The sequence below is a fragment of the Amblyomma maculatum genome, chromosome 6 (assembly GCF_055883805.1).
Source record: "Amblyomma maculatum isolate TAMU_Amacu chromosome 6, ASM5588380v1, whole genome shotgun sequence".
Lineage (NCBI taxonomy): Eukaryota > Metazoa > Arthropoda > Arachnida > Ixodida > Ixodidae > Amblyomma > Amblyomma maculatum.
In genome coordinates, this window is record NC_139349.1 from 111,482,287 (window position 1) to 111,599,968 (window position 117,682).

A 117,682-nucleotide genomic window follows, 5' to 3' on the forward strand; every position below is an offset into this window, starting at 1 on the left:
TGTGCATCTCATTCCTGCTGGCTCTTCGCCCCTTCGTGAGACGAGATACTTATCTGCGTGCACCTCCAGTTGCGTGGACCCATCTCGTCTGCTGATTGTGCTGGCCATTTACAGTCGGCGATATCTGCTGTGTTTCGTGTTGTTGAACTTGTTACCTTCATGTACTGTGGAGAGACGTGCGTTTCGAAGAAGACGGTTTTTCCAGGAAGGGTAGTGTAAATTTTTAATCATGCATTTTGGTTATGTATAGCACAGTGACATTTGATTACTTGCATCAAATACCAACCACTAGGTAACTATAACGCAGCTATTTGCTCATGTTTCTACATTGCTTTGATGGTATGCAATGCGTAGAATGAATATGTTGCATCATTTATTTAATTTCATATCAACTGTACACATGCTGACAGAAGCAGTGCCGGCAAACCGGGTTCTTTTGTAGTGATAAAGCAAGCATGCAAGATTACAATGTTAGCGCAGAACACATAACACTGTAAACTGTTAGCTATGTAAAGTGCGTGTGTGTGAGGGATACCTTGTCGCATCTTTTCATTTTCTGTTTCACGTGCAGTTAATAAAAAAGAGAAACAATATCTGCTGTTCTATGCACGTGCTATTTCTTGCTGCGGTCGGGTACGCTTGTTCGCGAGCGCCTGTGCACTCGAGAGCGCTATGCTTGTGGTTTTTCTTTCCATGACACTGTTCCTGCCGCGAGCCGGTCGCGCGCGGCAGAACGATGATGCGGTAGAAAATCCACGGGCAGAGCGTTTTCGCGGGCGCGGTCGCACGCGAGCGCGCGATCCGCGCTGCTTGAAGCAACCTACCGACACCCCCTTCAGCGCACCGTTTTTTTGGACCAGTCCGCTACACGGCCTCCCCCGTGAAGTCCATTTTTTACGCGCCCCCTCCCGCTATAATGGGGAGTTTGGCGCTAGCGTCTGTAATTCGCGGCCGCTGGGAGGTATAGGGAGTTTCACACCCCTGGTTATATCCCAGACAACACACCAACTCCCAGGGACGTCCCGTTCAAATCCCTACCTCCCACATCCTAACAGGGTAATCCGCAGGACGTCCCTGCGAGCTCCCTTCTGGGCTATGTTCAAACCTCCAAAGAAGGATCTCCGTGGGACGTTCCATTTACTTGTCCTTTTATAAGACCATGCTAATACATTCCAGGGCAGTTGTAAGGAATCATGCACCCTGTCACACGAAAGTGAGTGAACAAGAACCACAAAAATTCGCTTGAAATGTCAAAAACAAAAGGCATCATCACTATAACTAGAAATTGGCGCCGTCCCTGCTACGATACTCAACAGTTAACTAAATTTCAGTTGCACTTTTCCAAGAGTCTATGTTGGGTGGCTGTCACTGATTCTACATTGTGGTTTTTCAGAGCATATGAACAGCGAATGTAAGCTCATAACTACATTAGCTGATGCATGGGAATTGGTTTCTTTGTAAAATGTATAAAAGGCGGTGACGAAATATGCTGCATTACATGCAGCCTACCATGATATGAGAGGTAACGTTCAATACGAATCGTGTTTGCAAAAAGGGCATTATATATATATATATGCCGATTGCAACAGTTAGACGTGGTGCCCGACTATCACGGGGTACAATTTCGTGGCGCCCAACTTCCCCGAAGAACACAAACCAGCTCTAATGGCTTTATTTTTATTGTCGACAAAGAAATAAAGTGACTCAATTAAGAGAATGTGGCATGGGACCTTGGTTAACTGTACTGCCAACAAAATATATAACTATCCAAGGGATTGTTTTATATAGCTTTGCACATATGCAGTGTATTGCTTGCACATATCAAGACACCCTTGTTGTGGAGTATATATATATAATATATATATAGAAGTGCTTGAGACGTGTGGTAATCTCAAAATTGTGACTCCTCTGTTATTTGCAAAATGTGAGTATGCGCGTAAGTCCTGTGAGTGTAATTTCTCAAGGACCGCAAAGTTTTCGCTGTGTTTATTGTGCATAGAATGCGACACCCAGTACATAGGCAAATGCAGAAAACGTGTATAGTACAGGTTGGAGCATGCAGTGTTTAACGCCCCCGAATATTGCTTTGCACGTGGGTGTTCATCGAGTAAGTGAAATGTTTTTTAGCCAAATATTATTGTAGATGTTTTGAATCGTTAGTTCAACACAAAATAATACGAAATTTGTGAATGGTCCCCTCCAGCATAGTGGTCTTTCCCGTTAAAATTCAACTCTGCCTCCAATTCTTCCCAAATCATTCCTGCCCTAACTGTAACAATACAAAATAAAGATTGCAACTTGAGTCTGCTCATTACACCAACATGAGCTGAGATTTGTATAATTGCATGCTTCTTACGAGGCCTCTGCAAGACAGGGCCTAGAATAACAAGCAGAGGAAAATCTAGACAATGTCCCAATAAGCTCCTAAAGTACCCCAAACATGTCCCACCTCCGTATTGTTTGGGACGTCCTGAGGAAGTCTTTTTTAATTTGGGATGTTTTCGGGATTTTTGTGGGACTTTCCGGACTTCCGAATCTCCCATAATCGGAATCCCTGGAATGTCCCTGGGACGTATGTGTGTTTGGGATTGCAGTATTTTAGCTCCTTTGCAACTGAAAACATTCGATTGCATGCAGCTCTGCAAGCATTTCTTTTTTCACACAATGAGTTTACAAGAAATAGCATTGACGATGCATTTGTAGCGTGAAAATCACCTTACTTTAATCAGTAGACGGCTCCATACAGTGCCTCCTTTTCACGCGATTTGCACAAAGATCAATGCAATACGAAAATCGTAACAGGTTCTAAGGAACCCATGAAGACAACACACAGACATCCCAGGGATTCCGATTATGGGAGATTGGGATGTCCTAGGGAAGTCTGGAGAAGTCCCACAAAAATCCCCAAGACATCCCAAATGAGAGAAGTGACTTCTGCAGGACGTTCCATACAATACTGCCGTGGGACATGTTTGGGGTATTTTAGGAGCTTATTGGGACATTGTTTATTCTAGGCCTTGTTTTCCAAAAATGCTTTGTTTCCAGTTCTTAAATGATTCCAAGCTCAGGTGTCATAAGATGCAATCTTTAATTTGTATTGGGACTATTAGGGCAGGGCTGGTGTGGGAAGAATATCGAGACAGCCTTGAATTTCAATGGAAAAATGGCTACCGTGCTGGAGTTGACCATTTTAAACATTTCTATTTATAATTATTTTGTGTTAAACTCAGTGCGTTAAAATATGGGCTGATTCAACGCATTGGCTAAAAACATCATTCGAACACTCATGAGCAGAAGCAATATTCGGGGGCATTTAAAACTGCATGCTGCAGCCTGTACATTAAGCTTTATCTGCAATATGCCTAGTACTGGGTGTCGTTTTAGACACAAGGAATGTCGCATACCACTGCGCCACCCCGGCGGGGTAAATTGTTAACATCTGTGCTCTCGCCTGTTCACTGCAGCTTTGTGCAACAACGCTGAAGCACAGCCATGCGAATTGGACACATTTAAAACATATTATGCCAACCTGGTCAACTGCTCAAACTCCTGCACTAGAAATGTGTATTCTTTAACGCCTGCAGCAAAATCTGAATTCGTACTTTACACCTCGAAGCAAACGCTGTCATGGTCTGTGCTGGAAAAGCTAACTGGCGTGCAGCACAATGCTCAAAACTGAGGGTTTAAGTGCTGTCTACACAAACACTGTTGCGGTCAAGCAGTGTGAACCCATACAAAAAATATGAAATGAAACAGCAGCATACAATTCTTGGGTAACATGCTCCTACTCACCTGGCCCGTATATCTACGTAGGTTGATTTCACTTCAAATAGGCCTCGAATCAACCAGTAGCATTGAAGTGTCGGCTTGTTTGGATGGCAATGTTTTGCTCAAATGGTCTACTTAAAAGCGACCAAGACTGTACTTATGGTGAACAACAGTATTAGTTCGTATAGCCACTCCACATGGTCACCTAGTGGTGGCACTCTTATCCACTGCAAAGAAAACAACACGGCAACGCAAACAATGGTTTTATTTACATTTATACAAAAATTTACATTTTGCTAGAAAAGCAAATATTTTGGTATAGGCACCGTAATGACATTGCTTGAGAGTAACAGCAGCAAAATGCAGGTTGCACAATTTAAACCTCCATGAAATAATTGCAACAATGCCCACATAGGGAAAGCGAGACACTGCACATAAAACTCCATTCCCTGCATGGGTTTTCTATATCTCACAAGCCTACAACTAGAAGCACTTAGGGGCATGGACTAAGCATAACACATTAAATAGAAATCACACACAAACCCCAAATGCAAAAATAAGAGGTCACATTATGATTTGTGAAGGTGGTTTGACAAGTCAGGTAAATATCTAAGACCTGGTGCCATAAATATCAAAAGCAGCACTGTGTTGTTCATGTCCTACAAACGTTCGAAGCAAGCATGTCAACACTTGCCACAAAAATGAAAGACTACAAGCTATGTGTAGTGAGAGAACATTTCTATTCAACAAAGTGGATGACTGCACAAATTGCAGCCCCGTTACATTCATGTAAACCATGCACATGCACTGAAGACTGTTTACTTTTGAATGAATGAATTTAAATGCAGAGGACATGCAATCAAGATGAACCTTTGCTTGGTCAGAGGATCACGAAACGAATGAAACACATTGCACAACCTCAATTGCAAGGCTACAAAATATAGTGCCGAGAACTTCAGGTTAAAAAGGTGTGCATGCAATCGGTGCTGTCATTATTCATTCCCAACCAAATGTGCACGCAGGATATTTCTGCAGAGTGTTTGACAAAGATTAATGATAATAATTGGAACTTTGTGCATCTATTCATAACTGCGTAGAAACACAATTCACAACTACGCCCTCCCCTCAGCTGAAGCAGCTGTCAAAGTTGGTGAATGCACTCTATAAAAAGCAGAACTCATTTTACCAGTTACAAAGACAATAACCAATGTGCTTCAAGTCAGACAGGCAAGGAATCCTCCTTGACAGTTGCTTGCAGAAGAATATAGTATATGAAATAGAAATGTAAATAGTAAACCAGCATAAGAAAAAAAGACTAACAGTAAAAAAGAGAGAGAAAATAAAAGACTGGTGCACACACAAAAAAGTTCCTTCGAAAGATAATGTGCAGTCCGAAAAATAAACTGTTGCAAATGTCTAAAAAATTAGATTTTACATGTGTTCGTCTCTGGATCAAGCTTTGTCAGATTTCTTCATTCACAAACAAGAAAATCTGGCTCCATGGGAGAAAATCCTCCTATCATGAAGATGCCTCACTTGTCAACGAAAATTCCCTTGCTTTCAGCTATGCCTACTTCCCTGAAAGATAAAGAAATAAACTCAGTAGATCCAGAGCACAGAATTCAATCGGGACTTTCACGAAAAATAACATTAATTTCTTCCAAAAATAATGTTTAGTTCCTCTTTTATACCAGACTTCTCAAACCACCTTCATATTTTGCAGCAAAAACAATGAGATGTGCAAGGTGATCCTTTACGGCATGTAGGGATTTGTTTGTTTGTTTGGGGACCAGGAAGCCCAAAACAGGGTGCTTAGAAGAGAGAGAGAGAGAGAGAAAGAAAAAAATTACCTCAGGAAATCTTTCCAGGGGCTCACAGACACCCCCCCCTGACTAACACTGCAGCAGCACAGCAGATTGTCACACTTTGTAAGCTGTGTATGGACTACACTGTAGTGAGCCTGCAAAGCTATTCCTTGCATTCTGGTATTCGACCAACAGGCCCCTAGATGCTCAAGATACTGTGTTCGACACAACACGCCCATTCGCACACAAAATGTTAGCATGTCAGACTGCAGAACCATGAAGAAAAATGCAGGCACACACGATTTTTATTTTTCCAATATCTAAGCGAAGGAAGTAAAATAGCCTTATATAGCTGGCATCCACTGTCGTCCATAGCAGCAGTCACAGTAGATGACCCAAGCCCCAAACCTGAACCCTTAGATGGTTTAATGCGAGCAAATACTCGTATGTAGTCACTGTGTTATCTGGCAAACATTTTCATGTGCACGCGTGCGCAAAATAAGCCTCTCCTGTGCTTTATGATGAAAGCATAAAGAGGTAAATTATAAAAATACTTTCAATACTTCTCTGCCAAGACTGTTACAGAACCCTTCTCACTGACCCAAACCACATCTGGTAGCTTGGCCTCCAAACAGCACAGCAGCACAAACTACAGACAACAAGCATGCCAACTCTCAACGTGCCTGTCCTACCCATCAACTACGAAGCACTTCAAACATGAGACCAAAAAGTATGAAATGAAATTCCGAATAACTAATTTATTCATTAAAGTGCTAAGTATGTGATGCCCAATTAAAAGGTTGCTGCCCACTGCTTACAGGGCTAAACAAAAAGACAGACGCTGAAGTCATAACTCTACTGACAAACGCTAACTACGTCATCATGGAGAACAACAGCTTGTGTATGTTACACCATCACTGCACAGAAGCACCATCAGAAAGGTGCAGCTTCTGCTGCTGCTGTTCTTGTTATATAACCCTGTGTGCTCTTGTACTCGTAGCTGCACAGCACAATAATTTACAGCAGCGTAAATGTGATGCTACTTTGCAGCGTCAACAGTGTCAATGACCAACGGCCAGTGGCATCTGGTGGCTGACGGAGCAACCATTGCAAGCATTTGTTTTCATTTCTTTCAAGGTGCTCACTTTTTCCCCACAAGGCATTTGATGTTCTTGAGCATGTGCAAGCACTTCAAAATATATCAGGTTGTAGCTATATCATTCTTGAATCAAAGAACACCTCAGAAAGTCTGTGAACCATACATAAGATGGCACCGCAAAAAGTGTCTTCCCAAGTGCGACTCCTCATAGCAGCAAGCATCATCAAATGACTAGGCAGCACCACATGCACACAGATGAGGTGTTACCCAGCCATTTTCTTACGCCTGTGCCAATGAGGAGCTTCAAAAACCTCCATACCATTCCAGTGTGCACTGTTTACCCATTTGTGACACACAAAAACGGTCATAGTAAAACCAATGTTGCATCAACAAACCAAAAAGCATGATGCCCGCACAAACACACACGCATATGCACCACACACGTACACACGCACACACACACAAACATCTCTTGTGCAGTGCCCTACGTATGTGCCACGGTGCAGTGCATGTCTTCATTTCTTCTTGGCTTTATCTGGCCAAATCCAGACATGTAAACTGGCATCCAGCATCCTTAAATGTGCTCGAGAACCTATCACAACAGGGCTCTATGACACTATAAAAAAAAATTTGTCTTCACCACTTTTTCATTGCAGAACTGTACACTGAATGTGCTAGAATGCAGCAATAAAAACAAAAGCAGAAAAAGCAGAAACGGCTTTTGTGCTCCTTACTCAAAGTTAGTCAGCATAAGTTTAACCCCTTCAGCCATGAAATGATAATTATCCAATAGAAGGAAAGTCTATTTTTTTAAAATGATTTTCCATGAAACACGACTCGAATGCAAACAAATAAAACCTCTCACTCCTAGCCGATTAATTATGCGATTCCTGCAGGGTCTTCAAATGGACATATCATGTCTCTACACTTCTTTCAGGCTGTCAATTAAAACTTCTTCGAAGTCATTTCTGTCAAAAGATGTCATTATGCAGATAAAACAGCTGAATTTAGGCTCTGTAAGGCACTAATGCATGCACAACAAATACATACGTTATGAAGCAGGACTCACCCTCATGTAAAATGCAGAGGCTTGCATACTAAAAAGCAGTTTCCTGCATTCATTTTGCATGCCTCACTCAAGATATTTTGGTATATTGTAAGGGGTTCAAAATGTAAGTTCTGACCACTCACCGCATATTAAATCCCAGCAGAAAATGAAACCAACTTGAAATTATTGAAACCCAGATGAAGACAAGTCCACTTGTCGAAATGTCGGCTTGTGGACCGAGGCTCCCCATCAACCCTTGCTTGGCTTCCTCTGACAAAATAAAGCAAGTTACGCACCCGTATCGTAATAAAAAGTGGCCGAAGGGGTTAAGGCAGAAACTTGCGACATTGGAGATTCAGGGCGAGAAATACGACTAGAGATGTTATCTGAAGCCAACTCAAAGGGGGAGAGGAGAGGTAGTGGTAAAAAGGGAGAGAGCCATAAAGAGGCAGCAAACATTGCAGCAAGTGACATTTTGGGACCGGCTCTCTGCTGACCAGGTTTGTTCCCTCACCGGTATTATTCCCGTTCTTGGTAGTCACATAGCCGTATAACAATTTTAACAGCTATAGTACCAAACAAGCAGGGTGCTACTGATATTAAGAGTACGAGCAGCCACTCTATTTAGAGTCATGTATTGCAAATGACCGACATGCAACAAAGCATATACTCTCATCTTTGTTAGAAGCACCCACAAGTAAAAGCTTCTGAAAAGAATGTTTACAGAATACTTTTAATTATAAAACATGTTTACAATGCACACGCCTTGCCAAACGCCGCAAGTTATGAATTGAATTAAGAGACAATGAGAAGTACAGTGGTTATGTGACAAGTACGCGAGGCAGAATTTTTAAAATCAGGCTTCTATCTCCTCAATGGTGTCAAAGATAAAAAGCCTATTTCTTACTTAGGGCAAATACGCAAAATATTAAGAAAGCTAATTTTTGTCATAAATTGCAAATTTCCATGTGTCTTCATACCATAGCGTGAAATTGATTTTATTTTAGTGCCTACAAATAAAACTTACTATACTATCACCAAAACTAAATTAAACTGAATCGGAGCCCCAAATAACACATATGTGGCATAAAATTGCAACTTGTGCATGTGCACACTAACATAATGTGTGCCAGACAGTAGCTCGACCATCTGACTATAATATGATCAGCAGTCAGCAGAGGTTTTGCACTTGGCAATTATTGCAAGAAAGCTAAAGAAAAAAAAAATATGTCCTAAAACAAATCTACAAAAAAGAATGATGAGGCACAGGGTGCTGTGGTGGTAAAGGAAGCGCACGCTCACGTGCTGTTAACAAACACGAGGGCACAAAATGAAGGTACAAGACAAACGCAAAGATGGAAAACGAAAAGCACGACTTGTGCGGCAAAAGGAAAAAGAAGAAACGTCAAAGAACCAGGCTGGCGAGATAAAAGTCTAGTGGGAGGGGCTAGGAGGCAGTAGCCTCTTCAGACAGGGCAGCCTCCAAGTGCTTGGACGATGTGAGCCGTCGCATAGCCTGCTCGAAGGCAGCCGAGAGGTTAGTCATTCGAGGGATGCTCAAGGGAGCCAGCCTGGGTATGTCAGCACCGGGGTCAAGCAGTTTGCTCAGCATATCCTCCAGCTGCTCCTGCTTTTCATCTGCAGTTGGAAGAAAAAAAAAAAGAGAGACTGCCAATTAGACGCCTCCATGAAGGCAGTGCTGCTGGTATACAGTTTCCGACATGCACACAAACAGAAGAAAAAATAAATTGAAAACTAAAGCATGCCATGCCTTCAAGCCTCTGCAAATGGAACTTATGATGAATTCAATTCAAAAAGTCATAGTGAGACATAAAACTCTTCAGCTATAACTTTTTTTTTTTTTCACGTCAATATGACGAGATTCAGGTTTCATGGAGCATAATTATATTTATGCATTGATTTACTCACTTCACAAAAAAGGCATTACTCATCTATCCAGTTTTTTTGTTTTTTATAGTGTGTTGTGAGCACTTTATAGATCTTTCATTTACACATACCATGATCTTTTTCTTTCATTTGTACAAACCATCGTCATCGTCCCGCGGCACCGCAAACCTTGCCTTGCCGTCACGACCTTACCGTCTCGACCTGGCCTTCTCTCACAGTATGTGTGTGCGTGTGTGTGAGTAAACAAATGCGTAAATATACTGCATGAAACCTGAATTCCAGCATACAGGCATGAAAAAGAAATTTATTAAAGCTGGAGTGTTCAGTGTGTCAGCACAACTTTTCAAATGGGATTCATCATCATACGTTCCATTTGTAGAGGCTTAAAAAAAGAGAAGACATTACTCATCTATCCTGACCCCGCCGTAGTGGTACAGTGGTTAGGGCGCGCGACTGCTGAACTCAAAGATGCAGGATCAAATCCCGGACGCGGCAGCTGCTTTTCGATGGAGGCAAAAAGCAAGGTACCTGTGTGCTGTGCAATGTCAGTGCATCCTAAAGAACCCCAGGTGGTCGAAATTCGCGGCGCCCTTCACTGTGGCATCTCTCATAGCCCGAGTTGCTTTGGGACGTTGAATACTATAAACGCGCAACCATCATCTATCCTGCTCCACTCAAGACAGACTTGTGTGGTCACAGTGGTCACATGTCAACTGGACATGGTAATGGTTCCCGGGGCGAATCATGTGCCTGCAATGAACCTGCTGAAGTCATGCAATGAACTCAACCCGAGGAATTTTCATGTCAGAGTTCGCCTGCAAAATAAGAATGCCATCATGGCAACTGCCGTAAAAAAATTGTGGGAGTTCAAGCATGGCTCGAACCTAGTGATAGAGCAAAAGCTGTGGGTGTTGCAGCAAATTTTTCTGTGGGCACCTGGATTTATGTGCCGCTGCCACAACGTTGGAACGAACCTTCTGTCCTAGCAACTCGCTGTTGTCATTCACCTCTATCAACTACAGAGTTATTTGCCTTCTTTTTCTTCTTTTTTTTCTTTTACTTCTCTTTCTTTTTCTACTTTTTTCTCTTCGTCTTCTTTTTCTTCTTCATTTTTTTTCCTTCTTCCTCTTTTTCTTGTTTTACTTATTTCTCTTCCTGTTCTCCTTCTTTTACTCCTTGTTTTTCTTTACTTCGTCTTCCACGTGCCACGCTGACGGCTTGAAAACCTACAGTAGTGTAGCTTTCGCTACAAAAAAAAAAAAAAAAAAAAACTGCAACAGTAGATTGGTTTGGTTTTAAGCTGTCTCACATCTCAATGTAACTCGGGCTATGAAAGATGCTGTAGTGGCAGGCTCTGGATAATTTCAACCACCTGGGGTTCTCGTGAACTGACATGGCATAGTATATGGCTGCTTTGTGTTTCGCTGCAAATCTCCTCCACTTAACAGCAAAGGCTATTAAAAAAGGCAAAATTGTTGCTGCTTGCCTTCAGGCTGCTTTGGCAGGAAACACTGCAACGGCATTCAAAGTGAACATTGTTTGCTTGAGGAGCTCTTAACCTATTAAACACAAACTGATTACGCAAACAAAAAAAAAAAAGAAAGTCCTACGTCAGTGTCTCACTATAATTTCATTATGTGCTTACATTCTGTTTTAGTGATTCAGACTTGGATCAACACACTACGAAGCCTGATGAAGGCTTCTCAGAGTGCTGCGTTTGCAACATTATCTGGTTCTTGCAAAGTTCCACAGTCCTAAGCGTGAGGAACTACTATACGAGTGCTACCTTTTGACGACAACAGAGTGAAGTTTTGAGGAAAGGTGACCGTCTGGCTGTGTCAACACACTGTCTTGATATACTGAGAGACACTCTGGGACAGCACAGCACTCAAGTGATATTGCCAATAAGTGTGCCCATCTGCCCATCTGTTTCGTTCCCGCCAACAGGTGCGGACTAGTGATAGATAAAGCGATCATATCCCAAAACAGACTCCTGACTCTATATGTTTGCATATGCCGCCACAGTTCTCACCAACCAGCAGGGGTTGCAAAAGCGCAGCAGGACCTTTACCTGTCATTGCCAGTCCCAGCATTGCACACCACCTGCTGCGGATTTCCTCCACAGCGCGAGTGTCCCTGATGCCAGCCAGGGGACTTTGCAGTGGTGCCAGGTGTGGAAGCACTGTGTCTCGCATCATTTCCACAGCAGCCAGGGACTCCCGCAGGCCACCCTCCTCAAACTGCCGCGCACAGTAGTCGTTCAGTGCCTGCAAGCCAACACTTCTCTCATCCAGCACATTCAAGCAATGATCGAAAGAGTCCAACATAACTATATCAAACCAAAGCCTCCATGCATTTCAATTTACATGCAAATGCCGATATATTTCACTCCACATTAATATATGCCACCACGCAATGTATTATTTCCTTTTTGTTTCAGTGAGCACATGGCCAGCCCATTTTAAAAGCAGCCCGTGAGCATCACCACATGCATGGGCCCCAGAAAAATTGGCTAACAATTACGACACAATTAGTACTGGGAAATTTGAGTGCAGTTCTTCAGGTACCTTAGTTCTTCGACATGCTGAGATAGTGAATTTGATAGAGACGTGTTTATATATGTGCGCGGTTAGAGCCTACTCTATACTGTCCCCCATAATCATCCCTCAACTGGCACTCAATCCTTTCCTAGTTCTTGACTGTTATAAAGGAGGTGCTAACACGACACTTGCCAATGCTGCCGCCATATATGGTCAACCTCTCACCTCAATCTGCTTTAGGGCAACAATAGGCCTTCTTCAGTGCAAATATATTCCACCACAGACTACTGGCGCATTCCTTATTGAAACAATGAATTTTGAGGATACAAAAAACACATTACGGGTTGCCTCTGTACACAAGGTCACCCATAGCCAAGTACATGGACACAATAGACGCTTAAAATATATTTATATTCAGCTCCAAAATGTTGTTACATGCTCTTTCTCATGAGTCCCAGGGTTCATATGAGCGATGTCAACGATTGTGCAGAGAGAGTTTGCACGTTCACAAGTTTTAGCAAATGCAGACGGTTGTAGAGTACAGTATTGACAGCAGTGATCTGAAATCGATTATTGTCTACATCATAAGTCACACACAGAGTGAACGGGAGGTACAACTGCTAGCTAGGTGGCATGACCTGGTCTGTCAACAAATGCAGCAGGTGCCCGGCAGCCGTCGTCGACTCATCAAAGTAGCCTATAGACAAACAGACCTTTCCACGAATTGCAGCGCTGCACCAACCCCTGGTGGATCCGTGCAAAGCATGGAAGAACAGAGCGATAGCCTCCTACGTCGGTTGCCAGCAAATGCATTGGCGTGCTGTGCCGCTGCTTTCTGCAGTTATGCGTCTTCTCGTGCGCATTGTTTGCGTTTCTTTGCAAAATGCAGCACACACTGGACTGCTTAGCTGGAGTTGCAGAGTTAAAGCACTGTGCAAACAAGTATATGTACAGCTGGTGCAAAATAATAGAGCCAAAAAATGACCACAAAGCCGAATTCTTTTTTTTTTTTCATTTTATCAAAATAGACTACTTAAACGAGTCTGGGGAGTTGCAGGAAATTCAGTAAAACGGGCTTTCGCACAGAGCAACCTAGTGCGCAACGGCAGTCCTGATGAGAATTTGCAGGTTGAGAACATCAATTAATCGAGTTATCACGCGCATTTGTGTTTGCGCGTCTATACACAAGCCAACGTACGCATGCACGGTGCAACATGTGCAGTGCAACAGCACTGCACAATGCAACTTCCACCCAACGCAGCAATTGTAATGAACGTTAGACATCACATCATCCGCCAATAATTAAGTTTGTAAAAGCTCCGCAGGACAGACATTAAATGCTCTGTATAAACACTACGTCGTGGTGTCTCAACTTCTGATTCGTGACTCTCTCGACTCTCTGTGGAAGCTATGGGCACACATACCTCCAGAGTTGTGGCTTCTGAGCATGCAAAAAGGAAACTGTTCCCAAATAAGCGTGCAAACAGACAAACTGTAGATGGCACTATTATCCTGTGTACAGCTCAGTATACTACAGAGCTGAGTCAACTTACACAGGTTTCTGTTGGTTGTTACCACAGCAAGCTTTTCCCTATGTTTCCTTGTTTGAGTAGCTCACAAAGTAGTATTGAGGATATCTTCTTTTTACTTACACAGTGTTCCCCTTGCTCGGGTCAAAATAGGAATGAGAGAATTAAAATTTTTCTTTAATGCATTTACTTTAAATACAACAGTAACGAAACTATACAGCACAACTGGTAACAGCCTGGTGCTCTATTTATAGACCTGAACAAACTGCTGCCATTCAATTACTGAGATCTGCATCCCCGTGGTTATCACTGGAAGGCTCTTTTTTCCAGTATGTTATATAAATAAGCTCCAAGAAAAAATAAAGTAGCAGTGCCAAGGTAAGGAGCCCGTCAAGCTTCCTACAACACAAACTACTCCGGACAGAAGAAGAACAGCTGTCATTTCCATACCAGCAGAGCCAAGCGACGGCAGTATGTCAGCAGCCGTGGATCGAAGCCCAGATACCGGGCATGCGAGTCTGCGGGTGGAGGCCTTGCGAGCAGTGCCTCATTGAGTGCACAAGCGGTCCCTAGTAGGTGGACGGCCGAAGGCAGCCGCTGCGACCAGAGGTGCTCTAGGCCCATGGTGAAGGCACTGGCCAGGTGCCTGAAACGGCCATACAGCTCATGCCAGCCTCTGTACGTGGCTTCTGCTTCTACGTCGCCAGCAGCCCCCATCGGGGATAGCTCCGAGAGCAAACGCAGCGCCTCCTGGGTAGAGATGAAGGATTAAAACGATTAGCAGAGCTAAGTATATCAACTCAGTGAATGAACTGGCTGGCTATTGCAGCCGAGAGGTCTGGAAGAGCAGGCTTGTTTTGGCATCTCTATGCTAATGTGCATACTCGGCATTGTTCCACTTGTAGTTGTCTTTGGTTCAATTTTGTTCTTGGCAGGTAAGGTTGGTCTGGGGGATGCAAGCAACAAGAACGGTAGCACCGGCAAATGCATATCAAGCATGAAATGCTTTTAGTGCCCGTAGTCAGCGTGCCACTGGGAACTGAAGGTGAACCAAAATGAAAAGCCAAATTTTGTAGGTTACCCCCTTCCCCCCCCCCCCCCCCCCCCCCACACACACACACACACACACACACACTAATGCCTATATGCTGACCCAGCGCTGAAGCAGCACACATCAATATGCATTTTCATTAGGCAAAACTGAAAGGTAGCAAAGCTATCTCGCTTCTCGGTGGCGGCTTCAAATACCCTAGTGCTTCATGCTGTGCTGCTATTACAGGCGCAAAAGTGTCAACAAGTGCCTAAACTCCACACTGGTTTCGTGGAAAAAAAAAAAAAACTGAAAAGGTGTAACTATCTCACCCCTTGGCAGATACCTCAAGTGCACCGTCAACACGAAGGCAAACCTACACGAATTTTCGCATAACTGAACAGGCGCAAAACTATCTCACTTCTCAGTCTGCCTCTCAAATGCACTTTCTACTTTTCTGTTCTCCATGCATGATGTCACACTGACACTGCCGATGTATGCCCTATATTTCTTTCCTCAACTAAAGTGATAAAGCTTTAAAAAAGGATGTCCACTTAATTCTGCATTTCATTAGCCTTCATCAAAATCACAGAGCCCAAGCAGCTTGCTTCAGGGCCTTCATGTGCGGCTCATTACGCATTGGCAGTCTTCCAGGCCTACCGGAGGTGAGACAGACTCTCATCTTCACCTCTCCGGAAGTTACTCTCCCCGTGGAAGAAGCTACAAAAGTTTCCACCACATGACTGAAAGCAGCGCTTTCAGACTCTCTACATTTAACCAAGGCAGCACATTAAAATAAAAACTGCGGGTCGCCATTACTGGCTGCAATAATGGACCCTTTGAGAAACTCTGGAAGGCAGCTTCTCTGCAAAGCTAAGAAGCTTTTATCATGACAGCCACACCTGTTTTGGGAACAGAAACGAGGTGCAGCACAGGAAGTGTCTATAGTTGTCAAGAGAGAGGAAGCATGAAGAGTGGGTCAGGGCTGCTAACAAGTGGCACGGTGTCTTAAGCACTGCATCATGACAGTGCTCAGGAAATGGTGTCAAACACAACACGAGTGGGATGTCCTTATATGCTTAAACCAAATATACAAAACACTTGTAGACTGCTGTTCTTTCTGCCCCCTCTTCTCCGCACCTTGAAGCTCTCAGAGGCCACCCTACGTTCGTACAAATGATTTGTAACAAAACAAGGGATGATGGCACATGCTCACGAATTGTTTAGACTATGGCTGCCCAGGTTTGGAAGACATCACACCACGACATTATGCTTTACTTGACAGTTTTTACGCATACACTGTAGAGCTTCAGCTAGACATGCGTCATTGGGCTGTGGTTGTGTGAATGCAGCAAGTGTTGCAGTTGCTATTATATTCAACATTTCTTTCAAATGTGCCTGCTTAAGATGCTTCACCTCTTTTTTCTTTTCATCGAAGCTAGCTATCAGCCATCATAGAGTGGAACACTGCTGCATCAACAGTGTCGTCTGCCAGGAGCATCTGCTAGCGCCAACACTTCAAAATCAGTTTCCACAGTGGCATCGTGTCGCATACGTGTGTCGTGCTCGTTCCAGCCATACATGTGGCCCTGCATGAGTGCACAGGAAACTACAGCAGTGCTTTTAGTTGAAGACACCATTAGAAGTACCAACTACATGCTGCTGCAGTGACGTCCGAGTAGTCTGAGGTGTCAGGTGGCAAAGCTGCTTCACTTGTGGCAGACTTTGTACAACTTTTTTTTTTCGCTCAATACATCTTTAAGGCTTATGGAATCAACTTTGCCACAATTTCTGTAAAACAATATGACGTGATGCTTTAACTAATGAAGAAGTTCATGTGACCACCCTTGATGGGGAAAGTTCAGGTGAAAGACCATTGTCTTTAGCCCACACAGTGAATAAGTGTATCCACAAGGACGAGGAGGGGGCTGGTTTTCCTACTACAGGGGACACATACGGTGCACGGGATATGGCTTGCCCAACATCTCTACCATTTCTTTTTGCAGCACTGATGACATTAAAAGGTCGTCTTTTATTACAAAAAAAATGATCCAGGCAGCTTTCAGTGCCTTCACTCACTATTTTGAGCCCAACAAAATTTCCAGTCGTCTTGGTGAAATGAATTTCAAACTCGTTCCAGATAGCCCACAGCATCTGTGGTGTCGAATGCCCAACCCTCAGACTGTGCGCTTTCAAACGCAGCATGAAACAAACTATTCTGTTTAGTGACAAGTACGGTACCTATCTTGTATTTTTCTTTTTACTGTTTTGTCATTCTTAAGCTCCGACACTGCTGCACCTACCATCCCATGTTTCGCCTCCCTTCATTTTAAGAGGGGCAATGCCAGGCGGCACTTGAACAAAAGACCATGTTTGTCTGTTCATTTCTAGATACACAAAAACTGTCCCGTGAATTGCTGGTAAACAACAGCCTTTTGCGCTTCCCAACACAGGCAGAATTCAACTCAGCTTTGGTTTCGCTTTATAGGATTTAACATCCCAAAGCAACTCTGGCTAACAATGATATGGTTAAAAGTGCTCATCCTAGTTAAATGCAGGTGCTCGCGACATCGAGTCATTACTATACTATCAAAGGGAGCAGCAACGCGAAAAATTTGTGTGACACTTTGCACCACTAAAGTGCGATAAGGCAAAAGCCTTTGTTTGAAACTTCGCTGATTCCTGATTTTACTGCGCCTGCTTCTGTAGGCTGTCTGAAGCGGCATTCCAGGAAGTGCCAAATGAAAGATGCCGCACGGACGCGTGGGCCTGTATTCAGAGTTTGCGTTGTTATCGAAAGTGCCTTTATCTCACGTGACCCCGAGTCATCTGATTGGTGGAAACCGCAGAACATGATGTTGCCACCTCCTCCGGTTCCGTAGTGGCAATAACCGATGCTGGCGTTTTGACCAATAAGATGACTCGAGGTCACATAAGATAGCAACACTTCAGTAACGCCGCAAACTTGGAATACGGGCCCTGGATCTGTATGACGTGATAGCGTAAGCTACAAGCCAACATATAAAGCCCCGCTTTAACCGAGCCGTATGAACGTGCCTGCGTAGCCTAGGGAGCGCCTGCCGAACGTAATGTCAGGAAGCCCTACGTCCAGTTAGTGCTCGGCCATGTATACTGCCAGCTACCACCTCCCAGGTAACAAAAGCGTATTAAGGCTTACGTCTTAATATGTCCCTCTTTTATGGGGCGTGAGCCCAGGGTGGCCCACTTTGTTTGACCTATGGTGGCCGTCATCTTGGGTGGCATCACATGATGTGGGGTGGCTGCAAAGTGTGACACCTTCTGCGAATAACAGTATGAGCCATTAAAGGCTTTTGCCTTAAAAGGGACGCTGTAGTGGAGGGCTCGGAACTTGAGCCACCGAGGTGTAATGTACACCGACATTGCCCCGTACACAGGTGCTTGGGATTAGCAGTTGAGCGCCCCAACCCCTAAGCCACAGTGGCAGACTAAAATTCGACTGAGATTTGCTGAATATGATAGCCTAATGCTTTCCAGAGTTAGAAAATAAACAAACAGTACCCTGGTAGTATGACTTGCCAAGAATCTACGCTTCCTTCATTGCATTGGGCACGCCTCTGAACTGCCAAGCAATCCCACTGAACAGCACGAAAAAACATGGGGTCAATTGAAAGGACGACACAGAACAAGCGCTGACTCTCAATTTTATTCCAATGGTACACTGTGCTTATACGCATGGCGAAAGAAATCACAGAAAAGGAAAAAAGAAAAGGTTGCTTTGAATGTTTATAAACCTTTCTTTTCTTTTCTGTGATTATGTCGCTCATGCGTATAAGTATAGCAAACCATGGCGAATACAGATAGTTTAGAGTCTAAAGTCGGCGCTCGTCCCGTGTGAACCTTTCTTCTGTCCCCATGTTTTCTCGCGCTGTTCTGTACAATGGATCACTTGCTACCAACTCACCCAAATCACTCTACTTCTACTACCTTGAAGCATACTAAAGAAAAAAAGCTATTTACAAATACAGGTCAAGTGCTCCACATGATTAAATGTTACAATTTCAGCTTTTCCGAACTATTTATGGGTGCAAAGTAGACAATATTTCCTTTCCGAGTGTTCAGAGCATGAAGCACCCAAGCGCGATTCCACCCCAGTGGCAGGCCTTGCGAAAAATGGGGCCCCCTCACTCTACCTGTCGGATGGGTGCCCCGATGGGGTCCTTGTCCAGCTCCGGTTGGGCGAACTGCTCCAGGAGGACTCGTTGCAGATGTGGCTGCGCTTGAACACCGTTGAGCAGCAGGAAAAGGCCAATGTGTTGCAGGCGCGGATCTTCCTCATCAGGGCCGCTCAAGCGGAATGGCCACGACGATGAGGTGGTCCGCTGCTGTGCCAGACGTGCCAGCCGCTGAAGGCGTGCCAGTTCCTGCAGCCCACCGAGGCGCACCAATGTGAGCGGCCACAGGGCTGGGCCTTACAGTTTCTTTTTCGGAAAGGTGCAGCAGCCCTCTCACTCAGGGCATGCAGCACAGGAGAAAAAAACTGATTATATAATGAGGAAGGAAAGACGCTGAAGTCGTCTCTTTCAATGGGCACCTCAACTGTGCAAAGAAGGTGTGATGGAGGTAGCAAAAAAATGGAGATAGAGAAGTGGTGGCTCTCCAACACCTCCTTTTTGACCATCTTAGGTTGATTTTGACCACATGGGGTTCTTTGACATCACAGAGAGCATGGAAGCATCTTTTGCATTTTTCCCCGATTTAAACATCACCGTCATGGCTAGGATATGAACTTGCGGCCGCATGTTGAAGAGCACAATGCCATAATCAGTGGGCCTCCGTGCCGGGTTCACAGTAACAGAGGGGTGAAGGAACAGGCAAAAAGAGAGAGGAAGGACCTGGATAGTGGAAGGTCCTACATTAATTTCGACTCCCAGTTCTGAAGAGTGCACAAACGATGCACAGCAGCACAGGGACGTTTTGCATGTCGTATCCGTAGAAGCACCAGCCCTCGCTGACACAGCATGCAAGCAAGTACAAGTTCTTCCCTCCCAAAAGTTAAGAGCCGTAATTTCAACTGGGCCGTACGAAACTACACGCCTTTTCTTGTCTCCCTCTCACTCTCGCAGCGACGGCGCAACCTCGCGGGCTGCTCACCACAACTTCATTTCACCGAGTCACTCAAACAATAAACAGTTCAAGCTTATGCACACCTCGTCCTGTCTCGGGGATCACACTTTGCCTTACAGTGTCAGTCAATATTTTGCCGCTGTAGCCATTACTGCACTCCCGAGAGAGCCGATCCTCAAAATCAAGCACTCGGAAGTAAAATGGTTGCAGTTGAAGCAACAGAATCAATTTTCAGATACTACTGCAGTGAGAATTACTTTTGGAACACATCCCTGAACAGCGACGGGCTAGATAAAATCTGCCTGTTAATAGACTTTCCCAAGTCAGCAAGAACCAAACAAATGGTCACTGCTTTTGGCCACAGTTCATGCATTAATTATTGTATGAATAGTAATATGCCAGCAAAAATGCAAGTTACAGTAGCCCTTTTTGCTTGTAGCAAAAAAATAAGGCAGCCAATCAAGCATGTTTTGGTAGCAACACATATGCCAATTGCTTGCCCCCTGGCAACAAAATGCTGCAACTGCTTCCACCCTCAATTTTTCTTTAACAATAAAAAAACGCCTCAAGATCCGATATCCTGCTTAATGATACATCAACTTTACCTCCTGAATGCAATGATTACAATGTTGCCTAGAAGCAGTCAATAGCAAGATATGGTTAGATATTCACATGGAATTTTTTGAGCTGCTGATAATGCTTGTTCCAAAGCATGTCCTAAGATAACATCAACTGCTGCTTATTTCTTGCTAGAAGTGTAAATAGGCTATTAACATGCAGTTACTGAGCAGGATAATTAGTATAACTATAGCTGACGATGACTTCTCAAACTGCGGTATGCAGCCAATTTTTTTTCCCCCCAATTCGCATGCTTTCCTTCGAAGGAAAAAAATTATGCTAAAGGCGTATACCTGAATACCCGACACTTAATTCTGCCAACTTTGCAGTTAACCAGTGCAGAAAAAAAAAATGCTTAATGTTCTCCCATATTTTGCCATTTTTTCTATCATTTAAATTTATTTTTGAGCAATTTTGACTTTGCTAATATTCCCAGTGTTATTACTACTTGTAATTTTACAGCTGTCTTGAATTTTACCAGATGTGGTAAGAGCAGCACATGCAGTAAAATGCAGCTCATCAAAAGCCTTTGGCAAAATAGCCTCATGTAGTTTAAGTGTAGTTTACATAGTAGGGCATGCATTGTAAATCTGGGCACTTAACACTAGTAACAGCAAAACATGCCGATGTCATGCTACGGTTATTGTTCCGCATGCATTGGTTCTGCAAGGAAAGCTTAAAGAAGCACAGCATACACAAGTCTGACAGGATTAGAACATCTCTGCAGCTTTATTTTAGAAACAAACAAACATGTCAGCAGCAAGAAGCTGTGGCAAGATACAGATTTCGCAGCTCTTTTGCAGAAACTGAAACAGTGCTTGAGGACTTCTGGTGGCAACTTTACAGATCCTGCAAAGCAAGTTGAGGCCATCCAAAATGAAACTCAGTGGAGGGATCCAGCTGACACACAGCTTCCTAAAATTGCCACACCGTTTGTGCAGGTGGAAGAGGAGTTCGAAAATGCCATAAAAAATGGCAAGACATTTTTTCACTCAATGATAGACAAAAGGCAAATCAAAAGAATAAAGCTAACTGCACGCAATGCATTCATCTGTTCTGTGCCTAACACCATGAGCACTACTGCTAGGATGCTTTTATTGATAGGACTGGCACACGTTGTTTCGGATGGGCCAACAGTGACACAGGATGGAAAATGCAGAGAAAAGGGCAGCACTTTAAATGGAACAACTATTTCTTTTTGCTCCAATTGCAGACAAAAAAAAGTTAAAAATAGGGGACAATAAAACACTGAAGAAGGGGACTTTCAAATAGAAAGAAAATAATCAAAATATAAAGATCTAGAGAGTAAGCACATGAAATCTCGAAATGGTAAAAACTGAAAGGAAAAAAGTTTTGAGAGAGACAAAAAACAGAAGTTCAATATATTGATTGAGAATTTTTACAATGTACTGTTAATATGTCTTCTTTCCAGCTTTATTCGGCGATGTAAACTTTGCTATGCAAGCCAAGCATTAAATTATAAAAAGCAGTCCTGTATGGCACCACCATGCCTGCTGCCGCCTCTGCAGCAGTTTATATATTGTTACTACCACTGAAGAGGGCAGGGAAGGGAGAGGGGGAAAGGGTAGGTCAGAAGTTATATACTTCCTCTGACATTTCCACCTTTATTGATTTACCCAGCCATTTTTTGACTGGGAAATAGGTTGACCTTGTCCTTGCTATGATTACATACCTTCTTCAAGCTTCGAGCCAAATTTTGACATGAAAACATTAAAAGATAGTGAGTGAAGAACTTGGGACCCCTAAAATTTATACTGCTTTTAAGGCTGCGAACTTTTGGCTCCAACACAGCCTTCAAATCCGAGCTGTATGATTGGTAATACAGTACAGCCAACTTGTAAAGAATGGTAGCTTGGTACTAAGAAAGACGATGTGATGGCCGCAGTGTACACTGAGGCTATGGCATCGAGACCTAGAACACTAACGTTCGCAGGCCCAAGACCTGATTAGGAACAGATGCCGCAAACTTGATTGCAGGGATGAGCTGGGCAAGTAATCCTCACACCCCCTTCAATGCAGAAACCATGAAACAAATGCGAGGAAAAGAAGAGAAATGATATTCCACCTCACAACCACGATATCCCAACTTTTGCACACATCATGGTCACCAGCGCAAGGCTTGCTTGTTCGGGGAATGACACTACGGCTTGGTAAGAGAATGCCACATATGTGGGCTGTCAATGCTACCTGTCCTCCCTTTCAAACACAAGGCTCACCGAAAATCTTTATGGCGGGCCGTAAAAGGGCAGATCCTATGGCCCCTGAACCCAACTGTAAGCCAGAAAGAGATTCTATGTCATCCTACTACAGAGGACTGTGTCAGTCGAGCCAGTCTACAATCTGCATAGCAAATATCTATCGCCAGTTACGTTGCAGGCAGATTAAACATTACAAGCCAAAAAAGCTACATTCCCAAATCAGTGCACTGGGCCAATGTAGGCAGTTGCAAGAAATGGACACTTTCTTTTGCCATCTGCCTTAAAGTCAGCTGCGTCCCACTGAGGCACTTTATCTTCCATCACATTGTGCACTGTGGTGGTGAGCTCACCCCCTTTATTCCCCTGCCTCTTGCGGCTAAAATATGGCTCTTGCTAAGACTAAGCCTACACTGGAAGGCTGCCATCGATCACTACTATGCAAACACTCTGTCATGACAAAAAAGTAAACCACATGCAGCATAGTTAAGAGTGACCTCTAAAAGTACATGACAGGCTTAAATGAATGCCTGAGGGTGGCAATCTGTATGCTGATCATGACTACTTTTTAGCAGAGGCAGAAACAGGCAGTTTTGTGAAAATGTTGATGCAAACATGCCTTTGTGACAAATGTTCGAAACTATCAAATAAATCAGCAAAAAAAAAAAAAACTACACAAGGCTGACAGCGACTCCAGTGTACAGCATCAAAAAGGACATCACGCAATTGTGCCTCATTGAACTGATGTCTGGTCTATCTAATGTGAACACTGCGACATTCAATGGCACATGACGGCCATATTCATTACGAGCTAGTACAAATGGCAACCAGCTAGCCCAATTCGCAGCACTAGTGCATAATAAGCCTGTAATTTTCCAACAAACAGACCTCTGTGTAAATGCAGTTTTAAGAAACTAGTCCAGCCCACTTATAACGGCCGCAGCTATAATAAATGCTCGCTTATTACAAACGAGCGCTGAGCTACGGTCAATACATGTACAGTCGAACCGGATATATCGAACTCGAAGGGGATCGCGAAATAGTTCGATATATAGAAATCGGCTTGTGACGGCACTTACAATGCGAAAAAACAATACCGTATTTGTCGCGTAATCAACTCACTCGCATAATGAACCCTCCACTTTTGCACCCGAGAATTTGAAAAAAAAAAAGAAAAAAGCGTTAAGGCCAGCTCGCTCACAGGCAAGCGACTGAGCGATCTCAGCGACGAGCGGCAGCGACAGAGCGAAAATTTTCAAACTTGTTGGAACTGCGTCCCTCTTGCCGCTCGAGCCACCGCGGCAGCTCAAAACAAGGTTTCTGTGTCGCCGCGGCGGCAGAAATCGCCAGCATTTTCGCTTGCATGTCGATGGCACGCGTCAGTCCGTTTCAGTCGTCTCATCCACAGCTCATTGGCAGCGTGCCAAGATGCTGCGCAGTGATAACGTCAGGGCGCGTTTATCTTTTGATAGCTCCTGCCGTGGCAGGGAGCGAACTTGGCAGAGTGCCCGTGATGGCTTGATTGCACAAGCCTGGTTCGATTTATCACGCCGCGCTTGGGGCGGGCGTCATGATCGCAGCAGCTGACGGCGTGCTTCCGTTGATTCATACATGCAAAGATAAACGGCTCCCGCCAAAAAAAAAAAAAAGCCTGCCGCTTCTTAACGTCCGCAGCCGCCATATCTTATGCTACGTCGTGCATACAGCACAACGATAAGAAAGAATGACTCTCGCAAAAAAAAAAAAAAAAAAAAAAAAAAAAAAAAAAAAAAAAAAAAAAAAAAAAAAAAAAGAAAAAAAAAACGCACGCAGGCGCCATAGCCACGTCAGCCGCCGCGCGCAGAGGGTTCGCAATACACGCTGGAGAAAGCGTCCCACGTCTGTCTGAAAATGGGCTGAGCTGGCTTGGCGCATGAGTAGCGCGTGCTGAAGGAGAGAGCTCGGCAAACGAATGGGCACACCCACGCACATGGCTTGCAAACCTTGCAAACGTCATGTGTTGGCGCGCAGGAAACGATAACTGCAGATGCGCACGCCTTTGGGGAATGGGCGCGGCGCTGTCCAGAACTGTCCCCTCTCATTCTTTCCGCGCGTGGCTTTAAAACGTCACGCGGAAAACGGCCAAGGGTGATGCGATCGTCTTTAGGGAAGGCACACTTTCCAGTGCGTGGTGCGGAGTTCGATATATGACGCAGCTTTCCTATACTTTTACATGGGATTTTCAAGGGAATATTCCGTGAGTTTGATATAACCAAAATTCGATATATCCGGGTTCGATATAACCGGGTTCCACTGTATATAAGATGCAAAACAAGCTGTATAAATTCCATTTCTGCTCATTATTTCTCATTCCCTCAAAACAAAATTTTGACTGTTCGGTAGTTTACAAGACGGATATCTTCACATATAGAGTAGATAAAGGAATAATTTTTATTATTACAGCATGCTCCTAAGTGATTAAACTATAAAATGTTGAGAACAGATTTTTCATTTTGTGCTTGCTAGCTTTTTCTTTTTGTGCACTCTAATTAAAACGGTTTATTAACCACTTTTCCCCACGCATCGAACTTCAATAAGTTGTAAAATGGCAAATATCACCTACATAAAAAAGTATTCCCACACTGTGTTCCATATACTGTATACTATCTAGCCATATATTAATAATAGTTTCCAAATGAGTAATTTTATCTTTATCGTTTCTATAAATGAAGGAGTGAAAATGAGAAATACTTAGAAAACTAACTGAGATATCAGAAAAGCACTTGCATTTTAAAATCAGCATAAAAAAAATGGATCAAGAGTGCGTTTTCATGGCACAGAGCCCAAAAATAAATAAAAATGTTTCAAGAGCCCTGTACCCCCTTGCTGGTTCCCTGTTGGTGCCTTGGTTGGGTTCATATGATCAAGCTGGAGAGCTTGGAAAACGGTTTGAGGAAACCTGCTTTAAGGAAATGCATGCCCCTAAAAAAATAAATGCCACTTCTGTCAAACTGCATTTTTTTTTTTTTGCGTAAATCGGGCAAGTCCACTTAATACGAAATTCAGATACAGTTGAATCCCGCTATAACGAAATTCACGGTGCACGAAAAAAAATTCGTTCTCGCGGAACTTCGTTATCGCAAAAATTTGACGTGAAACGCAGAAAGAATTGCCCAAGCAGCAGCAAAGGCGTTTAATGCCAAAAATCTGTAAGCTTGGTTTGCTTACGCTTCACGGCGAGCAACGCCGTCACGCGATTTTCGCACTCGGTCAGCAAACCCATTGCAACATCGTCGTCTCGGACAGCAACGAAATTCCTGATGACATCAAAAGCGTCCATCACCACCTGTACGGCGGTTGCCGCAGCCGGCGCTTCCTGTACGTCGTCGTCTTCTTCATCGGAAGAGTCCTTATCATTCCGGGCAGCTTTTATGATCTGCTCATCACTCACATCTTCGTGAACAACAACACAAGCGTCAGTGCCGATGTATTCGTCGAGCTCGAGATTAGGCGGCACGGTTCCTATTTCTCCCAGCGTTTTCCAGGCGGCCGCGATCCCCGGAGCCGGTGACGCCTCTTCGTCGTCGTCTGTAACGCCTGGTGTTAGGCCAGCAGAGTGTACGGGTCGACCTTCGGCAAATCCGGCGTGCCTGAAACAGTTCACAATTACTGAGCGCCCCAGTGTGCTCCAGGCAGCAGACATAATCTGCAGTGCCACGTACAAGTCCACCTTCGTGTCTTGGCCGGTTTCAGTGTTAAAAAGCAGCCGCTGAATTAACCTCCCGCGGTAAGCGCGCTTCAGGCTAAGAATCACGCCCTGATCGAGAGGCTGTAAGACAGACGTGCAATTGGGAGGGAAAAACCTCAGCTCCGTGTTAGTGAGCTTGACTTCGTCAGAGTGATGCGCTGAACAATTGTCCAAAAGCAAGCAAACTTTACGGCCCTGCCGCTTCATGTCGCGGTCGAATGCCATCATCCACTCGGTGAAAATAGCGCGGGTCATCCATGACTTGTTGTTCGCCTTGTACTGCACAGGTAGGCTACGAGTTCCCTTAAAACAGCGCGGCTTGGCACTTTTGCCTATGACTAACGGCGGACGCTTGTCCGAGCCATCCATGTTTGTGCAAAGCAGCACTGTGATGCGTTTTTTGCTGTGTTTGCCGCCGTGACAGCGCTGCCCCTTGAAGTCGAGCGTCCTAGCCGGCAACATCTCGTAGAATAGCCCGGTCTCGTCGGCGTTGTAAATGTCTGCAGGCGCGAAGTTGCTTAAAATTCCGGCCATGTTACTCGCCTTCCAAACAGCTGCTCCGTCCACGTCTGCTGACATTGACTCGCCGCACAACACTTTTCCAACGATGTTATGGCGGGCCTTGAAACGGTTTAGCCAGCCAATGCTGGCTTTAAAATCATCAATGCCAAGTAGGCATGCATAGTTCAAGGCTTTCTGCTGGACGATGCTTCCGGACAGGGGGACGTTGCTGGCTCGTGCTTCCACAAACCACGCATGCACTGCTTTGTCCAACTCTTCATGGAGGGGCCGCGTCACCTTTTTGTGCTTCGAGGATGTGCCTGAAGCAAGTGCCATTCTCACGCTGTCCTTACTGCCTAGAATCGTTGACAGCGAACTTGCAGGAATTCCGAAGTCTTCAGCAATTGCCGCTTTCTTCCTTCCGCTTTCTGCTTGGGCGATTATTTGAGCTTTTTGCTCAAGGGAAAGAGTTTTGCGTTTTTTCACTTGCGTTGCCATCGTGTCCTGCGGATGAAAACTCGTCGTTGTCGAAGAGAAAGGCAGCGAGTGAACAACGCGACCACGACACAAAGCCAAAATGGCGGAACTGCAATCACGTGATTTCATGCTTAATGTGGCTTTGGATTTGACTTGGACTTCTCGCCAATAAAACTAGTTTCGGTTTCGATTTTGAACGCGAAAATTTTGTTGAAGCGGAAACGCTCTGCAAAAATGGTTCGTTGTGCAGAGAAATTTAGGCCATTAATTCTTATAGGATACTCGCGGGGAATAAAAAATTATTCGTTGTCGCGGAAATTTCGTTGTGGCGGTATTCGTTGTGGCGGGATTCAACTGTACAATGAATAAAGCCCTTGTGACCGTCAAGTTTATTCTGAGTGGCCTTGACCGCACTGAAATTTTGTTTAACATTCGAGATTGAGGTTCCTCTGCTGAGCACCCAATCTTTCAAGCAAAACGGGAGCTAATCGATCTTCATAAGCAGCTTCCACTCATCCGCCTGATTCTCTGCAAGTAAGTATGTAATCCGGTTAGGTTTTGCCCACACTCGAAGAAATTCCTAAGCTAAGCAGAAAAGGCTATGAATGCAAGGCTTTAGGGTCTCCACTTCTGGCTCTAGAGTGCATCAGTATACAGCACTGAGGAAAGCACTGAGGAATGACAACCGAAACACTCATGCATACACATCACCCACGAAAGTTCCCAAGGGGGACCGAACAAGCGAGTGAACTGGGCTGACCTGGTCAAGTGCCTTGGACAGTGCCCCCCGGGGCCCCTCAGAGCCCAGAACAGAACCGAGCTGGCCTAGTCGGCCGTGGGTCCAGTTCTGGGCGAGCTGGGCGTGCTCCTGCTGGAGTTGAGCCCACGAGGGGCTGGGAGTGACCACACCAATGCCCACTTCATGCTCCACGTACACAGGCTGCTCCTGCACACGACGGGGGTCACCACGAGAACACACTGTTGGGCGGGCGAGTGTCTCGTACATCACCAAGAAAGGAATTGCGCAAAACAAAACAGCAAGGACACTAATTACCAGCAGTACCAAGAGGCAAGGTTAGCTGAGCATTAGGGCTTCCTTCACAGCAATCACGAAAACATTGCAGTCACAGCACAAAAATGTTGCTAGTTTGTCTAACACTTCTTGTGCTTGCTAGATGGCTGGAAAGTCTGAGCAGGATGCAGCAAAAAACATCTGCCGGGGTTTAACTCCTTTAAACCAATTAGGATGCCAAAAGCACTGTTTAGCATGGTTTTTGGTTCTGCTTAGTGGCTTCGCATCGACCGACTGGCATACAGGGTTTGGCAAAGTGCTTACTTTGTTTGGCTCTTGGGGAAAGGAAGGGTGCAGTATCCATCTCACTTCTTGATGGACACCCACGCTTACAATTAACGGAAACGAAAGTGTATGACGCCACCCTGAATACTACTCATGAATGACCGAGTCGCAATTTTGATTTGAAATCGCATCATAATTTTGTTGCCGCTTTCTGTTCCCACTTCCTACCCACGACACTCGAGAGGCAAGCAAGTCTTTGGCCTTAAAATATTCTGTGACTGGCCGTGAAAAAACGTGAAAAACTGTGTCAACATCGATTGGCATAACAATGTTGCCTCTTGACCGGATGTTGATCAAAAAAATTGAATATGTTTCCACAAACCATTCCCTAACCAGTTAGGTGACCAGCAGGTGCCTCAGGCAAGCAAACGAGCTTCCCAAAAAAGCTTGTGGGAGGAATGAGTTTGATGGCTCATAGCTAGGGGTTGAAGTTTTCGGTTTTTATCTTCTGAGAATTCGGCTGACTTTTCGGGTGACTTTTCGTGCCTGGTTTGCTCAAATGCTCATGCAAAATTTGGCTGCGAATGCTGTGAACAAACCCCTCTGTGCATGTCAGATGGACCCCAGATGCATTCCTGGGGAGTGATGTAAAAGTGCTTATGGTTTCCTTAAGGATGGCTTTTTTGGTGGCCTTTAAAAAATGCAAGACACTGTTCGTTTCTCTGATCAGCACCCGTACACAAGAACTACCAAACAGTGCATTCGGAAACTATGCAGGGTTCGTACAGGTGGCAAAGAAAAAATTCAAGGATATTCAAGGAATTTCAAGCCCCCATAGGAGGATTTTCAAGGCCCCCTTCGAGGGCTTAATTTTTTTTTCCATGTCAAAGATCTTCAAACAGTGCTCTCAAAACGTCTGAAATATTTATTCCACAAAGAAAAAAAACATCACTACGCAGATTTGCTTCTATTGCACAGAAAAAAATTAAATATAGCTTCATAAAATATCACAGTGAAAGTTTGGTCATATCCCGCAGAAAAGTAAAAAGTTAGTTTTATAAAATTGTTGGTTATTTCCTATACCCTCAAAAAATATTGTCCACTGCTTCAACTACACAAAACAAAAAATTCCTTAGGAAGCAGCTCCTCAGGGCTACTTCAGGGGAGCTCCAGCAGCTTTTGTTGAATTTGGAGCTTGATGGCGTGTAGCTCCTCACTCTTGTCTTTGGCCGTCTTTCTGAGGTTATTGGACTTTACAATGTGTGTCACATTGTTTTCTGCCTCTGCTTTATCAGCATAGGCATTTGCAGATGCCATGAGATCATCTATTGTCAATTCCAGCTTCTTTTTCTTTCTTTTCATTGCATCAAGCTCTTCCTCAATGCAGTGCTTTTTTCTCTGCTTTGAAGCTTCAAGGTCCTGCTTTTTCTGGGCTTCCAAGTATGCTCCATACTTTTGCCATGCAGCTGACACAGCGATCCTCAGTTCCTTGGTGATTGGAATGTTTAGAACACCACCTGCTTTCTCAACCGCATCGCACACGATCCGTTGTGAAACATATGAAAGGTCCTTCAGATTCTCAACGCACACCTGTCGGTTTACACTGAATCCACGCTCGACAGTTGCCTGGCCATGACTGAGGACAAGCAGAAGTTTCACAATGCTCCACAACTTCGAGTAGGTTGAACTGAACTTCAAGAGTATCAGGGTAAAATTCATCCAGTCTGTCAGCGCACTTGTCAAATTGTCTAAGCTGATGTTTCTGCTCGTGCAGGAGCTCCGTGTACTCGGCCAGCACCGTGTCTCGAAGGTGATCAGCCATTCTACCTGCAGTGATGAGGGTGTCCAACACTTTTCTGAAACCTGCAAGGCATTCCTCTGGCTTCGAGTACATCTGTCGTGGGTCTAGTGAAGAAAGGCCCCTAACAAATGCAAACTTCAAGGGGCTTCTGTCTAGAACTTTCTTTGTGGCACTGATCAAAAAACTGTTTACATTCCATCCGGAATTGAAACACGTCCTTTGAGCTCACTTTAGAATTCTTGAGAACTTGCTCTGCTTGTAGCCTATATCCACCTTTTCAAGTGGAACATGGTTCTCGGCATTATCAATGTCGATCTTCAGCAGACCCGCTATCCCTTTGGCAGACAGGATCGAACATTTCAAAAACTTCGTCAGCAGCTTTCTGAGAACAGTTTCTAAATTCCTTGCAAGGAAAAAAACCATTGGTTTGTCTGTCTGGTACTCTACCAGAAAAGGGTTCAGTGCCATCGCCACAAATAAGGCAAAATTCAACTTTGCTGGCAGCAAAGCATCACAGCAGAACTCCCACAAGTTATTGAAAGATGCACATTTTGGCAAGTTGACTTCTTTTTTTCTAGCAGCCTCAATGTACTTTTTCATGTCACACCACAACAGCAACGCTCTCTCAATTACAGGAACATTCTCCACCCACCTGTGGGCGACAAACTTAAGAGGAAAGGTATCTTGGCCTGTAACTGCCGAAAAGTCCTGTCTCCGTGCTGGAGCACCTTCAAAAATTGCACTCAGACTAGACAACAAGCAGTCAAGTCCCCATTTAGTCGCTGAAACTCCAGCCCTATAAGCATTGTGCACTGTGTGTAGCCCACAAGTGCCTAAGTCCACACACAGAACTTGGTGGCTTTGTTGCAAGTGCTCTTGAACACCTTTGAAGAACTTCAGATTGACATTGGGCCCATCCATCGATATCTGAAGAATCTTGGCAAGAGGCAAAGGCTCGAGGGCGCTTAGCAACTTTTCCTGAATGTCATCGGCTGTGGAATGCCCCATAAAAACAGAGGTGTAATACCTGGTCGTCACTTGGTGAGCAGAGTCCCAACACCTCACGTGCACATCCATTTGCTTACTTTGCAGAAAGTCATTTGCCGACTCGTCAAACAGTACGACATAGAATTCACACTGTTCTATTTCTCGCTGCAATGCTGAAAGAAAGAAAGGCCTGAGACCGTGACACGTCATTTAGGCGCATTTCTTCTCACCACAAGAAAACGCCTTTGCCACTTCACTGTCCGGAAACATGCGCTGAAATAGCTCCCCTGCTTGGGATGACGACCGGTACGAAAAGTGGGATGTCACAACTTTCAGAGTCCAAAGAATTTCAGCGTCAGTGACAAGCTCATGCGCTTTGCAAGCATCGTTTAGGCTTGGCGACTGCGAGGAACACGCGCTAGTAGACTGCTCTACCGCGACCGGCGTCAGGTACCTTTTCAACGCGCTCTCTTGCGCTACCTTCATTGCGCCAATATGCTTGCCGCTTTTCATGTGACTTTTTAAAGCGGATTCACCCATGGCAGTCACATCCACAGTTTTACCGCAAAGCTTGCACTTAGCCCGATGCGGACTCGTATCAGGCGCAATCCACTGCTTGTATTCGTCATGGTGGAGCCACGTAGCCTGAAACTTGCTCTTTCCGGGCATTGTGTCACATATGAAAATATCACGTGCGCTGACAGGCAGAAGCCACGCTCATTCCAAAAATGCAAGCACTAGGGCAACGCCAGCGTAGACACGGCCGCACGGCTCGGTAAACCTATCTAAAAACGTTGGGCTCGGTCAGTGATGGCGATGCGATAGCGATGGGACGACGCAGCCGCGCGCCCACTGCAGTGTTGCCAGCCGCCTAACGAGAATGCGCTAAATAGGCTAAAAATCGATATGTTTCCTTCCCCGCAGTTCATTCAGAACTGAGTCAAGAATAAAAGTTTAGCAACAAAAACGTTTTCATGACAAAAAACACCAGTTCAAATTTAGTATTCAAGGAATTCAAGAATCTGCAAGGACCAGTCATAAATTCAAGGTTTTTAAGGGCCTTGAAAACAGACTTCCGTAATTCAATGGTATTCAAGGTTTTCAAGCACCTGTGCGCACCCTGCTATGGCTTTCATGCTGAATATGCTTAACCATTAGCCAAACCCGACCTTGAAACGCTAGTTTATTTTTCAGAAAAATGTCCTGGGCCATTACGTTATTTGGCATAGAAAAACGTGAGTGCTTCACCTTGGCTATGACGGCGGGTGGTGCATTTCACAGCGGCCATCGCACACTGTGCGCGCCCCAACCATACCTCTCGACGGATCCTCCTCTTCCTCTTTCCCTTGGCACCTGCCTCACTCCACCCCATAGTTTTACCTGATGTTTTGCTCCTTGCTAGCTTTGTCAATAAAGTCTACGCCATTCAACCCAGGAACATGACGGAGAGGTCCAAAGATAAATGACTTGGGTATGTCAAGCTGAAGACAAAGGCCACTACTGTTTTATAGGGGGCTAATACTGGAAAATGTAATGAGAGGTATTTAGGTTTCCCAATTCAAAAAAAGCTTTGCAGGTCTGATATTACTTCTAAGTTAGGTGCCAGCTTTTGTCCTCTTAGCCAAAGGCAAGCCCGGCCTTGACAATAGCCCTGATGACTCTTTGCCCCATGACTACTTTTTCAAAGTAACAAACGCTGACAGTTCCCAACATGGCAGTGGTACAGTCGTGCCCCGTTAATATGACCCCCGTTAATATGGACTACACGAATTATGGACACTTTTTCTGGGGACGAAACCTTTTCAATGAATTTATGCCTCGTTAATATGGAAACTTGCTGTCCGGACAATGGACAGGGGAAGAATGCACGCGCCCCACTTGGGCCCATGTATTTTTGTCTCGTTAATATGGACAGTGCTTGAAAAAAAGCAGAGGAGTCCGAACGCAAGTTAAAGAAGGGCGCGCCGCCCGCGAACCTACGTGACAGCCGATATGGCGGGATGCCTGAACGTGTCCTGTGGGGTTGGAAAGAACCAAAGCGGGCGTGTCGCCATTCTAAGGGAAGGGGAAGGGGCGGGTGGAGAAGAACGTACACAGCAAACCGAGGGTCAGCGTAAGAAAGAGGGGGAACCAGAAGATTTCTGGGTGCAGCGGAAGTGCCGCCGCAGTCGGCAAAACAGCAACATGTGGTTGCAATAAATTCTGCTGAACATGAACAGAGAGGCCAGTAAAAGCGTAAGAAAGAAATGACGGGAAGAAAGACAAATGCCTACAGTGGCGGTGGGAACTGAAGTTTCCTTTCCCAAAGCGCAATGTGCGTTCCATGAAGCCGTTAACGCTTTTCGGTGAGAGTTAAGACACACTCACAAAGTAGAGCGACAAAAGAAAGGCGACGTACGAACACGCAACCAGGACCGGGCGTCCCGTCCTGGACGCGCTTCCCTCTCATGCTCCTGGTTTTCGTCCCTGTTGCGCTGCCGAACTGTCAAACTTTGCACACTAGGCGGTCCGTATGTCGGCTTCGCTTTGAGTCAACGATGCGGCCTTGACAAGGTCTGAGCTCTTCGTAGTCAGCTAGCCGTCGTTCTAAACTGTACTTCAGCTTGCAGTGTTTGTTTTATGGGAACACGTAAAAACTGCGCCAAGAAGATGGGATGTTCGATAGCCCTCTGCATAGCAGCTTTCCAACTTGCCTCCCTTGCTTCCTTACAGAAACAGTACAAGGCAAAAAAAAGAAAGAATCAGAAGAACGGAAAGGCAGAAAGGTTAACTAGGCAAAAAAGTGCACAGCATCAGGAGCCTGTAACCTTCAACCTGAGTCTGGCTTTTGGCATGGCGGGAGTTAAACGAAAAAGAACAGAGCTGAACGTAGGCGCGAAGAAATCTGTGAATACAAGCGGCAAAAGCCATCTCAGCCAATCCAAGCTGCGAGGGACTAGTATCGACAGCTCAGCTATTTCCTCGCCTCAGGAGAATCTCAAGCAGCTACTTAGCAGCTACTTTGCTCAGTGAAGAGGCCATTTTGGAAGTGGCGGTAGTAGAGTAGAGAATCAGACGCTGATTCATCGGCCAGTGACGAGTTCGTGCTCGAAAGTTCGACCAACACAAAGCCCAACATCACGGGTGTCATGGTAAGCGAGTCGCTTCAGACTGCCCTACAATTTTTTGAAGACAACAATGACAAGGATAATGCACTCAAAATTGCCGGTGTTCTGTGAAATTTTGAGTCCAGTGCCCACCGTTATGTACAAAAGCAGTCGTTAATTACAATTCTATTTTCTCAATAAAATCCTTTTTGTTTTTATTCATGACTCGTTATTATGAATGACTCACTTTATACAGTTTTGGTCGGAAACCAAAGTGTCCATATTAACGAGGCACGACTGTAGTGGCATGCGACACTTATAGTGAAGCTGCAAGTGGGTTATGGGAGGGACCACAGTGGAGATATCCAAATAAATTCCAGCTGCCTCATATTCTTCACTATCCAGCTGACACTGAGAAGTGACTACTGTGCACAAGGTTTCACCCCACGACCTTGCGCTCAGCAGCCAAATACTACAGCCTCCGTAAGGTGGTACAGACAATCTACAGTGAACAGACTCACAAAAGCGAGGGAGGGAGAAAGGGCTTTGCTCACCTGCAGCTGTGGCTGAACGGGTGTCACCACAATGTCATTGCCACCTGCGGCAGCGTCTACAGCCGCCCTCTCTTGGTGCTTGAGGTCCCACTGCTCAAGCTCTTTGCGAAAGGCAGCGTTGTCAGCCTCCACATACCGAGCTAGGTCGGGTGGTAGTTGCAGCTCCGAATCTTTGACACCTGCACAATAAAAAAGTCAATTTTATTTTTTTATTTTCTGCGCGCTTCTGCATGCAATTATTGCCACAAAGGTTCTCCCCAAGACGTTGAAATTATCCAGTGTAAACCGGGGGAATCAAATACGCACAGAGGCATTCAGCTTCCCTGGTGACACGACTGTCCTCTCCATTCTCTCCTACATTTGCTTTTGGGAACATCCACTCGCAGCAGCGTTTCGCAGCATGTGTGCGGAGAACAGAAAGCTATGCTCAGGGGAGTGGTACCATCACAATGACAGGAACCGCGGCCCCAACACAAACCCCATGCATTCACTGTGAGCGTGATAAAATCAGCCTACTGTTGAGGCCGGCCGAGAATCTCTGTTACAGCCCAGCAGAAGCAGGAGGTGCCCAACCAGGCCATGTATGAGCTAGCTGCCTCTGTACTGTCGGGTGGTCACATGAAACGGAACACACTTGGCTTGGCATACAAACAGTCGAACTCAATAATAACAAAAGCTCTATCACAGATATAAGTACAGCTGGCACCCTCAAGAACTGATGTACTTCATCAGCCTCTCTCAAGAACAAGCTGATTTGTTCTGCAGTAGCTTCTGTGTGCCTTCTGCTTGCCATTTTCACTGATTTTATCTTGAATGTGCTGAGAACCTGCAACACCATACAGCCACTCCTGCCTTGGCTACCAAAAGGTGGCCAGCAGTATTGAATAAATGACAATAAAAACCCTTCAGACAACAATTAGCATGTTAAAAAATTTACGAAGTAAGAATCTAATGGTGTATTCGGCTGAGGTGCACTGCCCCCGCACTGGTGTGAAGGAACTGACTTCAAACACGGCACGAGTAGATCGTCCCTGTGTGCTGCAGCCGAATGTGTGACGCACACGAAGACTGCTGTCCTTGTTTCTGCAGTCTATTCTGCAAAGCCGCCGAGACGAGACTCCTGACTGTCTCGGAGGCCATCCTACGTCCCTAAAAATGGTGTGTATACCCAGTGCTAACTAGTGATGCCGGCGCATGCTGCGAAATGTTGCGAATGTGGTGGTGTTGGTTTGTCAGGCACTACAACAGTGCTATTCTTACCGGTTTCTATCTGTACGTTTCACAATACGCACATTGTAAACCTTCAGCTACGCACGGGTCGTCGACCGGTGGCTGTGTAATGGCAGTGTACATTGCATTTGATAAGATGTTCATCATTTCCTTACTATATACCCACCTGAAATTCTTCCTCTTTTTTTCTTCGTCGAAGCTCGCTATCGGCCTCTGTAGAGCAAATACGGATACTATGAAAGCATCGTCTGCTAGCGCGCGCTGCCCGATGGGATTGCACTCCGCTCCCACTGTCAGTCCCCACAGTGGCACGGTGCCGCACACGTGTCGTGCTTGCTCCAGCTGAACGTACGGCACTGAACGAGTGGCAACCAGCCGACCTGATTCTTGGGTTCTTGCCTATGCACACTTTCACGGCTCTTTGAGGCTTGAGTCGGGGCACTGATGGAGGTGCTGGGTAGCATACTGGCTACATCGCTGCTGTAGCAGTTTCTCCATAAGCACAGCGTCAGCCAAAAACGTCGCGATGGTGGTGGGCGGGTTCCGCACGAGGCCGGAAAAAAGCTGGTCTTTGACGCCGCGCATCAAGTGCCGCACCTTCTTGTCTTCACTCATAGATAGGTCGGTTCAATGGCAAAGACACGTGACGTATTCAATGTACATTGCGACCCCCTCGTTTGGATGCTGGACTCGAGAGGTCAGGTCTCACAAAAACAGCGCACCACCCTCAGACAAATGGCCTATCGGAACGGCTCAACAAAACCTTGGCAGACATGACCTCAATGTACGTCGACATTGAGTGTAAAATGTGGGACGAGATCCTGCCGTATGTCACCTTCGCTTACAATATGGTGATGCAAGAAACCACGCAGTTTACACCGTTCCGTCTCGTCTATGGCAGCGACGCCCGCACAATGTTGAACATGATGCTCCTGTGCGGGGATGAAGCGGTTGCACCCGATGCCGCCCATTTAGCGGAACAAACAGAGCAAGCACATTAGCTGGCCCACTGAACCTCAAGGAGCAGCATGCCACCGACGCTCGACATTATAGCCTTCGGCACAGGGAAGTCCACTTTGAATCAGGGGACCAAGTATGGGTGTGGACCCCCGTACACCACAATGGCTTGTGCGAAAAACTGCTACATCGGTATTTTGGACCGTATAAAGCCGCGAGTCGTGACAATATATGAGCCAATGAGGGTACCAATGTACTAAAGTACAGTAAAACCTCAATAATTCGAACTCCCATAATTCGAAATCCCGGATAATTCAAAGAATTTCTGCGGTTCCGTAATTTCTAATGGAAATTTAACTGTACAATTCGAAGAGGAGGCCTGCACCAGCCCTGCTATATTAAAGGATTTCAGTGCTTTGCTGGAATACTCTACCCTAATTTCGCCACATTGGGAATTATTACTACATGGGTAATACCTTATTACCTCATAATTCCCATTGAGAACTCACGAAGCTCACGTGTTTGGAGGATGCAGGAAAACACAATGTTGTGCATTCAAGCCACCTAGCGCAGCATGACCATATTAGCTCTTTCACCAAAGTTGCGTGTACTTGGGATTGGCGTGTCCTACCAGGCCCAGCTTACCCGGGACAAATATATGCTGGCCCGAGGCTGAGAGCTTCAGAGTGGCCCAAGCCCGTGCACACCTCTAGCTCCCACTAAAAAATTTTGAAATCAGATCAAGGTCAAACAGAGCACACATGTGCCATATGTGTGACTATACATCATACAGCACGTATACACCTTTGCATTTCGTGTTTCTATGGAGGCGAAACACAAAGGAATCCGTGTGCAGTAAAACCTCGTTTATCCGGATCTCATTAACTCAAAAATTCGGTTAACTCTGACTCGCTGCGCGGTCCCGGCAAGACTGTGTATAGTTCAATGGCGGCAGACGCTCATAATCTCGGAGGCATTTACCCACACATCGGACAGTTAACTCTGAGAACTCAGAGGATGAGGGACTTTCCTGCGTTACCGTGCAATACAGCATGGATGTGCATCCACAGTGGCGGGCAACGGGAAACCTACGCGAGGTGAGTCGGTCTGCGCACCGCTCAGAAGGAAAAAAAAAAAAAAAAGAAAAAAAAACTGAAGGGCATGAAATGTGGTGATGATGATAGCGGATCATGTGAGCAGTAACTAGGTGGCGCCGGTGACTGCGCACTTCATCATTATCATGGCGGCGAGACTTCGTATTTTGCTGTTAAATGACTGCCACTGCTGTCCCGTGGCTGCGATGGCTGCACTGATTGCACGCCTGATTTCTTTGTCCCGATTGTTTGTGATGCGATGATGACCGCGCGCGAATCATGAAAATGAGCGCCTGTTGCTCTGTTCGACTGTGTTTGGGGCCTATTGCCGTTGCGCTCCACAACGATGGCGACCGCCACTCCAGTGAAGCGATGAAGATGCTGTCGTCGCTGGCATGCTGACCGATGACGACATGTTATCGGAAGTTCTCGAAGAAAACGGAAATTGTTCTGGCGATAAAAGTCATGAGCAGCCGCTGCTGCGATGTTGCACTGTGCAAGAGGCCGCCGAGGTTCTCGCTTACTGGGGGAATTTTGAGTCTGATCACGCGGGAATGAGCGTGCACACCCCAACTTGATGGGACTGAAAAAAATGTTATCATGCAAATTCTGACGAAGAAACAAACAAAAATAACGCAGTTTTTCATGAAATAAAGGTATGTGTATGCCCAGTACATTTTTTTTTGGTTGCTTTCATGGTAAATTCGATAATCCAGAATTAGGTTAACTCTGAAATCTTTGCCGGTCCCTTGCGATCCAGATTAACGATGTTTTACAGTATTGTGGCCCGAAAGGCACTAACAAAAGTCCCCTCCGCCAAGCATTGGGGTTGATGTCGTTACCATATTTGCCGAAGAAGCGGATTAATCAATTTCCTCTCTCCTGTGGCTGCGACACTATGCGACCATCGTGTCGTTGCGCATGGGTGCGCTATATACCTTCTAGAACCACTTTGTGGCAGACTGATATGTTTAGTTGCATAATTTACAATAAGCACAACATGACATCATGGCTGCTCACAAATATTTTGTGCGCTCAGTAAACGCTGCCAACTTTTTTATCTGACAGCACAGAAAGACCGAAGGAATAGGACACTGTCGAGGGTTGCTGACAATATATAACTGAGTGGTACTCGCACAACGATGCGGTGAAGGGCACAAAAGGTAACACGGAGACTAGGTGTTGCAGTGCAAGGAACTTGCAATACCGAGGCATGATTAAATGTGAAAGAAATAAAAATTTAAAAAAAATTTGTTGTAGTGCGCATAGTCAACCTTAAGATAATTAGATCTTAAAGGCAAGATGAAGCGAAAACCCTGAGTGTAAATAATATTTAATAAGATACCAGTTGATGTGCCAAAAAATGAAGTAATGCCAATGAGTTCACTCCAAAGAGAAGCTTCATATCTGTGCATACCACAACATCAGGCTATTTTGAAATGAAAGCTACCTCGGGCCAAGGTCAGCGTGTGCCAGCAAGTGACGTTTAAGGAGCCAGAGGACAAAATGTGACTACAGTCGAACCTCGTTATAACGAACACGGATACAGCGAATTATCGGATATAACGAAGTAAAAGCAAAGTTTGGTTGGCTGTGCTTTATTTCTATGGGAGTTCTATCTGTATAACGAAATGAAAAACTGAAAATTTGACACTAAGTCGGTTATAATGAAGCATATTTCGTATTCACACGACTCAAAATCCGCACAGAAGCAAAAAAAAAAAATTTTCAAAACACTAAATTTCGGTTTTATCAATCGCCTCCACCTAAAATGTGTTTGAATCACCCGCGCTTTCGCACGCCACGCCATCTAGGGACCGCGAGTGAATCTAGCATCAATGGCTGCCTGGCATGTGACCGGCACGTGATCGAACCACCGCCCGCGTGCCCCTGCCCCTACTTTTTGCCGACCCGAACGTGTGCTCACTTTCCTCGAGGTCGTGCCGTCTTCCTGCAGCATGGCGGCGCCGAAACGCAAAGCAGTTTCTCTTGAAACAAAGATAAACCTCAAAACTACGCTGGACACGCTGTACGGTGCATGGAACGAAGTGGCACAGTCGACAATAAGAAACTGCTTTGTTGATGCTGGCCTAGCCCCATCCACCAGCGAGACTGAGCCCAACGACGCCCACGATTCTGAAGGTGAAGCGGACAATTTCGCCGAGACGACATGGCGTCAACTGGCGGTTCCGAATGTTACGCTCGAGGACTTTATTGCTGCCGATGACAACTTGGCTGTGGCGCCCGAATTGACCGACCAAGAAATTGTCGATCAGCTGCTTTCTACAGATGATGCTACGAGCAGCGATGAGAGTGAAGAAGGCGAAGAGCGAGCTCTCAGCAGCACCGAGGCCGGCGATATGGCGAGGAAATTGAGAAGGTATCTTGAGAACCTACCTGTGGCCAAATCAGCTGACATTGGGAAAGCGCTGCACAGTGTCGATTTCGTTGAGAAATTTATTCTATCGAATAGTGTGAAGTGCCGCCAAATGAAGATTACGTCGTTTTTTAAATAAATCAGTTCTGCGTGGCCTAAATCCCGATTTGTGTGCTCATTTTTGCTTGGCTGTGCAAAATGAAAGGTAAGGTTCCGCGTGCTTATACCACGCTTTAAAGAAAAAAAAAAAATGCTTTTTTTTCAGCTCTGTGCTTTCCATTTTAGGGTAGCCTTTACTTGGGTTTATGAAAAGAATTTTTTTTGTAGGAATTTGTGTGTACTTTTACAACGAATATCGGATATAACAAACGAATTTCCGCACAAAATGAGACTTCGTTATAACGAGGTTTGGACTAAGCAAAGACCATACTGACACTTAGAGGGGCGACAGGGCCGTTCAATGTATTGCCGTATTATACAGTTGAACCTGAATATATCGAACCTAGATAATTAGAATTTTGGTTATATCGAATTCACGGAATATCCCCTTGAAAATCCCATGTAAAAGTATAGGAAACCTGCGTCGTATATTGAACTCAATTTCACCGGTCGTTCAATATATCGAACTCCGCACCACGCATTATTGCGCCTTCCTCAAAGATGATCGCATCACCCTTGGCCGTTTGCCGCGTGTCGTTTTCAGGCCACGCGCGGAAGTAATGAGTGGGCACAGTTCGGCGACGGCTGCTCTAGGGCAGCACCGTGCCTTTCCCCCAAAGGCTCGCGCTGCGTGCCAGCACGTGATGTTTGTAAGCCATGTGCGTGAAGGAACGAGAGGGAACCAATTCAGCCTTGGGAGAGGGGAAGAACGCGATAGAGCGAAGCACAAGGGTGGACGCGACAGCCGACGCTGTGGATGCGACGACCGAAACAAATAGTCGCGCGAAAAAAAATTCATTTTATAAGATATCTACAGCCCCAAATGAGCTCAGATTTCGAGGAATTATAATTTAAGGTATGTGGAGCGAAACGCAATAATTAGTTTATGCTCAAATGTTAGCTTTCATGACCCCTTCAAAGAAAAAAAAAACATCTCTAAAAAAGAAATCAAACTACTATCCCTCTGATCCCCAGACGAGCGCACAAAACACTAGTCCCCGCCGGGCTTGTGAGAAACAAATTACAATTCTCCTTGTCTAGCGTGAGGATGATAGTAGCAATGACAATGAGGCTTCAGTTAGTGAAAAACAGTCCTATAAAGTGGCTTTCACCATTTCTACTTTTAAATAGATTTAAGCGCAGTCCTGTAACTTTTTTCTTCTTGAGGCCCTTGTGGATCCTCTATGGGAGCGTACGCAACCTTCATGGCATTGCCGTCCACAATATATTTTTTTCACAGCATTTGAGCTGTCACATCCATTTCCGGCATTTCGACCCAACAAGTGTTGCTGAAAATGACACTTGCGAAAATCGCATAAACGGCTTCAGTCGGATTGTGAATGCACATTGCTGAAACGACTCCTAGCATGTCAGCAGGCAGCCTATGCCCGAGAAAGCAAACAGGGTGATAAAGTGTGACGGGCTCACCCTCAAAGAGCTCTCGGTTGTTCCAGTCCACATAGAGCAGGCAATACGCAGAGGTGCAATGGTGTCCGCCGACAGAGTCCCTGAGCATCTCAGCCCACGTGACCTCGGTGACTGTGACATCGTTGAACTTGAGCCAGGCTGAGCGACGTGGGCAGAACACGAAGGCCCAGTAGTGACCCGACGCAGCCTGACCCTCGTGCACCAGGACCGCATGAAGCCGGTACTTCACCTGAGCATCACCACATCAAGGCATTCAAAACAAAAAGTACAGGCATCACAAGAAGCTCGTAACAAAAACAACAACACATTTCATGGCCACTTCTTTTTCAGTTTGTCGCCAAATTTTAAAACAGGGATCCTTTCTGCACTAATTGTAATTGCAAACCTAATTTCAACAGCTAAAAATAATGCAGTCACCTCTCAACAATCCACTCAGAGAACGTAAATCAGATTTCATGAATTCAGACTAAGAACCCACTAAATGGCAGACAACGCTACTTTATTAACCGACTACATAGTACAAGACGAAAGACAGTGTTGAAAACACTTAGCGAAAGTGCAACCACTGACTATTTTACAGCACTTTAAGCTCGCCATTCAAATTAAGTATAGTCTTTGTCAAAAGTATAGAGCCCAAGGGGTCAGCTTGCAAGCCGAGTAGCAGCATTCCTTTATCATTCATTGAAGTCTTTCTCACTGAACAGGGTACGAAGAAAAACCTTCTCCCCTTAAGAAAATTTGGAACAGTAGGAATGCATAACGAGCCACACGGCTCCGAAACAAACCCCCTAGGGCCTGATCCTTATCACCTAATCTGTAGCACTTTTAATATTCTAAACTATAGGTATAGATTTTCTGCACCTGACACATATATTGTTGTCACAAATCTTGCATTCATCCTACAATTGTGATAAGGAAGTCGACAGATACAAAGCTTAACTAACACAACTTCTGTAAGAACACTCACGATGCTTGCAATGAACAGGGCCATCTACAAACTTGACTGCCAAAAGCAAAGGTGTTTAAGCAAAAACATTCGGTCGGTATAGGTAACGCAGTTCTGGATACGACAATTTTGCATCGAAAGAACGAAAAGAATTAGCGTGAGACCCAGTTTTCATAGTTAGCAGGGCTGCCTCAAAACAAAATTGCAGTTCACCTGGCGTAACGAAGGTTCCTGGTAGATCTCCCGGATTGTTGAGTCAATACGACTCATGCTATCCTGCAACTCTGCAAGAGAAATATGCAATGATATTCAGTCATGTAACCATAACAGGTATCATGACTTCAACAAGACCAGCACTTTAAGTGTAACATACCCACATAAACCAATGCGACAGCTCAAGTGTCTGATCGATGCTTTTTTTTTTTTTTTCTGGTTTCATGGTTTGCAGCAGCAAGGTGCTTGAACAACAAGCCCTTTCATTTTTTGCCACTTATACTAGCTCGGAGTGGTTCTGAGAAAAGACGTCGAAGCACTTTCAGCAGCTACTGACTTGCACCTTTGTGCCTGCCAGCTGCCCAGGAGCGGGTATGTACCCCCGACACTTTGTGAGGAGCGAGCAGCAGTAGCAGGAGAGAGACTATAATGCACCGAGATGCCCTCAAACATTTCACAGTGCAAAAGGTGCAAGAGGGGCTTTATATAATGCTACATCCTTGGGGCAATAAAGGCTTAAAACAGTGACTGGCTAGTTGGTTTTCAATAGTGGAGATTGCTGAGCAGTAGTAACAAGCACGAGACGAGACAACGCAAACACAGCTACTCTACACAAGTGTCAGGGTGATAGAAGCGGCTCTTGTGATTTCAAAATGTGCATATAAATGTGTCAGTAACACCCCCTGTGTGCCTTATCGAAAAAGAAAGGTCATTTCTGAATGCTAATGATAAGATGAAAGTTTGGAGAAACGGGAGACAAAGGCGAGATAATCACGCCATGGATGCCTGAAGTGTTGGTTCTTCGGTTTGTTGTTTTGAACCAAGTGCCTATATAATCTGGTTCAAGGCAATAAAATAGCTGTTAGTAAAACAGCGCTTGCGTTTGCATTCTCCTCATGTTGTCCTTGTTACTACTGCGCTACAATCTTCAGTATACAGTAAAGGTGGCCAGAATAATGCACTTAAAATCAGGATTTTAGCAACTTTATACTTCAATGCCAATCTGCCATTCACAAAAGCTAACTACGGAGCTTTGTTTTTTGTTTTTTCAGAATAATTGTTTATTTTAGTTTGTAATTCATTATTACGCTGAACATGCTTCATGGGCAGTATTTCGCAAAAGTACATCAAATATTCAAGTAGCTAGTGTATCGAAGACAACCTCAATTCAAGTTGGAGACCAGGTTTTAGCCATATAGAGAGCAACAAGCTTAATTGATTGTATGAATAAGCATGTCCAGTCATGTTATGAGAATATTAAGGAATTGTCACGAGTAAGAATCTGAAAGCCAGCATAAAAGTGGCAAGAGCAGGCCTACCATAGTCCCAATTGTCACTGAATTTAATTGAGCGTCAGTGTAAGGTTCATTTAGTGCAACAGTGCAGTCTATGACTTCCACCTAAGTGCATGTTGTTGGTCTCTTAACAGTATGAACACGGGTTCTAGAACTTATAGAAGATACATGAGTAACTAGTAGTAGGGAAAAATGTTGCACGTATGTCAAGGTGACCTGACTGCACGAATAAACTGAGCAAAAAGCTGCCATATATTTCTTGAAGTTTTGTATTCTTTATGAACATTAAAAACCCATCTGAAAAACTTCTTGCAATCCAGCATAGCACTCTGAAATGACTGTCAAGGTGACCTGACTGCACGAATAAACTGAGCAAAAAGCTGCCATATATTTCTTGAAGTTTTGTATTCTTTATGAACATTAAAAACCCATCTGAAAAACTTCTTGCAATCCAGCATAGCACTCTGAAATGACTACATTTCCCCGCAGGGGGCTGCAGAAAGTTAGATGGGTGGTAAGTTTGCAGGGGTCAAGTCGATGCAGCTAGCACGAAGGACCAGGTTAGTCGGAGGAACATGGGAGAGGCCTTCGCCCTGCAGTAGGTCAGGGTGTCTACCTACTGCAGACTCCAGAATCCCTACTGCAGAATCCCAGACTCTTCCAGGTTTTCCCTGATTATTTCAGTTCAAATTCCCTGAACAGTGAAAGGCACAAAAATGTAGCTGCTGATGATAATGAACACAGATGAATAATTAACGACAAAAAGCTATTTATTAATCATATTCTGCAATTTACAATAGTGAAAAGGCTATCATTAGTGTTAATGGCCGTTACAAACGTCAAAAGTTTAGTGAAAATTAAAAGCGCAATGCTACTCGCCCCTCAGAGCACGCGAGCCGTCCACCCCACAAAATGCCAAGCCAATCCACTTCAATATGGCTGCACACGCGTGCTTGGCAGCACAGCCCGCCGACTGCTTTAGCACTGGATGCTGCCGGCGCAGTTATTCCAGCTTTTTGTCGCATACTACTCTCATGCAGCGCTTCTGCATACTTTATGGAGTACCCACCTCATGTTCTTATTGGTTCTTCTATTGTGGCAGCTCAGGCATGAGTTGGTGTCAAAGTAATATATCCCGCCTCGCCTTGAGGCGGCCGCGCATGCTGGCGAGACAGCACGCACACAAAAAAAATAATAAAATCTGCATAACACACTTGAAGTGCACCAGCTTAATATGAAAATGCACTGCAGAATATATCATGCCATTTTCCTTGACTTGGCAAAAGTTTTGATGGTTTCCCTGACATTTCACTGATTTCTCCCGGTGCATAAAATTTCCCTGCTAATTTTCGGTTTTCCCAATTGCTAGACACCCTATAGGTATACAGTCGAAACAGGATATATCAAACTCGAAGGGGATCGCGAAATAGTTCGATATATCGATAATTCGATATACAGAAATCGGCTTGTGACGGTACTTACGATGCGAAAAAACGATACCGTATTTGTCGCGTAATCAACCCACTCGCATAATGAACCCACCCTCCACTTTTGCACCCGAGAATTTGAAAAAAAAAAATGCGTAAAGGCCAGCTCGCAAGCGATTGAGCAATCTCAGCGACGAAGGGCAGCGACAGAGCGAAAAATTTCAAACTTCTCGCCGCTCGAGCCATTGCGGCAGCTCAAAACAAGGTTTGTGTCGCCGCGGCAGAAATCGCGAGCGTTTCCGCTTGCATGTCGATGGCGCGCGTCACTCTGCTTGGGTTGTCTCATCCACAGCTCATTTCTTGGCAGCGTGCCAAGAAATGAGCGCGTTTATCTCTTGATAGCTCCTGCGGTGGCGGGGAGCGAACTTGGCAGAGTGCCCGTGATGGCTTGATTGCACAGGCCACCCCGCGCTTAGGGCGGGCGTCATGATCGCAGCAGCTGACCGCGTGCTTTCGTCGATTCATACATGCAAGATAAACGACTCCCGCAAAAAAAAAAAAAAAGAAAATTGCCGCCGCTTAAAGTCCGAACAGCACGATAAGAAAGGATGACTCTATAAAAAAAAAGCACCAGAGAGCTGCCGTTTCTTAATGTCCGCAGACGCCATAGCCACGTCAGCCGCCTCCGTGCGCAGAGGCGCAGAAGGCTCGCAACACACGCTGGAGAAAGCGTCCGACGTCTGTCTGAAAACGGGCTTAGCTGGCTTGGCACATGTGTAGCGCGTGCTGAAGGAGAGAGATAGCTCCGCAAAAGAATGGGCACACCCACGCACATGGCTTGCAAACATCATATGTTGGCGCGTTGGCGCGCGGGAAACGATAACTGCAGATGCGGGCGCCTTTGGGGAATGGGCGCAACGCTGCCCAGACCAGCAGTCGCCGAACTGTCCCTTCTCATTCCTTCCGCGCATGGCTTGAAAACGTCATGCGGCAAACGGCCAAGTGTGATGCGATCGTCTTTGGGGAAGGCACACTTTCCAGTGTGTGGTGCGGAGTTCGATATATCGAACGGCCGGTGAAATTAAGTTCGATATATGACGCGGCTTTCCTATACTTTTACATGGCATTTTCAAGGGGATATTCCGTGACTTCGATATAACCAAAATTCGATATATCCGGGTTCGATATAACCGGGTTCGATATAACCGGGTTCGACTGTAGTCTGGCTTATGATGATGATGATATTTCCATGCAACAAACATGCTGCCACATTTAACTTAAAACCTTTCTTACATCATCATCCTCATCATCATCAGCCTGACTATACCCACTGCAGGGCGAAGACCTCTCCCATATTCTTCCAATTAACCTGGTTCTGTGCTAGCTGCATCCACTTGACCCCTGCGAACTTCTTTAACCTCATCCGCCCACCCAACTTTCTGCCGCCCCATTTCGCTTTCCTTCCTTTGGAATCCAGTTTGTTACCCTAAGTGACCATCGGTTATCCTTTCTTCACACTACAGGTCCTGCCCATGCCCATTTCTTCTTCTTGATTTCCACTAGAATGTCTATGACTTGAGCTATTTCTCTGACCCACTTTGCAAATTTTTTATTTCTTAATGTTACCCCTACCATTTTTCGTTCCATAGCCCTCTGCGTTGTCCTCAACTTAAGTAGAACCCTCTTTGTTAGCCTCCATGTTTCAGCCCCATAGGTAAGTACAGGTAAAATGCAAATGTTGTATACTTTCCTCTTGAGCGATACCAGTAAGCTGCTAGTCATAATCTGGGAGTGCTTGCCAAATGCGCTCCATTCCAATCCTATTCTTGTTATTTCCCTTTCATGGTCCGCATCCTTTCTTACAAAAAGATATCAATTCATTTAAATGCATCATTGTAATGAGGTGCTTATGACAAGAATGTAGCAAAGACTAGGCTAATTTTCCTACAAGTTTCCTCAAGCTGCCGCTACCCCGGAGAATGGCAAGAGTTGCAGTCCTTAGTAGGTTCCGAAAAGCAGCTGTAGTTGGAAATGTGGATTCCAAAGCTACAATTAGTGGGACAACCAAATGTGGTAAATTCGTATTTATGAAAACATTTCATTTTTAACAAAATATGCAGTCCCAACCGAGGAATTATGTTCTAGGATTTGTTTTGTTATTTCTCTCCTGAAATGCATTTCATAAATTTCATATCCATATTTAATAATATATTTAATAAGTAATCCAAATATATCAAATAGCAGATACAGGGGCTGCCAAACACCTTTTCTTTCCTTTTGGACATAAAACATAAAATAACCATTTACTACTACTACTACTACTTCATACTACTACTACTACTACAACTACTTCATACTACTACTACTACTACAACTACTTCATACTACTACTACTACTACTACTACTACTACTACTACTTCATACTACTACTACTACTACTACTTCATACTACTACTACTACTACTACTACTACTACTACTACTTCATACTACTACTACTACTTCATACTACTACTACTACTTCATACTACTACTACTACTACTTCATACTACTACTACTACTACTACTTCATACTACTACTACTACTACTACTTCATACTACTACTACTACTACTACTACTACTACTACTACTACTACCACCACCACCACTCTTCTGAAATCTGACAAAAAGTACAAATGGAAGAATGCCGACAGACGAATCCCTTTTGTTACAAATTACAGAGCAGCTATGCTCTGAAATTGTGTCTATGTCGTCACGAACGTACGATGAGCCAGTAAAAACTGCAGAAACCACCACATAAACAGTGCCCATGCGCAGTGAGTGCATGCTATGGTAACAATATTTTGCACAGTGGACAGAGAGGGCTAACGCAGTGGCTCAAAGGTGGCTCACCCTTCACGTCATGCTCGACCTCGCCGCGCCATCGACGCAAGCAGTTCTGCAGCATCCTGAGCTCTGGCTCTGCCACGTGTCGTGGGTAAGGCCCTTCGATGGTGCTGCGGGGGCTCTCACCCCTCGAGTGACCTTCATCGGGCGGGGAGCTTCCGGGGGAGCCCACACATAAGCTGCAGAGGCACGGAAACTTTTACATTAGTTTCTTTTTCGTTCTCACAATGTTCACTTCCAAGCTTTCGCCACCTGTATATAAGTTCCCCCTACCGATCCAAACATTTACCACACTCACTCGCATAAAAAATGCACCTTTTTTTTATTTACCTCAACTTCCTCCAGAAATTGGAGGCTATGTGCATTTATTACAGCAGGTAGAATACTGTACATGCTTGCATAATGAATGCACCATTTTTGTTTTGTCAAAAAGATACTGACTTCAGTTTGGGTGCAGGGTTCCTAACGCAGGGGAAAAAGTTGAGAGATTTTCTTGCGAGTCAAAAATTCACATACATCCCACGTCTGTCACCTTCTGTCAGTCCCTACATCCATTAACGAAAGCGCGCGCAGGCTGACGCAATCATAATGCCGGTCTTTAGCATCATTCGCTTCAACAGGTATTTGCTGCCATCGTGTGTTACGATTGCGTGGCAGTGGAAGGTTTGCTCGCCCTAATCCCAGCATAATAAAGCTAACATAATGAATACCAGGCTTGCAAAACCAGGCATGCAGCAACTCAGGCAGTGCACTGAGCAAGCCACCTGTCACTTACTTGTCCATGTTCATAAGTGTGCCATCGAGAGAAACACCATTTGCTGTATATCTAAGAGTTGGAATTTTTAGAATTTATTATAAGGTTAGTCCCTTGAGAGCCATTAAAATATGGCAGATTCTTTTTTTTTTCTGGTGCTCATTTTAGAACACAGTTTCGAGGTTTTTTCCAGCGACTATTATTTCCTACGAATGAATTACATTTTTTTTTGCCAATATACAATGGAGTCAAAAGTGACTTAGAGCTCTCTTGCCATCTTACCACTTGTTTATTTCAAATCAGTTGTCAGCCTCAGCATTTGATTCATCAGTAATTAATGCTGATAAGGCTGGAACCTTTTTAGTCTTAAAAACAGATTTCGAAAATTGAATTCGGCACTTTCTTGTTGTTGCTTAAGCCAAACAATCCAAACAACAGATACATGTGTGTCGAATGTTGCAGAAGGACTGCAATTTGATACATGCCAATAGTTACTGTATTACTTTTGCATAAAATTTTCAAGGAGATTTAAATAATTCGATATAGGGGGAAACACTGCACTGCAGTGAAAAAATTTTTCCCTTCCACATTGGAAGTTGAACTGCTGCTAGTTATAAGGTTTATTTGAACTATTCGTCTGCAGTGTTAGTTCACCCCTCCACTTAACAGAGAATGAAAAAAGGAAAAAAAATCCACTAATTTCTGGTCTGCTTCACACAAGAATATGAATATAAAGTAGGACCAATTTCTGCTGTGAACTTTGCCAAAAAGCCAATGACAGCGAAGCACTACGCTTTCCTAGTACAGCTAAATCTCGTTACAAGAGACACTCGGTTATGAGACATTTGAAAATGGTTTGGTTGGTTTCCCTATGTCTGCCATGTTAACAACATTGCATACAAGAGAAATGGTTACAAGAGACGCTCGGTTACTAAGGACAACTTTTTCAGGTCCCTGGAGTAAATTCTTCACTATTTAGAAGAGACACAACCCAGGTGTGCTCATGCAATGCATCTGGAACGTACCAACTCGTACATGATGCGCTTCAGATTCCCCTTAGCTAAATTCTGTTCCATATCAGTGTCCTTTTTATTGTGTATGTCAGGAACTGAGGAGTGCTTCCCCATGATTGGAAAGTCAAAACGGCATCATGTTACTGTTACCTACGAAGCAAATTAAAATGCATGAATGACATCCAGCATTTTTAACTCCTCACTGTTAAAATTTGATAGATGAAAGCTTAGAATCCTGATGTCTTTCTCTTCTGAATCATCTGAGGGTGACGAGCATGTAACAGTGCCTCAAAGGTATTAGAGCAACAGGAAGGCTTGCAAAGTGAAGTGCTTTACCTCCAGAATTTGGGAAGGAATACACTCTGCACTCACAAAAATACATACTAGTAGGAATAACTTCTTTAAGCTTTCCTGAACAATTTCTTGTTAATGCATGTGAATGCATTTATATGCAGATGTGCAGTAAACTGATCAACACAGTGATTTCAGAATTTTTGGTTAGAAGAGACCTTGCTTACAACAGACATGTTTTTCGGGTCCCTTGAGTGTCTCTTGTAACGAGGTTTTACTGTACACGGCACTTCCCCCAGTTCATGTTATGTCACCAAACTAAGCTCTGCCCATTTTTATCAAGCTGTCCCAGCCTATTCACAAGCTAGCTGTATCATCGCAGAAGCCCCTGCCACCATCTTAGTCAGTAATGTGGCAGCTTCTTCAGCACTTCATACTTAGAATCTCTGCGCAAACATCTGGCGCATTAAGCAACAGAATGACCACTTAAGCTGAAGTCAGTTTCTGGTACACAAAGCTGTGATGCTTACTGCCCTTCAATTATCCTCTAAAATGGCTCAACGTTTTTTTTTTTTTTTTAAGGAGAGCAGATCCTCACAGACGTAACCGAAAGGTGCACCTCACACCGATAAGCTCCCACACGCGCATCACATTCACAGCAGATTATTACTTGGACGACGGTGAAGCCATTTGCTCTTCCTCGTTCTTCTGCTGGGCCGCCTTGCTCTCGACAAACTCGAGAGTGTACTGGAGCACATCTTGAAGGGGCACCCTCTTGGGTCCAGAGCCATACTGGACATATCTGCACAAAGCAGATGGATGCACTCTAACAGTGGCCAGCCCAGATAAAGCCCTATTTAGCAGACACAAATCAATAATACACTAAAAAAAAGAATATAGGAAAAGCACTTAAGTCCCGTTACGTGCACTAAGGAGAAAGCATTTTGGCTGCCGTGCTGCGATCCTTGGAATGTCCCCTATTCCTCAAGAGAGAGAACGGAAGAGAGTCTCTCTCTCTTTGAGAGACTCCACTTTTTCTAGAAAGAGGGAGAGGGTAGAAAGAGAAAAAGTCTCTGTCTCTCTCTCCCTCATCACTGAGTATCATTACCTATCACTAACTATAACTATGGGTCACTAATACCAGAACCCCTCCATTATGCCGTGGAATCCCGCGGACACATCTTGCGCACACATTCTGTGGACGCCACTCACGAGCTGTTAAAGGCTTTCATCTTAAAATCTGCTACACTAAGTGTGTGCCAATGAGGGCTACTGGTGCATGTTCAATGCAAAACACACCTAACAGAGTCAGAACAGGAGGCATATGGCAATGGAAAGACAAATTTGGTAAACCACAATAAAATTTTTTTACTTTTCCAGTCCAATAAAAAACAACAGGGTGGAATTTCCAAACTGAACTTAATGCGGAACAGGCTGGTTTAACATGGTTTTGAGTAGGTTCAAAATGGTTTTTTAAGAAGTTCCAACTGATCTCTCCTTTGCCTGGATATATTGACCTGATGGGATAACACGAGTCATTGACGCTACACCCTGTACCTGCCAGTAGATATAGGCAAATTCGGATCAAATCAGGTTTGGTTTGTGGGGTTTAACGTCCCAAAGCGACTCAGGCTATGAAAGACGCCGTAGTGGAGGGCTCCGGAAATTTCGACCACCTGAGGTTCTTTAATGTGCACTGACATCGCACAGCACACGGGCGCCTTGCTTTTCGCCTCCATCGAAAAGCGACCGCTGAGGCCGGGATTCGATCCCACATCCTTGGGAACAGTAGTCGAGTGCCGTCACGACTGCACCACCCCCGCGGGCAAATCAGGTTTATTCAAAATCATATTGCTACCCTTATGCTCAAATATGGGCCCATATTCTGCAAATAGAAAGAGGAGCCGTAGTGGAGGATACGGCTCCTCTTTCTCTCATGCCATTTTCACTCTGGTTCAGGTGTACACAGAATCCTGTGACAGATACTGCACCTTTCCCTTCCTTTGAACCAATTATTATTATTATTATTATTTTCAAAACTACATCATTTACCGGCTAAATCCGCAAAGCCAGATACGAAAAAACATTCACAGGCTGCCAGGGCGCACAGAGCCATTGAACATGCTGACACAAATCAAAGACAGGCATTCTACTGTAAGTTCCTTCCAAAACAGCCAGTTTAATTGCTGCTTGTCGACTAAAACAGAAAAAAAAAAAAAAAAAAATCCAATACTATCTGCGAGGCTAACTGCAAACTACTATAATGCCTATGCGGGGGGCCAGACTGACAATACATTAAGAAGAGAACATGATGGGAATTATGAGGACATGAACGAATGCCCTTTGCAAACCACTGCACCAAAAGTTTTGCCCCAAAGAAACGATGATAGGCACAGTGGAACGCCATAGTGTGATAACGTTCCAACACTGGATGCAGAAGCAAAAACATTACAGCCACATCATACTTGTCAAGCTGCCTTTTCAGCCTCTCCCGTTCTGCTTTGAGACGGCGGACCTCCTCTCGCTTGCTGCGGGTGATGTTTTTGTTGTACTCCATATACCTGCATGGGAGAAGTAGCGGCCAGAACTAAGCGTCTAGCGATACGGCATGTTCCTTGATCCAAAAACAAACTATCAGGCTCGCTTTATTATACCTCATACTTCAATCTGCGCCTGTCTGCACATTTCTCACTCTTTCTGGCTTGCCAGAATTTTGCTAGTTAGCATTGGTAGTGTGAATATCCACAGCGCTTTCCTTTGCTATCCTTAGTTCAATGTTCACGCACACTTCTGCAACAATGTCAACACTGAAGCCCTGTTGGATAGTCACAAGGGCTTAGAAATGGGGAGAATTTCAAGAGGTCAAACCTGTCCATGTAAAGGTTCTCCGGGAAGTCTAGCCGATGGTGAATTTTTTCAGGCTTGTTGAGGTTCTGATTGAAGCGAAACCGGGATAGTTCAAATACCAGGACTGGAGGAAGCTTCGTAAACCACGTCTGCAAGACAATAGAGGGAAAAAAAAAAGGCACCCGCCAATAAAAATAGGGCACCTGACACAAAGTTTCTCGGGAAAGCTTAAATTATTGAAAAACATACATGCATACACAATATATATATATATATATATATATATATATATATATATATATATATATATATATATATATATATATATATATATATATATATATATATGACACAAAGAAAATGTAGCATTAATGGCATTAAAAACTTTCTAATTTAAAGTTTCTGGATACTTTTTCACACTCAGCAATGTACTTTTGTATACTCAGTTAATTACACATTACCTAACAAAAAAAAAAGCATAACATGCTCCCAAACTATGAGGCAAGCTTCGCTAGCATTTTAATACTTTACGCATGAAACCCTGACCATAAATAAATTTAATTATTAAGTAATATATTTTTAATTAAATATTAAGAAATCTTCAGGAAACTTATTTTTGTTTGCCCATTCCAGATATGCCGTTACTCGAGTACAATTTTGTGCAAATTTCAGTTGTAATCTTTTAAAAAATTCTCCTGCAAAAAACTTTTTTTGAAATCCATATAATTGGTCTCTCGTGACATCAAGAAACAAAATCAAAAGTACTTTTACAGCATACATATTAAGACAATCATAGGTGATCTGGTATGGCAAGAGTGATTGTGAAGCTAGGAATAGAAGAATACAAGGCCTAGCCTTCAAAAGCTCCGAGAGAAGGTAGCTGTACAACTAAAAGTCTGATATTAGTGAAAGCTCGTTAATACAAACTAGTACATACTAGCTAGGAGTAGCTAATAACAATATAATAGCTGCCATCATAGCTGCTTCCATTTCTGTGTGACAGCTACACTGACGCACACCGAGGAGTACTAAAAGTTAAGCATTCACTGCCAAAAAGTTTGCTGTCGTGAAGCCCGGACTAGCTTATTAATCACCTAATTGAGTCCATTCTGACCAAACGTCCAATGTGATCAAATACGCATTAGCCGAAGTTCAACTAAAGGCAGTAACAGGAAGACTAACCAAGCATCACAGATCTGTATGCTATGTCTGAATATCTGTTTAAACAGGATCCACACTAGTGAGATTATACTGCATCTAGTCAGCACACAGGATTCCCTGATTATCAGATTCTTTTTTCTACGACCCTCTTTTCCTCCTCAGGAAATATTTGGTGTGACAGACACAACACAGATCGAAACATTCACTTCAAGGCATTTCGAAGCCACGCAAGAAAAAGGCTTGAAAGAATTCCATAAAGCCGGTTTGGTGCGGTTTATGGGGTAACATCCAAGAGTGACATGGGCTGTACTGCATGGCTTAATATTAATTTCAACCACTCGAGGTTCTTCGATGTCCACCACCATCACACAGGATGACTTGCGGTTTGCCTGTACCAAAACTCAGCCGCAGCAGCACTGAGCCACCGTGGCTAGGGATTTCATCAAACTGTTTTCCCTCAACTAATTTAGCAAGTTAGGATGGCCGAATCATATGGAAGCACAAACACTACAGCTCCGACATGAAATCGACAACAGATATGATGCGGCCAAGTTTTTGAAGCCACCATTTCATTGTCACAGGCGCTCCTAACAGCCAGATGAAATACAGCAAAGCCTCGTTGATATGTTTTAAAAAAAAATGCGGACAAGAATGTATCGTTTAAGAAAACGCATGATCAGAACTGGCCGACATTTAAAAATTTAACTGCTGAATGAGGTACAAAGGCATTTAGAACTGAGACTTTTACTGTACAAATGTGTAGGTCAGAGTTTACACATTCAGTAGGACAACTCTTTTTTAGTACTTGCAGAATTCAGTCCGTGTTTGAGTTATCCTAAGCACGGAATAGATTTAGTAACAAATCTGGTTCGCAGAAGGTAATGACGAGGCGAGATCGCTTCTGTGGTTCTTTCCGAATGCTTTGCCCTCTTACACCAATGACGTGGAAAAATTGTCGTGATGGCTTACAGTCGCAGCACTTTTGCTCATGCTGTGTCCCCCAGACCCAGCCTGCTCGTATGTGAGTAGTTATCAAATGGTTCACTCCTATGCTCCTAAGGTATCACAAAGAAGCCACCATGTTGCTCCTAATGAAGTCATGCTTTCGCGGTAATGTGCGCCTTGTATGTTTGACTTGTTGGTTTTCTTTTGACGCTTCGCCCCTTTGCCCCTAGGCACTGCAGGAAAGCAACTGTGGCAGGTGAGCACCGCTGATCAGTTTTTTATGTCACGAGCACTCATTAGCACACATTCGGTTGATCGCAAAACGTATTATACGACCACAATTTGTTAAAGGGACAGAACACTGGAATTTAGGTCTCAAATTTTTCTTGCCGCAATAAAAAGATTGATGTCTAAAATGTTAGATTCCATAGCGGATTTGGTAGAAATGCCGTAGAAAAATTTTATCGAGAATTTTTCGATTAGTGCATGCGCCCGTTTTTCTGTAGTTTGATGCTGGAAACCATGAGCAGCGACCGCGATGATGACTGGTGATCGACAAAAAAGACGTACCGAAAACAAATATAAATTTCGCGCAAATATAAAATGTGCGCCTCGTCGACGAAAGTTTTACTGGGTACTATCATCGCTTCATTCACGGAATTCCGAACACTGTGGTGCCATCTAGTGGCAAAACCTGAAAGCATGCATCTCATGATGCGAAAGGAGGGGTGGTTTTTATTAAGGATGCAGAGTAGAGAGCACAAAATATAAATCATAACAAGCACTCCTAGAAGAAAAAAGAACATTGTGCACTTACGAAAATCAGCAATATTTTGCTGACATGTAGTCACGTGGGGTACTTCACTGAAAGTAACAGGGTTTCTCTGCTAGATAGCGCCTCAGTTGTTTTTATGCGATTTTCAATAAAAAATTAAAATTGTAAAGCCTCTTTTCTTTGATATTGTAGTGCTCGATATAAGGCAAGGTCTTTTCATCTCCACCATAATTTCATGGCATATTTTGGCCAGTGTTCTGTCCCTTTAACATTTTAAACATAGCAAATGTTTTCCGGAAACGTATTAACAGAGAGAAAAATAGTGCATCTCTATGGGTGATATTTTACTGCCCACAATTTTGAGCATGTGAAATGGCAAATCGTATGAGCCAGGAACATATCAACGAGGTTCTACTGTATAAGGCAACCTTTGTACCGAGCCACTTTTCTGCCAGCCTCCACCGGATTGCAGCGACTATGCCAGTTGCTAGCAATGGTGTCCAGTGTGAAATAACCCGGCTAAAAACAAATCTAGAGCTCACCTCCTGGTATGACCGCTGAGTGCCCGATGTTGAGCTCTCCGGTTCCAGGTTAGTGGTAGCAGCCTCCAGGCTCTCGTGGATATCACAGAATCCATTCACCTGGAGTGGGTACTGCCCAAATGCTTCCTCATATGAAAAATGCCTACCTGTGTCATGTACAAAACAGACCTCACATATAGAGGCATTTCTTAAACTCTGGCAATGAGCAAAAAAATTCTTTACCAGCGCTTCTCTGGCCCCATGCTCATAAGAATTGACAGTCCTAATACGAGGTGCCAGTAAAGCACTCACACCTTTAATGAAGCTTTGGTAAGCAATTCGGACAGCCCCATGCAATTCAGTCATTATGCACTACTGCGGCAACTACAATGCGAACATGAAAATCTGGCTTACCATCATTGTCTCCCTCACACTGGAAGCTACCATAGAAAAGTTCCAACATTGGGTTTGTTTGCTCCATCCGAGGTATACTGCAAAGAAATCAATAACTAATGTAGGATAGCAAGAAATCAGAATGAAATGTTTCTTCATAAAAAATCAGTGCCTAAGAGCATTTCATTAATTTCTTTATCAGCATCCTGCTCCCCTTATGGCACTGATACCCAAGTATAGGCAATGCAAATGGTTCTGAACTTTCATATAAGTTCTGACCTGCAGTTATGAATAGTCAAACTTCATTTAGAATAAAACCTTATAGCAAATACAGCCGATCCCGGATGTATCGAACTCAAAGGGGTTTGCAAAATAGTTCGATCTAATAATTAAAAATATAAAACGTGCCAACCAATGATCTTCTGTGTAAGGCGGAAGCGAGAATAAGGTACACCCACGCTGGCAGCGCGCTTTTTACAGCGATATGCTGCCAGACGACATACTGGCAACACACCGCTTGCTGCGGATACAGGCAACCCACGAGGCGTTTATGAGCACAGAGCGCCACCTCATGCCAGGCATCGAAAAGGGGGGTGCATTGGGCACACCCTCACGTGCCACTATATGGCAGTGGGCAAATCAGAGCATCGGAGCTCGTGCTGGTCATGTCTTGCCTCACGTGGCACGAGGGCCATTTGAGTTTGCGCTCACATAAAGTTGCAGCGGAAAGTGTTTTGAAAAAATAGGGTACACCCAATTTCTGCGTCATCTTCTGCAATGAAGCAGGCTACGCGAGAGCTGCCGCAAGCCTTCGGTCAGCTGGGTTGCGTTCCCAGCACAATAACCAGTGCTCCGAGCGTTGGTTAGATTCCCCCCATGACGTCAGTGTTGCGTTCAAAGCAAGCCCGCCAGACCGAAGGGTCACTTTCAAGCAGACTCGCAAACTAGGCATTCAACTCGTCACACGGTTATACAGCATTCCCAAAGCCGTGCCGCCGACCCAGCTCCATGCGCAAAAAATGATAGTAGGAACACTAATAGAAGTGACCTTTGCAGGGGCATGGCGTGCAGCTTGATATATCGAATGTTCACGGAACGCAAGTTCGATAAGCCCGATCAACACTGGTATGCCCTTGCATGGGATTTTCAGGGGGGCCCCTCCGAGAGTTGAATATAAAGGAAATAATTCAATATATCCAGGATCAACTGTAGTGCCAAATGACTGCAAAAATGACAAGTGAATAAATGCAAAATATCAAAAACTACTAAATGTTATGAAACCAGGACATACTGTATTTATCCTTACATAACACAACCGCAAATATAATGCAAGGGTGAGTTTGAGAACTAAAAAAGAAAAAGAGAAAGAAAAAAAAAAAAGAAAAATCCAGGGGACGCACAAGCTTAGCCTCAGAGTATGCCAAAACAGCATTAATAGGTTCCGCGAGTTGGCTGGTGTTCTTTGCATATCGTTTTGCAAAAAACACACACAAACAGTTTTCCTTCTTTTTAAGGCACACAAGGCCTTCCTTTGAACAAGCCAAACGAACATGCCTCAGTGGACTAGGAGTAGTGTGTGTGACTTGCCACCCAAAGCTTCTTTTTATTGCAGTTATTTATTTTGCACTCTTATGTCACAATGACCGAGTCATGTTGCAAATTTATAATCAATTTATCTGACATTGTAATCGATTTCATGCGACATCACTGCCCTCTCGACCAATTCAAATTTTCTCAACGTCTGGACCAAAGTTCCAAAGTTACATCACTCAACATGAAAGTGATATACTAAATGTGTCTACACAGATCATACACCTGTCAGCCAATACTACCGGCTGAAGCAAAAATCCGACTGATGATGGTGCAACCTTTTGTTTCACGCCTAGGCTTAACAAGACAGAAAAAAAATTGCAGGGCATGAAGCAGACTACATGCACACCTTATAAGACCTTACCAGAGCAAGATAGTGAATCCGTCACGCAACTAACTTTGCGTAGTCATCTGCGGAACAAGCCCATTACAAAAAGATTAAGGCCTAAAACAGCAAGTACAGTCCAGTTCCTTTGTAACAAACAGTATGGGGACAGAATAGTACAGTGATCTCTTATTAGTTCATCATCATCATCACCATCAGCCTGACTATACCCACTGCAGGGCGAAGGCCTCTCCAATATTTCTCCACTTAACCCGGTTCTGTGCTAGCTGCATCCACTTGACCCCTGCGAACTTCTTAATCTCAACCGCCCACCAAACTTTCTGCCGCCCCCTGCTACAACTCTCAATTCAAACAGAAAAACTGGATTAAGTTATTCTCAGTGGCCCAACATGTAAGGGTGAGTTCATCACTCACGAGCCCGGGCTTCCACACCGTGCCAGCTGGAAGGCATCCTCAAGCCATTCGAGCAGCTTGTGCGTGAATTCCGACACATCTTGTTGTTGCTGAGGCTGGTGTTGTGGCTGTGGCTGCTGCAACTGCTGCTGATGGCTGGGGCCCTGCATATTCCAACGAGCTTAAATTCAGATAATTTGGAACGCTGGTCCCCGAGGAATACGTCGCATAACAATACGCACAGGAGCGAACAAGCTAAACAGGTCCACCAGAACCCACCTGAGATCCACCAGCACCACCTCCCGTAGTGCCTGCCGTGCCGACAAAAGCATCACGCAGGAGCTCCAGGGCACGGCCGGGGTCAACATACTTTCGCCGCGAGCAGCCCAGCAGTGCAAACAGGGGCCTCAGCTCCAGCATGAGCCCCAAACTGCGGTGCTCCTGCAACGGCCGGCCATCCTCCCGGACGGGCGGCACGAGCGGCTCAAAAGCCAGTACGAGGCGGCGGAACATTGGCAAATGGAACAGGGACTGGATTACAGCAGAAAACCTGGAACAGACGGTTTTATGAAGTGAACCAGGCAACCTCAAACAGGGAGGCGAATTGGGCAAATGAGAAAATTTAACGAGTGCTCAAATTCACAGCACTGTGCCTAATTTCGTGGTCACAGCCAGCAGCAGACCGCCGCGATAATGGCTAAGCTCCAAAAACTAACATGCTGGAGCACACATGAACCAATCCAGACGTTCCAACTAAGCAATAACCAACAATACTGAAGCATGAATTAAGTTCTTGAGTCCAGCAATAGTGCCCAGTCGATACGCCAAGCCACTGTGCATTTGCATGGCCTTAAAAGATGCAAATTAAAGCACAAAGTAGTAGCCATGCATGAGGCTAATGGCGACGACTAAGGCAAAGAAGGCTGTCACTTTCGCTCAAGCATCCACACTGATGTTTGCAGCATTGTAGTGAAGTATTCAAAAAAACAATTTTCTCCGAGAATTTCAGCATTCCAAGCTTTGGGTATATGTCGCCTTAACAATTTCCACCACCAATTTTTAAGAGAACTGTTTTATAAAATGAGGTACACTCGCCCTTTTGATAGGCTAACACTGTTTGCTTCCCTTTTTTCGTTCTTTTGCACTTTTTTTTGTTATATCAGGCTGTCTGTGTGACAATGGCCTATGTATGTCATAAACTTGTACTCGTTGAGTATTTTGAATATTCACACTCCTACGGCCTCACATTATAATTGAGCAACAAACCACAATATGCAAAATCTAGTGAATACTCTAAACAATAAAGCTGCCAAATCCACAGATAATGAGCCACCCCGCCACCCCGTGAAGTTGACAAAAATTAAGGCTGCGCACCAACAAGTGTTGCCAACGTTCTTGATGCCCACAGGCCAATCCCCCTGACGCCTGCGTTCATATGGGTTGGCTGGATCGAGCCAGGCATCAGCACCCCGTTTCCGCTTGCCCCCAAGGCTCTGCTCCAGGGCCCGGCTGATGTCCTGCTCCTCAGCAGATACACCAGCAACCTACAAAAATGCAAAAAAGAAACAGCTTCAAGCACACAAATGTCATGACCAAACAACCCATGCAAAGCACAGTGAGGCCCTGGTATATATCAATCGTCAAAGAAGTGCCAAACATGGCAACGTCATGTAACAAAACTAGATCCATGAAACAGGCACACGGTTAGCCTGACAATCGCCTCCTCTAGAAAGATGCCTGCAGTGCTGCTTACCCATTGTAGCCATTATGCCTTTAGTTGCAGGTGGCCGTAAAGGTAGTAGAGGTGGTGTGGTGTCGTGGTGGAAGCAGCCAGTAATGGCATCGGTGGTGGCTTCCCGGAAAGCGCAGCAACACGCCTGCTCAATTGCATTTCTGCAAATTAGCTGAGTTCTGGCAACTTGCAATGAAATTCTAGCTTGTTGCACTTATCAAAATTTTGCACTATTGGTCAGCGACATTCACAAGTGCCTAACTAGAAGCCTGGAGCAGGGGTATTTCCAGCCCCTTACAGTGGAATTTCCTTTTTTACATTCACAGCATTTCATGAATTTTCGCCATTTCACATATTAACTATCCAATGTCAGTCTCTGGTGCTATTTGGCCTCGGATGCCCTAGTGCCAATAAAAATTATTAATCATCTGATCTTGGATCGGAGGAGGCCGTAAACTCTGTCAGTGTTTCACACTGGATGTGTTGCTGGCAGTTGCTGATGCTAATGATTGTGAACCACTTCTGAATCAATTGCACAAATTAAATCGTGGGCCCTGTTCATCACACACGTGGCACATTTGATCTTTGAGGAAGCTAGATGTGGCTGAAACTAAAAACAGCTGAACCCCTGATCTGATGTTTTTCTTTAGAAGGGTGCTTTGATGAAATTTGTTTTTTCTTAGCCAAAGTCCTTCGCCACAAGCTGTGACCTGAAATTTTTGTAACACGACTGTGGTAAAAAGAAAAAAAAGAAGTCCTTAAAAGGGATCGACGGGATGTGATACCTGTATATTCGTTTTGCCTTCAAATAAATATTCATTGGTATCACATTCACCTTGCGATTTTCAGACACCAGCCGGATGATGTCGAACCCTACATCGACTGCCTTCTTCAAGCACATAGCGTACAACTAAGACCAACTGTTCTCCTATGCAGCCTTTGTAAAAAAAAATCCTACCGGTATCTTAAACATTGCGTGGAGACCGCACAGTAAGGAGCATCTGCACTTCAGGGACCATATCAGCGTCACCAATAAATGCATCTATTTGCTTGTTATAGATAGTCTCTCAAACCCTTACTTCATCTACCACAAGACTGCACACTTTAGACTGAGGTGTGTCAAAATTTTGTTCTTTCCAGGTGGCAACAGAGCAGTTCTTAGACCTAACTTCTTTAGGGACTGTTACAATATACATATTTTATTTAATGCTTCGATATGGCAGCCTCTGGAGCCACTCAAAATTGATCTGCTCGTAGGCCTTTGTAGACAGGTGTCAAATAACGACACAGTGCCTGACTGTTGAAGAAGATTGTGCTGGCGCAGTCTGCGTTGCAAATGAGCGCTCAACCTGGGCTTTGATTTTTCGTTTGTCACAGCAGTGACAATATTTGCAGCCCATTCACAGTTTCCTACAAGCTCTTCTTGTGCTGTGGAGATTGACTCATTCACAGGGAGAATTTAATGCCAGTTGGCCCAGCAGCCTTTAATGAAGAAGATGTGATCAACATCATGATGTTGACGATGATGTGATGATGATGATGATAATAATGTTGCCTACTCAGTGGGCTGTTCCATCATAGTTGCAGCCTCATTCTTTGCAGTAACATATCTGCCCATCGACATGCAATGAGCACTTGGCAACGGCTCGCACTTGCGTTTTCCGTTTCCTCCATTCAGTTTCATCAAAGTAGCTTATTTCTTCGCGTGCGGCACTCGGGCAATGAACACACCAGGCACTGCTCCCGACTTCGGTTGAGGTCATTTGTAGTCTCCTCGAAAGCAACAGCATAATCAGAGTTGGTAGTCTAGTCTTTTCATGCTATTGCATGTCGTTTCCGCACAGAGTTGTCGGACAATCACTCATGCAATGACACTCTGGTTCCTTTCTCCATTTGCTTGAGGTGCGAGGGGGGACACAGGAATAGTGCATCATGCTTTACAGAAATTAATTTGTGTCACCGTATCAGGGTGTCTAGCAAACCCCTATTTTCAGGATCCCCGACTTTTGCAGGATTTCTCTGGTTATTTCAGTTCAAATTCCCTGACGAGAGAAGACGCTCATAAATGCAGCTGCTGATGATAATGAGCATAGAAAACAATTCACAACGAAAAGGTAATTTATTAATCACATTCTGCAATTTATGAAAAGGCTGTCATTAGTGCTAATGGCTGTTAAGAACATCAAAAGTTTAATGAAAACTGAAGGCACCAGCCACAGAGCACGTGACCGCCCACCCCGCGAACAGCCGAGCCAATCCAATCCAAGATAGCTGTGCACGCGTTTGGCAGCACAGCTCACCTATCGCTTTCGCACTGGCCGCTGCCGGCACGGTTATTCCTGTCTTTAGTAGCGTTCTACCCTCACACACCGCTTCCACATATCAGTACCCACTTCACGTGCATACTGGTTCTTCTATTGTGGCAGCTCAGCCATGCGTTGGCGTCAAAGTAATATATCATGCCTTGCCTTGCGGCGCGGCGGCCGTGCTCTGGAGACACAGCACACAACACCGCCCACCCCGCGAACAGCCGAGCCAATCCAATCCAAGATGGCTGTGCACGCGTTTGGCAGCACAGCTCACCTATCGCTTTCGCACTGGCCCCTGCCGGCGCGGTTATTCCTGTCTTTAGCGTACTACCCTCACACACCGCTTCCACATATCAGTACCCACTTCACGTGCATACTGGTTCTTCTATTGTGGCAGCTCAGCCATGCGTTGGCGTCAAAGTAATATATCATGCCTTGCCTTGCGGCGCGGCGGCCGTGCTCTGGAGACACAGCACAAAACATACATGCTGTGCATCAGCTTATATCATCCCATTTTCCCTGACTTGGCAAAAATTTTTTATGGTTTCCTTGACATTTCACAGATTTTTCCCAGCATACAATTTCCCTGACAATTTCCGGTTTTCCCAGTTGCTAAACATCCCGAGTATGCAAACAAAACAAGCAAAACTGATTACTGCCAAAGGAACAATCCTGTCGCAAACATCGAGTGGCAGCAGCAGCAGCGAGCAGACGTGTGTAAACAGTTCTTCTGCAAAATTATTTGCCAACATAGTTCTCATAAGAGATTTAAACTTCATTTTAAAGGGATTTAAGAGCGCACGAGAGCCCAAACTCACTTCATTCAAGACTGTCTTAATCTGGGCATGTTTATGTTTTCATCTGCTGAAACACTTCAAAACACGTCGATGTTGTCTGCTACAACATGAACCACTGCCGTGCCTGCCTCGCGGCGGTGCACTCAAGTGCGAATACGTGTTGCAGGCGGCCGTCGTAAAGATCGCTAGCTACCACCTCGTGTGGAAAGGAGGAAAATGGAAAATGTAAGGACAGTGAGGATACAATAGTTATATTTCTAGAGGAGGCGATGGACTGACCGTCATCTCTCATATAATGTGCCTAGCTCCGTCTTTCTCGCGAGGTATGTCAACAATGTCTGAGAAGCCAGTTTTTCCCACCACTAGTGCCAATAATATTGTTACCTGTTACCATTATACCTGTTAGCTGTTACACAATATTACCTGTTATTTTGTTTTAAGCAAATGTTAAATTGAAGTCAGGGTTACAGCAGTTAGCTGAGAGGTGGATTCACCCTCATCACATTTATCCCATGTTCAAATATGTGAGATTCAGCATGTTGAAATATGCACTGGCATTTTACACGTTGCAATATGCACTGGCATTTTACACATGTACAGGAAATTTCTGGCACCAACAGATTCTCAGCTACACTACAGCAATGGCCAGTCTGCGAGCTTAGTGCTAAGATAGTGAAAGCTACCAAAGATGTGGCTTCCCACAGAATCTACACAAACAACATGGCAGAATCAATGAAAGACTATTGGTTTTAATGTATACCTTAAGTGGACAGCTCGTTTACTGAACATTAGAGTCATAATAGAATTAACCTCCTCACAATATTAGAGCCCGACCTGAGCTATGGCGCACTGTACCAGTCACACGGTGGAGACTGCCTGATTACAATTATTTATTAAGATGCTGAAGGACTGCAGGTCTCAGAGGAAAACAAACAGTCTTAAAAGAAAAAGCATGGCATCCTTCATGTACATGTAAAAGAAGGCTGTACTTGACCGCACATACTAAATAAATAAGCTGCATATAGGTCAGTCACATAACACTAGCAAGTTCCTTATCCCCCAAGATGTCACTGTTCTTATCATGAAACTCTGGATCACAAAAAGCTGGCAACAGAAGGCAATGTCTGAATGTTACGACACTTCCTTTTGAAACCGTTTCAAACTTGCGTAGCACGGCATATATTCAAGAGTTGTGTGTTTCAAAATGTTATACTTTCCATACTACCAGAGAGGTGACCTTAAATACTTCAGGTTTCAAATAAACTAAGTGGTATCCAAATCTTTTGCAAGCTAAACATGCACTAGTACACCTTGAACGATTTACTACACCAAACTCTGTCCTGAATGTCCTATCGCTATTTACAGTGAGAGCAGAGAGCCTGGTGATATCACTCATAGGCACATGATAGAGGACAAAGGTCATCTACATCTATGAAGCATGATACAATATGGGTTTCAGTGCAGACATCTCATGCTGCATGTCAGTGTACAAGTGAAAGCAAAGCAACAGCGACAGCAATGTTGTTCCAGAAAGGGGGTTCAGAACGTGGTAATCAAATGTGTGTGCATTACATATAGATAGCGCTATTGAGCATGCATGCTGTGTTCAAGAAAGAATGAGCCTGTGTGGTCTATGATGATGACAATGGTAATGAGTTTTTTATGGTGCAGAGACATATTTGACCAAAAAGGCGCCCTGGGCACAAGGTTTTTTATTATTATTATTCAAGTCATGCACTAAGCCAAGTCACGCACTTGTACCCCTTGTATCACTAGTGTGTACATGGCATCACTAGGAATCTAAAGTCATACCTCACCCCATGACAGGCGGATGCTACTAGGCCATCACTACGGTTAGTCTGGTTTAGGAATTAGACATATTAGTTCATTTTATTTTAATGTTAATTCAGTGTTTCTGCTGTTATTCTTTGTCATCTTCGGCATATTCGGGCTCCTCACCCACTAGGAACGAAATTTTCTAAAAGCAGCCTGCAGAGCAATACAAGTGTGCGACCCCTGCTTTAGCCTTTTTTTATACTTTTTTGTAACTGCAGCAGCGGAGGAAAGATTAGTGCATACGCATGCTTAGCAGCCAGACATTCTGCAGCAAGGCAAGCACTGCCCATCCAAATTTCAGGACCAGGGAGAAAGGGTGAGGGGACAGAAAGGGTCAGGAAGTGAGGCCTGGGGCAAAAGAAAGTGCCCTACATGCTACAAGATGACCCCACCTGCTGTTCCTGCAGGGAGAGGGCTATTGCTTTCTGCAGGTCATCACCCTCGCCCGTGAGGTCAATGACCTTGGCAGGGCGCTTCTGTGGGGAAGTGGCTGCGCCCATCTGGCTGCTGGGCACCGTAGCACCATCACCCACCGCTGCCGCAGGCCTCACCCCAACCTAGAGACACAGCCGGGAACAAAGACAGCTAGCACAAATCCAGCAAGAAAGCTCATTGCCTGATGGCGCCTGCACATTCCTGACACCAACAACGGTGGCAGTGGTCCTCATGACCACTGCAGCTACATTTCTAGAACGTTGTCTAGCCTCTACCTGACCGCCATCAAAGCACACTGTTTCATGTGCGGTCTGCACATCCACTAAGTGTTTGGGACATGCATCCGCATTAACTTTGAACTGGAAGTCATGACTTGCTTGCAAACCAAAACGAAAGAAACAGTTCAACTAAACGTTAGAACCTTCTCAGGAATGATGGCAACTCTCCCCCATCCACAGCAAATGTATCACCACACTAAGCCCACACATCCTGCACGATTACTGCAATGAATTCCAGCTATGAGAGCAACATAGTACAGCACCAGCTCATGCTGGTAAGCTGATTGTACTTATTTTTCTTTCAGCAACGCACTCTGCTCTGCAGGAGGTCAACACACAGCAATTGCACAAAGCAAGCAAACATGAACACAGCAGATGCATGCAAGCATACAGCCACCCCGTGTCTGCACGTCAAATGTCTGCTGCTCCCTTTGCCTACACAGTGACGTGACCTACCGTTTGCATACACTCTTGCCTCAGGTTTGTTTCTGCCAGCGGCATGAAATGCCCTTTCACAGGTGCTAAATGAACATCAGTCAATTATTATTTTTTGCATTTAGTACGGCAGCCACTCTTGCAGCTACACTATGCCAGTGGAAGCATGGCTATGAAGCAAGGTCAACTTAAGCACATAAGAAAAGAATTGAATTGAAAGTTGAAAAAATACATGCTGATTACATATGAGCTCCAAGACGCCAGGCTTCATAACATATCATAAAGAAGGTAAGTTGCTCTAGGCACACCTCACTGAGAGAGCAGCTAGCAAAACCTTCTGGGACATCACAAAGACTTTCCCCTTACCTCTTTGCTTACTGCACCTATCCAAAATGTGCATTCTGACCCACAGCACAAAATGCCACATTCTGAGCAATCTGGGTTGCTACTGCACAAGTAAGGCAATTCAGTATGTCACACAGAAGACTGTGCTTCAATTCTGGAAATAAGTTTATTCATCGGCCTTATAAGGGAGTATTTTCAAGCTCTGTGCAAAGCCTGTCAACACTGAGCAATCATGGCAAGCATGTCAGCCAAAGTGGCATCCTTGTCTTGCACTGACTATGTTCAGCAAGGATAGTGTTCTTGCAATTCTATCGCATCGGCACTTCACTTTGCAGGTCCAAATTGCAGCTATGTGCGAAGGAATGCTGTATACATATCCTACTCATTATTTTAGCTCTGAGAAAACTGAGCAAGATCTGAGGGGGAACCTCAGTCGCAAGCCAATGTTCAAACAAGAAAACCCTGCTTTGTGTGGACCCTAACAAAAGCAAGTCTTCTTGTCAAAACATTGGCTTCCGGACTGAGGTTTCCCCTATACCCTTGTTTGACTTTCTTTGACAGTGTAGCCACCTTCTTCACTCGCGCCATACTCCTCTCGGTTTGTTCAGACAGAGATGACAGCTCCGCCCAGCCTTGCCTATCAACAGCTGTCTGTTGCAACTGATTTTTGCTGCTGCTTTCCGGTCCTCTCTACTTTGCTCTGACATGCTCTCAACAATTTTGTGCCACCAGCAGTGTGCTGAAAAATGCTCATTTGGCCCAGAATTTCTGGGTCTGGTAACCAAAAGCAATGCACATGCACCTTCCATTGTGGCTGCTCAACAAAAAGTATAGCATGAAGAATTCTTAGCTCTGAATACTTGCTTATTAGAAAGTAGCTAACAAGAAGTACATTATAGATTTTTATTCATCTCATGAAACATGCTTCACAGACTAAAATTTTGCCAATCAATGATTTTGTGACTAATAAAATATATCCAGTTTTACATTTATGTCACCAAAATTAAAATTTTAGATATAATATAAATACTAGCTATATAGAAAGAGCACTAAATACTTGCGTGAAAAAAGTTTTTTGCATACACTACTTTGAAATTGTGTTTTCCTGCAGTAAGGAAATCATAAGGTGACAAAGCCTAATTTTCAGTTTGACAAAAAAAAATCATACAGAAGCCACGGAATTTTTAAAGTTCAAGAAAAAAAAAAGTTCAAGAACGGCTAACAGGCAGGCAATGCAAAACTTTAAATAGCAATTTCTAACATCTTTCAAAATAGGCGCAACTATAAAATAAAATGAAGTAAAATTTTTTCCAAAAAAAAAAAAAAAGAATATTACATTTTAAAACTTGCTCACAGAGCATTTCTTGAGATTTAAGAAAATATATAAACGTACCCTAGCAGGGACTTGAAGCAATTTTTTTTTCATGCTTTTTTTTGTGTTCAATGTCGAGCAGAAAGACAGTGGTTTTCAGAGGCTTCATTTGCATTTTTCTCAAAACAGCCCTTTTGGAGCTTATACCTTTTTTGCCAGGAACTATAAAGATAACCAAACAAAATTTCACAGATTTAAATCAAAGTCTTTTATATGAGCACAAGACTAGAATCAACAGCTCACATCAGTTTATATTTTTGACAAAAAAAAAAAAAGAGAGAAAAATCATGAGTGGCAAATAACGTAACATGTCTTTTCTCTGCTCAAAGCAAATAATTGTAGTCATGGCTGTGCAACATAATCACTTCTGTTTTCATGAAAAATGACAGGAGCCTGCATTCAGTATATATTTAAATAAAGACAGATAAATAAACAATATTAAAAATTACTACACAAAATTTAAACCTAGTTTGAAGCTCAGATGCAAGCTACAGCTATTTAGAAGATTGCTAGCAAATTTCATAGCCACAGCTTCTACCGTGACAACTCTGCTGCCAACTTTGAAGAGCCATTTTCAAAGCCACATCTAAAAACTGAGGTATTACACATGAACTAAGAACTACGATGCGTTGGGCATCACTATTAAGGCAAAATGTCCAATAATAATTTGAGGCTTTACAGCATGCCTACTGCAAACCTAAAAAACAGCAGAAAGAAAAAGTCCTCTCTTCCCCCATTGAAATGCTCTAAAATGGGCAGAAAGAAAAAGTCCTCTCTTTCCTCATAGAAATGCACTAAAATGAGAAGAAAGCATATGACACACACACTAGCACAGGACACACAGCAAGCAGAACACGGGACAAAGCTGACAAAATCACCACAAAGCCAGCATAAAGGCCAGTGTTAATTTTCATGCATTGAATTAACAATGCGGGCAATGAGGCATGATGCACAGGGAGGCTGAGAATTAATTTCAAACCCCTGGGGCTTTTTATAATTAGCACGATAATTTTATTACATGGCCGTTATTATATTTCATGAACAAAATTCATGCACCATAGCCAGGATTCACTGTCACACGTTATTTAGCTGTTAGATGAAAAAGATTTTAGTCTAACAGAAAAGGAAGCGTTTTGCAGTGCTACAGAAGAAAACGTTTCTCAGCTGATTTCTCATCTTAAAATTTGCTCATTATATCACCTCCGGAGCAATTTTTTAAATGCTATTAGCAGCTTTATGCGCGGAAAATTTTGCGCAATCTTGAAGACTGTGACAGTATTGCTGAACTTCATTTCATTCATGAAAGTCTTTCAGAGGACGCACTTGAACCATGGATATGAAAGTGGTAAAAAATGGTGCACGTCTGTTCAGGAAAAAAAAAAAAGGATCTGAACTATACTGGCAATATGAAATGAAACAAATGTGGTCCCTGCTTGAACAAGAATATCATGGCATCTAACAAGTGGGATGCTCTGGCACTGTCGCATTAAGAGACTGCAAAGACAATGGTAAATTGTGAAACCAAGTTGATACGCTCCCAGCTCATATACGCCTTTGTAAAAACCATAAGCTGTCCGTTTTCAAAATCAGGCAATTTGATCATACATCTTATTATCTTATTAATAAGTTTTTTTTCCCCATATATTTTACAGTATTTGAGTTTTTTTACAGTATTTGGCAGAACCCAAGCATTCTTTGCTAACAAAGAGGAAGGATGAGTTGTGCAACATTTATTACATCTGCAATCAAATACTGCGTGCATGCATTTTCATTTTGTACTGCATTTAATCAGTTTACAAAAGCTGCACCTACAAATTCTGGAATTAAAGTTTATGCAGGAATTTCAACCACATGAACTTTTTATTCTGTACAGAATATATGACCCCTTTTGTCCTAATCACTCTTCAAATTAAGGACAAAGGAATTCATATAAAAACCGATTGCTTCATGCAGTCTTTTTTCCACATTAAAATGCTATCATACATCAATGACTCAGTAAAGACTGTGCTATCCTTTGCATTCTTATGTTTACCACGAGACTACTTTTCCCTTCTTTTCCTCTCATCATTTTATTTATTTGCTCTTTTGTACATTCTTATACTTCATTAAAAACTGTGATGTCCCTTAAAGGGAACGAACACTGACCAAAATGTGTTGTGAGATTGCAGCAAAAATGGAAAGGTCTTGCCGCACAGTGCATAGATTGAGCATTCCAATATTCAAGAATAAGTATTTGCAATATAAATTCGGTGTTGAAGATTGCATAAAACTGCAAAGCCGTCTTGCAGCAAAACCCTGCCAGTAGTTGATGCAGACCATTCCTTTTCCTTTCAGGAGTGCTGATATTTTATTATAATTTGCACTCTCTCCAGCGTGACCTTCAATATTAAGCAACACTACCTTCGCATTGTTAATTATATGTTTTTGGCTTCTGTCACTATATGGCACTAGAGTCTCAAATTTCTTAGGTGGAATGATAAATATGACATACTGTACCGGGTCAACATGATAACCATGGGGACGAGGCAATCATCAACGTGCCTGACATCTTAGGGCGTAGAAACCGAAATAAACGTCATTCTGTGCTAAGAATGACTAATTGGTCTCTGATGGGTGAGATTTATAGTTATCAGTGCATCACTTTTGCCGACCCACCATCGTTGTCGCACTCACTTATTACGGTATCCAGTAATGGACTACATAAAAATGGACCATGCACTGATCGAAAAATTCTGAGTAAAAATTTTCTTCTAGTTCTTAACAAAATCATTGTGGAATCAACCATTCAAGTCTCCTGTTGCGTCAAAAAAAGTGAATGCTTAATGACCTGGGCTCGGTCCTTTTACTAACACATACTTACTGTGAAGCTCCGATTTCTTTCAGCAATCACTGCTTCTGACGGCCACCTGACCCAATAATCATTACATCAGCCTAACTATGCCACTGCTGAACAAAGGCCTCTCCCACATTTCTCCAAGTAAACCTGTTAGTATCAATATCAAGTATTAAAACAAAAAAAGTTACGCCCTGAATTTTGAGAATGAAACTGCAAATATATGTGGGTTGAGCTTTGACTGTTGAAATTGTCACCACAGCAGAGATCAAAGTATGAGATTAAAGTTACATTACTTGAGCCACTCATAATGAAATGAAGTTTTCCTTATGAACCTATAATCTCCAACAACAGTAAGCTAGCCTCATGCATAATACAGCTTGATATTCGCATACCCAGCTTGGGCAGCCACACCTGATGGCGCATACACATACAGCTATCTTCACATCCAGTTCACAAGCTCCACACATCCTGCTCAGTTATTGACATACAGTGTCTCCTGAAGTATAGGGCATTAAATATAGTCCCCCTCCACAGTTGCACCCTCTCAAGGAAAATTAATTCAATCTTTCTTTTTTGCCCATGTTGTGTTCTCTAACAAAAAAAAAAAAAGTGCAAGTACAGAACAAGCTTATTAAAGCTATATCATTGATCAAGGAATGAATCGGAAGCACTAGCACACACCCCTCTTTGCTTTTACACAGAGAAATAATAAGGCCCACTGAACAAAAACATTATGCATCTACCAAGGCCACACTGAACAGTCACACCTGAAATTGCAGTGCACAGAATCACCGCCTTTTTTCGCTCTTTGAAAGTTATTAGCAGGTGAGGGAACATGAAATTGGAATTACAAAAATTTAAAAAAAGTTGACAAATTTACGTTCCTGGACTTCTTAAGCATGTGTGCCAAGTTAATAAAGGAGGAGATGAAGGACAAAGAGGAAAGAATGTAGTCCATTTTTATACGGAAGTCTGCAAAGAGAGCTGACAGAATAACTTTTAGTGTCTATTTTTCCCATACAAGTGCACAGTAGCATGCATGATTAGAGCCATGGTAAAGAACCAAGTGTACCTTTATTTCAGGAAAAGGTATGCTTGTCCTATAAAACTTCAATCTTAACTTCAAGAACACCTTAACATAATCCTCAGCCTTCTCTAAATCCAACAAGGCAAATGCATCAGCAGCAGAACCCTCCATCCCTACCTGGGACATGGACGGTGCACCGGGTAGATCCTCTTCCACAAGCATGCTAACAGCATGGGCAATGTCATAACTGCCGGAGACTGTGCGGCTGGCCTCCAGGGCCTGACGCAATATCGCGACATCCTCCACACTTGTGATCTCCTTCAGCTGGTTCAGCACCACACGGGCAGCATCATCCTGTTGCTGCTGTTGCTGCTGCTGCTGCAATTGGGGGAAAAAACAAGAACTTGTAATGCTCATTCCCAGAAGAAATCGAGTTGAGGAAGGTCCAGTTATAGCCATGCCACATGGGCATAAGATATGGTGCTCAGAGCTCGATAAGCAGCATTCACACAGGCCATGGATCTCACCCAAGACAATGGCAAGTGCACATCACATGGTAAAAGCTTTATGCCTTGGAGAGGCTGAGTGGAGGCCTAGAATATGGCAGGAGAGAGGGGACCATTTGTTTATGGGAGACACTGAAGTTCTGCCTTTAAAGGTATGACGTGATATCATAACCTACCAGCCCACATATAATGCCCTGCTTTAACCAAGCCATATGAAGGTGCCTGCGTGGCCTAGGGATAATGTGAATGCAAGGGTCCCGGCAGGCTGGTTCTGATACTGCCCTCCCATATGAAAGGAGAGGACAGAGTTGATGGCACCTGTCAAATGTAACATCACGCAACCCTACGTTCACTCAGTGCCCGGTCACATCAGCTGCCAGCTACCGCGTGCCAGCGCCACGCTCGTGATTGTTCGCTCACAGCGCTAATGCCGGATTTTTTGATGAACGGGCCATTCGCATTATAGCGTTAAAAAAACAGAAACCACTCAAACACTTCCCACGGTGTGACCATAAGGACTAGTGGTTTGCAGCACATAAGCTACTCTACTATGACAGTGCAGCCAATCAGTTATAACTTATTGCCTCATTTGCAGGCATACGCAGCAAGCAGCCATACCAAGGAAAAAGCAAAGGCAGTATGAGTCTTTTAAAGTATTATTCAAATTAAGACTAGTCATTCTTCATGGACAGAAGCAACCATTTTTTTATTACAGTTATGGCAAACAAAAATTCAGCTAATTACAAGAGCAGAAAAGAGTGCTTTGAAAGGATCTGACCTGGTCGGCACACATTAAATATTAGTTGTGCTCACTAAGTCTGCCTCCCTGGCTGTAACTTTATTAAACAATAGAATTGAAATGCTTATGTATTCTAATAAGAGATTGAAACATACTTTTTTGTGACGTACAGCAGCAACACACTACAATCACTGATGATTGTCTCCATGCAACCATAGAAGAATGCAGACAGCTGTTGACAACAGGGATGGGGCACTGCAGCGGTAACGTTTCAATCAGAACCAAAGTGCACAAACCTTAAGATGCTCCAGGTTCCGAATGAAACAGCTACAAGTCCAATGACATAAGGCCCAGATGCGAGGTCTATGGCTCTATTAGCGCCAACAGCCGCTCTCATTCATGTAATTGGCATGCTAAGACCACCCCATTAGTGGTAGAAATACTTTGCTACTAGTGGGGAACTACATAACAAATTAATGTGCCCCTGTTGGGCGGTACATACCAAGTTCTCACCACACAGGTGACAAGAAAAGGCATGCCCGCTACATACATACGAAGCGCTTTAACGATCCATCATCTTATTTTGAGGAAGACGTAACACCATGGTACTTTGTGGTTGCCTGTATGCTGCACCCTATTTCTCCGTCCCTGAGAAGGACATTTCTGGTCACCTTGTTTGTTTAGTTTTCACCAAAAGCTTTACTATTTTGAGAACTGGTACACTGTCTATGTAGGAAGTGCAAGAATAGGGTAATTTAATTCTGCAACATATATCTTTCAATCTCCTCTGTGCTACTTGTGACACTTTTTAAGCACAGCGAACATCATGCTCTGCTATTGCAGCTCTCCCTGACTCAAGCAACAAGCTAAAGAGTGCCCTTGGCATAGCTGAGATGGGACACAAGGCTTTCGGTCCTGGTATTCTTTCCATTCCCTCTACAGAGAGTGATAAAAAAAATGGTTATGGAGGCTTGTCACCTAAAAAACGAGAGAAGCTGTCTTGGGAAAGGGAATGGCTCAGAGCAGTGCGATGAAATAGCTTAAACACAATAGTTATAACTCTGCTATCATTGAGTAGGAATGAGTCCCTTAGATGATGTCATACACCTGCATTTGACCAGAAAATAGCCAGGGGCGTTTTGCAAACCAATTCAAATCACACTGAGCGATAGAGCTAAAAGGCCAATTGCATCAATGAGAAATACAGTAAAATGGCAGATTGCATTGCTGCAGTGTACAATATACAAGATTATTTGCTTTATTTTCCCTTTAACTGCACACAGTTGCCATTTTATGTACCTGACCACAAAAAAAAAAAAAAAAAAAAAAAAAAAACCTTCCCTATGTTCCTATTAAAGTGAAGCACCTTTCATATAAGGGAATGATAAAGATAAATACGCAGCAGTAAATCATGGTCGCTTGTACTGTCTCAGATGTGTAAGGCAATCACACCTGCTGCGGAAGGCAACTGTCAGTGACAAGTGGGTTCAGGTTGAAACAAGTGGGGGCAGGCTGTATCTTCAAGAAAAAAAAAAAATCTTACCTCCTTAACCACAACTAGTGATAATTAAAAGAATGGAAATAAAACACAAGGGAAGAATTGCAGCACTGTGCGCACCCCAACTTTATTAAGGCTGGAAAGGGAATAGCACTGTGCCCCACCCACTACAAAGCTACATCTTGCTACACACTTTACCGAATAAAAACTTGCAGTCACTACAGCAACAAGCTATACCATTCCCATAAGATAACATGAACGAAAACAAGAGAGAAAAAAAAAAAAGAAGCCTATCCCTTTTTCTCTTAGTTCACCAACTGCCTTCATCAACCAATTAATTACATGAGGGTTCTCTCCGCGCACTACACCTGCACTGTGGGATCAACTAAGCCAATATTTTTGAGCACAAGCAGAGAAGTAAACATGGCGACCTTTAAGAAGCTTACTGTGCCTAAAGACTTTTGCAAGGTCTGCAAGCTCGATGATTGCCAACCCAGTGATACAGGAGTATCTGCGGTTCAGACGCAATTTGCTAACGGCGCTGCAAAGCTGATTAGCAATACTTTATGGTCCGCTCTAGTTTTTCCCAGCAGTACCCACGTCTCAACATCGAACCGAAATGAACTAAAGAAAAACGGTACTAAGGTGGATGCGGTCAAAAGTGAGTTGTATTGAATTAAATGGTTCATTTCAATATTGCGTTGATGCCTTAATTTTCCTCGAGCTTGGTATAGTTTACACAGCCGCGTCTTTACATTAGGCTCACCTTGATGCAAGTGAGCGACGGGCATGAGTAACGATTATACTATAATGCGCAACTCTTGAATGGAAATCGTAGAGTGCGCTGTTACCTGCCCAATATAAAAGCGTATTCTAATTACTAGAATTCTGCAGTGCCCGAAGACACCCGGGTATACGCGCTTCATCACTGAACGAATAGATTATGGAGCCATTTCGCAGAGATACCACGTGAAACGAACTAGTAGCTAATCGCAGATGGCACCAAGTATAAAGCTTGACAGCCCCTTCAAAAAGCTCGTCACTGCCTCAAGGCATTCTAAATGGACGCCTGTTCGCCGAGTACTCAAAGCCGCATCACTTTCGACTTCCGCTCGCCGGTGAACAACTCCCGCAAGCAGTACAGACATCGGTGACATTTGAGCTTCTCGACTTACACCCTGGAGAATAAATAGAAAACGGAGAGCAGAAAAAACAAGGCGCAAGCAAAGAGAAAACGTGGCACGCTGCCGCACCTCCAGGTCACCGGAGCAAAAATATAACTAAAGCGTCATCACCGAAACCACGGCATGAAGGAAAGAGCCGCATCCCACAAACGCACGACCTTCGGCCTAGGCCTAACGGTAGTAATTTTTCTCACCTTCTTAGCGTGGCTATCCAAAGGAGAGTGCTCGACGGTCATGGTCACTATCGTCACTTGACGTTCAAAAAAACTATGTACAAAGTTGGGTGATCAGCTGCCGAACACGAGGATCCCAATGCAAGTCGAGACTCCTTCCGCCGCTGCGACTGGCATGGTTCCACCAGCGACGCATTCGCGTCCAGCGCCGCTGACACGGCGTCTGCTAGCTGCGGAAGCTACAGCAGCGCTCACAAACTGCTCTCCGTTCTGCGGTGCCGCATTCCTATGGCGTGTACGGTCCAATGACGATTTTAGCGGGCCCTTGACTCAAATTATGCGCGAGCACATGCCCTGATAAGTGCGCAAGGAGGATTTGGTCTTCAGTTTCTCACATTGAAGGTAGCGGAGGCTGAGGAAGGTTGTCAGCAGGCGAATGGAAACAGCCAAGCATCGCAAGCAAACCGCTTGGAACCCCGTCGTCTGCTGAGCTTGCTTTTCTTTATTGAAAATTTTGGAATGATAAAGTTGCTTCCAAATGTGTCCTATTAATGTAATTCTAATAAATAGAATTAAATGTGTTTGTTTTTCTGATCGGCTGGGTTATATTATTCTACGATTAAAAGTTTCTTGAGCCAAATGGTGGGCGTGTTGTAGCAGACGAACCAGCTATAGCACCACAAAAAAAGATTCTGGAGAATAGTTCGCGTTGGTCTATTGATTTCATCACTCATACAAATGCAAATTTCATATAACTGTACATCAATGCATACTGAATATCCAAAAGCTACGTTAAATAAGTGCAGACCATTATTAGGCTTGCGTAACTTGCCAACTTCCAAAACTGGTTTGGTGGGAGTGGCAGCTGTGTGCAGATGTATTGCATCACGTGCGGCGGTGTCCTTAATCGGGCGGTGGCTGGTATGCAATGACCTTGTATTATTTGCAGTTAATACTTCCTTCAGCGAACTAAAGCTCAATGTAGATGTTTTTTTTTTTTTCTGTCAGTAAAATATAACAAAGCAGGTAACTTTTATTTGGTTCTCTTTTTTGCATGAGTCGCGTGGCAGGGTATACTTCACCGACGCACTTTGGAACATATGATCGCTTTTCTACGGAACTGAAGAGCGCAAACAGAAGTCAATCCACAGAGAAGAAGAAGAGAATACAAGGACTGTGGATTGTCTTCTGTTTGCGCTCTTCAGTTCCGTAGGAAATCATGAACCAACTATAGGCCCAACCGAAGTTTTATCTGTTCGCTTATTTCCTGGTTTTACTTGACGGAAATAGCTACAATTAGATCTTCACACATTTCGACAGCGATTAATACCCAGCAGTATGCGTCCAGTAGCATATTTCTAAGTCCTTGAAAAAGACTGCAGGCGTAGTAACAGAGTATATAAAAGGAAAAAAGAAAAGGAAATTAGGTACTGAAGGCAACAACAACAACGACAACTCATGGCTGCAGTCACACTGAAAGGAGAAAAAAAAAAAAAAAAAGATCACCCACCTCGAAGTGCTACAGGTATCGGATTGCGAGTGTACAATGAGCGCTATATATATGTGCTTCTAAAATTAAAATCACGGCGCAAATACAGTGATCTGTGAGAACAGAAGTTCGTCTTTTCTGCATTAAGCGAAATGTGATTCTACCCTGAGCCTCCCAAGTAATCGTGGAGAGCAGCATGCGGCGATATTACAGCTGATGCACCAACATTAAGCAAGGAATACATTAAGTAAGTAATGCGTGATTTTACGCCCGTTAAGGCGAAATGCTTTCTTGAATCTCAATTCTTGCAAGAATCGCTATTAAGAAATGAGCAGAGAATAATTTAGGTAAAATTTTCATAGAATAGCAAAGATTACTGAATGAAATTTTACATCATCTTCAGCATGAATAAAGTATACATATACATCTCCATAACTGCCAACTTTACTTTGTGTATGTGTTGTATCGCGAGGTGCCGATGAAAACGGGCACACTTTAATTTTACATATTGTTTCCTTAAGGATCCGTAAGCATTACATTGTACAAAGTGCAGCCGTATTTTCGATACCGTACAGTATATCAGCCGAGAAAAAAGTATCGCGGATGAATGAAGCTTTAATTACCCTTACGCACTGCGTACGCTCAGAAAATTCACAGAAAATAGACTAAATAAGGAACGACGCTGTTTACGAAGTTACTGAGGATATATTGCGTATGTACGTACAAAAGACGCCGACAAATAATAAATATTTCTTTTTCGCTTTCCTCTTTTTACAGCCGTCGTAGTTAGTTTATGGGACGCTGATTCGACGAATAATTTATTTTATTCACATCAATATTGAAGTACATTATGACTCATTCATCAGCCCCAGTTATTTTTTACAAGCGTTAACGGGGAGTTGTAAAAGAACTTTTTTTTTCCTACTTTCACACGTTGTAATATTACACTGTAAGAACCAATATACATCCTCAGGTCCTCTCTCGGGATTCTTGTAGATTTTCAGCGATTCATCCACTGTCAAAAACGGACCCATTGGTCGGCAGTTCTTAAGTATATAGTATACTCTGTTCGAGCGCAGGACCCGCTTAGAAGTCAAGATTTTGTTATGCATCGCAATATTAGACAAATTTCCACCAATATATGCTCATACTAGTATCTTATAATACTCCATAGCTGCCTCGCAGTTTTGTCAAAAACGCACACCATTGATTTTAATACAAGCGCAGAACAAATTTGTAAAAAGATTTAGCTACGCATTTGAAGGTCGCACCATTACCCTCAAAATGCCCTACAATGTTCCACAGTTTACTTACAATTAAAAGTGATGCCCATGAAAGCAGAACATAAGTGAACACTGGTACTCTATTCTACGTCCTGCAGACGTTTACGACGCATCCGCCGGATGAGACGACTACGGGAGTTTCAACGCCCATTGGAACTTACGAGCGACTCGCGAACTCTGAATTAGGCTGTGAAACACGACGCTGACACGAATTATTTCGCTTAATTTTTTTCCCCACGAATTTGTTCTGCCACAAGTAGTTGCATACCATGATATGAGAGAGGTAAGAAAGTAGCCGACGGACTCGTCATACCATACGCTCTCCACCATCGCACACACCCACCGTGATCGTATACCGTGATTAAAGTGTCAATCACGTCTGGCATTAAGCGCTGCGCTTTCAATCCCTGAAACATTAGGGAGATTTAGCTTGCCGGAGACGGGACCCCTCCTGCGCAGCCGCAGTGACTGTGATTGGCTTGCACACAGCCCTGTCAATGCGCGTGCGCAGGAGGGGTCCAGCAAACCGGTATACGTCTACACCAGTACGTCTCCAAAAAGCTAAATGATTGCACTAAGTGAAAAGGGCCCATGAAATCATGTTTTACGTAGGTCGCCACGTAAAACGCTTTTATTTCAGCTACTCGTTTTACGCACTCGACCAGTACAGCTACCTCTCAATTATTTCGCCACCGAACGATGTCAATGGTCGGCTTTGCTGAGTTTAAAGCACCCGAGCACATGTTGATGCAAATGGTTGAGATTTATTTATATTAACGCATCAGCACTACACCTACGGGAAATATTCGTGCTTTAGTGCAGGATATTTGCGCCCGCATGACTCTCGGCTAGGTAGCGTACCGAGCATTAGAGCAAAGTATAAATCTGTTGTCCCAAGGATGCTGGCCCGAATCACGGCCGCGGTGCGGCCTCTTCTCCATAGAGGCGAAACGCAAGGCGCCCGTTCGCTGTGCGATGTCAGTGCGCAGTAAAGAATCCCAGCTAGTCGAAATTTCCGAAGCTCTCCACTACAGCTTCTCTCATATATAGCCTGAGTCGCTTTGGGACGTTTCAACCTCTAAACCAAAACAAGCCAAGTCAAACCAATTTGTTGTGCTATTGACGTAGTGTTAATGAGAATATTACATCAATAACCTTCTTAATAATAACATGGTAATGACGTATTATTAATAACATGGTAATAACATATCATTTTAGTGCTCAGGCTAACAACAAAACACTCATAAAACGTTCTAAGTAATGCTATAGCGTTCAAGCCTTAACTACACAACGTCATTATATGCCAAGCGTGGTGTCTGATAACTGTTCGGCTGCCAATGATGTTATTCAACTAGTAAAGCTTTGCAGTTACACACTTGTGGTGGCAGTGCCACAATAAGTGCGCGCAAAACTGAAATTTAATTAAAAAACTTTATAACATTACGAATTTGCTACAATTACTTATAGGAATTCCTTCTGGTGTCTCGGGTATACCATATATCGGGCCATAAGGTGCCCTTGGTACGATATACTGAGTATTTCAGCAAAGGTAAACCAGAATTTTTATAAAATAGGCTCACCGAGATACCGAGATCGGCGTTGCAATTGTTGCAATGTCTGTGTTGGCTTACACCAGAAAAACGGCGAATCATTCTAACTATGATCGGGCGCTATTCAAGTTTGCAGTAACCGGCGCGCACAATTGCTTGCTGACAGAAAGTAGCCACTGTTACGGTTTTTGTTATTACCTAAATAAAAAGCTAAGCACCAGACCAAATAATAAGCTGAAGGATATCAACTCCGGACTATCCAAAATTCATTTTTGTTTACTGTTCAGCGGAGTATTGTATTACACATATGCCGCGAACCGTTGCTCATAGTTAGCAACTGATGTTTCTTTTGTAGCGTTAGCTACACTGGCCGAGGTTGAGCTGCTTCGCGTGGCTCCTGGAGAGCCATGCTGCGCAAGCGCGAAAAGCAGTGACGTTACATGGCCCGCAGCTGGCGCGCTTGAGCCGCGCGCTCAGCAACCGCCGCGCGCGCGCCTCGCCGGTCTGCGCATCCCAGAGCAGTGACGTCGTAAGACTAAAGGTCTATTCACACTTGCGACTAGATGAGGACGCGCGACTACCAGTCGCGCGACCAGAAGAGAGGAGCTCGCCACTACCGATGTTCACACTTGCGACAGTCGCCTTCTCGTTCTGTTCTCGTTCCGAACGAGTTGGGAGTAGGAGAGCTGCTGGGCGATGACAGTGAACGTCGGTAGCTGCCGCTTGCCAGACACTTCAGCTTTTTTAGGCGAGCCGGTACGCATGCCGCGCTCTCGTGTTTCCAGGAGAACGCCGACGACGAATAGACGATGTCCATCACCGTGATATAAATATAAAATGTTGCACTTGCGTGAAAAACCCATTTCTCAGAAGTTCATGGTATTTACCGGATAGTCCGAATATCTTTCCAATCTCCTCCCAGGCCATATCCTATCTCCCTGCCTTTGAATTCCGGGTGCCGTTTGTTGAAAAAGTAGGGGTATTCTTTAATTGCACTGAGAATGTGCTCGTTCGAGTACTCCGGGACCTCGCTGATTGGTGAAATGGTTTGCGACTAGTAGTCGCGCGACTGGAAATTCGAGCAGTGCCCGATCGGTCCGCGGCAGTCGCTTTTCGACCGATGCGACCATTTGCCACTGTCGCTTTTCGACCGCTGCTAGCCGCAAGTGTGAACGGGCCTTAACGCTGCGCATAGCCGAGCTAAGCCACTGCCATTTTTTTTAAGTTCTATCCTGAGATGACTAACTAAATTTTATAACAGGTTACTTTTGAACTATTACGCTTAGGTGCTCGTATGTAATTAGAGTTTGTAGCCGGCCGTTGGTAACAACCATGCCATTTTTAATAGAGAGATACTGACGTAGACGCAGGCGCCGTGGCCGCAATTGCACTCATCCCTGTCAATGCGAGTGAGCAGGAGTGAGTGAGTGAGTGAACTTTATTAACTGCTCGAGGATCTTTTTCTTCGCCTCTTCAACCGAAGCTGATGAGCGGTTGGCACCCCCAGTCCAGGGCACCACTGGCTTTCGCCAGTTTGCGAGCTCTTGTCACCAGGTAGAGCTGAGCCTCCGGGTCAGAGCTGGCCAGCAAAGCCTCCCACTGTCTTTCATTTGGGTTTTCAATTTTTTGTAGTCGATGTGACCTGCATTCCCATGTTATGTGGTACAGGGTAGGGGTCTTCCCGCACCACGGACACTCGTCTCTGAATGTCGTGGGATGCAGCATGTAGGATCCGGCAAACCGTTATACGTCTACGTCAGTACGTCTCCGGCAAGCTAAATCTCTAAAATGTGACTTCCCTAAGCGCTGCGGCTCAGCGAGTTTCGTCCTCCCGCGCCCTTTCGAAAAACGCGCCACTTAGTCGTGATGCGAAGCATCATACGGAGCAGCGAACAGCAGCGAGCATTGCAGCGTGGGCGGGGCATAATAGGTCACATTGCATACGGGCTTTGGAGTGACGCGCAAGTATTGACGTCGTTTCGCAGCGTGCGCTATTCGAAAAGTGCGACTGAGATGAAATTTTTAAGCCAACCCAGACAACCCGCCAACTGCTATGGGTAATCCGCAGAACGTCCCCGCGAGCTCCCTTCTGGGATAAGTTCGAATCTCCAAAGGAAGATCTCCGTAGGATGGTCCATTTACTTCCCATTTATAGGACCACGCAAATGCATTCCAGGACAGTTGTCTGGGATAATGCACCATGTCGCACGAAAGCGAGTGAACGAGAGCCGCACAATTTCGCTAGTAATGTCAAAAACAAAAGGCATACTGCTCGTAATTGCAGCTAGAAATAATTGGCGCCGTCCCTGCTTCAGTTGCACTTCCCCAATATAGTTCATGTTGGGGGTTGCAAACGATAGTCCGTTGTGGTTTTTCAGAGCATATAAACAGTAAATGTAAGCTCATAATTATATTAGCTTAAGCGTGGAAATTGGCTACTCTAAATATATAAAAGGCCATGCGATATGCTGCATTACTTGCAGCGCCTACCCCGATATATGAGGGGTAATATCCAATATGAATCACATGTTTGTGAAAAGAGAGCATAAGTAGCAACAGTTAAGCGTGCACCCAACTTTTCCGAAGAACATAAACCAGCGCTTACTAATCCCTTTATTTTATTGAAGACAATGAAATGGAAGAGGCTCAATTAACAGAACATTGCATATGACCCTGAATAATTGTACTGCAAATAAAATGACTATTCACGAGAATATTTTATATAACTTTGCTCATCTGCATTCCAATATTTGCGTACATCTGGACGCCCTTGTGGAGGAGTATGTAAAGTACTTGAGAGAAGTTCTGAAGACGGTGCCGATTTTATACATAGTATGCGACATTCCTTGTGTATATAATCTATCCGTACTGGGAATGCAGATAAACTTGAATTGCATAGTGCAGCATGGAGCGTTCAATGCCCCCGCAAATTTCTTCAGCCCACGGGCATTCATCGAGTTCAGAATTTTTTTGAGCCAAATATATACAGGTGTTGAATCAGCCCATATTTCGAAGCATGGAGTTCGATACCAAAAATAATTAAAAAGAAATAATGTTGTGTATGGTTCACCCCAGCACGGTGGCTGCTTTTTCGTTGAAATTCGACTTTTCCTCAATATTTTGCCCGCACCATGCCTTGTCTTGTCCCAACACAAATTAAAGATAATGCGTTCGCTCAGAATGCCAACATGAGCTCAGAACTATTTTGTGAGAATAACTTGAAACAAAGCATTTTTGGAAGACGTCGCAACTGCATGCTTCTTACAAGGCCCCTGCAAAAGACAGGACCTAGGATTAGAATATGCCTAGGGAAGCCTGGTAAACAATGTCCCAATACGCTCCCAAAACACCCCAAGCATGTCCCACAGTAGTATTCTTTGGGACGTCCTGAGGAAGTCACTTCTTGTTTCACTTGAGATGCTTTGGGAATTCTTGTGGGATTTCTCCGGACTTCCCTAGGACATCCCAATCTCTCATAATCTGAATCCCTGGGACACCACTGGGATGCCTATGTGTTGTGCATAGTCATGTTTAGCTGTCGAGCATTGAATGCCGACTAAATCCTACAGTTTGCCGACAGCTGGCTGAAAGAATTTACCGAACTATTAACCAATGTAACTGACCGCCAAAGAATGCCAACTCTGGATCTGCAATGGTCGGCCGAAAATACCGGCTGCCGAGCTCTGCCCAGTTGTTTACCGATGGTCGGCCATCTGCTAATTTCAGTTGGGTGTTGCTTTAGAAAGTCACTATAATTGCTTAACCTTGACAAAGGGCCTGCATCTTTTGCATGTAGGACAGGTGTGTGTTTTGCCCAACTGCTGACAAAAAATAAGCAGCATCGTTATTTCCCAGCTAGCACTCAAATATTACAGTAATGTTACATTTTCGTTCCAGTCGAACGTTATTTTGATGTTATTACGTCATTTTTTTGTAACGTTTCGGCAATGTTACACATAAGCGCTATGAAAATGTTTCTTTTAACATTTGAGCAAAGTAAATAGCTGTAGGCAACATAAATGTAACAATCTTGAAAATGATAAAGCTCCCCTGCACGAGCATGGAAGCCCACCATACGTGATGGTATACAAAATGAATGGTCTTAAAAGATCAACAATGAGGGCGGCACTTTAGTTTCGCAATCCAGCGCAACTATTACGCTCACCTCTCAACAGGTAGCATATAGTCTAAATTTTATATCCATCACTAAAGGGTGTTCCATGAGTTATAGTAACGAATTAATAATAAGCAAAGCTTTATAACAAAACAATGGGTCTGTGCAACCATTCTATGGCAGGCATCATCTCAAAGATTTAGTTTCAAAAAAGTGTTATTGAAAAAAAAGTTTACTGGAAGGGAAAGGGCAAAAGAGCTGGGACTGAGTGCTTGAAATATGCATGCCATGTTGCTTTATAGTTACTATTCAAACATTAGCGTGTAGAAGATTACATTCAAGCAACGTTTGTTTGTAAAGTTTTTATACAACATACAACATGTTACAATATTATAATAACATTCTAATGTTAACATTAGTAGACTGTTTTGAATACTATACTAGCGTTTCTTTTTGTGTAATGCCAACTTTGGGCAAATCTACATGCAACTTGCGTAATATTATATTCATGTTCTGTGCTACCTGGGTTTGATCATTTGTCAGTCCAATGTCAGGATAATGCCATATTATCAGACCCCTCTAGACCAGCCCAGTGACTTTAAGCCCTATTCCTGTCTTCGCAGCGCGCAAGTTTCATATCTCACCAGGGCCCATATTCCGAGTTTGCGTCGCTTCCAGAAGTGTCGTTTTCATTTTTTTCCCTTCCTCAGGTTAGCGTAAACGCCGAAACCGGAAGTGGTGGCAGCCGAACTGACATCCGGTTCTGGTGCTTTGACAAATCAGATGAGTCGACGTGAGGATGAAGATAACGTGAACTACGACCCCAGGGCGGGTTACTGTGGCGGCTTTTGACAGCCTTGCAATATGGAGTGGCAGCGACTAGGCAGAGGCTCTTGAATCAAGCGGGCACCCAGTCCTGTTTCATTATTTCACATCAACGTTGTTCATTAATTCGTGCAGCGTATAGGGAGCTTGCATGGAGCGATGCATGCTCAGTAATCCGCCATTCTGTAGTCGTTGGCAGCAGACGACGCAGCACGGCACTGCCACTGAGCCTCGTCTACATGATCGCGCGTATTACGCGCAGACGATCCTGGCGCGATCGAACAGGCCGACTGCGGGTTTTAACGATTTCAAAAAGTACGAGAAGGCAAAGGATACCAGATCATTTTACGACGCCTGGAGAAACCAGTTTGACTGGGCTGTTAAGGGGGAAGTCGCCAACACTTTCCTGTGACGAGAGCAGCTCATCTCCCCAATATGGCAGCACCCTTCACCCCTTCGTAAAATCGTGTTACTAGATGTCGATGTCGACGGATGGCCTCAGGTCCAGACGCATATTGCAGTTAGTCGTCCGCGCGTAGCTTCAACAGGTCCATGATGCACTGCTTTGCATATCTTCATAGCGTGACAAATTTTTCGGGCACTGCGTCGATGGATACGTTCCTCGGGAATCTGCCGACATCTTGCATGCACGTAAGGGCAGGTGGACCTTGAAGATGACAAGGCACTCGGCAGCGTCCGGTATTGGTGGAAATATTGTGGAAGAATGCTAGGTCGAGACGGCAAGGTCGAGATGGCAAGGCAAGGGATGCCGCGTCTGGCGTTTATTCCGATGGACAACCGAGGCGCGCGCCACCCGTGGCGCCGCGGTAGGATGAAGATGATGATGGTATGTACACGTGAAAGAAGAAGATCCTTGGAAGGCTCACACAATTTCCCCGGGGGTCGGAAGCGGCTAGCCTGGCCGCTCCTAAGCAACTGCTGTATCGCGACGCACAAATGGCTTCAAACGAGACACATGAACTATCCCAGTGCCACGGTAACGTCGATCGGCTTGGGGATGAATAGGTGTCACTTTGTAGTTCACTGGGGAAGTTTGGGCGATGACCGTGTATGGACCAAGGTAGCGGTGATTAAATTTATCACCAAGGCCAGGGGTGCGGAGAGGTGCGTAAAGTAGTAGTTCGTCACCAGGACGGAAGGAGACCTCACGATGAGTTGAATCGTAGCGATTCTTGCGATCTTCCTGTCAGGCCTCTGTGTTGAGGCGAGAAAGGTGACGTCATCTGGCCACACGGGATACGAACTGGACAGGTACTGATGTGGAGGAACAGTCGGACGTAGAGAAGAATGAACTGTCGAGCGTTGTGGTGGCAGGGAGCCCACAAACGAGGAAAAATGGAGAGTAACCGGTTGTCCGCTGTACTGCTGTAATATAGGCGAATGTGATGAATGGTAAAATAGTGTCCCAGTTTCGATGATCCGGTGTGATGTACATTGAGACCATATCCGATAAAGTGAGATGAAATCGTTCCGTCAGACGGTTAGTCTGAGGATGGTAGCTTGAAGTGGTCTTGTGAAGTGTGGATGATGCGTGGAGAACTTCGGCAACGACTGTCGATAAGAAGGTCGTTCCGCGGTCACTTAGGAGCACCCGTGGGGCGTCATGCCGCAATACATTATATCGCAAAAAGAAATTTGCAACTTTTGAGCCGAGCCAGTGGGCACAAGTGCTGTCTCCGCGTAGCGCGTCTGGTGATCCACAGCCGTGATGATACAGTGATTTCCCCGATCAGAGAGAGGCAGGGGACCATATAAGTCGATGCCGACTATCGAATGGTGTGGCTGGACAGGGAAGGAATTGTAGGAGGCCGGCAGGTGGAGAAGTCGGCCGTTTGTGACGTTGGCACAGGGGGCAGGAAACACGTATTTAGCTACACTGGAGGACAGGCCAGGCCAGAAGAACCTTCTCTTCACGCGGTCGTATGTTTTGTGAAAACCTAGGTGACCTGCCGTAGCGTCATCGCGTAGAGCCGCTAGGATACTTGGGCGAAGCACATGCAGGAGGACTGGGATCCAGCGGGTTCCCTCAGGGCAATACACGTAGCGGAGTAGTATACGCGATCTTCGAGCTTGAAGTGGCGTAACTGTTGGCGGAGCCTAGCGTTGGGTGGGTTCAAAGCGTCATTAAGGCGGTCGATGATGGGACGGCAGTAGGCGTCGGCTAGTTGCTGCGGCCGGAGAGCGTTTTTGTTGTCAGAGGCGTCAAACGAAACTGCTGTGATATGCGTCGGAGAAAGAGAGAATCGGCTCTGGTCAGAGGAGGAAATACATTGCGTAGAAAAACTGCAGGTTGATGGCGAAAGTGGGCAGCGAGAAAGCGCATCAGCATCTTGGTGGTGGCGACCCGATTTATAAGCGACGTCGAACTGGTACTCTTGTAGGCGTGGAATCCAACGACCAAGTCGACCTGTCAAATTTTTCAGCGAAGACAACCAGCAAAGAGCATGGTGATCGGTCACAACTGTGAAGTGGCGACCATATAGATAAGGACGAAATTTCTGAACCGCCCAGACGACGGCAAGGCATTCCTGCTCGGTAATGGTATAATTCTGCTCAGCTGGAGTCATAAGTCCGGCTGGCCAAGGCAATCACTTTCTCACGAGAACTTGCGTCGCGCTGTAGAAGTACAGCGCCGAGACCGCGATCACGGGCATCAGTGTGCAGGGTGATTGGAGCGGTGTCACTAAAGTGGCCAAGAATAGATCTGATGTCAGGGCATGCTTGATGTTCCTGAATGCAGTTTCGCACTGTGCATTCCATACGAAAGCGCTACACGCTTTAAGTAGCTCATGAAGATCGAACAGCAATAGTTGCAAAATGTCTAATAAAGCGGCGGAAATAGGATGCCAGGCCGAGAAAACTGCGCAAATCTGCAGTCCGTTGAGGACGAGCGAAATTCAGGACCGCCATGATTTATTCAGGGTCTGGACGAATGCCATCATGACTAACTAGATGTCCCAATATTTTAATTTCATTCTGTGCAAAGTGGCACTTCTTGATGTTGAGTTGAAGGCCTGCTGAAGCGAGGCATGTGAGAACTTCATTCAGGCGCGTAAGATGGTCGTTAAAATTTGACGAAAAGATAACAATGTCGTCCAAATAACATAAACAAGTTCTCCATTTTAGTCCGCGAAGCACTGTATCTGTCATTCTTTCAAATGTCGCCGGTGCGTTACAAAGGCCGAAGGGCATAACATTAAATTCGTAAAGTCCATCGGGAGTTGCGAAAGCAGTTTTTTCTTTGTCATCTTCGTGCATAGGTATTTGCCAATAACCAGAACGGAGGTCCAAGGTCGAGAAATATTCAGCGCCTTGGAGAGAGTCAAGGGCGTCCTCAATTCGCGGCAGCGGGTATACATCTTTGCGGGTAATTTTGTTGAGTGCACGGTAGTCAACACAAAAGCGTACCGACCCGTACTTTGTCTTAACTAATACTAATGGAGAGGACCATGGGCTCGTTGAGGGACGAATAATATTGCGAAGGAGCATGTCATTTACATTTTCTTCAATAAATTTTCGTTCAGAGAGAGAAACCTGATAAGGCCGTCGGCGAACGATAGAGTTACTTTCAGTAAAGATGCGGTGGTGTGCAACACTAGTCCGTCCCAGTAGTGGCGAAGTAGCATCAAAAATGGCTTGGTGATGTCGAAGCAATGTCATCAGTTCTTGGCGTTGGTTAGGCGTGAGGTTCGGATTAATAGTCTTTGAGAGAACAGGAAGAGAGACGTCTGTCGAAACTCGCTGCTGGGGCAGATGGGCGGTTAGCACCATCAGGGACAAAGGTTGAACATCCAATATGCAAGGCAGAGAAGTTCCTTTTGGGAGCACGAGGGATTCGCGTGAAGTGTTAGTGGCCGCTATACTGTCGCTGAGCCGTTGCGAAACCGGACAAGACTTGACGGGAAGGCGATGCCGCGTGCAAGATGACGATGAGATGGTGCGATGAGTACGTCTCCGTCAGTTATGTGGTCAGAAACAACGGTAAGTAGTTTTTCGCACTGAGGAGGCAAAACAGTTATCAGCTGCGGCAATGAAGGTATAATGTCGTTCAGAAAAGTCAGATGCAAAATTACTGTCTGTCAAATGGATGATACGGTCGCCACAGGAATTAAAGCTGAGGCTGTTGACAAAAAATCCCATCCAAAAATCATCAGATGCGCACAAGGTGAGAGCACAGCAAACTGCACATGGTGGCGGACGCCGTCGATAACAACTCGCACAGTGCACTTTGCTGAAGGGCGCAGAGGAACGTCATTGGCTCCCCGCAGTTCAGGTCCATCATATGGTGTCGTCATTTTTCGTAAGCGGTAGCACAAATCAGCGTGAATAACAGAAATTGCAGCCCCTGTATCAATCAAAGCTTCGACCAATAACCCTTCAGCGAAAACAGAGATCATATTGTACGGGCGATCAGGAGGACGTTTAGTAAGTTCTCAGAGTGCAGTTTGACCTCCGGCAACTGCATCACTTAGCTTTCCGAATGGCGGACAGGGAGAGTTGTTGCGGGACGGAGAGGAAAAACTGAGCGACGATATGGGGATGGGGAGCGGCGTCGAGATGCATGGGCTCCACTAGGCTCAGACGAGGACACTGGAGGCGGAGAGGACCGACGCGGCGGGATGGGAATAGACCGGCGTTGATAATATGAAGTTGAAGGCACATCAGTTTTGAAGGCGTCGTAACCACGGCGCTCGTTCTGAAGGCGGCGGCGACAAATGCGGGATATATGTCCTCTAATGCCACAGTAGTAACAGATTGGTCGGGAGGGGCGCCAAGGTGAGTAGTAGGGTGATGCAGGTTAAGCCGTTGCCATTGCATTGATGTGATTGTAGAGCGGTGCCAGTCGGGGCGGCGGAATAAAAGGAGGGAGGGATGCTGCGACGTGCGCGTAAGTCGGTGGTGGGCAGGGTGCAGGAGGGTCGGATGCCATAGGTTGCGTGATTGTTGCAAGCTCTTCTTTAATAATGCTGCGGAGACCGGTGTCATCAGAAGTTACGGAAGAATGGTCGCACCCGTGTCGACAGACAGGCTTGAGGGCTTGGAGCTCCTCGCGGATGATGGCTCGAATCAGTGCCCGTAGATCAAAGTCAGCAGAGGTCAGGCTAGTAGCGATGCCGGGCTGCAGTCGGGAAGACTGCAGCTGGTCGAGGCGTTGGCAGGTTGTAATAATGGTATCAACAGTTGAAGGATTCTTGGCAATTAGGGTGTTATAAGCCACAGAATTAATTCCTTTCAAGATGTGGTGTGCGCGTTCAGGTTCCGGCATGGTGAGACTAATACGCCGACAAAGTGCAAGTATGGCCTCTATGTAAAACGCATATGACTAATCGGGACCTTGGAGGCGGGAAGCGAGCTTGGTCTTCGAGATCTCAGACCGAACTGCCTGGTCTGCGAAGTATTGGCGGAACTGCTGCTTGAATGTGGTCCAGTTAGTGGTGTGGGGTTCGCGGAACCCAGCACCTCCACCACTTGTGGAAGAAGGCCAGGCCGAGACGGCAAGGTCGAGATGGTAAGGCAAGGGATGCCGTGTCTGGAGTTTATTCCGATGGACAACCTAGGCGCGCGCCACCCGTGGCGCCGCGGTAGGATGAAGATGATGATGGTACGTACACGTGAAAGAAGAAGATCCTTGGAAGGCTCACAATATAGACTTTGAATCACATTGGTATTAGTCACTTGCGGGCGCTTTACATTGCGCTTCCGTTAAAATGTCACCGCGGTCTCAAATCCAGCCAGTGGACTCGTCCTCAGGAGCTCAGCCCTATACTACCGAGCTTCGAGTCGAGTACAGCGTGCGGTGATTGTCTTGTGTATACATACGCCTTACTCATAAATTCTTGAGGTCACAAAAACTTTCATATGTTCCTTCAGTGAATACTGCACGCTCAGGCGGGTAGAGAATGATAAAATATGAAGACTTACTTTTCCCCTGAAAGGCCGCACTCGAGCCATTTTGTTCACTGCATGGTAGGCCAAGCCTTGCGCGCCAAAGCAGTTTCTTCTCTGCCTTCGAGGATGACACGAGTGCACGAGCTTCGTAGCATGAACTACCAGTGCAGCGCGTGCAATGTCACCTTATGTGTTTCAGCCAATCATAAGCCTTGGTAGAAGCATTGTTTTTATTTTGATCCTTCTTTCATGTTTCGGACATACTAATATTTTTTTTCAGAGGTGTAACTTGTAGCGCTACGGAATCTAGGAGGCTTCCTCAGCCAATCATGAGAGTGCGCGTCACGTGTGTTCCTCTCCACGGCGTCGTCTGCCCGTGCCGTATGCATATATGGTTGCAAAGAAATACAGACAGACTCTGTGAACGCAACAGACCATATTCGGAAGCTTTAAAATAGAATTTTGCTTCATATTGGTGTGTTTTACCTTCATACATTGAACTAATCCTATGCAAACGAGGCCGCGGCGAACACTTTGGTCTAGTGCCGCCATCGTGTTTTTCGGATTAAAACTTTTTTTTTGAAGCGAAAGCTTCACTACGCCAGGTTTTCAAGCCGTCAGCATGGAAGCAAATTTGACCTTGAAATAAATAAAAAAAAACTCTGAACGGCGCAGTAAGGGAAGGGAGGAAGGTGGTAATGAAAGCGGAAAGAGAGGCCTGCATGACAACCTGTTGTAGGCTGTCATAGCACCCGCTAACGCTTCGGTGGTGGACAACGGCTTTGCGACGCGCGTCTTTCTCTTTCCCTCTTCTTATTTTTCTTTCTTTCTTTTCTATTTTCTCGTCTGTCCGCACGAGGTAGCGCAGGTGATGATGATGATGATGATGACCTGAGGCAAAATGGCACATACCCACGGCGGGGGATTGGCCAGGGTGCATTGTAGATTGTAAATATTTATGTTCAAGGACTGGAGTAATCGCAGGTGGCTCAGCTACAGAGCCAGTAGCATGCACGTACATTTTTCATTTCATCCTTCTTTGTACAGTCGCAACAATTGACATAGCACAGCACACGGACGCTTCTCCGTTTCGCCAGCATCAAAAGGCAGCCGCCAGTGGTCGGGATCGAACACTGGTGCTTCGGCAGAGTACTTAGTAATAATAATAATTCATTCACAGGAGAAGAAAGGCGCAGTATCTGTCACGCTCGGAGAGAAAGGGGTACCGTATAGTGGAAGACTCCGGAGTAATTTCGACCACGTGGAATCTTTGACGTTCACTAACATTGATCCCTAGATGGTCAAAACTACTCCGGAGCCCTCCACTACGACACTCCTTTCTCTTTTTACGCTTTCACTCCAGCCTTCCTCCATTCCTTTACAGCGCAGTTCAGATGTCAACAGAGCGTGACAGATACTGCGCATTTCCTTTCAGGTGAATCAATTTAATAATAATAATAATAATAATAATAATAATAATAATAATAATAATAATAATAATAATAATAATAATAATAATAATAATAATAATAATAATAATAATAATAATAATAATAATAATAACAATAATAATAATAATAATAATAATAATAATAATAATAATAATAATAATAATAATAATAATAATAATAATTCGGTCGGGATCGAATTCGGGTACTACGGCATAGTAGTCGGGCGTCTTACAAGTGTCCAGTCCCTCAGCTGCTTTTGAAAGGCCGGGTCAAGAGCTGGACACCGCAGCCTCCCATCGCTTGTGGTCGGAGAGTTGTCAAATGGCTGGAGGGTGGAATTTCGAGCATTTGATAATAACATTGCCGCGAAACCTTTCAAACTGTATTTGTTGTTTTTTAACAGCCGCCGGCATGCGGCCTTATCACTGTGATTCTGGCAAGTGTATCAATCCTTTATTCTTTGTTTGTTAATGCTCGATGTCGCGAGGCGCACCTTTATCAGTTCCTTTGTCGCGCAAGATACGCTGAGATCTGCCTCGAAGATTCCGACCAGTCGCGTATGTTTCTACAATGTTCCAGGTTTGAGCTAGCAACAGTTTGCGACGTTATCTAGAGGTTCGGAGCAGCCTTTAAATTGAGCGTTGATGTGTGCGACGTGCATTCTTAGTTAGCCACGATCCACGAGCACATTTGTTGCTATCGCCTCCGCCAAGTTGCTTAGTTCTTTTGCGTGAGCAAGTCAGCCCAATAAAGGGTTTCTTCAATACAATTACCGACTATGTGTGCTATCGACCTTGTCACCACAACGTGACAATATGTTCAAAATCAGCTTTAGATGCCTCACACACGGTGCACTGTGGCGAGAACAGGTAGGGGAGGGTGTATACAACACGACTAGGACAAAGGCCTACCAGGCTTTGAAGTCATGCTCAAGCATGCCACGATGGTAGTTGGCTATGCGGCAAATGAGGCGGATTGTTTGATGAGCCATTACCGTCAGCTTAGTGATGGTGACAGTATTCTTACCGTCATTGCACCCGCTACCGTTTCGGTGGTGGACGATGGCTGTTGCGGCGCGCGTTTTTCTCTTCGTTTTCTTTTTCTCTCTTCTCTATTTTCTCTTCTGTCTGAACGAGGCAGCGAAGGTGGCTCAGCTACATAGCCAGTAGCAGGCCCGTGCATTTTGTTTTCTTTCTTCCTTCAGTCGCAACAACAACAATAACAATCTCGCTCACAGGTCCAACACCTCTTAACAGGAGGCGTTGACAGATCTCGCCCACAACTATCGCGCACAACTCTCGCGCTCGGGATTTCGTTTCATGAGCCTAAAAGGCTTTCGCCTTAACCTAACTAAATGATCTTAGCTGGTATTGTGCATGTATAGTTTGTATGCTTGGCTTGGGGCAGCAGCATTGAAGAGAAGTTTATTGCAAATTCAAAAACTGAGGACACATGCTGATATACACGCTGTCCAACACTATATCAAACAATGATATGCAAGCTGCAGGTCCGTCCCGCACAATTACCATTGCATTAATGTCAAGCTAGAAAGCGCACAACATGCACATGTTAAGACTTCAACATCTCTCCCCCCCCCCCCCAAAGAAAAGGGGGGGGGAAAGGGGAGCGGGGACGTTCAAAACCAACACCACACGATACTTGATAACACTCAATACAGCAGTGCCGGCAGAGCCAGGCAATCCGGGCGAACAACAAAGAAATGTGTATGCCAGCGCTGCAGGAACCGCGCCTCCCCATCTGGCTCCCCTTTCTCTCTTTCCACTTTCACTCCCACCCTCCTCCCTTCCTTTACGGCGCGGTTCAGGTGTCCACAGAGCAAGTGTGACAGATACTGCGCCTTTCCCTTCCTGTGAACCAACCAACCAACCATCTGTTTCCAGACGCTCGAACAGGTACTTCCAGAGCAGGAGACGGAGATTTCGCAGCGCTGGATACATTGCGCGTGCCGGTTGCCTGCATGCTTCCGCCAAGAAGCAGCGAAGGCACAAAATAAACATGAAAATACACAACCAGGCGCAGAAACACTACGCGCGGGCTACGAACGCCTGGCCCGTAGTGTACAAAAAACATACGTCTCACGAGGCGCCACATGACTCGCGCCACTGAGCAGTCAAATACTACAGGGTAGATTGTTTCCGTCACACCGCAGTTGGGACAGCTGCAGTTAAGCACGATGCCCTGACGCGTGGGCAGAACTCCCCGGCGCCGCCGCCACTCATAGTCTCTTACGAAGGCCTCCATCTATTATTTGAGGTGCGCTGCTTATCGTCCGGGCTGAGTCGCAAGCTGGCGACCATCTCACTAACTACCGTCGATGGAACCGCATCTATGTCCACCTCGAGTAGGTCGGCGTTTAGGATCTGCCTCAAACCCGTTGCGACGCGATAGGACGGGTGTGGCCTTTCGGCCTGCGGGCCACTATGTCGATCCGCGGTAAAAGCTCGACTAGCTGTGCTCATCCAGTAGAGTAAAAGCGATCGCCCCGGGTACCAATCACTATCTAGCAGGGTCGTAACTAACTTAGCCATGAGGACTCTGGCCACCGTGTTGATGCAAGGCAGCCTGAGCCCTCCTCTGCTAGTCGGTTGGTGCAGGAGGTGGCGCGCAACGAGAGCCGTCCCACCATCCCACACGAGCGCGCCTACAAAGACGCGAGACGGCCAGCCGTGCGACGCGGCAAGACGGCCACTCGCGCCACATAAAATGTGAATGCGCACCCTCGAGACTTTACTAACGCGACCCTGGAGTTGAGCGACAGCTCAAAGCGCGCGGCGTCAGCGAGAATTCGGGTCGTGCGTGAAACTGCTTCGTCCCACGTGCGAGCCAATGCCCGCTTGGTTTAAATAGTACTCTAAGTACGCGGACCGTGTCCACAAAGGGGATCTCGGCTGGCAATGAACCCTGAAATGATCCAAATTGGAGCGCATTACTTTTCCTTGTGTTGAGCCGAGCTCCGGACACGGCCGCGTACTTGGTAAACACTCTCAAGAAAATGCGGAAGCCATCAGCATCTCGCAAGAAAAGGGAAATGTCATCCGCGTACGCAGAGATGGCCACTGTCGTTTAGAAAAAGTTTTATTAGACATTAGACATTCACATGAGCGGCGACAAATGACCAAAACAGGAATTGCACATAACAACAACGGAAAGTGCACATAAAATAGATCCTAATGAACAAATACATCACAAATCAGTATTTACATACAAAATAAAATTTAGTAGTTTGTGATGATGATATATACAATTTTGAATGACAATAGGTATAGACAGCGTAGAATAATTTGCCAAATGAAATAGATATAAAAAATACAGCAATCGCATGTATTGCACATGTGGGTTGCGATGTGAACAGCTGTGAGTGGACATATATATTTGCATTTTACTGCAGGTACCAAGGTGTGTTAAAAACCACTCAATACACGTCAATTCGACATGTTTGGATGCACATGTGTATTGCGATGTATACAGGAGTGAGTTGACATAAATATTTACATTATATTACAGGTACCAAGGTGTGTTAAAGACCACCCAGACACGCCCATCCGACACAGAAACAAAAGGGCAAGACCATTGGCGAAGGAACTCTCGCTCCCCAAGGTAGAAAAGTTCCTCAGCCAAGAAGCTTACGATCTCCTTTCGTTGACGCGCCAGGACAGGAAAAAGCTCACGTCGGCGCGAAAGCACCAGCTACAATCAGCAATCGTGCAAAGCGACCGCGAGGACATCTACCATTTATCTGAAATCGATTAATACCTAGACATCTGAAACCGGCGTGAACAGCCCTCCAAAAGCACGAGCAACGACGCATTGCTAGGCCATGTGACGATTTTATTCTCGAAGTGGGCGGTTGGGGCCCTGCGCTGTCCGCACAATGTCCCATCGTTGCAGCCGATCTTGTGTAGGCAAAACCCCACGCTCCAAAACCCACATAAAGTCACGTAAATGCCCTGGCAGAAACGACGCTGTGAGTGGTAACCAACAAGTGGAATCCGCCCTTCACCTACGTTCCGCAGGCACCAGCGGGAGTAGTAACGTTCCCACTGACTACACTACTCTGTTCGCCGAGATGTCTAAGTCAGGGCTCACATGGCGGGCGTGGCGACGAAATGCCACCATACACGAATAAAAAAGAATATGGCTGCATTCATGCTGTCGCATTTTTTTCGGTATGCCCTCCATACTGTTATGAAAAAAGTGAACACGTTTTTTGTCCAATTTTCCTGGTGATGTGCAGATTGTCAGAGTCAACTTTGTTTCGTTTTATTATTGACAAAAACCTTTCAATTTCAAAAACTTTTCAAACCTAAAACATGCACAAGCAGGCATACGGAAAGCCTGAGGTCCCCTGTTGACTGGTATGTCAGGGAGAAGTTCCCTCACACTTATGCCTAAAAAGTAGGAGGCAAGCACCCGTACTGGACACTCATCACCCTGCAGCAAACGAAGAAGGTAGCGTAGAGCCAGCAGCCGACAGCAGACTGACAAAGAAGGGAAGGCAAACCCACCCTTCGAACGGCCGAGTGCCGCACGACATACTAGTTCCGTGCGACCTGCCCAAAAAAATGAACTTACAAGAAACTGAAGGGAACGCAAAATTCTGAGAGGTGGATGCGTTACATGTGCGAGGTACCATATTCGCCCGCAGAAAACAGCGTGGACAAGGTAGCGTTTCTCCAACATGGGTAGTTCAAAGGCACTGGCTGTAGTCACCTTGCTGCGCACCTCGTTTAAGACGGTAGTCCACACCGAATCTGCTATCCCACGCGCCTCATAATCAATGCCAAGTGCGCGGATGGTGTCGCTGTGCGTAATTGGTAGGGCACCACCATTAAGGCGCGCTTCTGGCTTGCCAATTAAAAGATATTCACTTTTTTCAAAATCGAGAGCAGCCCCAGACACCTTGCCGTATCTGTCAAAAAGATGAAGGCAGCGCAGCAGGCTCGCTTCATCACGTAGATGCAACGTAATATCATCCGCGTAAGCAGTCACACGCAGCGTCTGACAGCCTAAGAGAGGGAGGCCACGGATATTTTGGTCTGCAATTATTGCCCTCAGATAAGGCTCTAAGCTGAGAGCAAACAAAAGAGGAGAGAGGGGACAACCTTGCCGGACACCGCGGGTCACAGGGAAAGGGGCGCTTTCCCACCTATCTATCGCCAGTGTGCTTTGAATGCCATCATACATGCTATTCATTAAACACATGTAATTTTGCGGAAACTGAAAAGCATCCAGAACGCCGAATATGTAACCATGTTCTAGCCGGTCAAAAGCTTTTTCGTGGTCTAAAAAAACAAGGATGCCACTAGCTAAGCGTACATCTTTGTGTGTAATCAATAATGTCTCGAGTGGCATACGACAACCTATGTATTTCCCTGCCAGGAACAGAGCACACCTGATGAATACCATTAAGGGAGGCCATCACACCCCTCAAGCGCCGAACCCCGATGACTGCGAGAGCCTTGTAGTCAATGTTTAGAAGGGTGATCGGCCTTCACTCTTCTGGATGAGATGGCCCATGCTCACGTTTTGGGATCAAAATTATTCACCCTCTTCGAAAACTGGCTGGAAAATGTTTCCACAGAGAGCCCATTTGTGTTTAGAAAAAGTTTTATTAGACATTCACATGAGCGGCGACAAATAACCAAAACAGGAATTGCATATGATTAACAACAACGGAAAGTGCACATTAAATACATCCTAATGAACAAATACATCACAGGTCAGTATTTACATACAGAATAAAATTTGACAGTTCATGATTATGATATCTACAATTTTGAATTAGAACCCGTAACAGATATTAAGCTCTTAAGAACAGATACTACACTTTGATCTTAGCAACACACAGATATTTGCCAAGTATGGCTTGCTTAGTGGCCTGATTAGAGCAATGTGATTTGTGTGACGACCTAAACAATAAAGATTCTGTCTGCTCCCCTTTATCCCCATCCATGGCCATGAGCCTTCCCATTCAATAAAGGACATTCAATCAATCAATTTTGAATGGTAATGTACATGAAGGTATAGACAGTGTAGAAAATTTGCCACATAAAATAAATATGAACATATACAGCAATCGCATGCACAGCATGTATTGAACATTGTGGTTGCAATGTGAACAGCTGTTAGTGGACATATATATTTGCATTTTATTGCAGAGGGTGTTTCCTGAAGAATTGACTAAATGAGTGTTAACGGTAACTAGCTGTAGCTCAGAGCGTGCAGCTCAGTGATGTCCGGTAACTGCTTGCCTAGCACTGGGTTATTAGCAAAACATACCGTCTTATCTTCTGTACGTGTATTTGTGCTCGTGTAAGAGTACGTGGCATTAGTTTGCTTGCATATGCGGTCTTCGACAGTAAACAGACTTTATCAGCGTTTCCAGGAAGCAAGCATTTATTGGCCCGCTTCCGTGGTTTGTGTCGTTCCATAAAGTACTACAATGGCGACCAAGTGTGCAAGTTCAAAATGACAAAAAAAAAAAATTCCTAGATCACTACGGAATCTGCACTGGAGACCTGCGTAAGCATAAGCGTTGCTGTGTTGTTCGCGAGATGTGCCAGCGAGATTCCGCAAGTGATAGATACTGGGCTTTTCCTTTCCTGTAAAACTATTTAATTGTCTCTAATTGATTACTTAATTAACCAGCACAAACTTATTTTGACACGTGCACTTTTTTCCTTGATGCTCTATCCGATAGTACCACTATTTTGGAGCGCAAAGCTTCACTACGAGGGTCGGAGCCAAGCTTCGCGTGGGCCGTATGCTGCAAAAGCCATATTCTGCGCATGCGCGAAACCAAGTGACGTCACGCGCAGTGCCAGCTATTTGCTTAACGAGCGTTGCTTAGCAACGGCTAAGAGGTGTGAGACTCCTCCTCATTAGAAAAAAAAGTCGGGAATCGAACCTCCATCCCTTGGATCCCCAGCCGAGCGCTTTACGCTGTGCCACGCCCAGAGTCATAAAACGCTCTTCATAATTCCACTTGTCTACCGTGAGGATGATAGCGGGATTCCGCGAGTGACAAATACTGCGTTTGGCGCGCAATTTGAAAGTACCAAAGTCTAAAATAGTAGTCACTTATTTAGGGTGACGTCAAAGATGTGACGTCACCCATCTGCCATCAGCTATGAGAACCAAGCAGGAACGAGTGCGCTCCAACGCCGCCGGGCGGCGCTTTTTGCCTTCCGCGAGTAGGGAGCCTACTTAGACGCACTCGACATGGAAGCCAAGGAGAGTTTAGCTGCTGGCGAACGGCGCAGAAAACTGGAGAAAACTTCTGATCCCGAGGTAGTTACTGCTTTTCGCTACGTGCATCCAGGCATAGTAGAGCTAGGCCGTCATTAATTTTTTTCGACATACCAACTAGTTTCCCTTCCGCAAGTGACACATACTGGGCCTTTACTTCCCTGTAAACGATGGAGGCGAAACGAAGAGGCATCCGTGTGCTGTGTGATGTCAGTGCACGCTAAAGATGCCCAGGCGGTCGAAATTACTACGGAGCCCTCCACTACGGCCCCCTTTCTCTCTTTCCACTTTCGCTCCCCTCTTCCTACTTTCCTTTACGGCGCGGTTAAAGTGTACAGAACAAGTGTGACAGACGTCTTTTCCATTATCCAATTATTAATGTTATTCGTTCTAATAATTACCTAAACAAACCCAAAGACCAAAGAATCCCACTTTTGCCTCTCTCTCTCTCTTTATATATATATATATATATATATATATATATATATATATATATATATATATATATATATATATATAAAGAGAGAGAGTATATATATATATATATATATATATATATATATCTGATGATACCACTTAAATGGCAGAAAGTGAAGTGGAACTCAAGATTGGTTGATTTATAGGAAGGAAAAGGTGTGGTAACTGCCTCACTTGATTTCTATGGACACCTCAACCGCACCGTAAGGGAAGGGAGGAAGGTGGGAGTGAAAGTGGAAAAAGAGAAAGAGGAGCCGTAGTGGAGGGCTACGACGTAATTTCGACCACCTGGGGATCTTTAACATGCACTAACATCGCACAGCACACGGACGCCTCTGTTTCGTCTCCATCGAAACGCAGCCGCCGAGGTCGGGTTTGAACCCGGGTAATCCGGCACAGTAGTTGGGCGTCTTACCACTGTACCACCCCGGCGGGGCAAAAAAAAAAAACTGATTTATTTATAGGAAGGGAAAGGTGTGCTAACTGCCTCACTTGATTTCTGTGGACACCTCAACCGCACCGTAAGGGAAGGGAGGAAGGTGGGAGTGAAAGTGGAAAAAGAGAAAGAGGAGCCGTAGTGGAGTGCTGCGGAGTAATTTCGACAACCTGGGGATCTTTAACGTGCGCTGACATCGCACAGCACACGGACGCCTCTTCGTTTCGCCTCCATCGAAACGCAGCCGCCGAGGTCGGGTTCGAACCCGGGTACTCCGGAACAGTAGTCGGGCGTCTTACCACTGCACCGGACAAGACTTCTGATGAGCATACAAGAAAAGAGTGAGAAGTTTGGGCATAAACTCAACATTAAAATGACAAAGATCATGGCGTCTTGTGCTGTAAAGTCCTGGAGAATAGACAAGAAATGGAAGCTGTGACAGATTTACTCTTCTTGCACTCCAAGATTACCCCGGAAGGAGACTGCAGCCGTGAAATTAGGAGACGCCTGCTTCTGGGAAAGAGAGGCATGGGTAGCCTTGACCGCCTAGTAAAGAGCAGAGACAGACTACCAACCAAGATCCGCATAACTCATGCTATGGTGATGTATGGATGCGAGAGTTGGACTGTGACGAAGGCTGACCGCAGAAGAATTGACGCGTTTGAATTGTGGTGCTGGCGGAGACTCTTGAGAGTTCCTTGGACTGCCAGAAGATCAAGTCAGTCGATATTGTCGACCATAAACCCTGACTGTTCATTGGAGGGTCAAATTCTAAAGTTAAAGCTCAGGTACTTTGGTTATCTGATGAGAAAGATCTCTGAGGAGTCGCTGGAGAAAGATTTGATGTTGGGAAAGGTTGAGGGTCACCGGAGAAGGGGTAGGCAGTGAACGCGATGGTTAGATGGCATCCTCGAGGCACTGCAGATGAAGTTATGTGATGTTAGGAAGACAGTGAGAGACCGGAAAGCGTGGCGATCATGATATGGTATGGTCCATAGGGTCACGAAGAGTCGGACACGACTGAACGACTGAACTGAACTGATATATATATATGCATGTGTGTGTGTGGAGGGGGGGGGGGGGCGGTGTTTAACGTCCCAAAGCGACTCAGGTTATGAGAGACGCCGTTCTTTAACGTGCACTGTGTGTGCGCGTGTGCGTGTGCGTGCGTGTGTGTGCGTGCGTACGTGCGTGCGTGCGTGTGTGTGTGTGTGTGTGTGTGTGTGTGTGTGTGTGTGTGCGTGCGTGTGTGTGTGTGTGTGTGTGTGTGTGTGTGTGTGTGCGTGCGTGTGTGCGTGCGTGCGTGCGTGCGTGTGTGTGTGTGTGTGTGTGTGTGTGGTTCAAAAATGTTACACAATTTGGTCGGTACACTCAAGTCACCCCGCCGAAGTCACCCCGCCGTGGTGGTTGCAGTGGTTATGGCGCTCGACTGCTGCTCCCAAAGATGCGGGACCGAACCCCGCCGGGCCGCCGGTTTTCGATGGAGGCGAAAAGCAAGGCACCCGTGCGCTGTGCGATGTCTGCACGTTGAACTCCAGGTGGTAGAAATTTCCGGAGTCCTCCACTACGGCGTCTCTCATAGCCTGAGTCGCTTTGGGACGTTAAACCCGACAAACTAAACTAATCTAAATGCTCAAGTCACGCATCCGTAAGAAACAATTTTCAGGAAGGTTACACAGCATAAAAACATTCTCTTTACCTATGCCACGGCAAAGAGACTTACCGCGCTAGCTGATCAAGATAGTGAATGATACAAAAAAAAATATTTATTTTTTTTTTTGAAATTCTGATATATTTATGCAGCGTTATCGCAAGAGGTTGAGATTATGTATAAATTGCGGGCTATATATAGCATAAAAGTATGACTACTACATATATTACAGCGAGCGCAACACCCTCCCGTGGCGTCACATGCCCTTATAAACCGGTTTGCTTTCTTGTCGAAATTGCGACCACCCTATCCATCAAGCCTCAAAACTTGACCCACAAATCAACCCCTCAAAAAGCTTGTTAGTCTGTGCTGCATCTAAAGTCAAAGAGGTAGACTATTTCAGCGGAATGGAACGCCGTAGTTATTTTGGTCCTAGTTACAATAAACCGAAACCGAATTTTTATCTGTATAGTTCAGACCTCTAAATAGTCATATTACAGGGCGTTGTCTACCCTCTCTCGCCCTCATTCTTGTAAAAGGCGTCTTTCGCGGCATGGTATGGCATACGGTGTATGAGGTTATACCCGATATATCGTACCAAAAGGGGCATTCAGCAGTAGCGGCACTTACATGTACCCTCCTTGCCAAAAGTAGCCAGGCTGCCCGATTTACTCGCTTAGCCCTGTAGTTAAGCGTTTTACAGGACATGCCAAATTAATTATCACCTGTGCGGGAAAAAGCCCTTCACTCTTATCTCTAAAGACCATCTTTTGCTTTTTGAAATAAATCAAGGGCTCCAAACACGGTTGAGAAGAAAACCCTGCAGCCTGGTTACTTTTGGAAAAGACGGTACGAACGTTGACTTGAATATCAGCCCACGTCGCATCTATTCATTAGAACGGCACAAAGACACTATCAGAGTGAAGAAGACAGATAGATCTATTAAAGACCTATTATTATTAAGACTGATAGGCGTGAAAAATTCTCGTGTCGTTCAGCAGTGAGCTCATTCCCTACTCGCCGTTCTGTCAAAAAAATCCTGCATGTATATACATACGCGTATATATATATATATATATATATATATATATATATATATATATATATATATATATATATATATATATATATATATATATATATATATATATATATATATATATATATATATATGCTGACTTTGGCGTACAGCATCAGAGACTGGGCAGTGCTAGGTATACTCATGTCTCCTGGTAACAGCTCTGGGCGAATATTTGCGGAAAAAAAAGTCAAACTCGCTTCCGGCGGTGAGCTGCCACGTAGGTAGAATGATAAGAGGCCTTTAGCGAGGATTCAGATTCTGTGCAAGCAAAATTAGCTCACAACATCAGGAAAACAGGCGGACGAAATGGGGCGAGCTCCATGTAAGTTGGCAAAGATTTGCTCCATGAGATCCAGACGACCTCTCCAATGCGTTATCAAGCATGAGCTTCGGTTTACCGAGTGCAAGTCTGAAGTAATTTACCAGATACCGCTCAATTACGGGCGTGTCTAAATCAGACTGGCTGGCTGTTGTTTAAACGAGAGAAAGGGCGAGCACTAACAGTCAATAAAAAACAATGAAAGGAGGAACCTCTGAGGTCCCTGCAGAGAATGCAAAGGCGACAAACCCATGCAGGAAGGGGCAAAGTTTATTTGCTAAGGCAGAGAGAGAGTTGAAAGGTAAATATTTGAGCTGATCATACATAGAAAGCTGGGCCCACGTGTATTAGCACAACGTCAGTAAAACTTAGCGACCAGGAGCAGGGTTTTTAGGCGGTCATGTGTAGATACTGATAGTGTTATTTTATCGTATTTTTATTTCTATATATATATATATATATATATATATTTTCTCCGAGACTTATTAAAAGAAGTCTTCAAAGAAAAAAAACTGCTCACGCATTTGCAAATTACTTGGACGCGCAGAACAAACTAGCCTTGCAATGTCTTCTGGTGAAATCGTAAGCTGAACTCCTTTTGGAGGCTGCTCTCAAAGCACCGGCGCGACAGCAAGGTCTGGGAAAGGCTGCTTGGCGACTCTGGTAGTGGCTCTGAAAGAGGGCAAAGAACCGACTAGAATTTTTTCTCTATATTTTGCTCTCTTTTTTTCTTCTTGCGGTGCTTTCCTCTCCAGACCAGACAATCGCCAGACAACGAAAAAAAAAAGAAAAAGTAGAAAACGCGAAATAAAGACTCTGTGGCGGAAACGGAGCCCGGAAAGAGGTAATCGACCCTTGAGATGCTCTGGATTTTTTGTTTCTTTGCTGCATTCGTATTTTCGGCGTGAACGCTGAGAAGGCTGCTGCTTCAACGAGGACCACCCTGTTCCACGTTCTGTTGCTTTCGTCACTCCTCCGTTGTGCCTCTGCGCTCTACAAAGGCCTCTCAACATTCGGCTACTATACATGTTCAACTGATTCATTATATTAATATAAACAGTGCGAACACGAAGACAAAGGACAAGATAAAAGAAAGCCACAGTACAAGCGCTGACTCACAACTATGCCTAAGCCCTTTACTCCAATGCCCAGAAAAAACAAGCATGAAGAAAACGAAACAGTCACGTGAAACAACCCCTGGGATCACCTGCTGCACAAAAAATCACTTAAAAAAGACACCTCTTTGCTTGAAAGAGCAAGAGAAGTCTTGCTGACACACTTATTGTCCGTTGACATAAAATATGATTCCACTATCTCTCTCGTCATCTTCTCTTTGTGGCGATACAAAATCCTAACCTTGCCAAACTTAGGAGTGCACTTCTTCTTCTCCTTCTTCATTATCGAAGAAGCAAAGAGGTGTCTTTTTTAAGTGATTTTTTGTGCAGCAGGTGATCCCAGGGGTTGTTTCACGTGACTGTTTCGTTTTCTTCATGTTTGTTTTTTTCTGGGCCTTGGAGTGAAGGGCTTAGCCATAGTTGTGAGTCAGCGCTTGTACTGTGGCATTCTTTTATCTTGTCCTTTGTCTTCGTGTTCGCGCTGTTTATATTAATAATGAATAAGTACCAACTCGCCCAACAAAGTATCTTGGTATGCTCAACTGAAACTGCTAATATGGTGACCATGCTTGCTGAAGTTTTTGAACGACAGAATCATATGACTGATGACTTTGACTATAATAACTCATTTCAAGCTTCCGTCAACTCACGTTTTGATGCGCTTGAAACCCGCGTAGCTGCACTTGAAGCGTCACCACCTAGCTTAACAGTTAGGACCAGTGATTCGGATGTCTTGCGTTCCGAAATTAAAACACTAACGAAGTGTGGCTCGGTTGGTTGCAAAGAATGATGATCTTGATAACCGATTCCGCCCTAACAATATTATAATACGGCCTGAAGGAAAACCTACATGAAAATGAAAATACTTTGGCAAAGTATGTTGCGCATATCTTTTCCAATAAATTGAGCATTACGCGCCCTCACATAGAGCATTGCAAGCCAAAGACTCGGTCGAAAGCGGAAAGAGCATTCACACCCACTTATTCTCAAGCTGCTGGAGTTCCGGGAAAAGTCTTTGGTCATGAAAAATGTCTCGAAACTTAAAGGGTCTGATTATTACATGAGTGAAGATTTTTCAGCCACCGTTCGTGCTATTAGGAAAATAATCTGGGATGCTTCAGCACATTTTCGAAGTCTGGGTTCTGAGGTCAAGCTATGTTATTATGATCATGCTTTTACCGACAACGTTCTCTACATTTGGGGCAGTGTGTCTAATGCTCTTATCAGAGACCCGAATTTTTTCGGGTATTTGTACTTGCCAGTCGCCTTCTCGCGATTCGTCGCCTGCAGATAAATCTTCCGAGTCACCGCGTTTCCCTTCCCCTCGTTGATTACCCCGTTATTCTGATTGTTATTTTTCAATTTTGAACCTAGATGTCAGAAGCGTAACTAACAAGTTCGCAGACTTTTTATTTTTATTTACTGCACATTCACCTCATGTATAGTTGGTACCACAGAAACGTGGCCGCATGATGACATATTGGACTCAGAGTTCACACCTCCTGGCTACGTTGCGTTCGCAATGACCGACGTCACACTAAAGGTGGGGGAGTTGTGTTGCTTTTTCTGACTGACCTCAAGTTTTCAGTGTTGTCACCCCCGATGGCATAGAATCAGCATCGTGTAAACTTTATCTGGCCAAAACACATGCCGTGATTGGTGTTCTGTGGATTAATTTGAATCTCTTAATCGGTATATTAACGAACAGCAACTCAATACGGGTAACCTTATCTGCATGGGTGGCTTTAACGCCCCCGGCATATTTTGGCCTACTTTAACGCTTTTGAAAGAAACTTCCATAAGTAAGAAACTACTTTCCTTTTCCTTTTTATTTGACCTTGCCCAGATTATCAATAAACCCACAATATGCGACGCTATCCCCGATTTGGTTTTCGTTAGCTCTAACATAGCTGGAAAGGGCTACGAATGCGACGTCTTTCAGGGAATCTCCGATCATAGGGCCGTTCTTGTCTCAGACTTTTCGATCGCTAAAGAGAATTCTTTTTTTTTTGCACGTTTCCTGACTTCAATAAAGCTGATGACATTTCAATAACGGACACCCTGGCTGATGTATTTGAAGAATTTATAGCACTAAGTTCTAAATGCGATGTTAACGCACTGGTGAGCTATTTCGAATCCTTGGTAAAAATTGTACACAATGTTTTATCCCTCTCAAAACAAAGAAGAAAAATATAAAAAAGATTCCCTGGGTGTTACATGCCGTGTACAAACTTATGCGTACGAAGCGTTCAAACAATCAGCAGCCGTGACACGTTTTATCAAAGCCAAACACGAGCTTTGATTGAAAATTAACTCCGCTAAGGATTTTATCTTCCGAGTGCAGCTACAGGATCTACAAAAGGCTAACCCGCATAAGCTTTTTTATCTTGATATCATTATTAGTGAAGAAGGTGTTTTAAACCTAGTGTTAGAACTTGACACTAAGAAGTCTGCTGGGCCTGATGGTATCCCGAACTCATTTTAGTACGCTACTCATTATGGACCTCTTTCGCACGTCTCTTGCTTCTTGTATAGTTCCCTCATCCTGGAAAATGGCCCAAGTTCTCCCTTTGTTCAAGACCGATGACAAGCAAAATATATTCACAGACCAATCTCTTTAAACCCTCTTGCGTGTGAGATTTTAGAGCACATTATCTACAAACACATTATGGAATAGCTTGAATCCCATTATTTACTAACAAATGACGGAGTTTCAGCACTTTTGCACAGCTTAGTGAATTCACTCATGACATTTGCTATAACCTCGATGCAGGCAATAAAATAGACGCAATATTCATTGATTTTTCGAAGGCATTCGATACGATTATTCACTCAAAACTCATGTATAAACTTGACGCCATCCTGAACAATCCCCACCTTCTCAACTGAATTTCTAGTTTTCTTTCTAATCGTTCTTAATTTGTTTCTTTTAACAGAGCTAATTCCATGGTAACAGAAGTGCCTTTAGGAGTTCCACAGGGTTCTGTGTTAGATTCATTGCTTTTCTTGATTTTTATAAATGACTTGCTTCGTAAAATCACCTCTAACGTGTGTTTGTATGCTGACGATTGCGTGTTATATAACAAAATTTCCTGCTTTCAAGACCACTTACAGCTTCCTAAATCGTTCTCTGAATTCAGCTCTTGGTGCGCTACACGGCAAATGACGATTAACGTTCGTAAAATAGTTGCTATGACTTCTATTAATAGAACGGCACCTTCCATATTTACTTGCACAATTACCAGTAGCCCCATCCAAAGCGTCCTTGAGTACAAATAAATTGGTCTCGTCTTCACACGCAGTATGTCATGGTCCAAAAACATAGACTGAATAACCTCAAAACACATAAAAAGTTAGCATACCTGCATCGCACCCTAACGCTAGCTCCTAGGGATACGAAACTATTCATATATAAATCTCTAATCCGTCCGTTACTTGAATGTGCTTTTCTTGTATGGAACCCGCATAAACAACGTGAAATTAGTCAAATCGAGGCAGTCCAGAAGCAGACCATTCGTTTCTTATGTCACAGGTTCGACAGGGATTTTTCGCCTTCAACAGCACTTTCATCACTGGCATTGCAACCGCTCTCAACTCGCCGATGGACAGATTTCTTAAAGTTTTTTTCATTCCATTAGTAACTCCTCTTGCCGGACCACTTCAAATGATTCCATCTAAAACGAGAAATAACCACAGCCTAAATATAAAGCCTCATTTTGTCTGCACAGACACTTTTAAATACAGGTTTTTTTTTTTTTTCTGTGTGTGTAATCGAATGCTGGAGTTCCTTGCCTGGTCGTACTCGTTCTCTTAGCGGCTATTGAATAGTTTTGCCGTCTTTAACTGAGCTTATTTCATTCTTTTTGCTCATATTCTCTCTGCTTATAGGTCGGCGATGGAGGCGTGTGACCACTGACACCTCAAAAGGGGGAAGAGATGCATATAGGGCTGGTGTTTTGTCGTTACGCTGTTCATCCCAGGCCAGCAGGCGACGCCCTTGGACAGTGTTTTCTAGACGTATTCGATGACGCGTCTGTGACTCGGAAACGATGGTAGCGAGTGGTGGAAGAGCGGCCAAACGCTCGAGTTCAGCTATAGGATTGTGCTTAGGTAGACCGGTAATAGTGCGTATTGTTGCGCGATGAAGGCGTTCGACCTTAGCGAAGTCAGCCTTCGACAGTTGGAGGACGGGTGTGCCATAAAAGATTTTTCAGACCGCCGCTGATTGGGCCACCGCACGGCAGGCATGTTGCCGCGCACCGTCGTGTCGGTTGGACAGGCGACGAATAGTGTGTAGCAGTGCTGGCCAAAGGCGTTGTAGCTGATGAACCCATTTCTGGGGACTGTTACAGCTTGAGATGGGCAGGACAAGAATGAGGATTTGCCCGTTTGAGGAGGTGGTGGTGTTGCCTCCGATGTGAAGAGGGATCTGCATACTGGGGTTAGTTTTACGTTTCCCGTCGATACTAATCAATTCTCTTTTATGTGGAGCGAGTTTGAGGCCAATTTTGGTTAGTGTATCTTCAAGACAAAGAAAGGCCGCCTGAAGTTCAGTCTGCATAGAATATTTGACTACGTAACTACGTAATCCGCTGCCTCAGTCCAGACAGTAATATTATCGGCATATATAGCGAATCTTGCGCTTGTGCCGAGTTCCAGATTCTCGGCGACGCGTGTCATGGCCAAGTTGAACAATATGGGTCCGAGAATAGAGTCTTTGTCATTCCCCGGGAGCTCCTCGCTGCCCATCACCGACAAGAGCGAATCCCTGATACGACTGACATATACACCGACGCTTCGCTTACAAGCGAATTTGAATATAGAGGCTGAGTATGCGATGACAACCCTTCCCTTTCAGGTGCTTATGCCTGCCACCTACCTCAAGGTATACCCCTCTTCATGCTGAACTCCTCGCGATTTGGAGAGCCTCGTGCCTTGCACCGGAGCTGCTTCAATGCGTATTCTAACTGATTCCTATGAAACTAACAAGGAAATCGCTACTCCAGGTTCACAAGATGCAACTGCTACGGCCATGCAGCGCCCCTTAAACGCCAACTCGCGACCAGAACTGTCGTTATTCACTGGACCCCAGGTCACTCGGACGAATCAGGGGGCAATGCGGCGGTACACGCCGCGGCTGCCTTGGCAAGTGGGATATCCACATTTACTTCCCCATCCCCCTTGCTTCATCCTTATTCGACCTTGGGCGGGCAACTCACCCCTTCTCTTGCCCTTATATGCACTATACTCGGACCAGTCTTCGTAGCCTCAGTCAGCATCGCATGCAGGTGGCCACACCAGACCCACCTTTTACGAGAAGAACCCACCTCACCCGAAGTCAAGAAGTCTATTTGAATAGGCTCATCGCCCATGCGGCTTACACGCCACGTATTATGGCCCGCTGGCGGCAGTATACAGAGGAAATTATTATGTGCTCCCACTGTACGACTCTAACGCGCGGCGGCATATCTCATCTACTCTGGGATTGCCCAGCTTTTTCTACTGGACGCTCCGAGATAAAACCCTACCGCCTGAACTACCGTTCCCTTCTAGAAACTGATGCTAACACACATGATATTTGCCAAGTATGGCTCCCTTAGTGGCCTGGTTAGAGCAATATGATTTGAGTGACAACCTAAACAATGAAGATTCTGTCTACTCCCCTTTACCCCCATCCATAGCCATGAGCCTTCCCATTCAATAAAGGACATTCAATCAATCAATCAATCAATCAATCAATCTCTGCTATTTGCCTTTGTTCTGTTCCTTTTTTTTACTCACCCCTGCAATAGTCCGATGGGGCTGCAGTATGTACAAGTAAATAAATAAATAAATCTGCTGAGCTTGAAACGACATGTCTCGCTTCGCGTGGACACCTCTCAAGACCCACTCTTTCCTGAAAGACACTTTTTCTTATCTTGACGATTTTGTGTACTGCGTCTTTCACTTCGAACCAAATAACTTGGAATAAGTAAACCCACATTGTGCTGTCTTCTGCGGTGGAGGAGATCCGTAAGAAATTCGTCTTTAACGGTTCGATATGTGCGACTACTCTGGCTTAGGACCCATACAATATATGACAACGAAGGTGTTACTGAATTCAAATTTAATTTGAATTTATTTCGACTGTACTCATTTTATCCTGATCCATAATAATTCAACGAAATGAACCTGCGCACAAATTCCACTGTACAAGAAATTAGAGGAGTTCAACGGGGATGAATTGAATGTCGAGCGAAAGCTCAGACTCTGAACGGCCGAGCGTTGCATGCATCGAACACACAGCGTTCCGTTAAACGCATCAAAGTTCACCGGCGTTCTCTACAACCAGTACTGCCCAGTTGGGGCTGGGACATGTGGGTCACCGCCGCTCGCGGTGGGGGCCAGCCTGCCAAATAATTTTTATCTGTTGTAGGCCGTCATTGCACCCGCCAGTTTCGGTGGGGGAGGACGGCTGTTGTTGTGGCGCGCGTCTTTCTCTCCCTCTTCCTTTTCTTTCTTCTCTATTTTCTCTTCTGTCTGCACGAGGCAGTGGAGGTGGCTCAGTTAAAGAGCCAGTAGCAGGCCCGTGCATTTTCTTTTCCTTCTTCCTACAGCCACAACAACAACAACAACATGGCTCACTTTCATGCCCTGCTCATGCGACGCTGGCAGACGTTTCCCCGCTCCACTCGGTCAGCTCTCCGCGGCAGCGCGCACCTGCGTAGTGCGGAAACTACTATTCTCATCTCTACGGCGAGCCCCCCTGGAAAAGAAGGCCTGCGCCTTCTTGTCTACGTAATGGTGCACGCACCTGACGAGTCACTGGGTGACCGTGACACAACTTAGAGTGTATGGGGGTTATTCTCGCAAGAATGCGCCCCGGAGGGGGGGGGGGGGGGGGGGGGGGGCTAGGCGCTACAGTCTCCTTCTAGCCCCGATGTGCAGCCCTAACAGGCAGAGCTGTGACCCCCAAGCCGCGTTGCGAGAAGTCGCTACTGCGGCGGGCTCGAGCCAGAGGGGACAGACACAGAGTTACGTAAGTACTCGAACAGTTTATTATGCTCGTGTAACGGCAAGGAAAATGCACTCAAATACAACCGCCGTGTAGCGAGCGAACGCCTTGTACGGAGGTGAAATCAAACCATCCAAGGGGGAAGCACGCACAAGGAGTGAGAGGTAGTCTTCTCACCTGCGCGGCTTCGTGCTCACGGCCCGCGGCGGTATGTCTGATTGATTTATAGGAAGGGAAAGGCGCGGTAACTGTCTCACTTGTTTTCTGTGAACACCTCAACCGCACCATAAGGGAAGGGAGGAAGGTGGGAGTGAAAGTGGAAAGAGAGAAAGAGGAGCCGTAGTGGAAGGCTACGGAGCAATTTCGACCTCCTGGGGATATTTAACGTGCGCTGACATCGCACAGCACACGGACGCCTCTTTGTTTCAATCCGCGGCGGTAAGTGCGCGCAGAACCGGGAGTAGAGGGTGAAGGCGGCGGCCTCCCCGACGGAAAATGCTGTACCGTGCGCTGCACGCTCAACCGCCGAAAGACCCGAGCGAGTTTAGCTACAGTCGCACGACTCCCCTGATGAGGCTGGGACAGGTAGGTCACCGCCGCTTGCGGCGGGGCTTGCCTGTTACCGAATTTTTATCTGTTAAAGGCCGTCATTGCACCCACCACCGCTTCGGTGGTGGACGACGGCTGTTGTTGCGGCGCGCGTCTTTCTCTCCCTCTTCCTTTTCTTTCTTCTTTATTTTCTCTTCTGTCCGCATGAGGCAGCGGAGGTGGCTCAGCAACAGAGCCAGTAGCAGGTCCGTGCATTTTCTTTTCCTTCCTACAGCCACAACAACCTCGACACGGAACGAGAGAGGAGGTCTCCCGGTTACGCCGGCAGGAAAGAGGGAAGCCCGCGGCAGCGTCGCCGCATGTCCTGGGAGGCGGCGGGGGGTGGCCAGCGTGCCCTCTCCTCCGCCAAACTCTCTACCAGCTCGCGTAATCACGCGTGTTAATTACAATTACGCGGGGCCGTTTTATAATGGAGGCAGGGGATTGTGAATCCCCACAAGTGAGCGGTTGGAGCGAAGGTTGGCGCTACGGCGCGGGGGCATTTCCAAGCCTGAATAGACATGCAGCTCTGCATGCGAGAAGTGGGGCTTCGCTGAGCATGTTCTTGTTGTTGTGGCTGTAGGAAGAAGGAAAAGAAAATGCGTGGACCTGCTACTGGCTCTGTAGCTGAGCCACCTCCGCTGCCTCGTGCGAACAGGAGAGAGAGAGTAGAGAAGAAAGAAAAGGAAGAGCGAGAGCGCGCAGCAACAGCCGTCGTCCACCACCTAAGCGGTGGCGGGTGCAACAGATTAAAATTCGGTGGCTGGCTAGTCCCAGCTCCGTCCAACCTACCGTCCCAGCCCCGTAGGGCCAGGCTACATTTCGAAAGAGGCGAAACTGAGAGATGGTCCGTGTGCAGTGCGTTGCCAGACGATCGAAAATACTCCGCAGCCCTCCACTAGGGCATACTTTTCTCTCCCGTCTTCCTTTGTTGTCTTAGGGAGCGTGACCCCGCCGGGGTGGTGCAGTGGTAGGACGCCCGACTACTGTGCCGGAGTACCTGTTTTTTTTTTGTTGATTTATAGGAAGGGAAGGGCGCGGTAACTGTCTCGCTTGTTTTTCTGTGAACACCTCAACTGCGCCGTAAGGGAAGGGAGGCAGATGGCAGTGAAAGTGGAGAGAGAAAGGGGAGCCGCAGTGGAGGACTACGGAGTAATTTCGACCACATGGGGATCTTAAACGTGCGCTGACATCGCACAGCACACGGACGCCTCTTTCGTTTCACCTCCACCGAAACGCAGCCGCCGAGGTCCGGTTCGAACCCGGGTACTCCGGCACAGTAGTCGGGCGAGCCGACCTCGGCGGCTGCGTTTCGATGGAGGCGAAACGAAGAGGCGTCCGTATGCTGTGCGATGTCAGCGCACGTTAAGATCCCCAGGTGGTCGAAATTACCCCGAAGCCCTCCATTGCGGCTCTTCTTTCTCTCTTTCCACTTGGCGCGGTTAAGGCGTCCACAGAAAACAAATGAGACAGTTACCGCGCCTTTCCCTTCCTATGAATCGATCAGTTTTAGGGCGCGGTTCATGAGTCCACCGAGAAGGTGACAGATACTGTGCCTTTCCTTCCTGTAAACCATTCCGTTAGAGGCGATTTCCGGGCGCAGAGCTGATGGTCTAGCCAGATGTCTAACTGCGGCTAGTGACTTGGGGCAGAGGAAGTTACGACTCGGCACGGCCTGGACGTACAACTAGCAGACCGAAGACCGCCCGCAAAGATGCTATAATTTTTTCTTTTCGCCTTCATACTAATTAGTTTTTCACCGCCATCACCACCGAATCAGGCTTGGAAATGACCTTTAACGAAATTGGTTTGGTTTGTGGGGTTTAACGTCCCACTTTAATGAACTTGTTTATAAGAAAAGGGACACTATCAGTAACACCTTTTTTTGCGGACATCTGTACCGCGCCGTAAAGGTGAGGTTATTTGCAAGCATTATTTTACTTTCAGCTGTGCATGCGAGAAGTGGAGCTTTGCTCCAAAAATTGCAGACTGAAATGTGATTGATGCAGCCGTTATAGACACTAATTCCTCAGTAAATCTACATGCGCCTTTGATTTTCTTATTGTTCAGTCCACTCACAATTAGCTTACATTTCTCATCAAGAATTCGTCTTCACGGTGTTATGATATGGGCAGTTCGCGCGGATCTAGCAGCGGTTGGCGACTGGAGCCGAACGGGTGCCTGCGAGCGCCTGACGCCCCTTTAGTAACCGCGGTGCTGCTCTGCATCGCATCAGCGCACTGGGGAGCGTCAGTGTCGGACAAGTTCTGGACACGTTTTGCCACACTTAATGGCACCTCGACCCGTCGCCGGTGCCGTAGAGGCGCGCCCTCCTCTCCCTCGCGCCACGGCAGATCCGCGGCAGGAGATCAGCGCGCTCACTATTGGACCTTTTGGGCCGCCGCCATCTGCCAGTTCAAATGCTATCGGTTTCATAGCCTATAAAGAAGATGCGCTGCTGGTTGTCGAGAGAGACCGTCATGAGCGTCCGTCGAGTGCTGTGCTGCTCGCCCAGAAGGGAGTGGCGGAATCTCCCAGGACGTCGCCGTGCGAAGACAGTAGCACGTAGCCAGCAGCTTCCAGCCTCCGTGCCAATGTTGTTTTGTTTCGTACATGACAGTAAATAATGTATAAATCCACCTTTGTTCACCTTATCTTGTGGACTCGAAGCCTTGGTACCTGGACATGGACCCGCATTGCGACAACGGTTTGCCGAACATAATGTCAGCTAAAAACAGCAGTGCTTTGTTCACGTGAGCAAGATTTCAACCTGGTGTTTAAAAAAAGTTTTATTGGACATTAGACGTTCACATTAGACATTCACATGAGCGGCGACAAATGACCAAAAAAGGAAATACACATGATTAACAACAAATGAAAGTGCACATAAGATACATCCTAAGGAACAAATACATCACAAATCAGTATTTACGTTCAGAATAAAATGTGGCAGTTCGTGATGATGACATATACAACAATGAATGGCAATATACATGAAGGTATAAACGGTGTAGATAATTTGCCAAATAAAATGGATATAAACGTATACAGCAATCCACCTGATGCCAGAAAATCCACCGAAGGTCAATGTAAACAGAGACGTGGCGCACTCGTTTGTGTCTGATGGCACTAAATTCAGCAACTGAGCGTGCACCAACTAAAACAGCCAAAACTTTATTCTGTCATGGTCAGAACTTCGTTTTTATCCTCCTGTACCACGTAGTATAACACAGTTCGATATGATTTAACTAAATGTTATCTATGTCGCCTCTTAGCTGTTCATGTATAGGAGAAATACGATTCATGAATGCCCATACTTTGCGCTCATTAAAAACGTGGCTTAAAAGCGATCATCTAGAGGCAAAGTTGTACACGTACGGCGACGTAAAATACCAGCCACGGTGGCGCAGTAGTTTAGGTGCCCGAGTACTATTCCGGAGTGCGCGGGTTGGAATCCGACCGTCGGCGCATTTCGATGAAGGCGAAA

General features: G+C 45.0%; 1 protein-coding gene and 2 pseudogenes across 4 annotated transcripts; all 3 read right to left on the reverse strand.

Annotated features, from left to right (window-relative positions):
• Window positions 1–4,016: 4,016 nt before the first annotated feature.
• Window positions 4,017–78,097, reverse strand: LOC146186585 (ubiquitin carboxyl-terminal hydrolase 25-like). 4 transcript variants are annotated; one of them, XM_084607305.1, is made up of 20 exons: window positions 77,665–78,097; window positions 73,721–73,918; window positions 67,208–67,372; window positions 61,516–61,685; window positions 60,421–60,691; window positions 60,163–60,305; window positions 57,834–57,910; window positions 57,441–57,586; window positions 54,039–54,166; window positions 53,636–53,731; window positions 51,841–51,972; window positions 49,119–49,291; window positions 43,502–43,572; window positions 42,343–42,571; window positions 35,098–35,276; window positions 28,133–28,318; window positions 18,900–19,130; window positions 14,148–14,447; window positions 11,700–11,895; window positions 4,017–9,358 (listed from the first exon to the last, which is right to left on the reverse strand). In XM_084607305.1, exons 1-20 carry the CDS (start codon window positions 77,704–77,706, stop codon window positions 9,168–9,170), a joined length of 3,324 nt encoding a protein of 1,107 aa, XP_084463431.1. In that variant the 5' UTR covers window positions 77,707–78,097; the 3' UTR covers window positions 4,017–9,167. The 4 variants fall into 4 exon arrangements, with proteins under 4 accessions (XP_084463431.1, XP_084463430.1, XP_084463433.1 ...); XM_084607304.1 differs by having other exon boundaries at window positions 73,721–73,921; window positions 77,665–78,096; XM_084607307.1 differs by lacking the exon at window positions 67,208–67,372.
• Window positions 29,128–32,538, reverse strand: LOC146186586 (uncharacterized; annotated as a pseudogene).
• Window positions 78,098–100,033: 21,936 nt separating the features above from the next.
• On the reverse strand, window positions 100,034–100,138 carry LOC146186587 (U2 spliceosomal RNA; annotated as a pseudogene).
• Window positions 100,139–117,682: the final 17,544 nt, after the last annotated feature.

Bases quoted from the DNA above. Each gene is read 5' to 3' on its own strand.
- LOC146186585 (XM_084607304.1), bottom strand. From the start codon at position 77,706: ATGACCGTCGAGCACTCTCCTTTGGATAGCCACGCTAAGAAG. The intron at 57,587-57,833 runs GTAAGCCAGATT...TACATGACACAG, and splicing joins GTGTGAGGGAGACAATGATG to GTAGGCATTTTTCATATGAG. The intron at 49,292-51,840 runs GTAATAATCTGC...GTGCCTCTGCAG, and splicing joins ATGGCTTCACCGTCGTCCAA to CTTATGTGTGGGCTCCCCCG.